The sequence below is a fragment of the Arachis stenosperma genome, chromosome 9, assembly GCF_014773155.1.
Source record: "Arachis stenosperma cultivar V10309 chromosome 9, arast.V10309.gnm1.PFL2, whole genome shotgun sequence".
In the NCBI taxonomy this organism is placed as follows: domain Eukaryota; kingdom Viridiplantae; phylum Streptophyta; class Magnoliopsida; order Fabales; family Fabaceae; genus Arachis; species Arachis stenosperma.
Window position 1 is genome coordinate 1,233,299 of NC_080385.1, and position 137,504 is coordinate 1,370,802.

The window sequence follows — 137,504 nt, forward strand, 5'->3', positions numbered from 1 at the left end:
CGAAGTAAACTGGCCGCTGTATTTTTCCTGTTTCTGTAACAAGAGCTGAACTTATAGCATGGTTAAAGACAGATAAATATAAGTAAAATGGTTTACCGATCTCTGGTTTATAAAGTATCAGGGATGTTGCTAATAAAGCATATCTGCTGGTGTCCATGCGAAAAGGTCGACATTTTGTTGCAACAGAGATATTATCTGTTCCTGTTCACCTACAGAAAGAGCATTTCCAATATATGTGTAACAGTTTGGTTTGTCAGTTAGAGATACCTTTCTTAAGTTGCCTGTCGGTGATGGTAGTTCCTGGAGGTCGGCTCTGGGGTCCAACTCTACAACGGTTGTTCCTCAGTAATGGAATGGCCTGAACTTCTTCAGCATAAGTTAGCTTATTCGGCCGCTGTTTGAGGCCAGAGTTATAGCATTGTCTAGCCTATTTATGGTCGGCGTGTATTGTGGCAAATCTCCCATCCCCAGTTTGAAACTTCATGCATAAGTGCACAGTGGATACTATTGCTCCAAAAGAGTTTAGGGATGGTCTGCCGAGGATTATATTATAAGGGCTGGTGTAGTTGACAATTAGATATTGGATGTGCAACATTCTGGAACGAGGATGCTCGCCCAGCATCGTCTTTATCCATATAGATCCGAAGATTGGCACACGTTCCCCCCAGAATCCCACTAGCTCACCAGAGGATGGCTTCATTGCTTTATCGACAGCTTCATTTTCTAAAAAGTAGAGTAAAATAATACGTCAGTGCTACTACCTGGGTTTAATAAAAATTTTCTTACCAGTAGGTTACCAGCCTGGACCAAGATGATAACTGGGTTATCTAGGTTAGGATTTGGCGAAGTAAGGTCGGAATTTGTGAAAGTTATGGATGCCGTGTTGTAGCCTGCTTTGCTCATATTTTCTGTGTTTTCTATCGTTAGCATTTCTCGGTAGCCTCTTTTTCTTGCCAAGTTGGTCGTGCCTCCCCCCACGAATCCTTTGGATATGCAATCTATTATCCTTCGGGGTTGTGAGGGAGGGTTTGAGGTCGCCCATTTGCCTTTGTCTTTGGTGTTATTCGGCTGAGTATGTGCTTCCCGTTGGGTGATTTCTTCTCTTCTGATGCGTTCGTCGACATATTTGTCTAGTAACTCTTGGCAATTTAATCTTTCAAGCAAATCTTTTGCCACCACACATTCATCTATGGTGTGTCCAAATTTCTGATGAAATGCGCAATATTTTGATTTATCAATATATCTTTGATCTTGGTAAGTTCCTGCCTTATTCGGGGGATTGATCAGTTTAGAATGCAAAATCTCTTTTATGATATCTTCTCTCCTTGTGTTGAATTTGGTATATGTGTCAAACTTGGGAGCTAACTTAAGCCCCCTTTTGTTGTCTCGGGTGTTGTGGTTTTTGTGATGCTTATCTTCATCCTTGTGGGGTTGTAGCTGTTTTTCTACTTTCTGAGTCTCCCGGAGTTCTTCAATTTTAATCTATCCTGCTACCTTTTCTCTGAACTTGGCTATAGTCTTTGGTTTAGCTACAACAATAGTTTCTTGAAATTTCTCTGGTCGCAGACTGCTTTTTAAACCGTGCAAGTGTACGTCAGGGTTAAGATCTGGTATTTTCATGGTTGCCTTGACGAACCTAGTAATGTAATCCTTAAGACTTTCATGATGTCCTTATTTAATGATATTAAGGTAACTGGAGATGTGCACATAAATCTTGGAAGCGACAAAGTGATTAGTGAAGGCTTGGGCAAACTCCTCAAAACTTGAAATTGACTATGCAGGCAAACCGGAAAATCACAAAAGAGTGGCTCCATCTAAAAAAGTTGGAAATGATCTGCAAAGTATAAGGTCAGAATTGTCATTTAAAAAATTATAGATTGAAATTTAGTAACATGAATGTTCGGGTCGCTAATTCCCTCATATAGTGCTAGCATTGTTGGAAGAGTGAACCGCTTCGGCATTTGAAACTTTATTATCTCTTCTAAGAAGGGATTGGATATCGTCAGCTTTGTTTTTGGTGGAGTCGCGTGACCTTCTGAGTTCGTGTCGCCCGTGTTCTTGCTGCTTTCTCCTTTGTGCTTTCCGTTTTGATGCTGAGCTAGAAGCTCAGACATCTTCCAGATTTCAACCGCTAGTTCCTCATTTCTTGTTGCTAACTCGTTTGGTGACATGCGGGATATGCCATTGTCAGTCATGCTAGTCGTACCTATAAAGGGAAAGCAGAAGAAAAAATAATAGTGAAAAGATTAGGTCTATCTCTGGCCCACGATGGACGCTAAATGTTCTTGTCCAAGTACAGTAGCCAAGCTATAGTGCCTTTCTTCTATCCTCGTTGGATAATGGTTGATCTATACGTCGGCCAGAATGAACACCAATGGATGGAGCACCTGCAAAAAGCACTCTGACGCTCAAGTCAGTATTTAAGAATATACGAAAATTAATAGAGAGAAAGTGATCGCTTCTTGCTTTTTTCTTGATGCCCCTGTTATGCTCTCGTCGATTTGTTTTTATAGAGGAGGAAGTAATCTTCGGTTAATATTTTTTTCGTTTTTTTTTTCGAAAAGAAGATACTGCTTTGAATGGTTGTTAATTGCTGCTCGATATTCTTGTTTTGACTCTTCTAACTCCGAGTTTGTTATGCTTATGGCCAAGATTATAGGATTAATGGCCGATCTATAATGTCCATATCAAAAACCATACGAAAACTCATGGCAGTTGGGATTAGTTTGAGAAGGCATTTTGAATTGCTTTATATTAAAAATATTTTGCAGAATATTTATTTGATAATTTATATATATTTATATAACTATTTAATTAAAATATAATATAAATTAAAATATAGTTTATTATTTTAAAAATTTGAATTTATTTATTTTTAAAAAGTATAGACTTTTTATATGAGTTGTATAAAATTATATCTTTATTTATTATTTTTATTTTTATATTTGTTTTAGTTGTCATAATTTATCTTTTTATATGGCATTTTTTGGGTTGCAAATAATTAAAGAAAAGATTAAAAAAATGGATGAGAATGAGAAATACCAAAAACATAAATTAGTATAATAATGATATATTTGAATATACTTAGGGCTTGTTTGGGTCAGCTTCTAAGAAAAGATCTTTTTTCGAGTTATCTTTTTTTAAAAGATCTTATAGAGAAGTAAAAGTAATTTTATGTTTGGATATCTCATGTAAAAAGGTCTTTTTATCTATCAATTATGTTTGGGTATAACAATATAAAAGTACTTTTTTGTTTATTTATTACATGAAAAACATCTTTTTTTAAAGGAAAAAAGATCTTTTAAAAAAAGATGTAAATTACAGCTTCTCAAAAAAGATCTTTTTTTTTATTTTACTAGTGCTTTTACTTTTACTACTAGAAATTTGCCAAACACGTTAAAAAATAAAAAAAGATCTTTTTTCATTGAAAAAAGATCTTTTTTTAACAAAATAATGGCGCCCAAACATGCACTTAGTAAGGAGATGTGCCAAATTTAAACTTACTTGAGTTTAGAAAAATGAATGAGAATAAAAAATATCAAAAATATAAATATAAAATTATGAATTAATTTTATAATAATGATATATTTAAATGTATTTAGTAAAAAAATGTGGTAAATTTAAACTTACTCGAAAGAGTTTTCACTAATTGGTATAAAAAATTAAGAAATAAGGAGTAGTACAGTCTTATATATGTAGCATGTATAAGTAGATCAAATAATGTAGTAGTAAGAATATTAATATGTATAAATTGTAGAATTTTAATGTTTGTAATTGAAAATTTTATAATAATAATTATTATTATATTTTTAATGTATATTTATTATATTTAGTTAGTATTTTATGTTTTAATTGAATAATAATAGATAAAAAAATTTAATTTTTTTAAATTTTTTACTACAAAATGATTGATTAATTTTTAAATTTTATCAAGTAAGTAAAATCGCTGACATAATATCATTAAAAAAAATATAGTTTAAATACAATATAAAAGATTTTAAATATCTACTTTTATATAATGAAGAAAAAAAAGTAGGTCATGTATTGAAACAAAAGTTCACTAAACATGCCAGCCGACCCCGAGAATCATCTCAGCTGGTAAAGGAAGAAAAAATTATTAAAGGAAACATGGGATGGGTGGGAAGTTAATTAAATATAAAATTAACTTAGTAATTTTTTAAGCACTTAAATAAAGATATCTAAAACGTTTTTTTGAAGATATTTTTTAACAATTAAAATTTAACATATGTAATCGATTAAATCATATTATTTCTGTCATAATTAAATCGGACAAATAGATTTGGCCAAAAAAATCGATGAACTAAATTTTAAATTGGTCTAAATTAATATTTTTTTTTTAAAAATAACTATAATACTCTTATTATAAAAAATGATTAAAATACTCATTATATATTTATATATTAATTTTGAGAATGCTAAATCTTAATCTCACGATAACAGTGAGAGAAGAGAAGGATTATGATTTAAAATTCTCAAAATTAATATTAATATATGTATAAATTAAGAGTATTTTAGTTATATTTTATAATAAGAGTATTATAATCTTTTTTTATTAAAAAATATTAATTTAGATTGGTTTAAGATTTGGTTCATTAACTTTTTTGCCAAATCGATTTAATTTTGACAAAAATAATACGATTTAATTAATTATTGACAAAAATAATACGATTTAATCAATTATATATGTTGAATTATAATTATTAAAAAATACATCTATTCTTAATATATAAAAGTAGATACATAAGCATACACCATATTACTTCTAAGTTATTCCTCTTCTTCTACTAACGCCATGTCAGCAATATTGCTTACTTGGCGAAATTTTAGAAATAACCAATCAAATCTTGCCAAATTTCAACCACTCAAATCTTGCCAAATCAATTTTTATTTTCAACCACTCAAATTTTATCCAAATCAATCCTTATTTCTAAAACAACAAAAACCAAATTAACATTTACCCAAAAAAAAATCTCTGAAAACCAAAGAGCTCATTACTTTTCTCATGCTTCTCGCCTGAAAACTCATTACTCTTCTCATGCTTCTCGAGACCCTCTTTCTCTTGGCACTTCTCTGTACCAAGATCCTATTTCCTCCATGCTCTTCCGGTCTAATGAGCCATTGTGTTTTTTTTTAATCAAATTTTCCAACGTTACTCTTCTCATGCTTCTCGAAACCCTCTTCCTCTTGGCACCTCTCCGTACCAAAATCATATTTCCTCCATGCTCTTCCGGTCTAATGAGCCATTGTGTTTTCCTCGAATCAAATTTTCCAATGCAATGTCCATCTCCGGCGGAGCCGCATTGCATCAATTGCAGAAACCAGGCCAAACTCCATTTCTCCTATTGTGGTTTCCCTGCCGGAGCTCGATTCTGGGTCTCAGGGCCAACGTAGGAAATTCGTCCCAAGTATTTTCCTAAAGATTTTCATCTTTGCTGTTTTTATTTGTTATAAATAATATTTTAATTGTGAAATTATTGCAAGTAATACATGTTTATGTATTCCTCTTTTTAAAACGGTTCTGCCCAATAGTCACAACCAAAATTAATGTGCATTTAAATTGTTATTTGTTCCTCTTTTTAAAAGTTTGATATCACGAATTCCGTCTTCTTGATGTTTGTCTCTAGCCATTCTAAAAGATTGAACCAAGACATTATGTTCATCAAAAGATGAAAATAAATTCTAATGAGTTGGCAAAAGATGAAAATCAACCAATCACTATTTAGTAAAATATTTTAAAAAAATTAAAATAAAAAACTCTTATCTATTATTATTCAATTGTAACATCAAGTACTAATTAAATGCAATCAACATACATTAAAAGTGTCATAATAATAATTATTATAAAAAATTTCAGTTACAAATATTCAAATTCTACAACTTATACATATTAAGACTCTTACTACTCTTCATTTCTTAATCTCTCATACTAATTGTCAAAAATTTCTTAAATTTAATTTAACATTTTTATATGTTTTTCATTCTCATTCATTCATTTTTTTAATTATTTACAAATAAAAAAACGCAAAAAAATAAAGTATAGCAATTAATGCAAATCAAAAAATGAAAAAAAATGAAAATACAGTTTTTTATAACTCTAATATAAATAATTTATGTCTTTTCTAAAAAAATAAATTCAAAATCTATTTATAATATAAGTAATCTACCTCTCCGCGCATTGCGCGGCTCTCACTCTAGTTAAAAAAAAAGAGGTTTTAAGCCTCTGAGTGGCTCATATTTCTCAAACCAAGTGACATGCTTTACAAAGAAAAAAATCAAAGACTTTGAGGGTGCTTGACTTAGGAAGCAAAATGAGTAGAAAGAAAGCATTCATAGTAAATCATTCACACTCCGAGCAAGTACCTCATTTTTTCTCTTAAGTCTTGGCAACTTGCCCAATGGAGTTACCGAATTGGATAAAAGAGCGATGGCAGAAAGCAGAAGAATCGAGGGCGAAATTAGTGGGAGATGCTAGCAATGTTTCAAATTCTAGAATACTAAGAACTCCCGAATACTTGGCTGAAAGGGTCGAGTTTAGAAGATATTATTTTCCACAGCTCATTGCAATTGGTCCGGTTCATCTAGACAGACGAATAAACCATCTCCAAGGAGAGCCATTCAAGGAAGCTTGGACAATCATGTATCTTACGGATACTAATCAATCTGTCAATGGTTTATATAACACAATAATTCTTGAATCAGAAATGCTCGAAGAAATAAGACAGCTGCATGGAGAAGAGATATGGCAAAGCTTGTCTTGTGTCTACGGCGATGTGGGACACCCGTACGAGTTCATCACATGGTTATTAGTAGTGGATGGATGTTCTATTCTTCATTTGTTGGAAAAATCAGGAGACTCGGTTGATCCCCAGCGAGATCTAAACATTAGCGTCGACAAGCTTGTGCGGATGTTCCAGGATCTTCTTATAATGGACAACCAAATTCCTTTTAAAGTGCTGAGGTACTTCTGCAAAGATGAAGCCAGGCTTGAGAAATGCCTCCGCAACTTCCTTCAAGTTCATGGTATTAAGACGGCACCCGAGCTCGGAAAGGGAAAGAAGTACACACAAGAACTCAAACTAGTTGTCCAGGGAGATGATGAGGATCCTGTCCATCTTCTAGATTATCTACGGAGGGCCCTCTTGATGAGAGACCTCGACACAATCCATAAAGAGATTCCGGCGGCCGAGAAGAAGATCCTTGCACCTTACAAAGTACAGGATTGGAAGCATACGAGAACTCAAGGCAGCTGGGATTAGTTTGAGAAGACATTCGGCTGGAAACTCAATCTATCCCAGCTTCAAAGATGGGATATTACATCTTCCAGAGCTAGTTGTGGATGGCACAACGCCTCATATATTCCTCAACCTAGTAGCCTATGAGATGACTCATTTCCACAGCGACTTTGAGATCAGTTCATATTTAGTTCTCCTGAGCTCTCTTGTTGACCAGCCGGAGGACGTGAAGGAGCTGAGATTGGCTGGCATACTTATCAATGAACTTGCAAGTGACAAAGAAGTGTCTGATCTGTTCAATAAGATGGACATTATTTTGGTTCCTGAGACACCGTGGTTTGCTAATATCAGAGACCAAATCCATTCACATTTTGAGTCCAAACGAGGCAGGATCAGGATGCTGTCTTGGTTGGGAGAGGCCTATAACACCTTTTTTCGCTTGCCATGGACCATCATTGCTTTGTTGGCTGCCACACTTGGCCTTGTTCTCACATTTATCCAGACATGGTTTGCCATCCACCCTAAAGCTTCATAATCACATGGTTTGCTTTTCCAGTTCTAGTTTTGAGGTGTTTGATGATGAATAAAGCATCACTTGTGGTCTGTATTTGAATCCTAAAGTTGTATGCAGTTCCTGGAATCTGATTCTCTTGTTTGCTTTTGTCAATTGCAATGCTCAAATTCATAATTAGAAACTCTAATACTTAACAATGTTGCAGGCTTGTAGTCACAGGCTCATTATGAACTTTCTAAATCAATTTATATGGTGTTTGCTAAGTTTTTATAAAAAAAACATCACTCATATGAGCATGTGAATTGCAGAGTATATTTCAATCCTATGCAGTATTTCGAATTCGCATCTCCTGTTTATTATTATGATGCTGAAATTCATGATTTCCATTATTTTAATTTGAAGCACATTGCATATTTGGAAACTTCAACAAGCAAACAATATTACCATGACAAAAGATAGCTGCTATGCAAATAATGGAATGGGAAAGATGGAAAATATATATAGAATTGGAATTTGTATTTCATAGTTTTGATTAAATATTTAAACATTTCCCCTTACTTTTCATGTGATTAGTCTATTTTTATGCATTGATTAATGTTAACATGCTGAGATTCTATTTTATTTTATTTATACAAGAAGCTGCTACATATCAGGTGTAAGTCGCTGGGACGAGTCTAGGACCCTATTCTAGTTGTGTTTGATGGGTCCTTCCTTCAGGAAGGAAAAAACTCTGCTATTATATGACCTTCCTTCAAATTTTCTTATACTCTTTCGAACCTCACAATAACAAAGTCCACACCCTTTATAGTGTTTCACTCCTTCTTGTGCAGTGCCACGCCTAGCGTCAAGGAGCTAGTTTTCAACCAAGCAATTTCAGAGAAGCTAAGAAGTTGTCTAAAGTGCAATGTAGAATTAATTCTAGAAAACAGAATCATCTCTTATCAACCCAAAAGACACACTCAAAGAATGATTCGTGTTCTTTTCTTAGGACTCCACTGTAGCGTCCTCTCCTTTCGTATGGCTGAATCATTCTTTTTTTAAAGTTTTATTTTTGTGTGTTTGATTATGAATAAACCATCACTCACATAAGTATGTGAACAATAATTTGTATTTGAGTTTTATGGTGTTATGCATCTGGTGGATGATAAACTATCTGCTAGTTACCTTGATTTGTTTTTGTTCTTCTCCTCCAATTTGAGGAAAATCACTCTCATACTATTGTCTTCTTGCTTGTCATTTTGTCCTTTATATACTTCTGTAACTTTATTCATCAGATCAGATCTTTTGCTTGTTGAGTTTTAATACTGTGTGTGCTTAATGATGTATAAAACAGCACTCATATAGTCATCATATGAGTATGTGAATTGCAGTGTGTATTTAAATCCCAAATTGCTATGCAGTCTTTGGAATCTTATTCTTCTGTTAATTATTATGATGCTGAAATTCATAATTTCCAATTTTTATTATGAAAAAATAAGAAGGATCTAGTTGAAATTGAGTGAAGCAGAACCCATAAATCATAAATTATCTTGTCACAGGAATGAGTACTGACTTGAAGCACATTGCAAAATCGGAAACTTCACCAAGCAAACATTAGCTTCCACTATATCATGGCATATTACCATGATAAATGATATGCACACGACTTACATTAGTACAAGTTAAACACAATTCTGATTTCATTAGATAACCTTTTACTGAATTTTCTTTTATTAAGGTTTCCTAATATATTGGAAGTTCAGATACTATATGTCAGATTTGTTTATTTTTTATTTTTTAAATATCTTTAAGACAGATAGAAGGAAAATACAAGATGAAAACACAACTAGATCATTATATTTCTAAGTATTAGATTTATGATTTCTTTAAGGGTAAAGTATTAAATTGGTCTCCTATGTTTGGATGTAATTCTGTTTTGGTCCTTACGGTTTAAGGTGTCCTATTTGAATCTAAAAAAGTTTCATTTAGCTTCAATATAGTCCTATCGTGAGGTCAAAATTAAATAATCAACGGAATGTCCTACATGACAGCAGTATAAGAATAAGCAGTATAAGAATAAGGTTGATAATCTGGAGAATAAGTACAAGCTCTAAAGACACAAAATCAACCGTAGATGTATAACTACATTTATTTATCATTCTCCTTAGTTCTATAAAAAATATTTCTTTTAAATTATAAGAAAAATAATAAATAAATGTATTGATGCATTCACGGTTGATTTTGTGTCTCTAAAGCTTGTACTTGTTCTCCAGATGATTAACCTTGTTCTTGTACTGCTGTCATGTAGAACATTTCGTTAAGTATTTAACTTTGACCTTATGGTGAGACTACATTGGAGCTAAATGAAATTTTTTTGGATTCAAATAGGACACTTTAAACATTAAAAATCAAAACAAGATTATGCCCAAACGTAGAGGAGCGATTTAGTACTTTACCCTTTCTTTAATTATTATTGATAACAACAATAGTGGCCCTAACCCCTAACCCACAAGAGTCAACCATAGAATTCGGAGGAAAACATATCAAATTTGATTGAGGCTTGGATGGATCGAACTTGCTATAGTGCTAGCGACAAGGTGCAAGTTGCAAGCTTAAAAAAAATGACATGAAAAAGACACATACATATATTTAAATCCTCATAGGAATGAATATGAAATTCACCATGCCTTTAAAGAAGCCTCACTTAAACAATTAGTCACTTACCATATTTGGGAAAAACTAAGATTCAGTTTAATGAAACCAAATTGAACCCGTCACTTTCCTCCAATTTCTTCTCCTCTTGGTTGAGTTCTTCTCCCTCACTCATTCTTTGTGGTTTTTTTTTTTTTTCAAACGAAAGACTCCCTACCTTCGCGCTCTCTCTACTTTTTCTATTTAGAAAAAACGACAAATTGATTCTTGATTTTTTGGTTTGCGAACATTTAAATTTTTAAAAATTTAAAAATGCATTTAAGTTATTGACTTTATTAAAAATTGAACACGTCAATCCCTAGGTCTAATTTGTCCCATTCTAAAAATTCTCTTAAGTGTTTCATGAGGGATCGATATGGCTAAGTTTTGAAAAAGCCAAAAAAATAAATATATTTTTAAATTTTTAAAAACTTAAATGTCTGAAAAATCAAAAGGTCAATAACTTATTTATCTTTTTCTCTTCTTTTTATTGCCCATGACTATAAGCCACTATTTTTTTTATTATTTTGTTTCCTTTTGTTTTAAAGTGCGGGTCCCCAACTTACACCATAATGATTTTGGTTAATTAAGAAACAGAAAATCAAAGACTTTGAGCTTGACTTAACTTGATTGTTAAACAACCTGTTCGGTTGTCGGGTTCCGGACAGGTCGGGTGTGCAAGTGAGGGGGCGAGGACGCCTTGGACTGGGTCGCACTGGTTGCGGGTAAGTTGAGCAGACGAGCACTCGTCCTGGAGAGAAGATGAGGGGGGTGCCACCTGCAAAGACACTCCGACGCTCAAGTCAGCGATGTGCAGGCGGGCAGAATAACGAGGTGAAAGGATATGACGTACCTCGGAGGAAGAGCCAATCTTCCCCTTATATACATGTCAGTAGTGGGCCCCTTGTGAGGTCAGGCCCATATTCCCCAGGACATTGCCCTGCAGACGCGTGTGGGTCGTACAGGACACGTGTCCGGGTCGTTTGAAAGGCGAGGAGTCGGGTCGGGTGGAGCTCGGGCCAGGGTCGACCTGTCGGGTCTTTGGGCCGGGCCGTAACAGTGCCCCCACGCGCCAATGGTAGTCGTGGAAGCTATCAATGGCGTGTTGTCTTGTCTCTCACTTGGGGTCGTCTGGTCGGCCGTTCGTGATAAGGACGTGCCCTCTGCGTGCGTGTCCTTTGGTTGCGCCAGCAACCGTTTCGTCGCATCGTTCCTCGTGCCGAGCGTTAAATGCTCATAATGGGGTGAAAAACCCTTGCTGAAAAGACCATTTTGCCCCCAGCCGTTTCGCGCTTCCTGGGGTAGTTTTTAAATGGGGCAGTTTGAGCACTTTTCTCTTTCTTTTGTGCCTTCCTCTTCTCTGCCCTCTTCTTGCTCCCAAATTTCTACACTTCCTTGCAGTGCTGTTGTGTGCTTTTCCCTTCGCATCTTTCTTTAACAACTACTCCGTCGTTCTTCCATTAATTCAGGTAACTTTCGAATCCCGCTCTCTTTTATGCATTATTTTTGCATGTTTGCTGTTTGGCTTTTTGGTGTTACTGTGTAGCCTTTTAGTTGCGAGTAGATGTGTTAGGGGGGAAAGTACCATTCCAGGGTAGGCATTTTCTTGTTCCTTTCGCCATTTAGTCTTGATTGGCCTTAGTCGGGGAGTCGTGGGGGGTAGTGTCTGTATTCGGCCTGAGCAACCGATCTCTTAGACTGACTGGATGGTCCCCCCATGTAGGTATGGCTCGCACGGTTTCCCGGGCATCCGTTAACCCCGCGGCGTACGATCCCTATGCTTGGGTCGTTTCCGACGTGAAGGATTCGCCTAACCAAATGGGCGAGGAGGAGCTCACCGAGTTCCGACAAGCCGGGTACTTGTGTGGAGGGACTGACGAGGAGGCAAATTATGACGTTTTCGTCCCGGCTCCTCACGAGCGATTGTACGAAATCAACTTCCAACCCCGCCAGGTCGCCGACTGGATTTGGTTCTACAAAGCCATGTTCACTCAAGTCGGAGTTCGTATTCCGTTTTCAGCCTTTCAAATGGCGCTTTTAAACCGAATTTCCGTGTCACCGTCGCAGTTGCATCCGAACAGTTGGGCCTCGATCCGCTGTTTCGAGATGGTCTGTGAATATCTCGAACTGCCGGTGTCCGTGGATGTTTTCCTCTTCTTCTTCACCCTCACAAACCCTTCCAAGGAGGGGAAACACAAAAAAGGGTTCATGTCCTTCCGGTCTGCCCAGGGTCGGAAGATTTTCGGTTTGTTTGAAGATTTTTACCATGGGTTCAAGGACAAATATTTTAAGGTCCGCCCTGTCAAAGGTCGTCATCCCTTTTGGTTGTCTTTGGAGGGGGTACGGCTCATCCCGACTTATTGGAGTTTCGGGGCAGGGTCCAATACTTTTATTAAGGTAACCTATAGAGGCATGTCGGCGGTGGATAGGCAGATTGCCGAGGTGTTGATGGCAGTTTTTGGGAAGAACCAAGTAAATCCCCACCTCCTCATGGGTGACCGGGAGTCCGGTCGTAATTATATTTGTGAGAAGCTTTTTACTTTACCCTTTACCTTTTTTCCTTTTATTGATATTATGTGGCGATTAACCGACCTTCTTTGCTTTCCTGCAGTGGATATGTCTGCGTCGGTGACGGGTCTTCCCGACTTGTTTCAAACCTTTCTAGGCGATGGTGATGACGAGGGGGGTGACGAGCAACCCGCCCCCGAGGGGCCTGATGCTCCTCCGGAGGACAAGGATGCTCCCGAGCAGAGGGCCGCAACCGACGAGATTGGCGTCTCGGCTCAAGGTGCCGCGGTTGAAGGTGGCAAGGCAGTCCATGCCTCCCCTTTCCGCGAGGTGATTGGAACTGGGGGTTCCGTGCCTAACCCGGATGTTGAGGTGGAAGAGGTCCCCAACCCGAAGAAAAGAAAGAAGGCCTCCACGGCGTCGTCTAGCCCTGAGGGCGTCCTTACTGTCATGGAAAGAAATTTTGACGCCGGGAACTTCATAGACTCCCAGCTGATCCCCGGTACCGAGGAGTATTTCCACGAGTCATCCCTTGCCGGGCAGGCGAGGTGGATGTATCGCACTCTCCTGCGCGGCGCAGTCATAGCTCGGAAGGCCGAGTTCGAACTGTTTGGGATGGAGTCTCTCCGCAGGAGGTTGGATTCTGCCGGGAGGGCTAATAATGAGCTAAAAAGTGAAGTTGAAACCCTTCGGGAGCAATTGACTTAATCTTCGAAAAAACTGGACGCTGCCGAGAAGAAAGCCACCGCTGCCGAGCAGAAAGCTACCGCCGCCGAACAGAAGGCAACAACTGCTGAGAAGAAACAGAAAGAGTCGGACGCGACGGTTGAACGTTTGGTCGTGCGCGAAATGGCTTTGGAGGGTCAGGTCGGCGTGGCGCAAAAGCGTGTGGCCGAAGTTGAGAAAGAGAAGCAGGCCGTGGAGGCCGAACTGGCAACATGGAAGGCGAAGTATAAAGACGTCGTCAAACAGGGGAAGGGTGCGATTCTGGCGACCGAAGAGGCTCTTAAGGCTCAGGTCAAAATCATTGCTCCCGAGTTCGACACATCGGCAATCGGCGTTCGTAAAGTCATTAAGGATGGCCAAGTTGTCGATGTCCCCAAGAAATAAATCCTTTGTTTTAAAGTTTTTGTTTAGCCGTGTTTAGCCGTTTTGTTTTGGCTTGTGAATAATCTTGATTTTAGCCGTTTTGGCTTGTGAACAATTTGATCTTAGCCGTTTTTATTTTGGCTTGTGAACAATGACCTTTTTGGTCGCTTGCTCGTGTTGTCGCGATAAACCTTTTCTTATTCGTCTGATTGCGTTATCGTTTCTAACCGTTTTGGTTTATAGTTGTCGTTTATTCCGGCGGCCCGTGGCCTTTCGTGTAGTTATTTGTTACAGCGGTAGTTGACGATCTCCCGGGGTGATCAGTCCCGGGTTGCGCGTCGTCGTTAGTCATGACGAGATGGTTTATCTGAAAAGCGAAGATAAAATAGGGTGGAGAATTTGCACAAGTATATCTTATTCGGTAACCACATAAAGGACTTGAAAGTTACTATAAAGTTCAAATGACAAATTAACTACTTAGCTAGATTAGCCGGCATGTCGTTCCGTCCTCTAGGAGTAGAATCTTCTAAGATTGTCCGCGTTCCATGTCCTCGGGACCTCCTTGCCATCAAGCTTTTCTAATTTAAAGGCTCCTTTTCCCATTACCTTTTTGACCCTGTAGGGGCCTTCCCAGTTAGCCGCTAGCTTGCCCTCTCCGGGGGTCGGCAGGCCGATATCATTCCGCCTTAGGACGAGGTCGTTTGGCTCGAATTCCCTTTTGAGCACTTTGGTGTTGTAGCGCAGAGCCATTCTCTGTTTTAGCGCCGTTTCTGTCAAATGGGCCATTTCCCGGGCTTCATCTATCAAGTCCTTTTCTACGGTTTCCTCTACTCCTTTCAAAAGCAACCGCGGACTCAGTTCACCGATCTCTACGGGTATTACTGCATCCACCCCGTACGTTAGTCGGAAAGGAGTTTCCTTGGTGGAGGATTGCTCGGTTGTTCGGTAAGACCAGAGGACCGATGCTAGCTCGTCGGCCCAAGCACCCTTTTTGTTGTCCAACCTCTTTTTTAGCCCTGAAAGGATAACCTTGTTGGCGGACTCCACTTGTCCGTTCGTCTGAGGGTGTTCTACCGAAGAGAACCTTTGCTTTATGCCCAGGCCGTTGAGGAATTTCATGAACTTCTTATCAGTAAATTGCGTGCCGTTGTCGGAAATGACGACTTCCGGTATCCCGAATCGCGTTACCACCTGTCTCCACATGAACTTCCTGCAATTAGATGAGGATATGCTGGCTAGCGGTTCGGCTTCTATCCATTTGGTGTAGTAGTCAATTGCGACAATGAGGTATTTGACTTGCCCCGGGCCGACTGGGAAAGGCCCTAAGAGGTCGACTCCCCATTGAGAGAACGGTCGAGAAGTCGTCAGCAAGCTTAACTCGGAGGCAGGCGCCCTGGCAAAGTTGGCGTTCTGTTGGCACTTTACGCATTTTTTGACGAACTCTTTGGAGTCTGCCATCATTGACGGCCAATAGTATCCGTTTCGGATTAGTTTCCTCGCTAGGGCCTTGCCTCCGATGTGGTGCCCACAGCAGCCCTCATGGACTTCTCTTAAGACGTAGTCCGTCTGATCGGGGTGAAGGCACTTCAGTAGGGGTTGGTTGAGCCCTTTCCTGAACAACTGTCCTTGGATGACGGTGTATTTGGCCGCTTCCCTTCTCAATTTTGCCGCGTCCTTTTCATCATCGGGGAGTTTGCCATGTTCTAGGAAGTCGGTGATGGGGTCTAGCCATGAAGAACCTAGGCTTGTCACGTGCAGTGTGATTGCTGGTTCTCTCGTCATGCCTTGGATGAGAGACCGGTTCCCTTCTCCCGGCTTTGTGCTAGCTAACTTCGACAGGAGGTCTGCCCGTGTGTTCCTTTCTCTAGGTACGTGGTGGACCGTGACCTCTTCGAACTTTTGGCTCAAGCTTTTAACCTTTTCCAGGTACTTCTGAAGCAAGGGGTCTTTGGCTTGGTAGCTACCGTTTACTTGGGAAGTGACGACTTGGGAGTCGCTGCATATTTCCAGTCTTCTCGCGCCGACTTCTGCCGCTAGGGTTAAGCCTCCTATAAGGGCTTCATATTCTGCCTGGTTGTTCGAGATGGGAAATTCGAATCTGACCGACTGTTCGTATACAACCCCAATCGGGCTTTCCAGGATGATCCCGGCACCTCCAAAGGTCTGGTTGGAGGCTCCGTCCACATGGAGCTTCCACCGTGTACTCACGTCTTCGCTTGGGTCTCCCGTTACTTCAACTAAAAAATCCGCCATGGCCTGCGCCTTGATGGCTTGCCGGGGCTCGTACCGTATGTCATACTGGGAGAGTTCAATGGACCAAGTCATCATTCTTCCCGCTAGATCGGGTTTTTGGAGAACTTGCCGGATCCCTTGGTCCGTTCTGACGACAACTTGGTGACTTTGGAAGTACTGTTTTAACCTTCTCGAGGAAGTTAGGAGTGCTAAGGCTAGCTTTTCCAACTTGCTATATCTTAATTCTGCCCCTTGCAGGGCCCTGCTTATGAAATAGACTGGCTGTTGAACTTTTTCGTCCTCCCGTACCAGAACTGCGGCCAGGGCTTCGCTTGTTATAGCGAGGTATAGGTATAGTGGTTCCCCGTCCTTTGGCTTCCCGAGAACGGGAGGTGCCGCCAGGATTCCCTTGAAGTGTTGAAAGGCTTCTTCACATGCGGGTGTCCACTCAAACGCCATCCCTTTCTTCATGAGGTTAAAGAATGGCAAGGCCTTTGTCGCCGACGCTCCGAGAAATCGGGATAGTGAGGTCAACCGTCCTGCCAACCTCTGGACGTCCTTGATGCAACCCGGGCTCTTCATCTGGAGTATTGCCTGGCATTTCTCCGGGTTAGCTTCTACCCCTCTCTGAGTTATCATAAATCCTAGGAACTTGCCGGCTTCCATGGCGAAGGCACACTTGAGGGGGTTCAGCCTCATACCGTGTTGACGGAGGGACGCAAATACACTTGCCAGGTCGTTCAAGAGGTCGTCAGGTCGTGTTGTTTTTGCCAGGATGTCGTCCACGTAAACTTCAACTGTTTTCCCTATGAGGTCGTGGAATATCCTGTTCATCAGCCTTTGATATGTTGCCCCCGCATTTTTCAAGCCGAATGGCATTACCTTATAGCAAAAAGTTCCTCCTGGCGTTATGAACGCCGTCTTGTCTTCGTCGGGACGGTGCATCGGTATCTGATTGTAACCGGAGTAGGCGTCCATGAAACTTAAATACCGGTATCCCGCCGCGGCGTCGACGAGTGCATCTATGTTGGGGAGGGGGAAGCAATCTTTGGGGCATGCTTTGTTAAGGTCAGAGTAGTCCACGCACATTCTCCACTTGCCGTTGTGTTTTCTCACCAATACCACATTCGAGAGCCATGTCGAGCAGTCCACTTCCCGTATGAAGCCTGCTTCTAGGAGGCTGGCCGTTTGCTTGGCTACCTCCTCTGCCCTTTCCGCCGACATCTTTCTCCTTCGCTGAGCCACTGGGCGTGCTTCCGCCTTGACGGCTAGATGATGTGAGATGATTTTTGGATCTATGCCCGGCATGTCGGCTGGTGTCCAGGCGAACAAGTCCCTGTTGGCCCTTATCATTTCAATCAAAGGTTCCTTCAGCTCATGTGGGAGGTTCTTGTTGACGAATGTGAACTTTTCCTCTTCGTCACCGATTCTAAACTTCTCCAGGTCCCCTTCTGGTTCTGGCCTCGTCCTGTCCTCTACTCTGGCATCAAGGTCGGCTAGGAACACGCCGGATGCTTCCTTGGACTTCTTTCGAAGGGAACGGCTGGCGTTGTCACAAGCGACCGCCGTCTCGAGGTCTCCCCTTATGGTGCCTATGGATCCGTCATCGGTAACGAACTTCATAACTAGCAGCTTGGTGTTGATTATGGCTTCAAAATCGTTGATTGTTTTTCTTCCCAAAATGATGTTGTAGGCTGTGGAATCTCGGAGGATTACGAACTCGGCCATCGCCGATCTTCGGCCTTGGATTTGCCCCACCGAGATTGGGATATGACTCCGTCCGGTTTGATGAAGTGATCGCCTAGCCCGATAACCCCGTGTTGGTGAGTCGTCAGGTCGGCATCCTTTAGCCCTAGTGCGTCGAACACGTTGCGGAACATGATATTTGAATCAGCTCCTGTGTCGACGAGGATCCGTTTGACGAGACCGGTTCCCACTCTGGCCGTTATGACCATGGGGGGTTTTCCGGGGCGTCGCTGAACCATTGGTCTTCCGGGCCGAAAGAAATGGATGGAGGTTTCTTAGAGCCTTGCACCGGCGGGGATGAGATCGTCAGGACCTTAGCGTCTTTCTTGTGTGCCGATCGGGATTTTAGCGCGGCGTTTTTTGCCGTTACCACGTTTATCACGGTGAGGCCGTGGTCTCTGTCTTCGGGTTCTTGTCGCCGCTTAGCCGAACGGGCTTTGCCTTCCTCGTCTTGATCGCGATAATGTCTCCTCGGCTCCCTGATGAGATGGGAGAACGCTGCTAGCTTTCCTTCCCTTATCGCTTGTTCCAGCGCATCCTTCAGGTCAAAACAGTCCTGCGTTTGATGACCATAACCCTTGTGGTAATCACAATAAAGGTTCTTGTTTCCTCCCGTTCGGTCCTTAAGTGGTCGGGGCTTCGGAAGAATTCCCTTCTCTGCTATTTGCTGGTAGACTTCCACGATGGGGAGAGTGAGTGGAGTGTAGTTAGTAAACTTCCCGACCCGAGGGAACGATCTAGGTGCTTTGTTTGATGCCTCCTCCCTGGATTTTTCTTTTGCTCTCTCTCCGTCACCGGGTTGCCGAGCCTGGCTGTAGCCGGACTGCCGCTTATTGGCAGCCACGACTCGGCTGACTTCCTCATCGTTTATGTACTCCTTGGCCACCGTCTGGATTTCATGCATTGTCCAAACCGGTTTCGTGGTAAGGTGTTTTCGGAAGTTCTCGTTGAGGAGGCCGTTTGTTAGGCAGAGACTGGCCACCGAGTCGGTTAAGCCGTCGATTTCCAAGCATTCGTCGTTGAACCGATCCAAGTATCTCCTCGTCGGTTCCCCTTGTCTCTGGGTTACCCCTAGAAGGTTGATAGGGTGCTTGGCCTTCGCGATCCGCGTTGTAAACTGGGCCAGGAATGCACGGCTGATGTCTGAGAAGCTGTATATGGAACCTTGTGGGAGGCCGTTAAACCATCTGATCGCTGGCCCTGCCAGGGTTACCGGGAAGGCGCGGCATCTTACTTCGTCCCCCACTCCCTCCAGATTCATCCTGGCCTCAAAGGCCGTGAGGTGTTCTAGAGGGTCTTGGGTTCCGTCGTACCTCATGTCCGTTGGTTTGTCGAAGTGTTTCGGCAACCGGACCTCGAGGATAGATCGGTGGAACGGGGTGACGCCCATTATCACGGGTTGTCGTGTTCTCTCGGATCTTCCTTCCCCGTCTTCATGACCTCTTGCTGCTCGGCGGGTTGGTCTGCCGCGGGAGTAGATGATCGTGTCATTTCTTCTTCTCATTATGGGTGACTCTTCCCGCGTGCTCTCCGCTTCCGTCCGGGATGCGGATGCACGCCGCGAGCGGCTTCGGTGAGAGTCTTCTTCTTCGCTCCCGGGAGATGGGGTATAGCTGGGATCGGTAGACCGCGCATCCCGCTCCCGGTCGGCTAGTTGTCGTTCTAGGTTCTGGACTCTGTGGCGTAGCTCCTGTATTATTATGGCGCTATCGCCGCCCGTTCCCCCAAATGGTCGCGTTCTCGTGTGTTGTTGGGGAGATCTCCGCCCCCCCTTTGCGAGGCGACGGAGGCAGCCCCCTCCGCTCCGGCGGCTCGAGCTCGGTCGCCGGGACCTAGTGCGACTTCCATTTAGGCAGTCGGTCCCCACAGACGGCGCCAATGTTCGGTTGTCGGGTTCCGGACAGGTCGGGTGTGCAAGTGAGGGGGCGAGGACGCCTTGGACTGGGTCGCACTGGTTGCGGGTAAGTTGAGCAGACGAGCACTCGTCCTGGAGAGAAGATGAGGGGGGTGCCACCTGCAAAGACACTCCGACGCTCAAGTCAGCGATGTGCAGGCGGGCAGAATAACGAGGTGAAAGGATATGACGTACCTCGGGGGAAGAGCCAATCTTCCCCTTATATACATGTCAGTAGTGGGCCCCTTGTGAGGTCAGGCCCATATTCCCCAGGACATTGCCCTGCAGACGCGTGTGGGTCGTACAGGACACGTGTCCGGGTCGTTTGAAAGGCGAGGAGTCGGGTCGGGTGGAGCTCGGGCCAGGGTCGACCCGTCGGGTCTTTGGGCCGGGCCGTAACACAACCAAACACACTCAGAATCATTTGTTTTCTCACCTCAACCCACCAACTCGATAGTTTGCATCCAACAACGAAGTCCATGGCGAAAACCGAGTGGGCAAATAATCTGTATGAGAGATTAGAAGAATCGGAGAAGCAATTAACTGGAGAAGGTAACAAAGTTTCAAGGCCTAAAATACAAGGAATTCCAGCATACATGGCTGAAAAGGTTGAGTTTCACAGATATTACAGGCCACAGATCATTTCACTTGGTGAGTTTTATAGAAGAGAATTAGAAACTGGGCAAGGAGAGCTGTATAAGAAAGCATGGGCAGCAATGTATATTAAGCATGCTAACCTAAAGCTTGAAGATTTGTATACGGAACTCTATGAGGAGGACAGATTTTCATCGATGCGGAAGGAATTCTATAATCACAGGATGCCATATTATGACCCCAATGTGATAGAAACTTTCACAGTGGATGGATGTTGTGTTCTAGAATTGCTGGAAAAATCAGACTTGTCAGTTGATCCAGAGCAAGAGCTAAAGATTAGCATGGACAAGCTTGTACGGGTGCACCAGGATCTGCTTATCTTGGACAACCAAATTCCTTTCGAATCACTCAGGATCTTGTGTCAGGACCACGAAAGGCTCCAAAAATGCCTCTGCAACTTCCTCCAAGTTCATGGTATTCAGACAGTACCCAAGCTTCCCAGAAAGAAAACACAGAATGAAGAAGTGAAGGTAGCAGTGGATGGAGATGATGATGAGGACCCTGTCCATCTTCTTGATTATCTGCGGAAGGCCCTCTTAATGAGAGACCAACACACATTCTACAAAGCTATCAACCACAAGAAGATGAAGAGGGGATCCCTGCACCTCAGGAAGTACAGGATTGGGACCATCCGGGAACTCAAGGCAGCTGGGATTGGTGTGAGAAAGTATTCCCACAGCAACTCGATGTACCCGAGCTTCAAAGATGGGATGCTGCAGCTTCCTGAACTCATTGTAGATGGCTCAACAGCTCATATATTCTTCAACCTAGTAGCCTATGAGATGTGTCCTGATTTTCACAACAACTTCGACATCAGCTCATTTTTAGTCTTCATGAGCTCTCTCATTGATCAGCCGGGGGATGTGAAGGAACTCAGATTAGCTGGCATAATTATCAATGAACTTGCCAGTGACAAAGAAGTAGCAGATCTGTTCAATAAGATGGACAGCATTCTTGTGCCTGAGACACCATTGTTCGCTCACGTCAGAGACCAAATCCATTCACATTTTGAGTCCAAACGAGGCAGGATCAGGATGCTGTCTTGGATGGGAGAGGCCTCTAACACGTTTTTTCGCTCGCCATGGACCATCATTGCTTTGTTGGCTGCCACACTTGGCCTTGTTCTCACATTCATCCAGACGTGGTTTGCCATCCACCCTAAAGCTTCCTAAATAAAACAATGTTATGGAACATCTTTTATTTTTTATTTTTTACTTTTCTGTGTTTAATTATGAATAAACCATCACTCACATTGCATGATGAGTATGTGGACAATAATTTGTATTTGAATATTATCCTGTTATGCCTCTTAATCATTTGTTTGATTATCTAAAAAGATTGAATGATTCTACTTATATTATATCTATTTGCGAAGATATCAAGGATTAATTATGTTTTATTTTTTAAATTAGCTTTCTAACCATGCTTACTTGTCACATAAATGTTATTCAATATTAATAAGCTATGATATATTTATTAGCTATTAGAATATATATACTATTTTTTAATATCAATCACTGATACTTAACCAATTTTGATTAAGTCAATGAGTTATAGTTCAAATGGCATAGTTTTTTTATACTCAACTAAGAGGTTGCAGGTTCGAGCCTCCTATCTTTCATAAAAAAAAAATATCAATTTTGATCAAATTAACATCGATAACAAATAATTTCTGCGTAACCTTAAATGCTTCAGTTGAATTATTATTTCAAGATTTCAATATACTCTTATTAATGACAGAATTTATGTTCACCAAGCAAACATTACTACCATCATCAATAATTGAGAAGAAAATGTAAAATTGGCGTTCGTAATTGTAAGAGTTGAGAACAACACTGTATGTCTCTCTTGACAAACTAGGTAAGAGTAATTTTGAAGATGTTCAAACCAATTATTCATTCTACAAAAGCTATACAAGAAATTGCCTTGTCAAGTGCAACGAATAAAACAATATGCATGATTTCTTGTTTGATATCTATGTGAAAGTACAATGAAGAATTAATTCTAGAAAACAGAATCAACTATAATCAACTCAAAAGACACACTCAAAGAATAATTCATGTTCTTTTCTTCTCCTTTCATAAGAGTAAGTGATATTCTCTCGGTTAGAATGAGAACTGAAGGGACTAGAAGAAGCCGAAAAGCAATTAAACAGACAAGTTAAGAAAGCTTCCAGGCCTAAAATACAAACAACTTTCTCCGCATCGAAATATAAACATTAGCATGGACAATTTTTTAAGGCTGCACAAGGATTTGCTTATCATGGACAATCTAAAGATTGCTAGTTTATTTTATATTTTTGATGTGCATATAATGTTATAGTTATTACTAGACGAAATTTGATCGAAATCAATCCTATAATTACAATCACATTAATACTAATCCAGATTTGCAAATACAAAATCAAACACACTTAAAAAATTCCACTGTTAAGAGAGAGAGAAAAAAGAGTTATCGGAAATTCCAGTTACTTATATTTCACCTAATGAAAATTCACATAATAGAGCATATACTTTTCTTTCACAGTTGAGAACAATGCTACATGTCTCTCTTGACAAGCTTCCTAAGAGTAATTTTGAAGATCTCAAACTAATTATTCATTCTGTAAAAACTATAAGAAATTGTCTTGTATGAAAGCATTAGAAAACAGTGTCTGCATATGTTATCCTTTCTTTCCACAACAAACTAAGATAGCCATAATCTCAGTGCTTCGTTCCTGCTAGCGTCAAGGAGCTAGTTTCAACCAAGTAATTTCAGAGAAGCCAAGAAGTTGTCTCAAGTGCAATGTAGAATTAATTCTAGAGAACAGAATCAACACAATATTACGGACGATCTTTTGCTTTTTCTAGTTTGCTATATGTTCTTGATGATGAATAAAACATTATTCGAGCATGTGGATTTGTCTATTGTTGTCTGTATTTGAGTCCCAAAGAGTAAAGATTGGGTTTAAATTTGGAGGGATACAATTTTAAGAAGAATGCTACTAAGTTAATGTTTTAACTAAAGAGAAAATCTAGGTACACAGCACTTTCATTAAAATTTGGCCAGCACTTAACTAGCAAAAGAAAAATGAATAATCTCATATCATTGAATAAAATTTCACACCATTAAAAACACTGGCTAATTGATAGCTACAAATCACAAAACTTATTATCCCCCTAACACTCTTTTTAACTAAATTTAACCAAACATCTATCTTGAAGCATCTTTACATACCACTTAATTCTCTGTATTTTGTAAAGAATAACTTTTTTGTGGAATGCAATTCCTACCTTCCCCCTCAGAAACTAATAATGACAGAACCTTAGACCCAACTAAAAAATTCAGCTACTTTGCTAGCTTTATTATGACATATTCCTAATATTTGCATTGTGCAATTAGAAGACATCAGGAGGGAAATGCCCTGGAAAGTGGTTGCTCTGTTGAGCTTGCTTCAAATGCATTGCCAAAGCATAGTTGTTCACCTGCCAACAAAACCATGTAACTCAACATCAGTATGCATTAAAGGACCTGCAATTTACTACTAATGTGTGTAGTTTTATAAGTATAGATAGTTATTTTAAAATAATGAAATAAGTTATGGGAGATTTAAGACAATGGTAAAACTGACAAGGTTATATTGGAATATACAAATGCATGTTATCAAGGAGAAATTTAAATCAAATAATGAGATTATTGCAAAACATTTTCCCAATAGAGAACTGTAAGCCTAGTGTGAAACAGAGATAAAGTTGATACTGACCTCAAGAGTTCTGATCTGTTCTTGATACTGAGACAGTAACTGCTTCAAATTCTGCAACTCTTGGTTCTTTTCATCGTAATCAGAAAAACGCTCATGCTGGATTTTAAACGCATTTTTGAAAGAATTTCTTTCCTTAATCAGCACCTGGATTTGCTCCTTTAGCAACAAATTCTCCTGAAAAGAGTACAGCTAATGATAAATTATACAGGTTAAACCTCCCAAATAGGATATAAAAAGTTACTGTTAATTTTAATTGATAAGCATGATCTTCAGCATGCAATATGTGTTTGACTTTTGAGTGTTACTCTAATGAGTGAATTGACCATATATACAATGATTAAATGTTCTGGTTCTGTTTCTGGGCACAGAAGGTGCTTGTTTCATTAATCCGGAGAATTCTTGGAGTACATAATTTCTTTCGGTGGATTATTGATGTTGGAGTCTCTTATTGTGCAGCAAGAAACGAGGGAAAGAACACGCGACGTGGCGTGTGTTTCCTTTGAAGGAACTACAGTCTGCTACAAATAATTTTAACTATGATAACAAGCTTGGAGAAGGGGGCTTTGGCGGTGTGTATTGGGGCCAACTTTGGGACGGATCGCAAGTAAGGACTACATTCTTTTTTATTATTGTTGTTGTTGTTGTTGTTCTCATTGTTGTTATTATTTTGTCAAAAAGTTCATGCAATATGTGCCTTCTTATTGTGGTGAATGTGAATCTTGGTTTGGCAGTGTTAATTGTGGTTGCCAACTCATGCTGTGAATTTGTTACTTGTATAGTAATTTCGCAGCAATCTCATGTATGATGATCTAATTGTCTGACTTGTTGCTTTATCCATGGACTTTGCTTTATAAAATTTCATGCATCAATCTTACATCACAATAAGTAAAGATCATTCTTTCATGGATGAAAGGATCAGATTTTGAGGGACATGCAAAGAATAATTTTTTTTCCCTCTCAATCGTATTAGGATTTGAAGTGCATGGATTTAGAAACTGAGAAACCCCCTTTTGGCTGAACCTATTTTTCCATTGAAGCAATCCTTCAATGTGACTAGACTTTGTTTTGTATTATGATACCAGATGAGTCTTGAATGATAGGCATTTTTTATTTGAGTGCCTTAGCAGATTCTTAGCACTTGTAGGATTTGATTTGACTTTATAATGTGATTTATAGAATAGAAAATGTTATCAGCATTTTGAAGAGCCAATGATGCATGAATCTCTGATGAAAATATTTTAGTCCATGTCACTACATAATTTTGATTATTATATCAAAAGCTTTGGTCTTAATATCTTCAAACATTTGCAGAATTTATGAGTCTTTATAATATGGCAATTTAACATTGACTCTAGATGATATCATGAGAGTGATAACTAAGTTAATAATAGAGAAGGAGGTTCCAAGAGCAAAGTAAAAATTTTAGGTGGGCAAAAATAAAAATAACACATTTATAGGGATTAAAAACATAGTTATACCTTATATTATTGTTTAATCCTAAATATTATAACTTTCAGATATCTTCACCACCAAGCAACGCCGCATATCATCCACCGGGATATCAAGGCAAGCAACGTTTTGCTAGACTCGGATTTCCAGGCCCGGGTTGCTGATTTTGGTTTTGCTAAGTTGATACCTGATGGTGCAACGCATGTGACTACAAAAGCCATCCAGCCGTAGAAAACAGTGATCCAAAATCTGCGGCTGAAGATGACGGTTCAGACTTAATCTTGGAGGTAAAAGAATCAAAACATGACTTGAAAGAGAATAGCGGTGAATGATGCTCTAATAAAGGAAAGAAAAAAAAAGGGAAGTTGGTGATATATCAAATACAAGTTGTGAAGTTAGGATGGAGTTGGTCTAATGTGAATTTGGCTTTACTTGAAAATAGGTTTCTCCCTCTCTCTTCCATTGTCAAGTGTTTGAGAATTGAGATTGTTATGGCTTGTGCAGGTATTGATTTGAATTTGATGAAGTGATGTCTGTGTAGTATGCTAGACATTTTGTGTTGCCGGTTTGGAATGTATGTCATTTCAGTTACCTTTGTTGTTTACTATTCTATTGTCAATATTCTTTGAAATTTTTCTTTGTAGCATCTTGAATTCTTGAGCATACTCAGTAATTTACCAAGTTATGGCAAATATGGGAGTAACTACTAATACAAATCCAAACCATAGAAACTCATGATATGTAAAGCAACTCAATGAATATAATGATGACAGAATTTTAGTTGACAAAAGGGCCAACATGGCTGATGTCTGCTTGTATTTTTAGAGACTATGAATTTTAACATGACAACAACAAACATAAGAAAAGCAGAGTCATGATCAAGCACACGGAATATTAAAAAAGAGAAAGTGATAAGTAAGAAGATAATATAACAATTTTTTCTTAATGGTGATGTTATGACTTATGAAGCTTTAGGGTGGATAGCAAACCATGTTTGGATGAATGTAAGAACAAGACCAAGAGTGGCAGCAAGCAAGGCGATGATGGTCCATGGCGAGCGAAAAAAGGTGTTAGAGGCCTCTCCCATCCAAGATAGCATTGTGATCCTGCCTCGTTTGGACTTAAAATGTGAATCGATCTGGTCTCTAACGTGGGCAAACAATGGTGTCTCAGGCACAAGAATGCTGTCCATCTTATTAAACAGATCTGCTACTTCCTTGTCACTGGCAAGTTCATTGATAATTATGTCAGCTAATCTGAGTTCCTTCACATCCTCCGGCTGATCAATGAGGGAGCTCATGAAGACTAAAAATGAGCTGATCTCGAAGTGGTTTCGAAAATCAGGACACATCTCATAGGCTACAAGGTTGAGGAAGATATGAGCCGTTGAGCCATCCACTGTGAGTTTTGTGTTAGTGTTGCAAGTGTGAGGAGTGTTGAAGTTAGTCCCACATCTAAGAAAGCATGGAAGAGTGAGGAGTTTAAAAGATGAGAGACCCATTAACTTGACACCTTAAGGTTCTGAGTTGGATGTGGTGTCTTCTCATCTTATGTTCTCTCATTTAATTCCTCCCCGATTGTCGAGAGCTCCCAAACCGATGGTTTAATTGGTCTGGTTTAAGGAGTATTCAAGGTGAAGCATCGAAAGTCTTCCCGGTAAAGGTGGTCCGCGTGGCGTGTTTTTTCTGAATTGTGAACAAAAATCCACTCATAAAATTCCTTCGGATCAGTATCCTCCAGATACATTGCTGTCCATGTATCCTTATATGGCTTTCCTTGAAGTGTATCTATTTTGGCTAGATGAATTGGACCGATTGAGATGATTTGTGGCTCATAATATTTTCTAAACTCCAGCCTTTCAGCCATGTACTGTGGAATTCTGTGTATTTTAGGACTTGAATCTGAAACTTTGTTAACATCTCTGCTTGAGTGCTTCCTGTGATATTTTATGTAATTCACTCTTCCTACGAACCAATCGTCCGTGTTCTCTTTTTGGAATTCCCAAGAACTATCCTGTTCTTCTTGGAAATCCATTCTTGGAAGCACACAAGAAAACAGAGATTAGTTCTAATTAGAACTAACTAGGATACATCTGATCTGCCATTAAAATATGGAATGAGAACTCCATAAACCAATGATGTTTCTGTTCATTTTGCTTTCTAAGTCAAGCACCCGCAAAGTCTTTGATTTTGTGTTTTTAATTGAAGCATGCCACAAGCTTTGGATCCCTTGTCATCCATCTTCTAAGAAATTACCATGTGAACTTTATGTTCAATCAATCAACTTGCAACTAGTAATCAACTCCATTCAATATTTTAATTACCAGCCAATACTTTTTTTTTTAAATACATTATATTAAAATTCGGCTTTGCTAGATAGACAACGGAGAATCTGAACAACATGAATAACGAGCTGAAAATCGTAATTAACAGCAGTTATGACGTTAATTTAGTTGCATCTAACTCAGACCTCAGCTAGCAGGAGCGTTGCTAGCCCAACGTGTAGGTCATACGTTGGATCTGTTATACCGTACGAGCACAGTAGAGGAAAGGGCTACCTTAGAGGTGGAGTCACCCTAAGTGTGTAATATTTGATTTGATTTGACTTGTAGAATGCAAATGAAAATAAAGCACATTTATCCTCTGACTTAACTTAGATTGCTTTGATTTGGGTTGGATATATGTTCCATATGGCTCAGCTGAATTCTTTGCTTTATTATTTTTGGGCTTTGTTAGCTAGAGAACTCACTAAAAATCTTTGTTTCAATTACTCTATCTCATTGGGCTGCTATTGTTGTAAGTTTGACCTGCAATATTAATCAAAACAATTAAAAACTAATTGGGTGTTTAACTCACTAGATCAATATTTGTCATCATTAATTGAGTTAGTTAATTTCTTAACTCAACATGTATAGATCTCCTTTTCTTATTTTATTTATCTTATGCTATTCTTCTTTTTTTGGGATAGCATAGATTGAATTCTAGATTTTTCGAGATTCTGATACCGTGTTAAGAAACCACTTATCCCTTTACTTGTTTTGCAATCTAACTAAGTCAAGCTTAAAGTGTTTGATTTTGTGTTTGTTAAATATAACTGAAATCATTGAACAATAATCAAAACCTTGCAGATAATCATTGAACAAAAAGACATGAAAATTAGAAACAAAAACAAACTATGGATTTTAACATGACAACAATAAACATAAGAGAAGCAGATTCCAGCTCACATACTGATGAGTAGTGTTTTATTCATCATGAAGCACACCGAACAAGACATGTTATGACTTATGAAGCTTTAGGGTGGACAGCAAACCATGTTTGGATAAATGTAAGAACAAGACCAAGAGTGGCAGCAAGCAAGGCGACGATGGTCCAAGGCGAGCGAAAAAAGGTGTTAGAGGCCTCTCCCATCCAAGACAGCATTGTGATCCTGCCTCTTTTGGACTCAAAATGTGAATGGATTTGGTCTCTAATGTGGGCGAACAATGGTGTCTCAGGCACAAGAATGGTGTCCATCTTATTAAACAGATCTGCTACTTCTTTGTCACTTGCAAGTTCATTGATAATTATGTCAGCCATTCTCAGCTCCTTGACATCCTCCGGCTGGTCGATGAGAGAGCTCATGAACTGATCTCGAAGTTGTTGTGAAAATCAGGACACATCTCATAGGCTACTAGGTTGAAGAATATATGAGGTGTTGAGCCATCTACAATGAGTTCAGGAAGCTGCAGCATCCCATCTTTGAAGCTGGGGTACACCGAGTTGTTGTGGGAATCTTTTCTCACACCAATCCCTGCTGCCTTGAGCTCCTGTATGGTCCCAATCCTATACTTTCTGAGGTGCAGTGATCTCCTCTTGATCTTGATCACGATCTCCTTATGGATTGTGTTGCAGTCTCTCATCAATAAGGCCTTCCGCAGATAATCTAAAAGATGGATTGGCTCGTCTTTGTCTTCATCTTTGTCTTGTTGGTCATCTCCCTGGACAATTACCTCAATCTCTTGCACTTCTTGTTGTCCACTTTGTGTGCCGTTATTCTCCTTTTCCATTCCAAAACATAGTTTCCCTTTGCCAAGCTTGGGTGTTGCCTCAATACCATGAACTCGAAGGAAGTTTTGGAGGCATTTTTTGAGCCTGGCTTCATCCTGACACAAGAGCCTGAGAACTTGGAAAGGAATTTGGTTGTCCATGACAAGCAGATCTTGGTGCACCCTCACAAGCTTGTCAATGCTAATCTTTAGCTCTTGCTCTGAATCAACTGAGCAGTCTGATTTTTCGAGCAATTCAAGTACAGAGCATCCATCCAATACCAGCACACCTGCAACAAAGTCATCTTTGCTTCTGGGATTGCCGTATACAGAAATTGTTTCCTGGGTATCTCTGTCTCTGGATAATTCAACATATTGATAAAACGGCCTCCAATCGTGTTGAAGAATTCTGAAATGTAAGTCCCTCACTCGTTGATTAGTATGCTGAAGATACATTGCTGTCCATAAATCCTTATATGGCTTCCCTTGAAGCAGTTGTTGTTTTGATAGATGATATAGACCAAAAGATATTAGTTGTGGTTCATAATATCTTCTAAACTCCACCCTTTCAGCCAAGTACAGAGGAATTTTTTGTATTTTAGGCCTTGAACCTTTGTTAACTGCTCCACCAGTTAATTTCTTCCTCACTTCTTCTAGTCGTTCCCAGTTTTGTTCTAACCAAGGGGGCACAACATGTTCTTCCTCAGTGTCCATTATATGAGAAGACAAATGAAGAACATAGGGTTCACTGTTTTGCTTATGAAGGGAAAGCAATAAGAAAAGAATAGGAATGACCCCTTTACTTGTTTTGCAATCTAGTTAAGTCAAGCTCCCAAGTCTTTGATTTTCTGTTTCTTAATTAACCAAAATCATTATGTTAACTCTTTTAAGTGTGGTTTCTTTAAAGGCATGGTGAATTTCATATTCATTCCTTTTAGGTATTTAAATATATGTATGTGTCTTTTTCATGTGCCATTTTTTTAAGCTTGCAACTTGCACCTTGTCTCTAGCAGTAAACTATAATATGTTGACCTCTGAAATATGGTTGACTCTTGTAGGTTAAGGCCACTATTGTTGTTATGATAATAAATAAATCATAAAAATAACAGTTTCGCTATGTTATCAACAGCATATCTGCCAACTTCTGCCAACTCTTATTTATAATTGTGTTTCATGGAAGTGTGTTCATGGATGTGTCTAATAAAAATGTTTTTTTTATAACTGTGTTTAATAGAAGTGTCTTTATAGATATATTTTCTGGATGTGTCTCTTTATATATATATTTAAAATATATTAATTATTAGACACATCTACAAACACACTTCCATGAAACACAAATATAAATAAGAGTTGGCAGAAGTTGGCAGATAATATGTTGGTACCCTATACTTTTTCTAAAAATAATACTTAGAAATATAATTATCAAGTTGTGTTTTTCATCTTGTAGTATTCCTTTTGTCTGTCTTAAAGATATTCTAAATAAAACAAATGAACGTGATCTACAGCATATGAACTTCTAATATAATAGTGTAACTTATTAAAAGAAAATTCTATAAAAGTTTATCTAATGAAATAAGAATTCTGTTTAACTTGTACTAATGGTATAACTTAGTATTGCATTTGCAAGTATGGATTGGTATCGATGTGCTGTTATAGGATTGATTTTGATCAAACTTGGTTTAGTATCACTGTCACGGATATTAAAAATATTATATACACACTAAAAATTAGTTAATATATGTGTTTTGTTCTGTATTTATATGTGTTTTTATACTGGTAGTAATTTTTGTGTGTAAATTTAGAATAATTAATTAATATTTAATAACATTTCTGTAAAAAGTGAGCATATTGGAGTAAGTATTGTTAGAGATTTTTACGCATAGATAATTTAGATATAAGTTAATCAATTTGGGTTAGTCGAGTGGTCAGTTCATACGTTCGCTTAAACAAGTGTTAGGAGTTTGAATCGCATATTTTCTATGCGGCAATCTATTCACCAAGGAAACTAGATAGTTTATCATCCTGAATAAGCAGAAAATTATATTCCAGCAAATGCATAACACCATAAAATTCAAATACAAATTATTGTTCACATACTCATGTCAGCGATGGTTTATTCATAATCAAACGCACAAAAGTTAAAAAAAAAAGTCAAAAATAAAAAGATCTTCCACAACATTTTTTCCCTCCTATAAGGATGAAAAGTAAATCTATTTTATTTATTGATTTATTTTCCGTTAATAAGTGATGTTATGAAGGTTTAGGATGGACAGCAAACCATGTCTGGATAAAGGTGAGAACAAGGCCAAGTGTGGCAGCTAACAAGGCAATGATAGTCCATGGCGATCGAAAGTATGTGTTATAGGCCTCTGTGATCCAAGTGAGCATCCTTATCTTGGCTTGTTTGGACTCAAAATGCGAATGGATTTGGTCTCTGATGGAAGCAAACCATGGTGTCTCAGGCACCATAATAATGTCCATGTTATTAAAGAGATCAGCTACTTCCTTGTCATTGGCAAGTTGGTTGATAACTATGCCAGCCAATCTCAGCTCCCTCATCATCATCATCATTGTCTCCCTGGACAATTATCTTGACAGTATGTTTTTGTTTGCTAAGCCTGAGAATCCTGTCAACACCATAAACTCGGAGGAATTTCTGGAGGCATCTCTCCAGCCTATGCTTGTCTTCGCCATCACACAACAGCCTTAGCACTTGGAATGGAATTTGGTTGTCTAAGATAACCACATCCTGGTGCACCCTTATAAGCTTGCCCATGCTTATCTTGAGTTTCTCATCTGACAAATATGGATCTGTATTGTCCAACAAATGAAGTACTGAACATCCATCCACTACCAGCATCCATGCCAGATATGTGAGCTCTGATATTTGGAATATTTGAAAGTTGGGAGATGAGAACAATAGAACACAAACTATAAGATACAATGAAAAACACTTGACTTGTTTCTGCAATCACACAATCAAGCCTTGTACCAAATGATAGTTTATAGAATGATATTCTCTATTCTTTCTTTTGTGCATAAAGAACGTGTTGATATAGATTGTACTGAAATAATAAAATGGCATGCAACATGCAACTACATACATTTGAATAAAATATTTATTTCAAAAGCTATAACTATTCAGTGAGTTACAACCTTTTAACAAGTTGCAACTTTTAAACAGTCACAACTCCATGAAGAGATGTAACTTTTCAAACATAACATACTCACCTCTGGCACCCGGTATGTCTTCCTTTACAATATCTAAGAACTCAGCCAATTGGTTCAGCAGTTCCGGAATACATTCACGAATTCTCCAGTATAAAGCCTTAGCACTTTGATTAGTCTCCTTGAGATACATTGCTGCCCATGCTTCCTTATACTTCTCTCCTTGAAGCAGTTGTTGTTTTCGGAGATGATGAATTGGACCAATTGAAATGATCTCTGGCTCATAATATCTTTTAAACTCACCCCTTTCGGCCATGTACTTCGGAATTCTTTGTATTTTAGGCCTTGAAGCATTGCTTGCTTTTTCAGTTAACTGCTTCCACGATTCTTCTAGTCTCTCACATTGTTCCTCTAACCACCTACAGGATGTGCCGGCACCTTCTCTTGACAATCCACATGAAGTATGCATTTGTTCTTACTATGAGACTTGCTGAGTAAGCAAGCAAAGGAGTAACAAAGATTAGTGTACTTGCTCTGTGTATGTAGAGGAAAGTAGTATGAATGATTTAGCCATATCAAAGAAGACGGCGCCGACGAAGACATCTTAAAGGAGGCTGCAGGCCTAAGAAAAGAACATGAATCATTCTTTGAGTGTGTTTTGGTATGAATTTGTTTAGTGTCTTTTGAAAAACTCTTGTGGTGATTAGAACTGATTCTACTTTCTATGATTAATTCTTCATTGCACTTTAGACAACTTCTTGGTTTCTCCGAAATTACTTGGTTATATCAGAACTGAGATTATGGCTTAGTTTCTTGTTGAATGATAATCTCTTCTCCTAGTGTGCTGCAAGGAAAGGATTATATATGCAGACATTGTTTTCTAATGCTTTCACTGAATTGAAAACCACTATCATATATATATCAAACAAGAATCATGCATATTATTTATTCCTTGTACTAGTATAGTTTTTTATACAATCAATAATTGGTTTGAGGATCTTAAATTGTACTCTCAGCAAGTTGTGTTAAGAGAGACATGTAGTATTGTTCTGAACTCTGAAAGAAAAAGTAGAAGCTCTATTTCAGTGATTCTTTATTAGGTGAAATATATGTTAAAAGTGGAAATTTAAATACAAAAATCCTTTTTATCTTATAATTACAAATGCTAATTCTATGCATTTTAAGCTAATAGGAAGAGACATATAAATAGTTATATTTCTAATATTATTATACATTATTCTATGCAAATCATAGACCGTTTGATAAATATCCTTAACTTTTTTTTATTTTTATATTCTTAATAAATAAATATCATGTGTGAGTCCTACTACTTTGATTTAAAGATAAATAGATACTCACTTTTTCACTTTGTCAATTTTATTTGAGAGGAGCTTAATTCATATCTATGTATCTGATAATGTATACTCATTGAATACTTGGCCCCATTGAGGCATAAGGGAAAGCAATAAGAATAGAAATGATCCCTTTACTTGTTTTGCAATCTAACTAAGTCAAGCTTAAAGTCTTTGATTTTGTGTTTGTTAAATATAACCGAAATCATTGAACAATAATCAAAACATTTGCAGATAATCATTGAACAAAAAGACATGAAAATTTAGAAACAAAAGCAAACTATGAATTTTAACATGACAACAATAAACATAAGTGAAGCAGATTCCAGCTCATCATGAAGCACACCGAAGAAGATAATATAACAACTTCTTCTTAAGGTTCATATTATGACTTATGAAGCTTTTAGGGTGGATAACAAACCATGTTTGGATGAATGTGAGAACAAGATCAAGTGTGGCAGCCAACAATTAAGGTAGCTACAACCCACCAAAGTGGGATAATAGTATATGTTTTTTGGGCACAGTGTGGGCCAAAGGGCCCATAATACATTGTGTTCAAGTTGTATAAAATAAAATTAGAGACGTGATCTTTGGGCCTTTTATATCCATTTGTTCGTGAACTACGTATTCACACAGCGGTTAGAAAGAAAAAAAAATCAAACAAACAAATAAGCAAGTGGATTGAAGCCTTGTGTAAAAGACCAAAAAAAAAAGGCTTCAAAGAACTAAGGGATATATTACGGAACACGCTACCCTTATCCTTAGAATACTACTTGGCCCAACAGGTTACTTAATAAAAAAAAAATTCAAACTTATTGTTTTCAATAAAATTTTTTGAATTTTCTTAAAATATTAAATTTAAAATTTTAAAAGAATTTCAGAGAATAAATTAAATTTTTAGTGGTAACTTGTAAGTTAGGCCAAGTCTTTTAATCTATGTTGGTTACATTACTTATGTTCCACAACCACTCAAGCAAATACATTCAAATATTCAATATATATTTGTATTTTTTTTAATCCTTAAAATATATATTAATATTAATAAGACTCTAAAATAAAATAACCTACTTTAGTAAGTTACGGTCTTCACTCTTCACTACTTCAATATACATGACTGATAAGTCTAGAAAAAAGAGGTTCTTCTAAAACAGAACTTGAGCAAGTTATACAAAAACCAATTGAATCTCACAAAACAACACGTGAATTGAAAAAATCATCATGGCATGCTGACTATGTCATGACCTGCCATGATGTATATTATTTTGTTACTAAAGATGGAGAACCATTAACCTTTCAAAAGGCTGTTGAAAGTCTAGATTCTTCTTTATGGATAACAGCCATGCAAGAAGAAATGGAAGCACTATGTAAAAACAAGATGTGGGAGCTTGTCCCACTCCCGGACAGAAGGAAAGCAATTGGTAACAAATGGGTTTACAAAATAAAGCGTGACAATCATAACTAGATAGAACGTTATCGTGCAAGATTGGTGGTGAAGGGATTTGCTCAGAAAGAAGATATTGATTTTAATGAAATTTTTTCTTCAGTAGTTAGAATTTCTACAATAAGAGTAGTTCTTGCTATATGTGCTGTGTATGACTTATATCTAGAGCAACTAGATATAAAGAATGCCTTTCTTCATGGTGAACTTGAAGAAAAAATATATATGCTCCAACCAGAAGGTTTTGAAGAATCAGGAAAAGAAAATTTGGTTTGCAAGTTAACCAAATCTCTGTACGGCTTAAAGTACATGCCAAGATGTTGGTACAAGAGATTTGATTCCTTTATTATTAGCCTTAATTACAACAGACTTCAGTCAGACTATTGTGCTTATTACAAGAAGTCTAGTAATAATGATTTCATCATTCTACTGTTGTACGTGGATGACATATTGGTGATAGGCCCCAACAAAGATCGTATCCAGGAATTAAAGGCTCAGTTGGCTAGGGAGTTCGATATGAAGAATTTTGGGACCAGCAAACAAGATTTTGGAGATGCAGATTTGCCGAGACTAGAAAAGATAAGGAGATTTGGCCATTCCAAGAAAATTACTTGAGAAAGGTCTTGCGGCGCTTCAACATGCAAGAGAGTAAGCCAATATCTACCCCACTTCCTGTCAATTTTAAATTATCTTCTGAGATGTGTCCTAGCAATGAAGCAGAAAAGATAGAAATGTCTCGAATATTGTATGCATCTGTAGTGGAAAGCCTTATGTAGTATGTACTCCATGATTTGCACCAGACTAGATATCGCTCAATCTGTCAGGATGGTCAGCAGATTCATGGCAAATCCAAGAAAAGAGCACTGGAGTGCTGTAAAGAGGATCCTGAGATATATAAAAGGAACCTCAAATGTTGCTTTATGTTTTGGAGGATCTGAATTTATCATCAAAGGTTATGTTGACTTTGATTTCGTAGGAGACCTTGACAAAAGAAAATCTACTATAGGATATGTGTTCACACTTGGAGGAGGAGCAGTAAGTTGGTTATCAAAATTACAAGCAGTTGTAGCATTATCAACTACAGAAGCTGAATATATGGCAACTACGCAATCTTGTAAAAAAGCAATTTGGTTGCAAAGGTTAATGGAGGAACTCGGGCACAATCAGGATATGATTCCAATATTTTGTGACAGTCAGAGTGCCTTGCAAATCGCAAGGAATCCAGCCTTTCACTCAAGAACGAAGCACATAGGCGTTCAATATCAGAGGAAGAAAAAATGGATATGCAGAAATTCCACACCAACGACAATTTTACAGATATCATGACAAAATCAATCAATAAAGATAAATTTGATTGGTGCAGATCTTCTCTTGGCCTATTTAAAATATGAAAGCAGCATGAATACGCCAAAAGAATAATTTTGAGTGGGAGATTGTGAAAAGAAGAAGTAAAATTCTTCTTTTGGTTTGAAATCAATAAAATTGGCTACAGGTTACAAGTGATACAAGTGGAGCATGATAAAGTTTCAAGAAAATTAAAGATTATAGAACTTAAACTTGATCTAGAATCAAGTATGATGCAAATGGTTCTTATCAAATTAGAAGACTCACGAAACTACTTGCAAGTTGTCCAACTTGCATGGTCAAAGTTCTAGTCAAAATTTGCAACTTGAAAATAAGATTAGCTGCAATCTTTGACTTGGTCAAAGGATGAGTTGTTACATAAGTTGATATTTATCAACTTGTCATACAACTTGATAAAAATGAATGTAGTCCGCACACTTGTGCACAACTTGATCAACTTGTAAAATCAAATGCACCTCCACAAAATACTATATATAGGGTTAAGGCATTTGCTAATGGATGCCATGTTTTACATAGAATTAGTGAGTAAAACTTCGAGAGAAAAATAGTAAAGTCTCTCGTATGTGTAATCTCTTTGTATAGATTTCCATAATATGTAAGAGAGCATTACAGACTTCTCTATGTATTGTGAGAGATTGTAATTTTATCACTTTGTCATAATTATTTCCACTGTTGTCTATACTCTTATTCAGTTCTATTTATTTCTCGTTCACAAATTTTAGTTGCATTACTTTGTCTCTATTAATTTTGGTACCTAACAGAAAAAAGGTTTTAGAGGCATCTCCTATTCAAGACAGCATTGATAGATGATATAGACCAAAGAATATTAATTGTGGTTCATAATATTCTTAAACTCCACCCTTTCAGTCATGTACAGAGGAATTTTTTGTATTTTAGGCCTTGAACCTTTGTTAACTGCTCCACCAGTTAATTTCTTCCTCACTTCTTCTAGTCGTTCCCAGTTTTGTTCTAACCAAGAGGGCATGACATGTTCTTCCTCCTTGTCCATTATATGAGAAGATAAATGAAGAACATAAGGTTCATTGTTTTGCTTATGAAGGGAAAGCAATAAGAAAAGAATAGGAATGACCCCTTTACTTGTTTTGCAATCTAGTTAAGTCAAGCTCCCAAGTCTTTGATTTTCTGTTTCTTAATTAACCAAAATCATTAAGTTAACTCTTTAAGTGTGGTTTCTTTAAAGGCATGGTGAATTTCATATTCATTCCTTTTAGGTATTTAAATATATGTATGTGTCTTTTTCATATGCCATTTTTTTAAGCTTGCAACTTGCACCTTGTCTCTAGCAATAAACTATAATATGTTGACCTCTGAAATATGGTTGACTCTTGTAGGTTAAGGCCACTATTGTTGTTATGATAATAAATAAATCATAAAAATAATACTTAGAAATATAATTTTCTAGTTGTGTTTTTCATCTTGTAGTTTTCCTTTTGTCTGTCTTAAAGATATTCTAAATAAAACAAATGAACGTGACTTACAGCATAGGAGTGGCAAAATGGATCGAGTCCACCAGGTTGATCCGCTAAATCCGCTAAAAAAGCGGGTCGGATTAGAATTTGGAGCCCACCACCTTAAAAGAACCCGTCAAACCCGCACTGCTAAATTGGCAGATTTTGGCGGGGCGAGACGGGCTGGTCCGCCAGGTCGAATATTTTTATTTTTTTAATTTTTTATTAAATAAAAGAGTGATTATTATTATAAAATTAATAATTATAGAATTTTTAAACACTTTTTTTTAATTTTTTGTTTTTATTCTTCTTTTAGTTATTAATTTTATTTATTTTATTTTACAATTTCGTATATATGCTCAAATTATGTGACTTGTTTTTTAAAATAAAGATGATTCTATTGACAAATATTATTTTGAACAATTTTATTGAAGTTAAAAATTAAAAAAATATAGTAAAAAAAATTATATTATAATTTGACTATTTTTTATTTCTATTTAATTTTTTAATTATTATTTTTGGTTAATTTTAATAAATTTATTTTTCAAAAAAAAAAAACTCAAGCGGACTAGCCCGCCAACCCACCAATCCTCCATAAAACGGGACGGACTAGAATTTTAAACCCATTTTAATTGGCGGGACGGCCGGCCCGCTTTGCCACTCCTACTACAGCATATGAACTTCTAATATAATGGTATAACTTATTAATTTTTTTTTTAATACTTTAGAGGAGCTTCATCCATATCTATCTATCTGATAATGTATAATCATTGAATACTTGGCGCATAATGGAAAACAATAAGAATAGGAATGATTCCTTTACTTCTTTGCAATCTAACTAAGTCAAGCTTAAAGTCTTTGATTTAGTGTTTGTTAATTAATGTTAACCGTTTAAGTGAAGTTTCTTTAAAAGCATGGTTAATTCTGTATTCGTTCTTTTCTATATATATGTATATGTATGTCTTTTTCATATGCAAATTTTTTAAGCTTGCAAGTTGCACCTTGCCACAAGCATTCTAGCACTGTAGCTAATAGTAACACAAACAATAATCAAAACCTTGCAGATAATCATTGAAGAAAAAGACAGAGAAAATTTAGAAACAAAAGCAAACTATGGATTTTAACATGACAACAATAAACATAAGAGAAGCAGATTCCAGCTCACATAGTGTTTTATTCATCATCAAGCACACAGAACAAGACATGTTTTGACTTATGAAGCTTTAGGGTGGATAGCAAACCATGTTTGGATAAATGTAAGAACAAGGCCAAGCGTGGCTGCAAGCAAGGCGATGATGGTCCATGGCGAGCGAAAAAAGGTGTTAGAGGCCTCTCCCATCCAAGACAGCATTGTGATCCTGCCTCTTTTGGACTCAAAATGTGAATGGATTTGGTCTCTAATGTGGGCGAACAACGGTGTCTCAGGCACAAGAATGCTGTCCATCTTATTAAACAGATCTGCTACTTCCTTGTCACTGGCAAGTTCATTGATAATTATGCCACCCATTCTTAGCTCCTTAACATCCTCCGGCTGGTCGATGAGAGAGCTCATGAAGACTAAAAATGAGCTGATCTCGAAGTTGTTGCGAAAATCAGGACACATCTCATAGGCCACTAGGTTGAGGAATATATGAGGTGTTGAGCCATCCACTATGAGTTCTGGAAGCTGCAGTATCCCATCTTTGAAGCTCGGGTACACCGAGTTGTTGTGGGAATCTTTTCTCACACGAATCCCAGCTGCTTTGAGTTCCCGGATGGTCCCAATCCTGTACTTCCTGAGGTGCAGAGATCCCCTCTTGTTCTTCTTGTGGTTGATAGCTTTGTAGAATGTGTGTTGGTCTCTCATCAAGAGGGCCTTCCGCAGATAATCAAGAAGATGGACGGGGTCCTCATCATCATCTCCATCTCCATCCACTGCTACCTTCACTTCTTCATTCTCTGTTCTCTTTCTGGGAAGCTTAGGTGCTGTCTGAATACCATGAACTTGGAGGAAGTTGCAGAGGCATTTTTGGAGCCTTTCTTGGTCCTCACACAAGAGCCTGAGTAATTGGAAAGGAACCTGGTTGTCCAAGATAAGCAGATCTTGATGCACCCTCACAAGCTTGTCAAGGCTAATCTTGAGCTCTTGTTCTGGATCAACTGAGCTCTCTGATTTTTGCAGCAATTGAAGTACACAACATCCATCCACTATGGGACCATACCTTTTCTTTAAACCGATGTCTACCTGTTCATCAAAGGGATCCACATCATATAGTTTGGTCCACATGGGTTTTAGTACCGCCCCTTCTCTTATATTCCAATCATACATTTCCCTGTATACATCTTCAACCTTTAGATTAGTCTCCCTAACATACATGGATGCCCATGCTCCCTTATACCACTCTCTTTCCGTCTCTCCTGTGTGAAACACAGTAAGTGAAATGAACTGTGGCTTGTAGTATCTTTGAAACTCCACTTTTTCAGCCATGTAATTTGGAATTCTTTGTATTTTAGGCCTTGAAACTCTGTTATCTTCCCCAGTTAATCGCTTCTCTAAATTTTCTAGTATCTCACACAGACCCCTTCCCCAATCGGTAAACACGGAATCATCTTCCTTCTTGGGCTCCATTGTTGAATGCACACTATGGAGTAGGAGTCTCAATGGATTTATGAATTTCAACATTTTCTCAGATTTTAATCCATTTTTATATATTTCTGAGGTTGACTTTTGAGCATGGAAGGCTTTTTTTTTTTGTATGAGGGGCCATAGGCCCAAGAAAGGAAAAATAAAACAAAAGAAAAAACCAAAGAAAGCACACTAGCGCCTACGGGGAAGCATTGCATCGAAGGCTTTACAACCCACGAAAGTGGGATAATGCTATAATTTTGTTTTGGGCACGGCGTGGGCCAAAGGGCCTATAATACATTGTGTTCAAGTTGATCAAATAAAATACGTGACCTTTGGGCCTTTTATATCCATCTGTTCGTGAACTACATATTCACACAGCAAGTGGATTGAAGCCTTCAAGAACTAAGGGGGTTATTCGTTGCTTTTGTTTACAGAGAACACTGAGACAGAAACACACAGAGATATAAAATCGTATTTGGTAGAAAAGACATAAACAGATATAATATGTCCAGAGATAATATGTCCAGAGATATTGAATTAATATATTTTGTGTCTATCTTGACAGAAATAACACAAAGACACTAACAAAGGACACAACTTATTTTTTATTTTTTCTTTCATTATTTTTGTTAATTTTTCATAATTATATTTTATATCATTATATTTTTCATCTCAAATTTTTTGAATGACAAAAAAAATGAGAATAAATTAAATTTTCATAATTTATTCTAATTTATTGCCAAACAGAATACAAAAATACAAATTTTATATCTCTGTCCGATTCTATTCTCAATGTCTTATCGTGTTTTGTTCTCAATGTCCGAAAACAAACACAGTCTTGATCCTTAGACTACTACTTGGCCCAACTGGTTACTTAATAAATAAGATAAAATCACTTGACAAAAAAAAAATAAAAAATAAAAAAAATCAAACTTTTGTTTTCAGTGAAATTTTGAATTTTCTAAATAACACTAATTAAAATATTAAATTTAAAATTTTAAAAGAATTTTTGAGAATAAATTAAATTTTTAGTTATAAGTTGTAACTTGTAAGCTAGGCCAAGCCTTTTAATCTATGTTGGTTACATTACTTACGTTCCACAACCACTCAAGCAAATACATTCAAATATTCAATATATATTTGTATTTTTTTTTAATCCTTAAAATATATACTAATAAGATTCTAAAATAAAATAACCTAGCTTAGTAAGTTACGGTCTTCACTCTTCACCGACCACAAGCTACACTCTCTGCACATTTAAACAAACACATGCATCATCTTAGAAGGTTAAAACCCCAATTCACCAACACCAATTACCCCAAAATTTAGAAGAAAAACAAAATCACAAACTAACAAATACCTAACCTTTGGAATCTCCGCCACCACCACCATCACTTTAACGATCACCGATTTTTATATAATACACCATTCACACTTAATGCAGTCATCATCATTCACATTCTCTCACCACCATGGACGGTGGTGCACCCACTCTCTCCGCTGATTCCGCCGCCGCAGCCGCCACCACAGCTAAGACAGAGACACAAACGCCAGCATTAGTTAACGGAGCCGTTAAGCGAAGGAACGGCGGTAATAACCGAACGGAAGCAGCACCTAACGGCGTTAAAGTGATGGCAGCGAAGAAGGCGTTGCATTACCATTCTTACTCTCGACCCTCGTTCTTGAAGTGGAGGCTGCAGGATGCTGTACACGTGGCGACACACCATTGGATGCCGTGTTTGTTCGCGGTGGGCTTGCTGTTCTTCATGGCCGTGGAGTACACGCTCCGAATGGTTCCTCCTTCTTCTCCTCCGTTTGATTTAGGGTTCATCGCCACGCGCTCACTCCACCACCTGCTTCAAGATTCTCCTAATCTCAACACCGTTTTGGCCTTCCTCAATACGGTAACTTCCTCTCTCTTCAGATCTGAATGTGTTTGTGGTGAATGTGAATGGGTCGGTGTCAAAATCTGGTTTTGATTGATGAAAGAAAAAAAAGTTTAAATTTTGTGGAATCTGTGGGTTCAGGTATTTGTGGGAATGCAAATGATTTATATCATGGGGGCATGGTTGATTGAAGGAAGACCAAGAGCAACAATCTCAGCACTATTCATGTTCACATGTCGTGGGATTTTGGGTTATTCCACACAGCTTCCATTGCCACAGGTAACTGAGTTTTCTGTTTTCAGTGTCTATGTTCATTTTAGTGCATGTTTTGATCTTGCATTAGTAATGAAAATAGTTTAGGTGAGCTCAGTATTATTGATAATTGGATCTTTGAGAATTGGCATATTTGTGTGTTAAATTAGTTAAATCACATGTTAACAAAACAGAATTGAAGAAAATGACTTTTTTCCACTTAAACCAATGTTCTAACTATAAAACCACTCATACTTTTGGCAAGTCAGCTTGAGTTGTTTAATTTGCATGTTTGTTAATAATGTTTGGTAAATTCACATTATTAAGATATATATGGTAATTTCCCTTTTTCCTCAAAAACTATGGTCTATAAGAATATAACCTAACCATTAACCAAATGTGTTTTGTTTTCAGTAGATAATTACTAGAGTTTAATTTTGATACATTACCAGAGTAAAAGAGCTTACACTAATGTTGTATGAAAATTAAATTCATATTACTAAAGAAAATTTATGTTTGTTTCATTGTGAATTTCAGGGATTTCTGGGTTCCGGGGTGGATTTCCCCGTTGGGAACGTATCGTTCTTCTTGTTCTTCTCCGGCCACGTGGCCGGATCAGTGATCGCGTCACTGGACATGAGGAGAATGAAGAGGCACGAGCTGGCGTGGTTGTTCGACGTGCTGAATTTGTTGCAAGCAGGGAGGTTGTTAGGGACAAGGGGCCATTACACCATTGATTTGGCAGTTGGTGTTGGTGCTGGGATTCTCTTTGATTCTCTTGCAGGCAAGTACGAGGAGTTTAGCCAGAGCAAGTTATTAAGTCTCAATGGTGATCATATCAATGGTGTTGCCAACCATACAAAACGAAATTTGATTCCATGAAGAGAGGGAAAAAGTAAACAAAAGGAGAGAAAAAGCAAAGGAAAGAAAAAGGGAAGGATGTGTGTGTGAAAAAGTAAATGTAGTCCCAATTGCAATGTTGTTGATTTGTTTATTTAATTTATTTATTTAATGTTGGTTGAAAGTATTGGTGTGATTAGCGATATTGTTTTTATATTTTGTATATCGGTAATATTAGAGAGACAAAAAAAATCAGAATTTATTTTATTATTTTTGTATAACTATTTTTAGTTAATTTATTTTGGTTACAAAATATTTTTAAATTATAGATAGTAGTCACTTACTAACTTTCACATGTTGATATAATTAAAGAGATATTTAAATTCATCATTCAAAAAGGAGATATTTAAATTAGAAAATTTGTAATTAGAAAATCCTTTTAAAAAAATCTATATTTTGGTAAAGGCTTAAATAAATCATAAAATATTCGGTTTTCTGTTTTTGTCTTTGGAAAGGTCTTTGATTTAGTTTTTATCGTTAATATGTTTTGTTAGATATTAATATGACAAATTAAATATTAATCTAGAAGGCTATATTATACAATTATTTTAATGGTAAAAGATATACAAACACCTAGAAGAAGATTTTGAGGAAAACAAGAAGTGTAAGAGTAACATTTAAAAGTGAGAATTGTCAAAGGTGGGTTAAGAAAATAAGGACAATTTATGCAGTTGAATTCATCGCGTGCTAGAACGCCAGGATTGAAACAACACATTTTGTCCTTTGGGATTTAGATTTGGAATTAATGCAGGACTTTATTGTAATTATAAAACAATAAATAGTAAATAATTAGTTTTAAAGGCAATACCAATGAAAATATTTTTCTATGTTTGCATGTAATAATAGGGGTGAGCAGGGTTTGGTTCGGATTCAAGGTAAAATTAGAATAGAACCGATTAAAATGTAATTGGTTCGGTTTGATTAGGATTTGTATTTTTTTGTGTATGTATTCGTCGAATTAAACCAAACCAAATAATAACGAATTGGTTCGGTTTGGATAATTGGGTACCTGATGACTTTGAAATTCATAAAAAAATCAATTTTTATCTAAAAAAATGAACAAGTACAATAAACATGTAATATCAATATAAATAATTTAAAAATATTAAACACCAAATACATTAAAAATTAAACTCGTTAAAATCCAAACGTATTAATAGTGAATAATCTCATTAAAAGTCACTAAAAGTCATATATATTTTTATTTTTTTATTTAATTAATATATAATCAGGTTCACGGGTTGGTTCGGGTTTCGCACCCCCGAACCGATACCCGAACCAATCATTAACAAAGGCCATTGATTTGGTTCGAATTGAACCTAATTACCCGTTGATTCCAGAACTAATTTAATTTGTTCGGTTCGAATTCAGACGGGTAATTGGGTACTCACTATTCGTGTTCCCTATTTTTTTCCCCTAAATTATTTTTTTCTATTTCAAATCTCTGGTATTCTTCTTATAATTGCTTTTACGGCTCTATTTTCCTTTTTTATACATTTTTTTAGTATAACTCACATTTCATTGACGGATATGAAAATCTTGATGGCGTAATAAATAATACCTTTCAAAAATTTCCAACTAGTAGGTTGGAAATCTTTTCTAATGGCAAACATTTTTCCCACTTAAAATGGAATAGAGAAATTAAACCTTCATAGAATTCTAAACCATTTTTTCTTCTCTCAATTAATGGACCTGCAGCTTCTATTTGACTTTGGCATGTCATTGTATTCAATAAATTAATATGGTTAGCATTTATTGCATTTTATTCATAATAATTGTCACTTAAATTGTTTTTTTTAAGAAATAAAAAATAATTATTTTATATAAAATCACTTTTTTCCCAGGAAATTGCATATATAAACAAACATAACATAGTACTATTTTAATGGTTTGTAATATTACATTTCTATATATTTATTTATACTATTCTTCACATCATTACATGCATGCTATATAAGTATAAACACTTCATTTTCAGAAAGAGAAATAATAGACCTAAACTTGCAAGATTTTACACTCATTACTATCTAAGGTTGATGGGGCAGTTATGTATTGCCATTTTTTTCAGTGCAGAGTAGAATTGGAATATACAATGCTTTTATATATATTTGAGTATTCAAATCAACAATAATATGCTTTAATCAAGACTTTTAAGTGTATCTGAAATATCGATATTCTAAAGTAATAATTTTAAACGTTAATTTTAATTATAAAAAATATATACAATATATATTAATTAAAATTAACCATTAAAATTATTGAAACATCAGTGTTTTAGGTATACTTAAATTTTTTTCCTTATATATATACAATTCTAATCCTCAGGGTCAGAATCAGCATCAATGGGGCATGTTCCATCATCACAAGTGGCTAGTGGGTTGAACTCTATGGAGTTAGGATTTGTGCACCCTGGAACAAGATCTAGATTGCATCTATCACCCTGCATTGTGAAATTATATTCTTAATCAAGAAGGTTTAGCAATCAATTACATAAATCAAATGAAGATGCTATAATGTCTTTGTAGTTTGTACTTACCCCTTCTAATGATAAGTTACCAGTTATAGCACATCTGGTCATGACTACACTTGTGTCTGGGAATATTGCTTTCTCACATGCTCCATCTTTACTCAGTTCCTCTGCCAATCCCTACACCAAAGTCTCAAATTTAAGATCATGTTAACTAAATTATCATAATAGCAAGTTAAACACTATATGTGTAGTTACCCCTTCTACTGATATGTTATCAAAAAGTGAATTGATAAATTTAATAATACAATGAATCATATTTTTGTTAGTGTTGCAAGTGTGAGGAGTGCATGAAGTTAGTCCCACATCAAAGAAAGCAAGAAAGAGTGAGGAGTTTATAATATGAGAGACCCATTAATTTACTATCTTAATTCCTTCCCGAAATCTCCTTGGTGGTTGATTTAATTTAATTTTTACTTGTAGGAGTTTTTAACCATTTACAATCTCACAATAGAAAATAAAGAACTATGATTATTATTATTATTACCTCATTAAAGAATTCAATTCCATCCCAGTCCACTCCATTTGTGAATGAGAAGATCAAGTTCAAAGCTATACACAAGAGAATAATAACAAGTTAATAACACCACAATGCAAAATCTAAATGGTTTTTGTCAAGAGTGTACACTTCCATTTTGAGAGAAATAAAATAAATATACCATGCTTAGGAATGCATATTTGGATGGTATAAATTGGCTTATCAGCTTTGCCTCTGTCTTTTCTTAGCATAGCCCTTGGCTCACCACCACACATAATTGGTGATTAAAACCTCCTGAAAATTTTTACATAAAATTGGAAGAAGAGAAAAAAAAAAAGGGAAATTTATTATCTATGAGGACTATTTATTCAAAAATGCTGTGACAACTAAATACTTGGTCAAAAACTAGTACCATTAAAAGCAACCCCAAATTCTTCATTAGGTGAAAGTTGAGCTGCTGCTGAATTGTAAAAAAGCTTTAGCTTTTCTCCCTGAAAGAAATTAAAAAATAAAAAGTTAAACTATTTCACAGAAATGTAATAATTCAGAATAAGTTATAAGGTACGTGAAGTTGATAGCTGACTTAGATGAAAATTTAGTCAAGTCAGTCAAATATACAGGTGAAGTCGAATGCACCTTAATACAATGTGATAGTGTATGTTACACATTCTGAAGTTTGAGGGAGGCCATTCATGGTTTTCCAATATACAGGTGCCCTCCCAAGTTCAAACATGGCCCATGATGGAAGCTTGTACCTAAAAAAATAAAATAAAATAAAATTATAGTTGAAATTAATCTGAATCAAAACCAAAATAGAAAATGTTATTTCAGTGGGAATTCATACTCCTGAATTTCCTGATATGGAGTTGTTGCAACAGCAGCAGCAGCACTAATCCTTTTACTTGGTTTCACATTTCACTTCTTCATGGGGTAACATCTTGGTAGTGAAACATTGAGAAAATTATTGGCTGCATCAGAAATGTTACACTGATTTAGATCATCTCATACACATTCTGTTACAAAGGATTCTTAAACATGAAGGTCTTATGAAATTTGTGTATTTTATATGTGATTTTCTATATATTATAACTCTATAAACATTATGAATGAAAATAGTGACTATAAATATAGAATCATCACCTTTTTACCAGTTTAAGTAAAATAATTGCCATGAGTCATATAATAAGGTTGTTGGTGAAGATTATTAGCACAGAACATATCTTAGCCTCGTATCAAAGTTCATGTAAATTCAATTTCAATGTAATGATAATTTGTTATAGTTCCTACTTTGGTGGAGAAACTTGACACAAAATCTATAGTTGTTTATATCTTCTAAAAGTCTTTGGACTTCTCTTTTTTTTTTTTTTTTTTCTAATCATAACTTCAAACGTCTAGAATAATCAAGCTTTTCCCATTAAATAACATAAGCTCAACTACATGAATTAAACAAGGTGAAAACTCAAACGTAATCAACTTCACGTGTAATTGATAGTTGAGAACCGTTAAATGATTTGACTGATTTGATTAAATTTTTATCTAACGACTTTTACTTATAAACTTCACGTGAAATTGGCTGTAACTGAGTTTCACAATTAAACAATGATCATTATAATCAAAAGCTAAACTAAACTAAACATAACTAAACATGTGGCGTTTTAATTGATTCTTAAAATTACATAACTAAAGTGAAATAAACGCGTATTAGAAATTTAGAAGACTAACCAAGACACAAGGTTGCGTGGAATAACCAAGCATTGATACTTTTGTTGTTGCAGCCATCATTGAATCAAATCACTCACACTCTTTTTGTGCCTTCAAATTTGCTTTGCTTCTCCACCACTCTCTTTCTCTTTGAGGTTACAAAGAATGATGCAAAGTATAACTAAATCATCATATATCATATGATATCATATGATATCATATAGTAAGATATTTTAATAGCAAAGAGATATTTTTTAAGTTTGCGTGTGGGAAAGTGAGAAGTGGCAAATAGTAAGACACAACTATAACACCCTATTAAACCAAAATTTTGGTAATTTTGGAAAATAAAAAAGAAATGAATCTTGTAATTAGTCTTTTTCCATTATAAATAAATAACACCAATATAAAAGAAAACATCAAAAGTTGTACTAGTAATGAGGATAAAACAAAAAACCAAAAAAAATACAAAAGGGTTATCTAAGCAATGAAAATATCTGGCCCTTATTACTTTAGGGAAATCCCATTCATAGGCCAATAGACTTCAAGGATTGCCTTATCCTCCTACACTTTCTTTCTCCTTTTTTTTCTCCCACTTAGCTTTATAACTTCATGCCACGTTTTTCATGAAAAATTAATTACTTAACTAATTAAATTAAAACTCCATTTTCCCCACAAGTGACTGCCACCACAAATTGTGGGTCACTTGCCACATCACAATCACCAAAATCAAACCCCAACAACATAAAACCCCCTTAAAAACCCAAACCCAAGATTCTCCTATTCTCCACCCTCAAAATAGTACAATTTTTTAAGGCCTTATTCATTTTAACAAAAACAAGGGTCTTTTGACAAAAAGGGTAATTTTTTTTTCCCTTCATGGCTCTGATCACATCACACTCTAAACACCCTCTTCTTAACCAAATTACCACTGTTCACTGTGCAATTCCAAGGTTGAACAGAACTGTGATTGGTCTTGGATCCTTCACAAACAATGTTAAAACCATTAAAGTTTGTAACTTTGACTCAAACCCAAGAAAATTCACTCTTCAAAATCACAACTTTATTACCTATAACAATAACAAGAAGCCAATAACAATAGCAAATGCTGCATTTTCTTCAGAAACTTTGGTGCCACCAGAACAAGAACAAGAAGAGCAAAGGCCATTGAAGAATCAGAGAAGGATTCTGCTATCTGATGTGATTGTGGAGAGAGAGAGGAATGTGTTATTTGGAAGGAAATGGAACTCATTGGATGTTGGAACTGCTGGTGTTGTCCTTGCCATGCATGTTCTTAGTCTCTTTGCACCATTTCAATTCAATTTCCATGCTCTTTGTGTTGCTTTGGCTTTGTATATTGTGACTGGTCTATTTGGTATCACACTCTCTTTCCATAGAAACCTTTCTCATAGGAGCTTCAAGCTTCCCAAATGGCTTGAATATACATTTGCCTATTGTGGAGTTCTTGCTCTTCAGGTGCAATTCTTTTTTCTTCTAATTCATAATTTTTTTAATTTCACTCAAATACATATTTTTATAAATGCTTGGGACTGAATTGAAGAAGAAAAATGATTTTTTTTTTCAGGGTAACCCAATTGATTGGGTTAGCACTCATAGGTACCATCACCAATTCTGTGATTCAGAGAGAGACCCTCATAGCCCCACTGAAGGATTCTGGTTCAGCCATATGAGTTGGCTATTTGATACAAATTCTATCATAGAAAGGGTATTATAGGAATTCCATTCATTTGAGTAATTTCAACTATTTTCCTATTTCTTTGTCTTTTTGTTAATTTCCCACATGTTAATTCAATGAAAAAGTCTAGGGAGCCAATGGCCTAAGCGTACAATGTGTACAATGGAGGTTTAAGAAGTATTAGAGATATGACCATTAGTGTTATATTGTCCTGTCAGGTTACGCTTTTGGGATGAGTGGTTTCAGATATAGTATTAGAGTTCTAGATTCGAAAGGTCAAGAGTTCGATCCTTGGTGAACCCCAAAATAAGTTTAATTTTTTATTGAGATGTTTATTATCTTTGGTATCCGGATGGTTATCCTTGGTATCGGATGATTATTCTAGCTAGTATGGTGATGTTCATTTTATTCATGAACCAAAAATTTAGTCCATTGTACACATTGTACACTTAAGCCATTGGCTCCCTAGCACTACCCTAATTCAATAGTACATAAATTTTATTGTTGTTGAATGTATATGTTTGCAGTGTGGGGAGACAAACAATGTTGGTGATTTAGAGAAACAATCTTTTTATAGGTTTATAAGAAGTAGTTACATTGTTCATCCACTTGCTTTGGGAGCTCTTCTTTATGCCATTGGAGGATTTCCTTTTCTTGTTTGGGGAATGGTAAGAGAATTTTCTTTAATATTACTTATTTGAATGATATATGACAAATTAAAGTTGGCAATATATTGTTTGATGCATTCAAAAAGTTGTCAAGTAAAGAAGTAAAATCAATCATATACTTTCCATTTTCAATTCATTTGTTATATGGTCGAAACTCAAGGTGCAGTCAACTTCACTTGAAGTTGATAACTGTAAGTATAATACCCACAACTAATTGGCCCTAGGATCACTCACTCATATAAATGACACTATCATATTTTTCATCTCTCAAACTCACTAACACTCATAAAACAAGGAGAGAATTTCAAAACATACTCATTTCATTATGGAACACACACATACAATACACAAGGCATATGTGCCTTTATATAGGCAATGCTTCCTACTAAAATAATAATTTATGAATCACAAATCAATTTTGTAATGACTACCATTTTATGACTTGGTTTCATGAATCTTCTTTCAATTTGCATTGTAGCTTCTATAATCTTCTAATTTCAATTCAATTTGATTTTGAATTCTTCAATGTTGTAGAATGTTGTAGTTATACTACTCTCTTGAATATTCTTGGTTATTCTCCAAATTTCCAACATCTTCTAGTAAATTAATGATTATTGTTTTCAATTCAAACTTTACTTCTTCAATTCTTTAACCATGCTTCATAAAAATTTTAATCTATGCAAGTTGATTTAAAATTTTTAATCAACATTGCCTCCCTTAAATCAAACTTGCAAAATTAATCATTCCAAGCATCTTCTTCAATTTGTAAAATAATTCAGTCTTCAATGGCTTTGTAAATATATCTGCAACTTGTTCTTCAGTTGGACAGTACTCGATCACAACTTCTTTTTCATTCACCAACTCTCTGATTTTGTGAACCCGAATATCAATATGCTTCGATCTTCCATGAAATACTGGATTTTTGCAAAGTGCAATAGCTGACTTGTTATCACAAAATATTGTTGTTGGAGCATTTTGTTTCTCGTTCAATTCCTCAAGAATTCTTCTTAGCCAAACTGCTTGTGTTGCACAACTTGCTGTTGCTATATATTCTGCTTCTGCTGTAGATAGTGCTACTACTGGTTGTTTCTTTGACGACCATGAAATTGTACCAGAACCAAGATGAAATACAAACCCTGAAGTACTTTTTCTTGTTTCTATATCTCCGGCCCAATCACTATCAGTGTAGCCAACAAAGTTTACTTCATTAGTATTCTCATAATAAATTCCATCATTTAAAGTACCTTTGATATATCGAAGAATTCTTTTTGCCGCTTGTAAATGGTTGGTACAAGGCTCCTCCATAAATCTGCTAAGCAAACCAACTCCAAATACAATATCTGGTCTAGTCGGAGTTAAGTATCTTAGACTTCCAATCAAGCTTTTGTAATATGTAGGATTCACTGTTCTTCCTTTATCTTCTCTCAGCAACTTGAACTTCTCTTCGACTGGAGTAGAAACTGGCTTTGAATGCTCCATCTGAAATTTCTTCAAAATATCATTTGCATATTTCTTCTGAGAAATGAAAATTCCATCATCTCTTTGAACCACTTCAATGCCAAGAAAGTAAGACATCAAGCCCATATCTGTCATTTCAAAGTGCTTTATCATAGCCTCCCTGAATTCTGTAATTATCTTCAAATTGTTCCCAGTAAAAATCAAATCATCAACATAAAGACACACAATCAAGATATCTCCATTTTCAACGAACTTGATATAAAGAGTATGCTCAAATGGACATCTTCTAAAACCATTCTCAATGAAATAAGAATCAATCTTCTTGTACCATGCTCTTGGTGCTTGCTTTAATACGTACAAAGCTTTCTTCAATTTATAAACTTTATCTTCTTTTCCAAGAACTTCATATCCTACAGGTTGCTCAACATACACTTCTTCTTCTAGAGTGCCATTTAGAAATGCAGACTTAACATCCATTTGATATATCTTCCACTTATTTTGAGCCGAGAGTGAAATAATCATACGAATAGTGTCTAACCTAGCAACAGGAGCAAATACTTCAAAATAATCGATACCTGGTTTTTGTTTATATCCCTTGGCAACTAATCTTGCTTTGAAACGATCAACTTCACCATTGGGTTTGTACTTAGTCTTGTAAACCCACTTTACTCCAATCGGCTTCTTATCTGTTGGTAAATCTGTCAGCTCCCATGTGTCATTCTTTTCAATGGCATGAATTTCTTCATCCATTGCTTTCTTCCAATTGTTGTCTTTAAAGGCTTCTTCAAAGTTCAACGGCTCACAATCTGAAAATAGAGCAAAATTTATGATTTCTTCATCGGACGGATCGTTGTCATTGCCAACTTCATAATCTGCTAATCTAGCAGGTAGTCTCCTCTCTCTTTGAGGTCTTCTAGATGATTCTAGTTGTTCAGTTGTGTCAGGTTGTCTTTCTTCTACTTCGTCACATGTATTTGGAATTATAGTCAGCCGCTTTTCTGTCTTTATGTTCCAGTTCCACATGTCTTTCTCGTCAAACGTCACGTCTCTGCTGATGATTACTTTCTTTGTTTCTAGATTGTACAACTTGTATGCTTTTGAGTCTGTGCTATAGCCAATAAAGATACACTTCTCGCCTTTGTCATCTAACTTCTTCCTTAATTGATATGGTACGTGGGCATAAGCAATACACCCAAAGACTCTGAAATGATGAATAGAAGGCCGCTTTTCACTCCAAGCTTCCTCTGGAGTTTTATCACGAACACTTTTTGTTGGACATCTATTTAAAATATGAACTGCTGTTGCGACTGCTTCTGCCCAAAACTCTTTAGGCATTTGTTTTTACTTGAGCATGCATCTGACCATATCCATGATGGTTCTATTCTTTCTTTCAGCAACTCCATTTTGTTGAGGAGTGTATCTAGTTGTTAGTTGGTGTTGAATTCCGTGTTGCTTAAAGTATTCTGAACACGCAAGATATTCTGTTCCTCTGTCTGTTCTGAGAATTTTGATTTTACAGCCACTTTGTTTTTCGACAAACGCCTTGAATGCCTTAAAGACATCACATGCTTCTGATTTCTGTTTCAGAAAGTATACCCATGTATATCTACTAAAATCATCAATAAAAGTGATAAAGTACCTGCTACCACCATTACTTGAAACTTCTACAGAACAAAGATCTGAATGCACAATTTCAAGTAATCTTCTAGCTCTCCAAGACTTTTCTGTAGGGAATGGATCTCTGTGCTTCTTTCCCAGTTGACAAATCTCACAAATACAATTGAGAATATGAATCCGTGGTAGACCAGAAACAAGTCTTTTTCTTGACAGGTAGTTTAGGCCAGAAAAATGAAAGTGCCCAAACCGCATATGCCACAACCAGTTATCATCAAGTATCACAGAACTCATGCAAGAGGGATTAACATGTTGAATTTTTAACGGAAACATTCTGTTTGAAGTCATCTTTGCTTTATCAATGAACCTTCCATTGTTGTCAAATACAGTGCAATATCCACGATAAGTTATCATCTTATATCCCTTCTCAGATAATTGCCCCATACTCAGTAAATTGTAATCAAGTTCGGGAGTATAGAAAACATCAGAAATATAACTCAGAGAACCATCTTTCAATCTAATTGGTATGTGCCCTTTTCCTTCAATAGGGATCTTTGTACTATTACCAAACTTCAATAATAGTTTAACTGAATCATCTATTGAAGAAAATAACTCCTTTCTACCAGACATATGATTACTGCAAGCATTATCCAAGTATCATATATTTTCATCTTCAGCACATGAATTACTTGTAAAAAATAAAGTCTGAGTACCCGGATTATCATCAGTATTTTGATGCTGATTTTCTGCAACATGTGCTTGATTGTTATTCACCATTTTGAATCTACAATCTGCTGCTTTGTGTCCATACTTTCCACAATGAAAGCAGTTGAAATTGGTTTTTTCTTGATGAAAATTTCCTCGATCTCTTCCTCGGTTGACAGGCCTGAAATTCGTTCCACCTCTTCCTTGATTAGGTGGTGTAAAATTATTGTAACTTCCTTGGTTGTAATTGCCACGACCTCTACCTCTGAAACTTCCTCTACCTCTACTTTGAAAATTAAAACCACGACCTCGTCCTTCTTGTGTACGGTTTGATTCTGCAACGTTGTTGAAATTCACTCGGCTTTTCAGGGCTTCCTCGGTTGATTTTTCAGACTTCTCTAGTATTCTACTGATGTGGCTTTCCATGGTTCCTTGCAACTCTGCAATCGTCATGGTGTCCATATCGTGTGACTCTAGTATCGTAGTCACCACATGGTCATACTTCATCGGCATGGTGCGAAGAATTTTCTCCACCACTTTGCTATCGGGCATATCTTCTCCATAGACTCTCATCTTATTGACAAGATCTGTAACACGAGTAAAATATTGCTCAACAGTTTCTGAGCTCGACATCTCGTACCTTTCATATTCTCTTCTCAAAGACTGTAGCTTTGCTTTTTGAGCTTTATCTACGCCTTTGTATGACAGCTTCAACGTGTTCCATGCTTCCTTTGCACTTTTGGCATTTGCTATTTTGCCAAATACCGTATAATCTACTCCTTGATGAATTTTAGACAGCGCCAATTGATCTCTCCTCTGTTGGGCAGCATCTGCTCCTTCTTGCAAACCCGGTTCAATGAAATTCCACAAGTTCTGGGCCTTCAAATGGGTAGACATCAAAGTCTCCCAATAACTATAATCGAGTTTCCCATCTAATTTGGGACCGGACCACACAATATTGAAAGTGTTTGCCATACCGACTCTATGAATCAACAACTATGTGAGAACTCTCCCACACCTCGCAAACTTTCACACACCAGGCGCTAGATTAACCAGCTCTGATACCAAATGTAAGTATAATACCCACAACTAATTGGCCCTAGGATCACTCACTCATATAAATGACACTATCATATTTTTTATCTCTCAAACTCACTAACACTCATAAAACAAGGAGAGAATTTCAAAACATACTCATTTCATTATGGAACACACACATACAATACACAAGGCATATGTGCCTTTATATAGGCAATGCTTCCTACTAAAATAATAATTTATGAATCACAAATCAATTTTGTAATGACTACCATTTTATGACTTGGTTTCATGAATCTTCTTTCAATTTGCATTGTAGCTTCTATAATCTTCTAATTTCAATTCAATTTGATTTTGAATTCTTTAATGTTGTAGAATGTTGTAGTTATACTACTCTCTTGAATGTTCTTGGTTATTCTCCAAATTTCCAACATCTTCTAGTAAATTAATGATTATTGTTTTCAATTCAAACTTTGCTTCTTCAATTCTTTAACCATGCTTCATGAAAATTTTAATCTATGCAAGTTGATTTAAAATTTTTAATCAACATTTAACTGAGAGCCGTTAGATGAAAATTTAGTCACATCAGTCAAATCATTTAACCGCTCTCAACTATCAACTTCACGTGAAGTTAACTTCACCTGAGTTTTATATATATGTTATCTACTTAAACTTTGTAGATATAGGGAGTGTTTACTTGAAGCTTATGCATGAATTGGTTACATGAACACAGGGTGTGAGGATTGTTTGGGTGTACCACATAACTTGGTTGGTAAATTCAGCTTGCCATGTATGGGGGAATCAAGCATGGAACACCAAGGACTTATCCAGAAACAATTGGTATTTCTTTTTTCAATCTTTCAACTATGTTATAATTAAGCTTATAATTTCTATTAGTGTACTTTATCCTTAATTATTGTGCTAATTTTACATGTTATTTGATTGAATATTAAATTAAAATCTTGGAAAAATTGATAAGGTGGGTGGCATTGCTTGCATTTGGTGAAGGTTGGCACAATAACCACCATGCATTTGAGTATTCAGCTAGACATGGCTTAGAGTGGTGGCAATTGGACATGACTTGGTATGTGGTTAGGTTCTTACAAGCAATTGGATTGGCCACTGATGTGAAGCTACCCTCTCAAAGTCACAAGCAAAAAATGGCATTCAATTGAATGGTGCAAGGTTTCAAAGTAGCCACATGAAACATGGTTCTTTGTTCAAGTCCTATGTGGTAGGAAGGGGAAAAAAGAAGGGTATATTAGTAATATTTTAAAAGAAGATAAACAAGTTGGGCAAATGAGGATTTGAGTGAGTGGTACTTTTGTTGATGGCAAAGTTGTTTTGTTAGGCAAGTGAAAGTTGCTTGTAGTTTGTTCCCTTTTTTGGGTGTTACTCTCAGCATTCATGAATAATGAATGTATGATTTCACTATGTATAAGGTCACTCTAATAGTTTAGATATAAAACATTATAACCATGTTACTTAAAAAGGGGGTTAATGGAGAAATTAGTAGCTAAAAATGGAGTCATTTTTCAAATTTTTTTTGAAAAATTTTATTAATCAAATTAGCCTTTTAAATATTATAAATTAATCATTTGTATCATTTCGTTACTCGAGTAATAGTTTTTGTCGATCATTGATGATATAAAACATTAACTAATAACATATACGATACCTAACATATCTAATTTTGGACACTAAACAAAAAACAAATATATTTATCAAAATCTATTAATTTAGTCAATTTTTTAATTATATAATTCTAATCCTAATATCACCTAACAACACTAAATTGATAAATTTGCATAAATATATTTGTTTAGTATCTAATTGGATATGCTAGGTATCATGTATAATGTGAGTTAATATTTCGTATCATTAATCGTTGACGAAATATGTTAATTAAGTGATTGAAGAATAAAAATGATTAATTTATAATTTTTGAATGACTAATTTAATTGATAAAATCTTTTAATGACAAATTTAAAGAATCGGTCATCTTTTATGAACTAATTTGACTATTAACAAAAAAAAATTATCGAACTTATTCTCAATATAAAATAAACACATAATTATAGAAATTTTTTTTTAAGTTACTCTTATGAATAACATAATTTTAATTTATATTAATTGTTATTTTTAGTCGGTATTCTAATGATTTTAGTCTAATATTATATTTTTATCAAAAAGTTTTAAATATAATTTATTAATTACTAGTTAAAAAAAATAAATTATACTGATTTGTTATTAATATTATTATTAAATGATTCATGTTTCATGGTTCATACCAATTCAAGGTGTTCAACAGTTCCACCCACATTGGGGAAAGGCAAATGCCATTTTCAGAGCATGATTTTTATTCTTCTTCCGTCCATTTTATTCCAATTTCTTTTAATGGTTTATAATTCTCCCAATGTATTTAAAACACGAGCCTTATCTTATATAAATAAAGAAACAAAACCAAAATTGTGTGATTCATTTTTTCCAAAGTCATAAGCGACTAAAACCTCTTAATATGGTGTTGTGTTAATTGGAATCTTGAATTATCAAACCGACGATTGAACAGTATAATCCACATGTTTTTGTTAATAGCGGTGAGCCCGGACAACATTAATATTATGACCATTTTTTCTTTTTTTACAGTATCTTCTGATTCGATAAAAATAGGATTAATTTGTTGTGAATATGAGTTTTATTTAAAAATCTGTTTGTATACACAAAGTAATATTCGAACGACACTTATTTAAAGTAACGAGTAAATTGATCATTCGATCAATTCAAATTATTTAATATTATGACTTATACTTTTTAGGGGTGTATATAGGCCAAATGAAAACTGCATTTATCCTAACCTAGATTCGACCCTAAATATACATCAGGTCTATTTTTTAGACCCTATTCTGGCTCTAAATCTAATAAAACCTAAATATTTTCGGGCTACAATTATACTGGGTCCAAATTGGATGAAAATGGGTCTTTAAAATTTTAACAATAATTTATAAAAAAAATTATTTATGATGCACTTATTTATAAGAAAAAAATTTGTTACCGAAAAATTAATATTCATATTTAAACTTAAATTTATTCATAAATTCTAATTTCATGCTTTTTTTTAATTTATTTTCTAATTTAATAAATATAATTAAAAATAAAACAAATAATTAATATAATATAATATTAAAATTAATTTAAAATATATATATATCTTTTTTAACTCTCTTAGAGTATGTATATAGACTGAACTTTTTTTTTCTACAGTATCTTCTGACTCGACAAAAATAGGACTAATCCGTCGCGAATATGAGTTTTTTTAAGGGTCTGTTTGTATACACAAAGTAAGATTCAAACTCTCCGTATTTATTTAAGCAAACGAGTGAGTTGATTATTCGACTAATCCAAATTAGTTTAATACTAAGATTTTATAGTGGAGAATTTTAATTTTATTGTATATACATATTCCTTAACTGAATGTGTATTCAACTGAATTTCATTTGTAATTTAATTTCCACCGCTAACTGCACCCACTCTGAAAATATTTCAGAGGGGCATTTCCTTAGCATCTCTCTGTACCTCTCCCAGGTATCATAAAGGGATTCATGATCCTCTTGGTTAAAGCCTTGGATGTCCAGCTTTAGCTGTGTCATCCATTTTGGAGGGAAATATTGATTCAGGAATTTGTCTGATAACTATTTCCATGTTCTTATGCTAGCTTTGGGTTGATTATTTAACCACCTCTTAGCTTGGTCTTTTATAACAAATGGAAACAGCTATAAGAACATTCTCCCTTCAATTTTTAGATGATTTTGAATATTTTTTTAAGTAGTTTAATGTTTGAAATGCTTTTTTAAAAATTTAAACACATTAGGTATTATTAATTAATTAATTAATAGTTTTCTTTTGATTTTTGTAAACACCGTCCATGAATCTTTATGATTTTGGAATTTCATTTTGGGGTAACCGTCCATTTAATAATTTTGAATGAAATGGGGAATTATATTCAATATTAGTACTCTATATTAATTTTTCACATGTTGCATGCATTCTTAAAAAGTTCTCCAGGCACATAAAGTTTGAATTTCTACTAAGCTTTGAAGATGGTTAATAATTTGCTTAATTGTTATAGACATTGTTAGATAATATTCTTTTCTTTCATAAATAACTAAATAAGTCTCCTTTTTTTTGTAAACTTTTTTGGCCCATGATAACTTTATTATATATGTGAATATTTATGGAATATTATTTTTTTTCTCATTTACAATTTAGTAAAAAGAGACCAAAAGTAATATAATAAATATGAATTACTCTATTAGTTCCCAAATAAGTGTTTGTTTTTATCTTTTTATTCAGAGTAAAAAAATTTATTGAAATGTATTAGATTTTTTTTTTGTTTTCCACGGTATCCCCCAACCCGGTAGGTCAAGGACTAATCCGTCGCGGTACTGAGTTCCATTTAAGGGTTTGTCGCTGGCCAATGGGTTGCTGCATTAGAAATGTATTAGATTTATAAAATAAAAATATGAGTTTCAAAATTAATACTATTTTTGCCACTCCCTTTTGGGCTGAAAATTGTGAACACGAAAGTATCATTTGGGCTTGTCATTTAGTATACTCCATTAATGATGTTACTTACTATGTAATCCATATCTCTAGTGATTTAATAAGTGAATTTGTTTTGGGCTTGACTTATCATATGAAAGACATCCATAATGAACCACCATCTAATACTAATAACATTTTTAGTCATGAGACTTAAAATACATAAATAAATTCCTAAAAATTAACAGTTTAGACAAATTAATTTTTAAAACAATATTAATAAAATTATTTACTATAATAATTATAAATATATTATTTTTAAATTAATTCTTATGATTAAGATAAAAAAAATTTAATTTAAACTAACATGTATATATTTGTTATCGTACAAGATTTTATTGATGTTTTTTTTTTCAAAAATTAATCTATCCAAAATGTAAAATTTTAAAAATTTATTTGTCGCTTCATTAGCGAATTAGAAATTACTCAAATTAGCATTGACTATAAATTGATTGTAGGATCGAGGTTAATTGCTTTCTCTATTAGATTTTCATTTAATTAGTTACAAAAGAATGAAATCCCTATCATTAGTAAAAGTTTTTTGGCTACTAGAAAGTGAAATATTTTTCTTAATGAGTTGTGATTTTTAAGCTATTTTGGATTCATTCCCTCTTAATAGATCATTATCTCAATTTCCAACCCCTAACTTGGGACAACTTAAATACAATTTTACCCTAATTTTTTACATGCACATTCCGATCTTGAAACACAGCTCTTCAAATCAAAGACAAAAAAAAAAAGTTAAAAGTATTAATTTGTTCAATAATAATACAGAATTACCATTGAGTCCTTTTACTCATTCATGAGATGATATCATCTTCTCCAATACCATATCATAGTATCTTATAACTTACGAAACACGGACACTTCGCTGAGTTATCGTATCCACATATTAGACACATTTCGGACATAATATTTATTAGTATTCATCCGACATGCATGTCTGTTGTGTTTAACTGTATCTTAATAAAAAGTAAAAAATTCTTTTTCAAACACGTTTGGACACACCTAAAATCCTAAATACCATCATGTGTAAGTATATCTAGTCTTATTCTTAACATGAAATAAATTTAGATATAATATATATTATTATTTATTAAAACAAAAAATATTTTAAATACTTGATATAATTAAAATAAAATATTAAAAATAATTAAAAAATTAATTTATAATTTATATGTATGCGTATCATGTGTCTTATAAGATTTTAAAATTCGTGTATTGATATGTTCCGCGTCGTGTCGTGTACCGTATCCGTGCATAGCTTATAACTTTTATATTAGAGTAAAGACTCATGTGTAATTATTTTCGTGTAAAACTAATATTTGAGAATCGTTAAAAAATTATTTAGTTAAACTTATTAAATTATCTAATAATTTTTAAATATTACCTTTATATAAAAATAATTATCGGTGAATTTTCACTTTTATATTAATCAATTGTTGTTTGTGTGGAATCTGGGTGTAACTCGTAACACAGTACAGATTCATTGGGGAAAAAAATGATGAAGAAGAAAGTGGAATATTCAAAAAGTAACTTAAGGATAACCATAAATATTACTCCTAGAATTAACAACCTCGAGCATTGGAACCACCATTTTTTTCATCATTACCTTTATAACTTAATCACCATGCTTTCATGACCTCATAGTTGTATACATTTTATGAACATGAGCAACAAAATTAAAATTATATATATATATATATATATATATATATATATATATATATATATATATTCCGCAATGCTTTTATCAAGCAAGGACAAAAAGATTATACTATTGATTATTATTATATCATTTAATTTGGAATTTCAAAGGCAGAGAGGGAGAATGAAACAATAATAATCATATGAAGAGAGACAGAAAGGTATAGCTTGATGCAAATAAATTAATTAAAATGGAGTGTTATAAGCACGAGGGAACAAAAGGCACGATATAGATGAAGTCTATGGACTATGGTTTAATATACTATACACTATATTTTTAATTTAACATTGGTACCTTCGCATTCAAAAAGTGCATTCTGTGAATTATTATGCAAATTTAATTTCCGTTGATTATTGGTCAGAATATGTTATATACGATAGTTTTCTTAGGAATGTGTAATTACCAATCTTATTTTTATTTTCATTTTTTCTCTCATATTTTTTATATAAAATTTCAATATATTTCTAAAGTGTTTCAATTTTCACCCTAAGGTTATTTTATTAATTATCAAACGGTGTATATATTTCTAAAGTGTTTCAATTTTCACCCTACGGTTATTTTATTAATTATCAAACTGTTACACCGTCTTACTTTTATTAAAGATATAATTATTAATACATATTTATCTCCTCCAATCTGTTTAAGTTTTTGAAAAAATGGTATTATGATAAATTTAATTTTTATTGCATATAATTATTTAAATATATTATAGTATTATTAATATATCATCATAAAAAAGCAATATATTGCAAGAGAAATTCTCCTAATTAATTCTCATAAATATTCTCTAATTATTTTCTATAATTTTTTATTTTACTTGAATATATAATTACCCAAATCGAACCAATTCGATTTTATTTGAATTAAATCAGTACAAATCTAAATTAAAAAAAAATACAACCCAATTATATTTTAATTTATTCATGTACATTTTTTGGCTTAAATTAAAACCAACCTGGTCCAATAACATTCTAATTACTTTTCTTAGAACAGTAATGTTAGAGAGATAAATAAAAAAAAAGTCAAAATTTGTTTTATTATAATTAATAAATATTAAATAGGATAAATTTTGGTTAATTTTGACAATTTTTTTTATTATCAAACATTTTTTCGTTCTTAGAATTTATCAGCATAAATTTATTATTTAGATGAAAAAAATGGAAAGAATAAAAATGCCAAAAAACATGAATTGTTCAATGTTCAATACAGAGCATGCCTTTCAAGCAAGCATTTCAAGATGATAACAAATCATGCTTCTAATTATTTAAGTTAATTAAAGTAACTTATAAATTAAAAGTATATGTAAGCCCATAACCTAGATTGAGCTGCATTCACACTTTTGTTTGGTTAAAGTGTAGATTTATCGGTTGTGATCCGTCACCTTATAACTCAATCTTTATTATGCATTATGAGTTATAACTCGGTGTTAATTCATTCTTTTGTTTGTAACTGACACCTTCATTACCGACTTAATGACCATCCTTTCTATCTTAATGACCAAACGGTCATAACATCAATTCTATTCATCAATTTTATGCCTATAAAAAGAACCTTCTATATCTAATCTCAATACTACATTCTATATTCATAGAATTATTATAAAACAATACATTCTATATTCATAGAATTATTATAAACACAATATAACACATGATAACTTTCATTTCATATCTTACATTCTATATTCATAGAATTATTATATACCTCTTAAACACTTACTGACTTGAGCGTCGGAGTAGTGTCTTTTGCAGGTACCCACCCCCTTGTTCTCTCCTTACCGACGTATAACTCATCCCGACGAGAAGCTTGAAGACATTCATCGACGGACGAGCTATACACCGGCCAAACTCAGCAAGAACAATTGGCGCCGTCTGTGGGGACGAGTAAAATAATTCCCACTCCCCTTAGGTTCATAAAACTTGATTTACATTCAAATTTTTGAACCAATCTCAACAATTTTGTTTAAGATTTTTAATACCTCTTATCAAATTTTAATCTATCGTAACTTTTTATAAAGTATATACTTTATACATTCAAATTGCTTCATTTTTACGTATCATAATATTCCACATCTCATAATCGATTAATGAACCAATCCGAGAATAAACTCGGCTTTCAATCAATCTAAAAAAACTCTGTTTTCAATCAATCCGAGCACAAATTCACTTATCAAATTTGCTTATTTTTTTTCAAAGTTCTCTATTTACACAAGTAAAAGTATATATTTTATTCAACATACTTTTACATTTATATTTTGAGTAACTAATACTTACTGATTTATTAGTTATATTCAAACCTCAATATATGTTCTATACAATAATGACATATAACAACCATGTCAATTGCATTTTTATTTTATTATGTATTATATTCTATATTTCTGTTGCTTAATAATTTCATTTATACAATTAAATGACAATAATGATGAGTTTAAATCTTAAAATTGGATTCTATCAAAAAATTATTATTCAAATTATATATTATGAGATTATTATTCAAAACATACATACATATATATTATATATTATGAGATTATTATTCAAAACATACATACATATATTTAAACAACCATGTGTGGATTATTATTCAAACATACATATTATATCATTGTAAACAAATTATTAAATAATTTTGACATCACAAAAGTATATTATTTAATTTTAAGTTTGAAATAATATTATAATAATAATATTGTTATATAATTTACCAGTGCACTTCTGGTCACCTATATATGTTTCTGTTTTTCGCTCAAAGTTGAAGAGATTGAACCCCAAAAATAGGCAAACAATAAAGACAAACTAAAACAAAAAAAAAAAGGGTGTTCTCCATTTTAAGTGCACAACTAGCTTATTGCTTAGGCAATTGAACTTGTTTATTATTTGCAACTTTGATTCTCAAGCTAAGAGATGAATAATTATTTATTTTGTATCTGTATTATGCTAATCAATAATGTTTGAAAGACAGAAAAAATTAGTTAAAATGGTCTAAATTTATCTTATTTAATATTTATTAATTGTTACTATAATTAATAAATTTATTAATTATCGCTGTAATTAATAAATATTAAATAAGATAAATTTAATTTTTTTTCTAATATTATCGGTTTTAGAAAAAAATCAAGTATTATTTTAATATCTAAGGAATTAAATTATTGTCCATTAGAAAAATTTGGAGATTAAATTACATACGAAGCAAATTAAGTTCAAAGCAAGTTGTATTTCTTTTTTATCTCCCAATATTTTTAAAAACTAATAATTTTTCTAATGAATTAATACTTTCATTTCATATATTATTTTTTTGTGTCTAAAAATGGAAAGAAACAAAGTAAACACTATCCTATATTCGAGTGGATAAATTACTGGAGATCAACACAAGACTCAGATCAAATAACATGATTATAGTTACTCTTGGCACTATATCTAGCCATTCAATTCGCAGCTCTATTTACTTCTCAGGACACCCACTCAACGTGAACAAGCCAAGAACGAGATAAAAGCTCCTAAATCTTATGAACTAAATCTATTACTTCATATGATGAATACCCACTTGTAAGCTCATGCATGATGGGCAGAATGTCAAGGCAATCCGTTTCACATATAATATTCCTCAAACCGCAATCCCAAGTTAAAATCAGTCCCCTCCAAGCAACAAATAATTTACATCTAATGATAAACCAGGGGGGAATGCTTCCAGAGCAGCCCGAGATCCAATCTCCCTTAGAATCTCTAATAATACACCCAAATTCCGCTAAATTTGAATCCAGATACAAGCTTGCGTTACAATTAATTTTAAAATTATTGCCTACCGGTGGTTCCCAACACAGGCAATTTCGGAGAGACCTAAAGGCATTGTTTCGATTCTTGTAAACTTGTAAGTCTTTAGCGGTAATTCTAGCCAAGACAACAACTTTGTGGTCTGTCTAAGGGTTGTCAATATTGAATATGTCATTGCACCTATTTTCCATACCCACCAAAGTCCTGCACCAAAAGACGCCACATTGTTAGCCAAGGCCTTCTGAAACCACTCTTCAAGAGCAGTACCAGCCGTCGAGTCCAGGATATTATGATCCAACATATGCCAAATTATCTTTGATCGTTCACAGTCTCTAAGAAAATGCTCCATAGTCTTCTGCGCCTTGTTATATCTCTTACACATATCTAAAGAAGCTAAATGCCGCTTGAATCGAAAGGTCTCAGTTGGTAGAGTATCATGTAAGTCAAGCCACATAGTAAATTTGAACTTCTCCAATATGTTTGTATTCCACAACTAGTTCCAATTACTATTAGCATTCCAATTTAATGTTTTCACTAATAACCATCTATAACCCTCCCTTTCACTATATTTTTTTGTTGCTGCAGACCACCACTCCCATTGTGAGTCCAACTCAGTCGAACTAGAATATCTCAAACCACAAATAAACTGCTTAATCTCATGTGAAATAGGCGTGGTAAGACTATCAACCTCCCAAGACACCCCTTTCCACAAGTCAGCCACTATGAAATCTGATTTAGAAATATGTGCATAAGGAACAAGGTTGCAAAGCTTACTAAAAGGAGTCAACTCATCATACCAAACTGATTTGTAGACATCCCCAATATTTCAATGAAACCCTTCCTTGAGATACTCATATGCACTAACAATGTTCTTCCAGGTAGCCGACGAAGAATTTCTACTATTTTCGTTCATACCAGATTGATTCCTGAGATATTTATGCTTCAGAACCTGCACCCACAACTTCTCATATTATTTAGACAATCCTATACCAACTTTCCCAGAAGCACCATATTAGCACATGAAGTATCCCTAAGACCCAATCCTCCTGCCCTTTTAGGAGTTATGGTGACCTCCCACCTGACTAGAGGCAACCCTTTGCCGGTCGCTTGGCCTTTCCACAAGAACTATCTTATTAAGGAATCAATTTTATTACATGCATATTTCGGGAAAAGAGAAATTTGCATTTCATAAACCGGGATAGCGGCCATAACCGATTTAACAAGACAAAGCCTCCCTGCCTTATTCAGCAGGCATCCTTTTCAACTGGAGAACTTCTTCGAAATTTTTTTAATAACCTCCTGAACCGTCTTTTTGGAAGCTCTGGTATGATCGATGTTAATTCCCAGATATTTACCTAAATCTTTTTAGAATCAGATGTTAGAGACTCATGAAAGAACCTCTTTCATCTTCTCCGATATTCTTTTAAAACACTGGGCCTTTGACTTATGAAGATTTATTTTTAAACCTAATGCTCTAAAAAACAAGTCCAAACAATACATACTTTTATTTATATTTTTACTAATTTAAGTAGCTAGTACCCTTTAAATCACCCACCCAAAAAAATATAAATAATTTATTAATAAAATTAAACCTTTATATATTATGTCCGGAACACCCTTTATGTTATTACTATCAATAAGTATGTTTGGGGTTTATAATATTTTGATAACATTATTAATGTTTAGAATGAATATCGTTTTTATTTTCTTTTTAATAATTGATAAATGTCTGAAATTAAATTAGGGTCTGAAGGAACATAAAGAAACAAAGAAAGAAAACATCACAGGTTCTTGTTCCTAATATTCCACTACAAATACACCCTTATAAGTATAGACAAAATATATGGACACCAAAACATAAAGCACATGCCACCTTATAATCCTTAATAAAAAACAGCTTTTTGCATTGTGTACACCTTCTACTGCAACAGTAATGGAATTATTAACTTATATATAAGAAATATAATTACCATTTTATACTTCAGGATCACATAGGAACTAAATATAAATAACAGGAAGCTTAGACAATGAGACACCAAATATTATGTATTGTCTCACTGAATTAAAGACATCTTCCGCATTATTGTTATATATGATCTATAGTGAGTTCATTATAATAATATGTAATTATTTTTTGTGGAAATTGTGGTAAAGTCGACTTCACGTGAATTTGATACGCGAGAGCCGTTGGATGAAAATTTAGTCAAATCAGTCAAATTATCTAACGGCTCTCAAGTATAACCTTCACGTGAAGTCGATTTCACTTGAGTTTCCACTATTATTTTTTTCTTTGATGATATCTTTAAGTCTCATAGAATAAGAATTAATTTGTTGTAAATCAAGATTCTATTTAAAGATTTTCTGTTGTCAATAAATTACTTCATGTAAGAAGATAAAATTTAAATGCAACCACTAATCTGACTCAAATTAGTTAGTCTATAATTAGTTAATATCATTAAAATGTGTATCATAAAAAACAAAATCATTAATAATTTGTACATTTATTGTAAAACAATTTATAACACATTTAGCTCAATTCTATCTACATACTAATTATAATGATAAAACGGTAGATCCAAAAAAAAATTATTAACTTATACAGTAAAATTATGTTTTATTTTAGAATATAATTTAATTTTAATATAAACGACGATCTAACGAAGCTGGTACATTTAGACGATTTTTAAAATAATAAATTTTAATTTTAATTATTTTTATTGATATAATAATACACAATTAATTGTCTATACAATATTATTTTCTACTAATAATGCATAAAAATTATATTCATAAAAGTTAACAATATATATAAATAAATTTATGAAAATATTATTAGCAAGATATTATGAGCTATCTAGGTTTCTGGTAGGGTACCCGATTATCGATATATGAATATATCCTTTTGAAAAGTGTTGTACTCTTCTTGTTGTCAAGCACTTCCTTTAATTTCTCCATTCACATTACAGATTCATCAGGTGCCTTTGGTTCTACACCCACACATTTCGAAAGGAGAGAGATGTGGTTATTTCAATAACATAAAGGAGGATATATGATTATTTTTTTAATTAAAAATGTAAGATAACTCTATGTAAATGGTGGAAGTGAACTATATATATATATATTTTTTTTTAATTAAAATTCATACACAATAGAAGTTATTATTTTAAAAATGACTGGTTCTCATCATTTTACAAAAAATAAAACATGCAAACGTTCTCACTTTATACATAATTAAGAGGGATCAATAAGAAAAGTTTATGCATTAGAGAATAAGAACATCAAATTATGGGTGGTCAAAATAAGTATAATTTGACATGGAATAAAATAGTTGAATGTATCAAAAAAGTGAAAAAAAAAATATAGGTTTTTGCCCTAGATTCATAAAGTTGTCTCAAGTTTGGATACTTTAGAAATGTCTCACCAGCTAACAAAATTCTTTTTATGACTGATAATTAATTGGGAGTCTTAATTTATCATTTTAATTTATCTTCTAATTATTAAATGAGTAAAAATTTAAATATATATGATACTTTTTGAAAGCATAAAAAATTAAAAAAAGATTAAAATTTTTTATTTAAAAATTAAGAGAATAAATTGAGACTTCAAATTATTTTTCTATTCTAAAATTTTTAATATGTACGTTAAGAATTATTATTGTTTATGGAGATTTTAGCATGTTAAAAATACTTGACTATATTTTGCATTATTTAGTAATATTTAATATATTAAAATTTAAAATTATTTACTACTATCTATGTCTTAATTTATTTTGTTCAACTAGTAACTCTATTAAACGAAAGAGTACTTGATAATAATAACTCGAAAAATAGAATAAATATTTTTTGAAAAAGAATTTATAAAAATAATTTTATATAATTAATTTTGATTCCTATATTCAATTATAACTGGACATTTATTTAGAATTTTTAGAAGTAACACAAGATAATACATTACTATATTATTAGAGTGAATATAGTTACTTTTTAAATAGTTTTTATATATTTGTATAAATTTTTAAAATATCAAGAAGTTTTAATTCAATAATTATTAAAGTTTTGTGAAAAATAATAAATTAATTATATAAAAGCTAAAGTTTTAAAATCACTTTAGTAGTATATAATAGTATGGATAATATTATTTTGAAAAGTGCAGTTTTAGCAAAAAGTAAAGATTGCTTTTATTAGTAAAAAAAATTTAAAAAAAATTATCATATGTATGTATTGAATATATTTTTTTATAAATTTAGCAAATATGTAATGATATTGAATTTAAAAAGTTTGGAAAAGAGAAAAAAAAGTGGAAGTGGAGCATATTGCAGCACGTGGCCACCATGGGCAGAAGCTTTTTGAATTGAAGTGACTGAGTTGAGTCACAGAACAGGGCCTTGTTCAACGGGCGTTAACCCTTCCCTCTGCTCCTCTCAGCCCTGACTTCAATGCACCACCATTTCTTCTTTTTTAACTTTAATTACCATTCCTTCCTCGGGAAAGAGTTAAAAATAAAAAATAACAACAATAAGAGTGAATAATAATGAATCATACATGTAAGAAACTAAAAATGCTGTGTTACAATATAAAAATATTTTATTAGATTTATATATTTAGATAATTTTTATTGATTAATGCAGTAATATATAATTAGTTATTTATTTATATAAATTTTTTATACTTATTAGCATGTGAAATTTAAACTTAAGCTTAATTATGTAGCAATATAATAGTAGTAAATTAAATTATAAAAGAGGATGTAAATTCTACAAGTATTGTAGTGTGCAGGGTAAACATATTGGGGGAGTGGTGAACATAAGGTGGGAAGGATGGGGAGTGGTGGGAGACTGACAGGTTACCGGCTGCAGGGAGTTGTCGGGGGAGGAGAGGCAGCAGCGGCGCACAGAGCTGTCAAGGGCAGGCGCATGCGAAGTGACCGGAGAAGGGAACAGCAGGTCACCAGGTGATATGTAGGATGGTCCGGCAGATATCCCACATTCACCTCGATATCCCACACAACAACACCTGCGTGCACGCCCATCCACCATTTTCCACATTTATTTTTGAATTTCGATTATTTAAATTTTAAATTTTTATTTTAAAAAATAAAATATAATTTTTTATATTTAAATAATTTTTTTATATTTTTTTTGTCTCATTTATAAAATAAATAAACAGTAAGAGATCATATTTTATTTTTATAAAAAAAATTTTAAAAAATTCAAATCTTTATTTTTTAACTTAAGCCATATTTTCAAAGTATAATACTATTTTTTTGGTATATTTAATGTATTGAGAAATTTTTTAAATAAATTTTAAAAAGTATTTTCTTTTAGATGTTGTTAACAAACACATTTAAAATTTACTTTAAAATAATTATGTTAAGAGTAAAACATAGAAATAAATCAAATACAATTTTAAATTACACAGATTATCCAAATCAAAAATTGTTATAGTTACTATGTAAATCGAACTAGGCTTATTCAATTTGATTAAGAAACTAAAAAACAAGCTTCAATTACAAATGTATCTACTAAAATAGCCTTATTTAATTAAGAGTTTATCTATCTTATGCTTTAAGAATATATATTAAATTTATAAATTAAAATTTTTTTATTAAAAATATTAAAATTTAAATTTTTAATACATTTATTTAATATTTATTAAATAAAAATATTTAAAATTTTTTAATAACAATAAATTTATCATGTATCTTTAACACACATGTTAGTTAAATAGTTTAATTAATAACTAAAATCTCAAATATATTCAGCCATAACATGAACATAAATTAATAAAATGATTAAAATTTATCTCCAATAAAGTTAAGTTTGGGTGAGATTAAATTAAAAATGTTATTATTAATTATTTTATTCCGTACTAATTTATTTACTCTTTTTCATTCACTTATTAGAATTTAGATATTTTAAATTTTAAATTTTTATTTTAGAGAATAAAGATTTTTAAGATTTTACCTATAAAATAAATAGTGAGAAATTACACCTTACTCTTTAAAGTAAAATTCAAAACTTAGAAGATCCAAATTTCACTTATTACTATAGCTACATACTACTAGTATTAAATACTTACTATTTTAAAAGGAAATTAAGAATAAATAAATAAATAATTATATATTTTTTATTAACTTTTGATATGATATAAAAAAAATTAAAATTCAATTATTAAAAATAATTTTAGCTTAACTTGAGTAGAAGATAGTTGTATTTATTACCATTGTGTTTAGGAAATCGATAAATTAATGGAAGAAAGAGAAGAATAATTAATGTGGTGAAATTGAAGGCTTTAAATAAGAGTGGCATTCCCGCGGCAAACACAAACACCTTTCTTTTCCAACAAACACACCTTTGGCTTTGCTCTTTGTGTAGTGTTCGTTCCACTCTTAATTAACAATTTTTTTCAAACCCTTTTTTTTCTCTTCCTCCTTCTTCATTGTCACTCTTATAATCAATAATATAAAGTGTGACGATTTCTTTACTTTGGTGTTGTGTTGAGTGAATTGATCGTCAGCCAAAACGGGTCTCCCTCTCTGGATGCTTGGTTTGGGTGCGGACCTCCTGTGGGCCGACATGAACCGTCTTCTTGCTTTTCTCTTCCACCAGGTACTATTTTTATGAGCAGCTAATTTCACGTAAAGTTAATAGTCGAGAGTTCTAACATCTCTCAATTATCAATGAAGTTAACTTAACCTGAATTTCTACCTAAAATCATTTAATGTTATTTTTTTTGGATTAAAATTCTTTTAAAAAAATTATTAGATATATTTTTATTTAATAATTTAAGTATTTAAAGTATTACTAACAATGTATTTTTAAATACATTAAAAATTCTATTTATTAAATTATAATGCATGATGAACAGGGAGTGTTGGATGAGCAATTCTTGCAGCTTCAGCAGTTGCAGGATGAGACGTCTCCAAACTTTGTCTCCGAAGTAGTGAACATTTACTTTCATGAATCGGAAAAGCTTCTAAGGAATCTGAGAGGGTTGTTAATGGAAAGAGAGTTTTCAGATTACAAGAAAATGGGAATCCATTTGAATCAGTTAATGGGAAGCAGCTCAAGCATTGGCGCCAAGAGAGTCACCAATGTTTGTCTTGCCTTTCGTGCTGCCACTGATCACAGTAACCGCTCTGGGTTAGTTAGTTAATTAATTAATTAATTAATTAATTAGTTAATTACATCCTCAATTTCAACATTTCTCTATCAACTCTTATCATTACTTCATCATATATTCTAGTATTTTTTTCAAGTCAAAATAATCATTGTTTTGACTTTTTTTTCCTTAATGCATTCAATGTATGTATCTAAATGGCAGTTATTTTAAAACAAAGAAATTAGTATACAATTTTTTGTCTAAATTGCTTTTCATGCATAAATTGAATAACTTAAATCATAATTTTTTATGCATGCTAACTAGAAGGAATCATTTCACCCATATAATTCATTATTGGCAACATTTTTTATCTCTAATATTTTTCTTTGAAAATTTTTAAACTTATTCTTTATTCTTGAATTGTTTTAATTTTATTTTTTGGTTATACTAAATATTAACAAAATATGAAAATAAAATAATTTAGATCATTTTAAATGTATACCGAAAATATATGTATGATTTCTGTACGGTGAAAACTCAAGTGCAGTCAATTTTACGTAAAGTTAATAGTTGAGAGTCGTTAAATGATTTAACTGATTTGATTAAATTTTCATCTAACGATTCTCTATTATTAACTTCACGTGAAGTCGACTGCACTTGAATTTTCACCTTTTTAAATACTTGTTCCTGCCAAGCTTTCTTATTTTAACTGAAATCTGCTAATCTAATTAGGGTTTAATTAATAATTATTGTCTAATAATAATTAATCTTTACCCGATTATTGCAGATGTTTGCGAGCGCTGGAGATGCTTGAGCATGAATATTGCTATCTCAAGAACAAATTACATGAATTATTCCAAGTAAATTAAAGTTGCACTCTATTAATAACTTCTATTAAATTAAATTATTGTACACTAAAGTAAATTTGATGGTAATAATAATATTAATTAATGAACAGATTGAACAGCAACGTGCATTGGCAGCAGGAGTGAGGTACCCGGTGCAGAATAATTAACAAAGCAAATCAAAGAAGGGATATAATTGGATTCAAACTAGGACTTTTTTCTTTTCTTTTCTTTTCTTTTTTCCTTTTTTATTTTTTTTTTCCATTCCCATGCATATGGTTTTGTTACTTTGTAATGGTAAAACCGTGAAAGGCATGTCTTTCCGATTTTAGAGAAACCAAGTCACACAAAACTTTTATAGTTGGTTAGTAGGGAATAGGAAAAAGGGTTAAATCAAATATCACCAACTTTAATTTGGCATTTTGAATTCTCTCATTGATCTCATGAATGAACGTATGTAGTACCTAGAATCTATCGTGCTATTATCCACTACATATATGCTTCGCTTTAAGCATGTTAACTTTAATGAAAGTTGGTAGTCTTTACATGTTTTCTATTTATAGAAACTATGCTCTGCTTTGTATCTTAGCTAGATATATATTCATGGACCAATCAAGGGAACCAAAATAGATTTCTTTTTCAATTTTTAGATGGTATACGTGGATTGTTAACATTACACATATTACTCATAAAGTTTGTAGTAATTAAACCCGTGATCACTACTAATATTATACTATAGCGAAATTGGCAAACAAAATAATATATTCATATCAAATCATAATAAAAGAACAAATAAATTAAGGTGAATTCTATGGTGTTTATAATCTGATGTTTAATTTTTGTCTAATTTACTTCTTATAATAATTTTTGAATATTTAATAATTATTTATTTTTATATTTTTAAAATTAACTATTAATTTTTAATTCTTTTTAATAAGTTAGACAAACACTTTTAGATACCATAGCAATTACTATAAATTAAATTCATTATACATAAATTAAATTCACTTTTTATTTTTGATATTCGGTTAAAAATAAAATTTTTTGGAGTATAAACTGTTGGGTGTTAATATTAAATGTAATTAAGGTAAAAAAATCGATTTTTTCAATTTTTGTACTTTTTAAATTTGTAGAATATAAAAATCGAATCTTTTGATTTTTGAAATTAGACTGTCCAATTTCTATTTCGAAAAAATTAGATACAAAAATTAAAGTCTTTAATTTATGTATTTTTACAAATTTAAAAAATATAAAAAATTACAATATGTAAACATATCGCTGATTTGTTTTACTTCTATAAAAAAAAAATAGTCGTTTAGTAAGTTTATGTTTTCATTTTTACTTCTAGTGTTATCAAAATTTTATAAAAAAATTAAAATAAGAGATAAAAATATACAATAAAATTTCATTAATTTTGCTATTTGCCCCTTTTTTATATAAAATTCTAAAAACGAAAAAAAAAATAAAAATTAAAAAAACATATGAAATATAACCTAATAAGAATTTTACTTGGTCCTAAAGAGATTCTCTTTCCATAAAAGAGAAGTCTAACACACCACACGGTACCATGCATGGATCGAAAACTGAGTCATGTCAATCATTCTAGCTAGTTGTGTTACATAGCAAAAGGTTAGAGAGAATCCATTTGCTCCTTTTTTCTTTCCCTTTCTCTTGCAACAGCTGCAAGTACCAAACAATGGAACCTATTTAATTAATTAGCTTAGTTTTGCATATATATTTGCATTATAACTACATTTTCCAAAGCTATACTAAGCTATTTATTTACATACTACCATGGAGAATCTAATTAATTAATTAATTTATCTCTCTATCTTGGTCAGTCAAAAAATGTTCAAAGTGACTGCACTTTCTGTATTTATATGTATATGTGTTCAAAATTTAAAACCATGTATATATATATATATATATATATATATATATATTAGGAAAAAATTTAAGTGTACCGAGAATATCAGTATTCTAGTTGTTTTAACCGTTGATTTTAATTAATATATATTATATATTTTTTATGATTCAGATCAATGGTTAAAACAACTGAAATATCGATGTTTTCGATACACTTAAAACTCTTCCTATATTATATTGGCGTAGCTAGTTAACCATTGGTCACATATATTATTTATTCATATCTTTATCTTGCAGCTCTTATCATCAATTGGAAGTGAGCAATAAGATGATTTATTCTAGTTTTCAGTAGAAAACAAGCTATGACCTCATGAACAATTCTTCTTAGCTTGTTGGTTGAAAAAGTCATGAAAGATATTATATATTCTTGTAAATATTTTTAGAATTGTATAGAATTATTATTTCACCCATAAAAGTTAATTTAAAAATGATAGTTAATCTTTTTTTTACTTAATATAGTAGCTTTCATTTATATGAACAATTTTTTTTTGGCTTAAATATAATTAATTAAATATATAAACTTGTATATGACAAAAAGTTAATTAAATCTAATTTCCTAATAAAAATAAAATAAGTATCTAAATTTGTCTCCAACAAATTATAGATCGAATATTTTCATTCTTAACAAATTTTTGTTATTCTAAAATTTTTTGAGAATTATTCATATTAAATATATAAATATTATTATAGGACAAATTAATTCTTTTTTTTTTCAAAATAAACATAGGTCAATCTATATGAAGAGATTAATTTTTGAAGACTTAAAAATAATATATAATTTAAATTCTTGTAAAAATTAATTTGATTGTTTATGTGTATTACTGAATTAAATTGGATAAAAAATACTTATTCACCAATTCGCATATTGTGTATATCTCGAGTATTGAACTCATATTCTATTTATGCATATATCTCGGATACTAAAATTCTATTTAACTCTTCTGATATAAATTAGGATCTGAGTATTTGAGATGTATTCAATTTTTAAATTTTTTTTATTATATTTATTTAATTTAAATAAAAAAATCCTATATTACTTAATATATATTAATTTATGCAAAACTACGTACTACAGAAGTAAAAATATTTGAGAAAGTAACTATATATATTCAGTGGAAAGAGCAGAAATATAAAAGACTGGTTATTTAAAGCTGAGGGAAATTGATATGATATGATGTTGTAACATAGTCAAAATGTTGACCAAAGTACAGGAAATTCAAAGCAGGGTTCAGAGGCTATTCTAAGGGTGTGTTTCAGTGTAAAGTGCAAAGTGTGACTTAGAAATTAGAATAATATTACAATGCGGCTGCACTGAACCAAGCACCATATGTCTCGTCCATCTCAATCTACAGTGAACATTCTGTGTGGTCTATATATGCATCTTCATTTATTAATTAAATAATTTAATTAATAGACTTAGGAGTTAGCATACTATAGCTGCATTGTATTGTATTGTATCAGTGGATTTTCACATGATTAAAGCACTCAATTTGAATTTGTTGTAGCTAGCTAGATATTGGGAGACTTGAAATTTGTTTATTTTATCAAATGGGTAAGTGAAAAATACCAATCCTAATTGCACTTGAAGTGTTGGATAGTGAATAAATAAGTTAGGAAACATTTCAAGTGCACCAGGGAGCACCGGTGCACCAGTTGTTTTAACCGTTGATTTTAATTAATATATATTATATATATTTTTTATAATTCAGATCAACGGTTAAAACAACTGGTACACCGGTACTCCCGATGCACTTAAAATACTTCCAATAAGTTATTAGTAAAAGTAATTTATTAACCAATGATAAATTTTTAAATAGAGTTTATTATCGCGATAAATTAGTCTTTGGTTTATTGGGTTAAAAGATGTCGTAGAAAATAAAAAAAATTTATTAATAAAAGTGATATTTTGAAATTGGATATATTCAGAGTATATTTGATTTATATTTTTTTAATAATAAAAAAATATAATATAAATAATTATGTTTCTAATATTTTCTCTCAAACAAGTATTTTTTTTACATTTGTTTGATTTTTATATAGGTATTTTTTTCTTTTTTTTATTTATCTTATGCTATTTTTTTTTGTTGGAATTCATCAAAAATTAAATTCTCGATCTTTTGAATATAAAATTTTGATATCATGTCATAAAATTATTTTTTTTAAATATTTAAGTTAATAAAAAAAGACAAGATGAATTAGAATCTTGTAAAAGAAAAAAAATTATAAATAAAATTTTATTTATTTTATAAAATTATAAAAACATAATAAATACCGAAAAAAATAAAATGAGAACTAAACATGCCTTAATTATTGATATTGGAGGAAGTACTTCTCCATTTCTTTCGGTATAAAATAATTATTTTTTTTCACAAATAATTACCTATTTAGTGGATTTAGATAAGATTAATTTTTTTAATAAACTATTTGTCAATTTTGTTAAACTATTTTTTTCTAAAATACTACTACTATTAATACTAACGGTAACTTTGTAAATTTATTTTCCATTTTTTTATTTTTCAATACTTTCAACTAATTTTTTAACATATTTTCTTATTTAAAAATGGATAATTAATTAATTAATAGATATACAATAGAGATATGATAAAGTAAGCCCAATTTCCAATTCATCAAACACGACAAAAAAACAACTAGATTTTGGGCCATATTGATTATGTAAGATTGGAAAGAAAGATAAGGCATGTACAATTCATTAAGCAAAAACTTAAAAAAGAAAAACTAAAATATCAAAACTCAATAAGAATATTAAACAAATTGACTATTTTAAAAATGTTTTGGATAATAAAGCGAAAAAATGAGAGAACAAATATTTTTAGTGAGCGTTTGTTTCAAGGTTATGAAACATATTTGAAGGAATTATATTCTCCGAATATATTATGTTTGAAAATATTATACCTGAGTATTATAAAAAAAATTGTTTAGTGCTATAAATGGTTGGAAATTATTTTAATATTCTTAAGAACAAATTAAAATACGTTTGTTTTATTATATATTTTCAGGACTAGCTAGATTCTTAATCTTCAAAATTACCCAGAATCAATAAATGGATGAGCTCTTTGACAAAAAAATTATATATATTACTAATTGAGGAATATATCGGTAATTTTATATCTTAATTTTTTATTCTACGAATTAGATTTTAAAATTTCAAAAGAACATGGTAATAATATATTTTCATGGACAATTTTCGAAAAATTTCTTTGAAACAAACTCCCACTTAGTCCATCAATAATTTCAGCTGACAATAGAAGTTATTAAACCGGGTTTGATTGATATGATTTCTAGTTTTTTTTTTTTTATTTTATAAAAATGAAAAACCAAAAGTAAAAATTCTTTATTTTTAACTTTTTTTTTCTTCTAAAAGTTCTTAAAACAGAAATTAGCCATGCTCTTAATTGCGAGAAAACAAGGAAAAAATTGGTTTCACATGAATAATACTGAGATGACAATGATAATAGAATAATAGATAGTGAATTATTGTTTTTGGTCCGAGATAATAGAAACTTTACAAAACCACACAATGATTAAGCGAAATGTTTATTAAACAAAGAAAATTAATAAAAAAAATAGTCATAACTTATCTTATTTAATATTTATTAATTATTGTGACAATTAATAAATGCTAAATAAAATAAGTTTTTGTTATTTTTTTATCTCTTACATTATGGATGATTAAAGTAGTTGGTGTTTTCAATTAAGTTGGCCTATTACCAAATACCAACCCCACCAAAATGTAGATTATTAGCTTCACCAAATTTTAACAATGAAATGGCAACTTCTTAACTTCATAGATGATGCTTTATTTTAATTTTTAAAGACTAATCATATATAATAAGAGCTTTTTTGAAGTAGCAAAATTTTGTGTCCACAATGAAATTTTTAACTGGTATTTTTTTTTGTCATAATGTTACATATTCAGTCTCATTTAAAGCATAATAGTTACTGACGTGTACCCCTTATATTCGGAACCAAGAACTCAAGTTTGATCCGACCTAAAAATTCGGAGACAAGCAAAAACACGTCATTGATCGCAACCATATTATCTCCTAAACTGTTATTCACAACGGACTACACTACTCAAACTCATTCCTGATTCTACACAGGTCAAAGATACTAACAACAGCCTTCACCAAGCATATCAGAAAAAATAAATCAAAACCAATACAACACCCACCTATAAATCTAAGTCGAATAAACCCATAAGGACAGGTCATATAACTCACTCTGATTTTATTATTATCATTTTTTATCACTCATATACTTACTTGAACGTTGGAGTGTTTTGTACAGGTGTTCTTGCCGCGATGTTTCAGAAAATCGAGATTAAAACCATATATTTGTACCTGGACGACGTATAGCTCGACCAAGAATCCAGATGTTCGACTGAAAACTACAAACCTTGGCACATTTAGGACGGAACAATTACTATTGGCCAAAGTTTGCCGAAAGATCAATGAATGAAGATGCATTTTATATATAGTCATGGACTCATGGTTATTATTCTAATTCTCCAAAAAGTTAAAAGTATTGTCAAATATGAAGTGAACACGTTGGAGTGTGAATTGTGCAAATAACACACGCAATGAGTTCTTATTACTAAATAGTGCATGAACGAAACGATTGGCATTGGAAAGTTGCTTAGCTTCTTGAAACAAATATGTTAAATGATCATATATATGTGCATTTAATATGGCCACTAAAATTAATATATATACGTGCACCAATGTGATTGTCCTATGTGAGTACATATACCAATATGCTAATAGCTATTTGAAAATATTTGAAAATAAAAAAATAATATGTTCAACTGAAAAAATGTGAGTTTGGTTGTAATTGAGAAACCAAATGTTAAAGTTTTTATAATAATAATAATAATAATAGAATTACCCAAGGTATAGTATAGACTCAGATATCATGGACTTAGAGCAACTCATTAATAAACAATGAAACAAAATAAAATCTAGAATGATATACATGTGTTCGTGATGTGAGATTACGATTACTTCCACTCGTAGAAAATAAATTTATAAGAAACATTAGATCTCTTTATTCCTGGTACCTACTTGTAAGAGATTTCAATATTTAAATTATTAATAATTTAAGAATTGTAAAAATATAGTTAAAAATAAATAACATATATATGATCATACGTGTTATATATTAGAGAGAATTTAAATAGATTCGTGTGAGAGATAGACATGATCATACGTAGTTATATGATTTAGATCATGTACAGTATTAAGGTAGCGTTTGTTTTTTGAGTTTGGAATTGAGATTGAAAAATTGAAATTTAATATTATATTTTGTTGACTAAAAAATTAAAATTTCAATACTTTTAAAAAGTGAAGACACACAAAATTCAAAATTAAAAAAATAGAACCTTAAACTTTAATAACACTTCTATTTGAATTTTCATTCTACCCTTCTCCATCTTTGTTTCTCCAACCTCACCATACTACCCAAGTGAAAGAATTTAAGACATAGAGAATGAGAGAGTAGAAAGAAAATAGATCGCCAATAGAGGGAGAACTGCCGCGCGTCGGTGTCTACTATTGTGGCTGTAAAGAATGAGTGAGTTCGGCTCAGGAAGGAGAGAGACATGGATCGAGAAAAGAGAGGGAGAGTTCGCAGAGGAAAGCGAAAGAAGAGGCGATGGTCCAAGGAGTCATTATTGTCGTCACCGCCATTGTTAGAGAGAAAAGGATTGCTGCCATTAGAACTGCCACTGCAAGAGTCCCTGTCTGCCATTTTGATATGGTCCTACAATAACTCTCCTTGAGTTTTGAGGTGAGGCTAATTCTGATGATGATGATGATGATATATTAAGGTTTAATTAACAAGGTTATTTAAGTAATTTTATTCATTTCGGTCTTTATATTTATTTTAAACAAAATAGGATGTTATGATATAATTTAGCCTTGTATACTTTACACTAAATACAATATAAATATTTAATTTAGTTTCTGTTTTTTCTATCTTCCTATTTCTGTCTTCTAATATCTGTTTTTCAATCTCAATCTTCCTTCCAAACACAACCTAAAAAAAATTCATAGATCTACCACTATTTTAAATTCAATCTAAAAATTGAATTGTCATAATAAGTAATAATATATAGCCAACAAAATTTATTATTTTTAACAATATTAAACCAACATTTTAAATAATAAATACTAAATTTTAAATTTAAATTCTAAATTCTAATAATATAAAAATAAAACATTAATCAAGTGTTGCCTAATGTTAATAAAAGTGTTAACCCCTGATATTTCTTTTATTGTCACAATAACTAGCTGAGCCGTAACTATATATAACCAACAAAATTGCCTAAATTACTCTATTCCCTTGATCTTCTATATATCGAAAGTTATGTTACGTAATCAATCATCACCATAATCTTCTATTAACCACTACATTCATTATTTAATATTAACTTCTATTTATTTATTTATTATCGATAATATTAAAAAAATAATAAAAAATTTATTTAAAAAATCTAAATTTATTTTATTATTTATTAATTTTAACGATAATTAATAAATACTTAATAATATAAATTTAGATTATTTGAATAAATTTTTTATTGTCTTCTAAACATTATTAATTTACGATTATCTAGTTTCTAGAGTTTATACGAGATTGCTATTAAACCATCATTGATAGGTGTAATCGCATAAAAATTTCCCGACATATTCGAGAGTTTAGAGGTCACAATTTAGTCTTAATACCATGATGACTTTTTTCATATCAAATTAACCCAAACTTTTAGTTTACTACTTAAAAAAGAAAATGCGACACGTGAATATGAGTTTGGAAATTAATGAGAAGCCCACCAATTGAGATTGCTTTGGTTTCTTTTTGACTTGCATTGAATTATATATTATGGTTGTCCATGCTCCAACATATAAAATTAAAATACATATTTTACAAAGATAAAAGGCAACATTTTGTATTCGATATTAGAAAGGAATTTATTCTCTTTAATTTTCCATTCCCCATGTGAATGAAGTCTTTCCCATGCATGCAATATTCTTCCTTTTTCATTTTCATACCCACACGAACGGGTTTACTATTGGGACTTCCTTTTAGTATGGCATAGGATTTCTTGGATTGGATTCTAGTAGAAAGCAAAATTCATCACCTAATTAATATTGTTATATGATCGTAATATAAGTGCGTTTGTTTTTCTTTTTAAGTAAAAAAGATTTCTTTTACTTCAATTTTTTTTCACATATTTATAAAAATTTTATAAGATAAACAAACTTAAAAAAAAGTGTTCATCTCTTATATATATATATATATATATAAGAAAAATGCTGAATTTCGTTGAATTTAGCATCGGACATTAGCGTCGAGTTTACTGGCAAATTTATCGGCGAATTTGACGATAAATACGTCAGATAAAAAGGTTATCGTCAGATTTCATTTTTCCACGGTAAATTCGTCGATAATATATAATTGAAGAGAAAACAAAGAAAATTGTCATCAAAATTACCGTGGGAGTTTCGTCGGATTTATCCACTGGTAAAGCTCAATTAATGAAACGCTGCATTTTGGTCATACGCAATGCATTACTGTCGAATTTATCCGCCGATAAATCTGACGGTAAACCTGATCTAAATTCATTCACGACCTTCTCCCCTCACTTTCGAGACCAATTTTCTCTCTCCCCTGCAACTACCTCCGGCTGCCCCTTCAGCCACCTTCCACTAATGCTGTCCACCTCCATTCTTCTCCAAAATCTGTGTCAAGTCGTCCGTATCGTGTTTCGTTGCTCAAATGGAGCTGCATCCTTTGTATCCGTCACCGTTGAAAGAGTTGCTGCTGCCGCTCCCTCTGTTGCCAGAGTTGTATCTCTCCTCCGTCGTTCAGGTAGGTTGCCCTCATCCCTCTTCCTATTCCATCTTGTTTTTTTTTTTTTTAATAAAAAATCATAACTCCTTTTTGCCCTCTTCGATGGTGCGTCTCCTTCCTCTCTCGGAGCTTGAAGTTGCGAGTTCTTCTGTCTGCCACTCTCCGAGTTCTGTCGTCGTCTTCTGCCTCTCGTCTGTGAGGTCCTCTTGATTAGTTGCTCTTCTTGTTGCTGATTCTTCTTGTTAGTTGTTATGTTGTTGCATAGATGTTCAGTTCTTGTAGTTATTAAATTTATTTGTTATTATTGTTCTTGATTGCTTTAATTTTTCACTTGTTCAGTTCTCGTAATTATTGCTGTTATGGTTCTTATTAATTTGTTAGTAATTGTTGTTGTTACTGTCATTATTCTTGTTAATTTGTTAAATTTCTTGTTAATAATTGTTCAGTTCTTACAAATAATTCTTTTGCTATTTGTTAGGTGTTTTTAAACTTTTTGCTATGTAGTTATTGAATTTATTTGTCTAGCTATTATTGTTCTTGCTGCCTATTTATTATTGTTCTAGTTGTTATTTATTTGTATACTAATTATTGCCTACTTATTAATCTTGTTTGGATATTTCTTTTATTATTTGACTTGTGCGAACTTGGATGAGATTATATAACACTTTGTCTGGTGTATAATTTTTTATTTGGATGAGATTTTAAGATTTATATTAGAATATAATTATGTTTTGTATGTTTATTTATATTTTATGTGCTATTTTATTATAATTCGATTATTCCAATTAAACTACGATTAAACATTTGATCCAGTAGTTAGATTGAATAATCATTTATTCTTGTAATATAGTGCTAATAAATTGTGATAGCTAAAGTAATAAGATATCGCTGCGACGTTTTTTGAAATTTTCGATGACAAACTGATGAGGTCTAATGCAAAATTTTACTTCAGGTTGATGAGACATATTGTTGAAATACACATCACGAATTTTTTTATTCTTCAACCACACTTGCAATCAGTCAAAAATTTAAAATCAAGATAGAAAAATGAAGAGAGACAATGAATTAGTTAATTGTTAATTTTATAAATAATTTGATATGATTGATTCTTTTTATGTAATATAATAATATTAATATAGCTTAATTTTTAATACTTATTAATATTGCTTTTTTATTTTTAATTTAATTTTATTAATATTTTTTAAAATATTATAGCCATTATAGTTACAATAACATAGAATACTAAAATACACCTTCCTCTCTCTATTCCATATATATAATGGCCAAACAAAAATTTAATTTCCAGAAAATGGGGGAGTATGTAATGTAACTCTCAACTTTAGGTGACCAAACATAACGCCAACCAAATTCACAAGTAATTTTGGAAAAGTAAAATGAAAACCAAACACAAAGACTATTCATATATATAACGTAATTAATTATTTCAAAGCCTATAATTTAAAAGAAGAGTGTTAGAGGACAACAATTTTTATGTTTTATAATTATTAATTGGCCATTAATAATATATTTAATAGTGTGAGATTATATCTAATTATGAGAAATTACTTACTTTTTTTTCTATAATCAAGTGCTGATCACAAAATATAAAAATTGCTTATCCCTAAATTTTTTCAACTTAAAATGTATGTGTTCTCTTGGATAGTGAAAGGTTGGAACCGAACTCTTTAAGTTATTTACATGTCCCTATCATTTAATTTGGATAGTGAAGATCTTCTAATTTTATAGTAATGGTAGTTATATTTCAAGTTTTGGAGAAGTTAGGAAAATATTTTGGGTTGTAAACCAAACTTCATCTAAATTGCTTATCTAATTTCATATTTCTCTATTGTGGGTCCCAAAGCCTGACTAACTTAATTCTGTAAATTTTGTATAGCTTGCTTAAACAGTTATGATTAAATAATAAAATATGGTTATTTTCTCCTTCAAGGTATATATATAAGGTGAAATATATGGTAAAGATGTTGTTTTAAAGATGTGCTTATGTGGCAAAATCTAAACCACACATTCTAAAACCACACTTTTAACTTAAAACCGTACCCCTTCACAAAGAAAAGCGTCACCTAATGGAAAAAAGTAAATTAGAAGATTTAAGAAAAGAAATAATTAAATTATCAAAATTAATAGATCAAAAATTAATGATTTTAACCAATGTTAATTGTAATGACACTGAATTCTTAAAATCAATACAAAATGATTTTTCTCAAAATCTTTATTTTACTATAAGTTTTATTGAGGGACTTCAAAAACCTGAAAAAACTTATTTTTCACATGGAATTTCTAAAAAATGCTACCATGGAAATGATTCCCCACATCTTCATCATACTTTTAACCCACAATTAAATTCTATAGTAGATATGCTTGAAGAAATATTAGTATCTATAAAATTTCAAAGAAATAAGGAAAAAGAGAATCCCAAAGAAGAAAAATTTCAAAATATAATCAACATAACTGACTTAAAAGTAAAACCACCATTGAAATTATGAATATTGAAGAAAAGTTAGAAGAAGTTACAATGCTTTTTAAACAATTAAAAATGGCTCAAGAAAATAATATTATGGAACATGGTTTTCAAATAGAAGAAGAATTAGTAAATGATGAAAATATAGAAAATGAAGAACACATTCTAGACTATTCAAGTGACGAAGAACCAACAATTCCAATACAAGTAAAAAATGAAGCTGGAACATCTAAGGATAATCAATCCCAATTTAAATGGAAAACAGGTTTTGATAATTATGCTTTTAAAAAAGGATTTATAAATAAAGATTCAAAATATACAAAAATACCATCAAAATACGTTCCTAAAATCCAGGAAATGGAAGGAGAAAGAATGCTCGATTTAGACTGCAAAAAGAACGAAAAAGAAATTTTCGAAAACTGGTTGAATTCCTTCTTATTAGAAGCCTTTACTAATCCAAAACTTAGTGAATTGTCTGGAAGAGACATTTGGAATTAGATAGGATTTCATACTAAAGGAACTATAAGAGATTATATGACATCAATAGAAAACCAAATAATAGAAGAATTAGAAACAAAAACAACAGCTTATGATAAGATATTATATATAATGATGATTCTATATAAAGAATTTTTTGGAAAAAATATTATAGATCATAGACAAGAAGTCTATAATAAAGAATATCAAGAAGCAAAAAACCATTTAGCTAATATTCAGATATATGATTTATGTAATGTGGAGTCTTATATATGTGAATATAGAATACATTATTACAAATTAAAAGAAGAAGATAAAAATCATTATCTCAATATGTATATAACAAAACTTTCATATCCTGCTAATGAATTTATAATGGGAAGATTTATAAGAGAAATAAATAGAGGAACAATTGAAAATAATTTTGGTGGAGCAACCTCTGCAATAAGAGAGGAAATAAAAGAACGTTGTATGCAAGAAGCAACTCAAAAAAGATTTGCAAATATAATTAGAATTTGCTGTCACGATAATGAAGAAATACCTCAAAAATATGGTCTTAATAAAAATTTTCAAAGAAAAAGAAAATATCAATTTAGAAGAAGAAAATACTATCCAAACTGGAGAAAAAAGAGATATTTTAGGAAAGAAAATAACAATAAAAACAAAAGACAAAGAAATAACTATTGCCCGAATAAAAAAGAAAATTGTAAATGTTGGTATTGCCAAGAAGAAGGACACTACGCAAATGAATGCCCAAAAAAGAAGGATAAAAAGGATCTTACTAAACAAATAGAAATTGCTAAGTCTTGTTTCATGGAACCATTAGAAGAATCTGATGATAACTTAGACTACATTTTTGAATATGTCTCAGAAACAGACTCAGAGACTGAGTAATAATGCTACATTTATTACTATAAAAATAACAGAAAAATTTATAAATGCTTTCATAGATTCTGGAGCAACACAATGTTTTGCTAGTTCAAATATAAAACTTGATTGGAAAAAATTAAAGAAACCATTAAGAGTTAGAATAGCTGACAAATCAATACATAAAATTGACCAAAAAGCAGAAATGGTTGAAATTTTTATTCAAAATTATAGATTCATTGTTCCATCTATATATATGTTAGATTCTAGAATGGATTTTATCATAGGAAATAACTTTTTAAAGCTATATCATCCATTCATTCAAGAATTAACATATATAGTTTTAAAAGCTCCACACGATTCTTCAATAAATCAAAAATCAAAACGTATAAAAATACCAACTACTACTATAGATAAGATCTTAAAATTTAAAATATTTTCTATATTAGAAACATGTTATTTAAATCTATACTTTCAGATAAATATTCCAAAAAATAATCTTGAAATAAAGATAGAAGAACTTTTGAATGAAATTTGTGCTGAAAATCCTTTAGATATTAAAAATACAAATAACGAATTAGTAAGCATTAAATTAAAAGATCCCACAAAAGAGATAAATGTTCCAAATAAAATTCCTTATTCCGCAAGAGATAGAGAAGAGTTCTCACTAGAATGTAAAGATCTTTTGAAAAAAGGAATTATAAGATTAAGTAAAAGTCCTCATGCGGCTCCAGCTTTTTACGTTGAAAACAATAATGAAATTAAAAGGGGAAAACGAAGAATGGTAATAAACTATAAGAAAATGAATGAAGCAACTATTGGTGATGCTCATAAACTTCCAAGAAAAGATTCTATTTTAGAAAAAATCAAAGGAGCAACTTGGTTTTCATCTCTTGATGCAAAATCAGGATATTGGCAACTTCGTTTAGACGAAGAAACAAAGAAATTAACTGCTTTTACTTGCCCAACAAAAAAATCAACAAGTGTGTTGCTTTATGAATGGAATGTATTACCATTCGGATTAAAACAAGCCCCAGGTATTTATCAAAGATTTATGGAAGAAAATCTAAAGGAGTTAAATGAATTTGTTTTAGTGTACATTGATGATATACTAATTTTTACGAAACAAGATAAAGAAGATCATCTTCAAAAATTATTAATAGTTTTAGAAAGATGTAAAGAAAAAGGATTAGTTCTTAGCAAAAAGAAAGCAAGAATAGCAAAACAAGAAATAGAGTTTCTTGGATTAATTCTATCCACTGAAGGAAAGCTAAAACTACAACCAAATGTTCTAGAAAAAGTAAATTTATTTCCTAATAAAATAGAAGATAGAAAACAATTACAAAGATTTTTAGGGTGTATAAATTATATTTCTGATCAAGGATTTTTAAAAAATATAACAGAATACACTAAAAGCTTATTTCCAAAAATAAGTACTAAAAAAGAATGGAAATGGGATGAAAAAGATAGTATGCAAATTCAAAGAATTAAAGAATTATGTGAAAAACTTCCAGAACTTTATATTCCAGAAGAAAATGACTACTTAATAGTAGAAACAGATGCCTCAGACATAACCTGGTCAGGATGTCTAAAAGCTAAGAAAGCTATAAAAAGCTTAGAACAAGAAAAAGAATCACTAGATTCTAAATATCCCCCAAAGAAATTACTTTGCAGGTATATTTCAGGAACTTTTACTCCAACAGAACAGAGATATACCACTCATGAAAAGGAAACTCTGGCAGCAATTAAATCTCTTAAGAAATGGAAAATCGATTTATTACCCAAAGAATTTACATTAAGGACAGATTCAAGTTACCTAACAGGATTTATACGATATAATTTAAAAGTTGATTATAATCATGGACGATTGGTAAGATGGCAATTATTTTTGTTACAATATCCAATAAAAATTGAATATATTAAGGGTGACAAAAATGTTATTGCAGATACATTAACAAGAGAATGGAGTTCGTCTACAACGCATTAGATCAAGAAATTCAAAAATACGAACAAGAACTCGAAAAATGCAAGCATTGTCAGCAAATAAGGATACAGATCCAATCCCTCAAGAAGGCCATCGAAGCAATGAAATCAACACAACAACCAAAACCATCAGAGTTCAGCCAGCTAAGTGTGGTGGACAAATCAGGTGAAGAAAAAATTCCAGAAAACAAAACAATTGCTGAAATTATCAAAAAATCCACCCAAGATAAAAAATATTATGTAATTTATAATGGCCCCATGAAAGGAGTATATGATGCCTGGGAAAAAGCAGCACCATTTACACATCAATCAAGGATAATTCATAAAGGAGGGTTTTTAACACTGGAAGAAGCAAAGGAATCTTTCAGGGAATATGAAGCTCTTCATCCAGAGCAAACCCTAAAAAGAGCAGATAAAGCTCCAATTCAAACCCAGAGAACAGGAATAATAAGAAACATTCCTACAAGGGCTGAAATCAAGGAAAAGAAAAGGGTCTGTAGATCAAATCTCAGAGAAACCCTTAACATAGTCCTGAATTGGACTGAAGAAAAAAGGGCAATCTTGGGATATTATCCTATTGCCAAAGAACAGCTAACAAAGCTGGTTATATTTCCAGATGCTTCCCCATCTGACACCTATCAGTTTTTCCAGTATGGATTAATTGATACAATTTTAATTTTTAATTATCTGAAAATTATTAGTGAGTTTCCTGCAGGATTCATTGATGCAGTAAAGAGATTTAAAAATATGATTGACAACGTAAATCCAAGGGATATATCCCTAAAATTTACGAATAGTCAACCTATTTTTAATGAAGAAGAAGAATGCTTGGTTCCAGCACATCAAGTAATCTTCATGTCCGTCTTCCCAGGAAATTTTCAACCAATTGATCAAGTTCAAGATTTAACAATCTACAGTCATGAAGGAAGACTAGCCAGCACACTAGCAAGGGTCTTCGAAAGAACTCAAAAGATAACAAGGGAATCTCACACAAGAATCAATTATAAAAGCAGAAATACTTTGCTTGTGTCCAGTAAAAGGAATGAAATTGAAGAAAGAGAGATGAGACTCTTAGTGGAATTTGAATCAGCATTCTACAACTTATCTGGACTCTTAGAAAAGCTCCCCGAAGGGATAAAGAGGAATCTCTGCTATCTGATAAAAGACAGAGAAGACCACAAGTGCCAGCTATGTGTTTCAGAGTTATCTGAAGAAAGCAATAATAAAACGGAATCAACCCACATGATAAAGGAAGAAGACAATGCATCTGAAGGTCACATGATGAAAGAGGAGGACAGCACATCTGAAGCATCTCTCAACATTATTGCATAGTGACATAAGCGCTTAGGTCATAGAGCACCAACAATGTAGCTGGTGCAAGATAATAAACAATGACGTAAGCAATGACGTCATAAGAAGGGTAAGGATGGGAATTGTCCATCAGACCCAACCATTATAAATAGATTGCTTAGGCAATTGTAAAAGGCATCAAACAATAGAAAGCAGGAGGCTAAGAGTACTCATATGCTAGGAGAGCAAGGAGGAAGCTGCCGAGGCGATTCTATAGTTTGAAGAAGAATTCCCTTAGGAAAAACCAATTCTAAACTCCCCTCTGGAGTTAGTATCTACAATCTCCCCTCTGGAGATAAAAAACATCTTATGTAAAATATTCTAAATAAAAGAAGTTTTTCTCCAGAAAGGTACGCCTTTATCCTAATCTCTTAGTTATGAATTATTTAGAAAGTTTAGAATTAACGGAAGAATCTGACTATTATAGATTATCTGCATTATTAGATAATGAAAAACAGGCTATTCTAAAAACAGAATTAAATCTCAAATCAAATGAAAATTTTAATAAACAAAATCTTTTAAAAGAAGTTTTTAATAGAAAAAATATAATATACTATGGAAAAATTCAACTTGAAGCCCCTATAAAGATAAAATCTGCCAATGGAGAACTTGAAATAGCCTTGATAAATGATGAAGAATTGAGTAAACAGATTGAGAAAATTAAGGATCAGCAAAAAAGATCTAAAATTGGATGGATTCATATTAGTACTATACAAGTCTTAATCAAATCTACATATATGAAAGGAATTAATTCACCAATAAGCTTAGCAATCTGTGACAAAAGAATTACTGATGACCCAATAGATCAAATAATTGGAATTGTTCATGGAAACTTGGCAAACGTAAATGTAATTCAATGCCTATCTTGGATACGCTATACCTTTGTCAACTGAAAATCTTGGAAGATCTATAAGTTTGGCTTATAAATTTCACAGAAAGAATCTAATGGAACAAGATGATGAACCATTTTCAATAAACTATGCTTTAACAAATAGCCATCATAGTATAATATTTAAAAACAGAGAAAGAATTTATGTTGATGAATTATTTCAGAAAATTGTAAAGACAGAAATACCAAAATATAAAGCTATTGAAAACCCAGTTCTTTTACTAAAAGAACCATCAGGAAAATTAGTTTCATCGAATTTTCAAATAAGAGAATCCAAAATTAATAGCCCTTTAAGCTTATCTAAGTTAAAGTCTAAGGAAGAAAATTCTGAAATAAAAGAATTAACAAAAAAGGTCGAAAAATTAAATGAAACCCTAAACACTAAGTTATGACAATAAATAAAGAAAAAATATATGTAACCTATCAAGACAAGAAACAAGAGCTCTTCGAAGGAGAAAATCGGTTGAATTATTTACAGTTTTCTGAAATAAATCAAGGAGCATTTAAAGCTCTAAAAATAATCTATGACAAATTGAAAAGAGAAGTTGAAGAGTTAGAAAAATTAATAGAATCTCTAGAAAATAGTAATGAATCGATGATAGAATTTGCAGAAATACTAAGATAAATAATGAAGTATACAAAGATTGAAAGACCAGAAAACAAAATAAAAAGAAAAAGGGCGAAAAAATTAAAAAGTAAAATAAAGGAGTATAAGAGGGAATTAAATAATCTTCAGTTCGAAATTAATGACCTTATAATAAAAAGGATAGAAATAAGAACAAATATAAACAAGTTAGAGCTAAACTTAAAAAATTTATAAATGCCTGAAAAACCATATTATGACTTAAAAGAATTAAAGTTGTTAAAAGAAAAAATGGAGAATGAAGTTGAAAAATTAAAAAGATATTTAGAAACAACAGAAAATGTAGAAATAAAAGAAGTTTTTGAGGATTTAAAAAATTATATTAAAGAAAAAGACAAACATATAAAAAATTTTATTTACAATGATCCATGCAAAAAAGAATATTATAAACTAAAACAAGATTGAAAAACTATAAAGTATCACCAACCAAATCTATACAAATTATAAACTTATATGAAAAGTTAATAGTTAATGGAAATTCTGAAAAAGAGATTAAAAAATTGGTATCAGAGCCAAGTTAACAATTAAGGGTAACACTTTCTCTTTAAGTAACACTTTTAGTGACACGCTTTCAAAACCATAAAAGACAAAAGTCTTTACAAGTGCATCTGTACACTAGATGCCCCTATATATAAACATGGCTTTTATACATTATTGTAAAGATCTTCGCAAACTTTTATCTTCAAAGACGCCTAGCTACATGTTGATAAATTAAAAGTTTTTTCTTGTTAAATCGGTGTACGAGTAGATTGATATTTTCAACAAGAGTTGACTTATGAACAACAATAAAGGCAAGAGTTGACTTATGGGAAATTGTCTTTTCTCTTTTGGCATTTTTTTTTGTTAGGGTGGGGAGATAATAATCACATGGCATGGTTGAATAACTTCTTTTTATTAACTAGTATATGTGTATTGGTATTATGTACAGAATAATATACAAAAATATATATTTTTTAAATAAAAACACACATAGTAATTTTTATTATAAAAAATTAATGAATTTAATTAAATTTAAAATTTAATTATTTTTAATATTAAAAATAATAAAATCAATGGGTGATGACATAATAATTACTCATTAATTATAATATATAATTTGTAATTAAATTAAAATATTTATATTAGAATTTTATATCTTTTTAAATATTTCTCTTTAAATAAATTAGTAGTTGAGTTTGTAAATACTTTTTCATAATTTATAAGTAAAATTTTAAAATTTTTTTACTCTGATGTTAAAACTTATTTGAGCAAACATAATCTAACATTAGATAAAATTTGTCCGTAAAATATCTTTTTTATTATCATAGCAAAACAATTATTATAGAGAACTGTTTTTCTTAAAATCTATCTAAAACGATTTTATATTTCAGTATCATATTCATTTTTAAAATCAAAGTAATATGATTAATGTTGTTACGTGTTAAAATTTATCAATATATTTTATCTATTCTTGAGTTAAAATAACTATATTTGAATCTAAAAATAGTTTAATATTTATTTTGTTAGTTTAAACACCTATCAAAACTGCTAAAGATAAAATTAAATGTATAATATCTTGTCTTAATTCTTGTGAAATGATAAAAGAGAATGAGTACAATAAAAAATAATAGCATTTTATAGTTTATAAAAAAATCAAAGAGTAAAACTAATGAATCATAAGAGAAAAAAATATTACCAAATAAAAAAATAATTTTTTTAGCATATATGATTTTTTTACCATAAATAAGTTATGAAATACAGAAATAAGTAAAATAAAAAATAAAAGAATGAAATTGTGTTCTTCTAACAAATTAAAAAATATTCATGATCATATATAATTAATGGTGGAGATATAGATATTAGACAATAAATTATAAAAAAATATTAATAAAAATATTATTTTTAATATTAAAACAATAAAAAATATAAATAACAGATAAAAATCTGAAATTTAAAATTAAAATATTTAAGATAAAGAAAATAAATAAATTTTGATAAACAACAACTCAAATATTAATGTGATAATAAATTTAATCAAATAATATATATTTAAATTAATTAAATTAAATAATTAATTAACATATTTAAATAAATTAAATAAAATAAATTAAAAAATACCTTTAAGAACATGCTATGTCAATTATGCTATTAATTGAAGAAATTTAATTTTAATAATATATAATAAATTAATATTTTTTATAAAATTTTAATTAATGACAAATTTAAAAAGCATTAAAAATATAATTATTCATAATTTTTTAATTAGTTTAAATTTAATATAATATATTTTATAATATAATATTAAAACTGTTATAATAAAAGATATAAAATCCAAAATTCGATCATTATTAATAATAAAATGAAAAACTTTAATATTTAGAATTTGATTATTGTTAAGAAATTTTTTATCGGACAAACTAAAAAAAAAGATTATCCTTTTTACCTTATGCATAATTAGATTTCAGGAGTAGTAAAAGAAATTTTTTATTTGAAGAGTCATAATATCTTATTATTAATTGAAAATTTTTGAATAAATAATTTTATAACAAATTATTTAAGTAAGAAGGAATTCTAAAAAGAAAAATGAAAAAGAAAAAACATCTATTTTCCTAACCAGCTGTGCTTTCTCCAAAACACCTGGAGTGTCCAGAAACCGCACAAGGTTAGTCAAAAGCCAAAACCAAACTATTTAATATTCATTATTAAGTTAACAGCCAAGTTAAAAGGCAACTAATCTATATTGAAGAATCAAAGGGGTGACTGATGAGTAAGTAACAACTAACCATTAACTAAACCCTGTCTCTATCGGTTGTTTATATATATATATATAAATTAATTTTAATATATTAATAATATAAAATATTTTATATAATTTTATTTTTTTAAATAATTATTCACGTAATTAATAAAAATAATATTTATTTTTAATAATATAATATTATATAATTAAATACATATATAAAATTATTTTATATTAAAAATACATTAAAATTAAATTCTCCATAAAAATTTGTATAGATTTTCATTATTAGTATTTAGTAGTACCTTCATGCCGCTTGGAAATTTTGTAATATAGTACAACAATAAATAAAAATATTACAAATTAACTTGAGTGTACTTATACACATATATAAAATAATTTAAACTGAAATTTTATTAAATAATTTTTTGGATAAAATTATTAATACACGTTTTGATGATAAAGAATATATAGTGTCAGTAAATGATAAAAAAAAATATTCTATAAATTATATTTTAGTAAAATAATAACTTTGAGAAATCTGTTGATTAAAATGAAAAAATTTCCTTTTCAATTAGTCAAAAAAGTTCCAAATAAGTATACACTAGAGTATCAATATCAATCCAAGCATCCATATCTGTAGGGCACACACGCAAATCCCACCTTTTGCAATAATATTAAATTAAGTGAAATCGACTTTATGTGAAGTTGATAGTTGAGAACGAAAATTTAGTTAAATTAGTTAAATTATCTAATAACTCTCAGTTATTAATTTTATGTGAAGTCGACTGCAACTGAATTTTCACTTATTTATTATTTAAAAAAAATGGAAAAATAGTGAAGAGTAAGAGCACACACATAATCAGTAGTCACGAACATTATAAACACCTTTTTCTCAATATCTTTTTTTTTTAAAGGTTTATACATGATAACCTTTTATATATTCCATATTTCTAATGAGAAACCAATACCTCCCACTTTACAGCACATGCCAAATATAAAAGGCTTATCAAATTCTCCGAGTAACACATTAAAGTGTTAATTCCCTTTCTTTTTCTCTCACAAACCATATACTATATATATATATATATATATATATATATATATATATATATATATATATATATGTGCACTCCTCTCAATAACTTACTCATTTCTTCATCGCTCATTTGAATTATCAATTTATCATGATCACCGGTTTCTCGTAGAAAAGAGAATTATTATATATTATTATTATTATTTTAATTAAATAATATTATTATTAATATTATGAAGGAAGAGTTTGTTGTGCAAGAAGAGTACGTTTCAGGAGAAGAGAGGAATCTGACGGTGCTGAAAACTTCACGGTTCTTCGCTGGCGATGGCTTCACCGTCTACGATTGCAAGGGCCAACTCGTTTTCCGAGTTGACTCTTACGGTCCTGATGCACGTGACAAGGATGAGCTCGTCCTCATGGATCCACAAGGTCGATGTCTTCTCACCGTAAAACGAAAGGTATGTTAATCATGATCGGTTTCTTTTGTTCTTAATTTACTTTGTTTTTTCTGTTTCTTCTTCCCTTTTGATCCCGAGTGAGTGAGTCAGCTCAGTGAGTTCGATCGAGTTAGTGAGTCAGATTCATCAGTTCATGTGTTACTACTTACTAGACAACATAAAATATCTAAATCATTTTAATTTTCCGTTTGCTTTATAATAAAAGAATTTGATGCATTGTCACTTTTTTTGGTGCATTGTCAATTCATATATCTAATTATGTATTATTATATTAAAAGAATAATTATTTAAATAACTATTTTAGTATATTATATTACTGTATTAAAACTAAACTTTTTAAAAATATTACAATTATTTGATTAACATCATCTACAGGCATGGTAAAGGATCAAATCAATGTAAAATATTTTTTGCAATAAAATGAGTTTAATTAAATATTTTTTTCTATTAAGATTATTTAATTCTTTGAATTTTTATCTTAAATTTTTAAATTTTACATCCTAAATACTAAATTTCAAATGCTGAATTTTAATCTTAAATACTGTAAAAAATAAAAATTAAAAGAATAATTTTACAATGAAAAATTTAGCTGATGTTATCAAGTTAAAAATTAGTAGTACCCTTTACTTATTCCAATAAAATAGGATATTTATTCATTTATTCGAGTCGACTCACTGAGTTTCTATTTGCGATGCAGAGGCCGAGTCTTCATCAACGATGGGAAGGTTTCAAAGGAGAAAGAATCGACGGCGATAAAGCATTGTTAAGTATGAAGAGAACATCTTTAATCGGACGCTCACGAGCGAGTGTTATAGTGGAGGTATACGATAAGCCCGGTGTGGAGTATCACATCGAAGGGTGCTTTTCGCAGCGATGTTGCAAGATCTATAACGCAGCGAAGAAATTAATGGCTGAGATTCGTCGAAAGGTGGACTCCACGACAAGTGTTATGCTTGGGAAAGAAGTCTTCTCGCTTTGCGTGAAGCCTGGATTTGATGGTGCACTTGCCATGGGATTGGTCTTGGTCCTTGATCAGATCAACGGTGAGAATTACTTTGAAAGTGGAACCACGGAGTCTCCGGTGCACCCTACTACAGAAGATTAAGAATTTGCATTTTCTCTCCTTTTCTTTAAAAAAAAAATATTTGTGTTTGATGTAATTGACTAATCTTTTTTTGAGGTGTACCTTTTAATGAGTTCCACCTTTGCCATCTTGTAAATTTAAAATTCATGTGAAAAGGAAATAAAGATGAAATATACTTGTATCAATTTTTTTAGTCAAAAGCATGAATATTTTAATATTTTCTAAAAAATAGTCTTGGATTCAAGTTTTAAGAATATATACAACATATTAGATGTTAATCTATTTCCATTTAGATAGTGATATGTGAACCTTAAAAAAAAAACGTTCTATCATAAATAACTTTAATTAGCAAAACCAAACTTTTATTCTTTAAGAACTACAATTTTGAAATTTTGATGTAATGTGATAGGTTTTATAAACTAATTTGAGTTAATAATTATTTTTCATAGACTGATTTGAATTATTTATGATTTCAGGGACTGATGAAATACAACTTCAGAGATTCAACCACTATTTTTTAAATGTTAGGAATGAAATTGAACGACAATTACAATCTCAATGTCTAAATTGGGCTTTATTCCCATTTTCAAGTGACTTCAATTAAATCAATAATATAGTTTACGTTGTGTTTTTTTTCATTGGTATCCTGATAATATAAATGTATATTTAGAATTTGATTTGTGCTTTAGTTAAATAAATTGTTGTCTCCCCTTTTATCTCCTTTTCCTCCCCAGGTACAAAAAGTTTGGATGACATATGAAGGAGCTTGTGAGAGGAGATATATAGTAACTACTTGTGTTCATTATTGGTATTGAAAAGGATTGATGAAAAATAATTTATTATTTTCTTCCCATTCATTATATGTTCTTGAACTTTTTTTTTTTTTTGGTCTAGGAAAACACAAAATCTTTGTATATATGCTTGTTCATACCCTGGCCCAGGACCAAATAAAAGGCCTAGTCCAGAGGATTGAGTCTTACTAAGCACCAACCTTCACACTAAGAAGTCGGTGCCAAACCCGACTTACTCCCAAGAAGTCGGGACGGAGAATAGGTGGCAGATAAGCACTCATTCAAATGAGTAATTGTCCCTAAAATCTCTCTAACTACTTTATCGAGCCATATCTTAACCTCCCTAAGATAATGGGACGATTAACATCCTAAAAATATGGCACTACTCCAACGGTGGTTATTGGCTCACCACTACAAATATACTGACGCCCCTCAGGTATCTCTAAGCCCAATACTCTCTAGACCTGCTCACACCCTTGCTAACTTAGGCATCGGAGTGTCTTTGCAGGTACCACCCCCCATTCACTCACGAGCGCAAGTCGGAAGGAGGCCCCAACGTGCAAACCAGCTCGAAAGCCACCATCCGCGGACGATTGGGCCAACCAAAGCCATCCATCTTATTAATCTCCGGTTACCCATCGTAACATTGGCGCCGTTGCCGGGGACCTGAGAGATCATTCAACGATGGCAGATAGATCCCACGAAGAAGGCCATGTGGAGACAGATTCTGAACAAGAGAATCTGGACACAGGCAACAACGATGTGGACCTCACCCTCCACCAAGAAATCGATAATCAACACAGGGAAGGCACTTCCGGAATAAAGAATCCGAAGGTGAACTCCTCAGAAGGGCGCGAATCAGAAAAAGAAGGACCACCCCACGTAACTGAACTCATGGGATTAGTCCACAGCCGCCTGGAACAATTAGAGCAGGAGCGAGAACGACAAAAGAAAACGGAAAAGAGCCTAAAAGAGGAGATGGAACGACGAAAAGAGTTAGAAAGAAAGCTCTTACAGTTGGAATCCTCCCTCAAAAGTCGCAACTCCCGCGATGAACACGAAAAACCACCTTTAGGAGGGGAGGATCCCTTCAGTGAGGACATCATGAGGGCTAAAGTTCCGAGAAACTTCAAAAGCCCTGACATGGACCTCTACGACGGGACCACGGATCCGAAGCACCACCTGAGCAACTTCAAAAGTCGGATGTACCTAGCTGACGCTTCCGACGCGACATGATGCAAGGCCTTCCCGACCACTCTATCGAAGGCAGCGATGAAGTGGTTCGATAGCCTCCCCCCGAGGTCGGTTACTAGCTTTGAAGACCTCTCAAGGAAATTTTTGATGAGGTTCTCAATCCAGAAAGACAAAGTGAAACATGCACCGAGCCTCCTGGGAATAAAACAGGAGATCGGAGAATCTCTGCGAGCCTATATGGAAAGATTCAACAAAGCATGTTTGGAGATTCAAGACCTGCCCACAGAGGCGGTCATAATGGGATTATTCAATGGACTCAGAGAAGGTCCCTTCTCGCAGTCCATATCCAAAAGACATCCCGTTTCTCTAAGTGATGTACAGGAAAGAGCTGAAAAGTACATCAATATGGAGGAAAACACCAAACTAAGAGACCTGAGTTGGCGACCTGGGCCCCCTCCCTCAACAAAAGAGAGGGAAAGGGAAACCAAGAAAAAGGAAGAACTCGATCTCGAAAGGCCAAGAAAATATCACTCTTATACTCCTCTGAAAGTTTCTATAGTGGACGTATATAGAGAGATTTGTAACACTGAGAGATTGCCACCCCCTAGACCCATTAAAAATAAAAAAGGGGGAAGCCGCAATGATTACTGTGAGTACCATAAGATATATGGTCACTCCACAAACGACTGTTACGACCTTAAAAATGTGATAGAAAAGCTGGCTAGAGAAGGTCGACTTGATAGATATCTCATAGAAAGGTCGGACGGTCATGGAAAGAGAAAGCGAGACGACATGGATAGAAGGGACCCACCGCCGTAGACTCCAGAGAGGCATATCCACATGATCTCAGGAGGGTTTGCAGGAGGGGGATTTACCAAATCCTCTCGCAAAAGACATCTCAAAAGAGTCTACCAGGTCGGGGAGGAGACACCCGACCTTCCCACCATTTCATTCACAAAAGAAGATGGGCAAGGAATAATCCCTGGACATGATGATCCAGTGGTAATAACTATGATTCTAGCAAATGCCCATCTCCACAGAACCCTGGTGGACCAAGGAAGCTCGGCGGACATTCTTTTTAAGCCCGCCTTCGACAAGCTAGGGTTAGATGAGAAGGAATTAAGAGCTTACCCCGACACCCTATACGGACTAGGGGACACGCCAATAAAACCACTAGGATTTTTACCCCTTCACACTACCTTTGGAAAAGGGGAAAAATCAAAGACTCTGAGTATAGACTTCATAGTCATCGATGTGGGGTCAGCATATAATGCTCTAATCGGCAGAGCTACCCTCAATCGACTCGGAGCAGTGGTATCTACTCCTCACCTCTGTATGAAATTCCCGACCTCAGCGGGAATAGCAACGGTAAGGGGAGATCAAAAGTTAGCAAGAAAGTGCTACAATGAAAGCCTAAACCTAAGGGGAAAGGGCAGAGAAGTTAACACAATAGAGCTCGGTGGCGCAAGGGCCAGAGAAGAGCTGCGACCACAACCGGGAGGAAAAACCGAGGAGATACAGGTTGGTAAAGAGGAAGGGAAGAACACTCATATAGGAGCCAACCTAGGGGAAACTCTAAAACAAGGGTTGACTAGGCTCCTAAGAGATAATTCCGACCTCTTCGCCTGGAAGGCCTCTGACATGCCTGGGATTGACCCCGAGCTCATGTCCCACAAGCTCTCGGTTTATCCAGGATCTCGACCTGTACAACAAAGAAGACGCAAGCTTGGCCCAGAATGAGCCCTAATAGTGGAAGAACAAGTACAAGCGCTCCTGGAAGCTGGCTTCATCAGAGAAGTCAAGTACCCAACATGGCTAGCCAATGTAGTGCTAGTCAAAAAACAGAATGGCAAATGGAGAATGTGTGTCGACTACACCGACCTAAATAAGGCATGTCCTAAGGACCCTTATCCCTTGCCAAGTATTGATACCCTAGTAGACTCTAGCTCGGGGTACCAATACTTATCATTTATGGATGCCTACTCGGGATATAATCAAATCCCGATGTATGAACCCAACCAGGAGAAAACATCATTCATCACACCCAGAGCTAATTTCTGCTATGTGGTCATGCCATTCGGATTAAAGAATGCAAGGGCCACATATCAAAGGTTGATGAATAAAGTGTTTTCCCTCATCTGGGGAGTCTAATGGAAGTATACGTCGACGACATGCTGGTAAAGACCAAGAAAGAAGTCGACCTCTTATCAGACCTCTCTCAAGTCTTCGACACCATAAGGCTGCACGGGATGAGACTAAACCCCGCAAAATGCGCCTTCGCGGTGGAAGCAGGAAAATTTCTGGGGTTTATGCTAACACAAAGAGGGATCGAAGCTAATCCCGATAAGTGTATAGCCATCCTAGAAATGAAAAGCCCGACTTGTTTGAGAGAAGTCCAGCAGCTAAACGGCCGACTTGCAGCTCTCTCCAGATTTTTGGCAGGTTCGGCATTGAAATCCCTGCCACTATTCTCCTTATTAAGAAAGGGATGCCAGTTCGAATGGACTCCTGAATGCGAGGAGGCATTCCAGGAGTTCAAAAAGTTTTTAAGCCAACCTCCTATTTTAACCCGACCCGTACCTGGGAAAGATCTCGTCCTATACTTGTCCGTAGCAAACAAGGCTGTCTCGTCAGCCCTGATAAAAGAAGACGAGGTCGGACAACATCCAGTCTACTTCATCAGTAAGGTTCTACAAGGCCCCGAACTAAGGTACCACAAACTAGAAAAGTTTGCTTACTCCTTGGTAATAGCCTCGCGAAGGTTACGGCCTTACTTTCAAGCTCACACCATAAGAGTCCGTACGAACCAACCCATGAAGCAAATCCTCCAAAAAACGGATGTTGCAGGGAGAATGGTTCAATGGGCAATAGAGCTCTCCGAGTTCGACTTAAGATATGAAACTCGGACAGCGATCAAAGCTCAATGCCTCGCCGACTTCGTTGCAGAATACGCAGGGGATCAAGAGGAAAAACCAACTACATGGAAACTCTATGTAGATGGATCCTCCAACAAAACGGGAAGTGGCGCAGGCATAATATTAGTAGATGAAAGAGGAACCCAGATAGAGGTTTCTCTAAAATTTGAATTCCCAGCCTCAAATAATCAGGCAGAATATGAAGCCTTGATTGCTGGGCTAAAACTAGCAGAAGAAGTCGGTGCTACAAAGGTGATGATATACAGCGACTCGCAAGTGGTGACCTCCCAAATAAGTGGAGAGTATCAGGCAAAGGACCCAAATATGAAGAGGTACTTGGAAAAAATTTTGGAATACCTTGGGCGCTTTACAGAAACCGAGGTCAAACACATAACTCGGGATCTAAACAGCAGAGCAGACGCCCTATCCAAGTTAGCAAGTACCAAACCAGGAGGGAACAACAGAAGCCTGATCCAAGAAACCCTCCAGGAACCCTCAGTAATAAAAGATAAACCAGAAGTGCTTGAGGTAGTCGGTCTAAACCTCGGATGGATGAACCCCTTAGTTGAATACATGAAATTCGACATCCTCCCTAACGAGGAGAAAGAAGCTAAAAAGATCCGAAGGGAAGCACAACACTACACCTTGGTGAGAAATATCCTCTACAGAAGGGGGATATCAACACCATTGTTAAAGTGCGTACCGACCTCGAGAACCACCGAGGTGTTGGAGGAAGTACATAGTGGGATCTGCGGTAACCATCTCGGAGCAAGGTCACTAGCCAGGAAAGTAATCCGAGCTGGATTCTATTGGCCTACCTTGCAGAAAGATGCCACAGAATTTGTGAAAAAATGTCGACCATGTCAAATGCATGCAAATTTCCACGTGACTCCACCAGAAGAACTTATCAGTATCACTTCTCCATGGCCTTTTGCAAAGTGGGGAATGGATTTGTTAGGTCCTTTTCCCCAAGCGCCTGGACAAGTCAAATACCTGATCGTGGGAATAGATTATTTCACAAAGTGGATAGAAGCAGAACCATTGGCCACCATCACCGCTCAAAGAAGTCGGAGGTTCCTCTACAAAAATATCATCACAAGATATGAGATACCTTATTCCATCACTACGGATAATGGAACCCAATTCACCGATGCTACCTTTAGAAGCTTAGTAGCCAGTATGAAAATCAAGCATCAGTTCACCTCGGTGGAGCACCCACAAGCCAATGGGCAAGCCGAGGCAGCCAACAAAGTCATACTGGCAGGACTAAAGAAGAGACTGCAAGAAGCGAAAGGAGCTTGGGCTGAAGAGCTCCCTCAAGTGCTATGGGCCTACAGGACAACACCCCAATCCGCCACTGGAGAAACACCTTTCCGACTAGTCTATGGTGTGGAGGCAATGATACCAATAGAAATCAATGAGCAAAGCCCAAGGGCAATTCTCCACGACGAGGTCGGAAACATACAGGGGCACAAAGAGGAGCTCGACTTGCTCCCCGAAGTCCGAGAAGATGCCCAGATAAGAGAAGCAGCGTTAAAGCAAAGGATGACTACAAGGTACAACAAGAAAGTCGTTCGAAGAACATTTGCTCCAGATGATTTGGTCTTAATCAGAAACGACATTGGAGTCAACAAATCTGGAGAAGGCAAGCTCGCCGCAAATTGGAAGGGACCATACAAAGTCAATGAAGTTTTAGGAAAAGGTTATTATAAAATAATCGACCTGAACGGCACCTTGCTTTCGAGGTCGTGGCATGCTTGTAACATGAAAAGGTACTATAGTTAAAAGCAAACTCTACTCCCTGATGTACTCTTTTCCCAACTTCATGATTTTTTCCCAAAAGGGTTTTTTCTGGAGAAGGGTTTTTAACGAGGCATCATAGTAGAGGCTAAGGGAAATAGACTATCAAAACCCTTAGTAGCAAAAGGTACCTCCCCGATTAATAAAGATCTTTTTTCATCTACGATATCTCTTGTAAAATCTTTTTCATTTTTTATTTTTTGTCTTTCTACGAAACGCGCCGACTTAAGCTCGACAAAACGTGAAAATCCCATGAATCGACCTAAGTGGTCGTCAGGATAAAACGACGAGGCACAAGTCGGTGTAAAGAGGTTATAGGAGTCGATCGTAAAAACTCGGGAACAAATCCGACTCATAAGTCGAAACGAGATCCCGAGTAGGAAAGCTCGGGAACACTTCGATCCATAAATCGGAGTGTAAAACCGAGTAGAAGAAAAACGCATCGCAAAAATAACCTAAGTCATAAGAACTCGCTAAAACAAAGTTGAGTATAAGGGATAACGAAAAGAGATAGAAAAACCTAGAAAGAAGTTTAAAGGCTGTCCCAAAAGTCCTTAAACAAAAAGCTCAGAAAAACAAGCAAAGCCAAAAAGAAAGGTTTTCAAGAAAAGGTCAAGGGGAATTCAGAAAATCAAAAAGGCATACGCACATAAGGTAACTTAAACCCTTATCCAAAAAAGGGTATTTATTTTGTTAAGTTAAAACCCTTATTAAAAAGGGCACGCATAAAATATTTTGTTTACGGCCTAAAAAGGCCAAAATAAATTGTTCAACCAACTGACAAGAAATAAAAGTTTAAAAAAGGGAGGACTCACAGGCCGAGCCCCCATATAGCCATAAAAAGTTACTTTTTCAGAGGAGTAGACAGATCACCACCACCAGAGCCAGGAAGAGCGCCATCAGGACCAGGAAGAGAGGCAGCCACAGGAGATGAAGAGGAAATCGGAGGAACAACTGAAGAACTCGGGGCGTCCTTAGAACGAGGAGGGGACTCGATAATCCTCTGCCTCCGAGTCTTCAATTCTGACTCGGAAACGATCACGGGGGCAGGAGGATCCACGATAGCACCATCAATAACAACTTTATCAGGATGTAAAGGAGAAAGATCCAAGTCGGGAGCAATAACTCTGACTTGCTCCAGGAAAATCCTCCAAGACTCCTCGGCACCATCAGCGATAGAGTCCTCCAACTCGGTGTACGCATTCCGAGAATTCAGCAAATCCTTCTTCACAGACACAAGATCTTGAAATAAACTCTTATAACTCTCCTGTGCTGTCTTCCTCAAGTTCGCCTCCATGTTACATTGGGCCCGCAGCTTGCTCTCCTTCTCCCGAAGGCTATCTCTCTCCGCCCTCAGTTTAGCTACCTCCTCCTTCAACTCCCTCTCGTGGTCCTGGTAAGAAAGAAGCCTCCCCTCCAACTCTTCAACCTTCGAGGTTACCCCCAAAGAGTTGAGAGGAGTCTTCTCAAAAATGTCCAAAAGCTTCCCACAAACACCCGCCGCCCTAAAACTCTCCTCAGCCAGAGCGGTGAGGTGGTTTCGAACAGAAACATCATCCATACTTATATGAGGATAGATGTTCTTTCGGACGAATGCGAGAGCATCCGCCTTAACCCCACCATCAAAAGAAGAGCCAGACTCTAAAGTCTTGCGCTTCTTCTTCTCCGGCTCAGGAAGAAGTCGGGCGGAAGGGAGTGGCCGAGACAAAGTTGAAGAAATCACAATAGGCTGAGAGGGAGTCCCCACGTTTTGAGGAGGAGGAGGAGGAGGAGGAGGAGAGATGACTGCCCTGGCACCACCTGCCCTGGCCCGGGACTTTGCCTTAGCTTCCTGAACTCTTTGGTAAGATTCCTGAGCATTCTTCCTTGCCATGTCTACAAAAAAGACAAATAGCAAAGATTACAAGTCGGCAAATCAAAGGTCGGCAGATACAAGTCGGAAGAAAGGAATACGTATACTACCTAGTTGCGACTGAACAAAGGTCGGCGACCCTTGGAGGAATTTCCTAGTGTCCAAGTATGGGGCCCTCCCCCACACTTCTCGGAAAAACCCCACAATGGCCGCCTCTACCTCGTCCAGATCGTCTAGGCTGTACTTTTCACAAGGAGAAGCCTCCAGCCAGTATAAGGGAAAGCGAGGGGAGGAGTTGTCGTCCAGAAAAAAGGGGTGGTGACCCTCTACAGCTTGCACTTTGAAAAAGTAATTTTTAAAGTCATGGAAGGACTCGTCAAAAAGGGTAAAAATTCTCCGACCTTGTATGGCTCGGAAGGAAACCCATTGTTGTTTATTGTTTAGCCCACTAAAGGGCTTAGTCATGTGAAAAAGAAAGAAGAAAATCCTCAAAGAGGTCGGGAAGTCCAAAGCATGACTAATAAACTGGTAAATTTTCAAGAAACCCCAAGAGTTGGGATGAAGTTGGGTAGGGGCAACTCGACAGTGGTGTAAAACAGATATCTCAAAATCTGAAAAAGGAAGAAAAATATCCAAACGGGTGATCATACACTCATACATAAAGAAAAAATGAGGGGCCGCCTCATTGGCCCTCCCAAAACAAACCCGGTCTTCCGGACCCGGGATTACCAACTCATATTTTGGCTCGTCCTCCTCCGAAGTACAAACCCTGTGGTGAGTACGAAGGTGAGTAATAAACTCAGCATCGACCAAGGGTTCCTCCCCCAGGACCGTAACATCAACCCACTGAGAAAGAACATCTACAGAAGCCATTTTCTTTTTCTTATAAAAGGTGACAGAAACCTACAAAAAGAAAAAAGAAAAGAAAAATCAAAAAACACGGTCTCTAAAGGGAGGAGACACGAAGCCAAAATCTACAAACCAACCTATCTACCCGCAAAAATAAAAGCATGCAAACACAAGGCGTATCATAAAAGGAGAAAGGCTAACCTTTATCTGAAAAGGTGGAGGTTGAAGGAAGCAGAAGTCTTCAAACGCAAGAATGCAGCACGAACGAAGAACAAAGCAAATTTTAAAAAATTGCAGAAACGAAAAAATGAAAGAGAGTTAAAGTATTTATGAACATGCTAAGGGACATAATGGTAAAAACGGAGCAGTCATTAATGAGAGTGCACCGTTACCGAAGCCATCAATCCCTAAGTGCATCCCTAACGGACACGACGCTTGAATAGACGTAACTGTCAGAAACAAAAGGTCGCGAAAATCACGTCGGTTTAGAAACCCGTGTTTACTCCGAGAAAGTCGGCTACGAACCCGAGTTAAATACTTGAACCCAAGCACTAAAGGAATCTTGGGCTCAAGTAGGGGCACTGTTCATACCCTGGCCCAATAATGAAAGGCCCAGGACCAAATAAAAGGCCTAGTCCAGAGGATTGAGCCTTACTAAGCACCAACCTTCACACTAAGAAGTCAGTGCCAAACCCGACTTACTCCCAAGAAGTCGGGACGGAGAATAGGTGGCAGATAAGCACTCATTCAAATGAGTAACTGCCCCTAAAATCTCTCTAACTACTTTATCGAGCCATATCTTAACCTCCCTAAGATAATGAGACGGTTAACATCCTAAAAATATGGCACTACTCCAACGGTGGTTATTGGCTCACCACTACAAATACACTGACACCCCTCAGGTATCTCTAAGCCCAATACTCTCTAGACCTGCTCACACCCTTGCTAACTTAGGCATCGGAGTGTCTTTGCAGGTACCACCCCCCATTCACTCACGAGCGCAAGTCGGAAGGAGGCCCTAACGTGCAAATCAGCTCGAAAGCCACCATCCGCGGACGATTGGGCCAACCAAAGCCATCCATCTTATTAATCTCCGGTTACCCATCGTAACAATGCTTATGTTCTTTCGGTCATATTTATAAGGCGAAAACTCAAATACAGTTAATTTCATGTGAAGTTAATAATTGAGAGTTATTTAAATGATTTAATAAATTTAACTAAATTATCATTTAAAAATTCGAAACTATCAATTTCAGATGAGAATTTTCACCTATTTATAATGAGGACTTTTCAGGTGATATTCTTTTCCTTTAATATTTATAATGAAAACTTCTCCGATATAGAATGGTCGCGAGGGAAATGTGCACATTATTGTTCAATTTAGTATTTCACATTTTATTTCAATTTATTAATTAAAACGTTTGAGAGAAGGTAGTCCGCATGTATCTTATAATTATATATATATATATATATATATATATTTATATTTATATAAATATACGTATCGCATATGCTTAAAATTTCAGTGTTCAGAAAAGAGATATTTAAACAACACACAACGCATCAAATTAAATATTTAAATCATATCAAGCCAGCAAAGAAAAGACTGAAGACTATAGTTGGTACATTATGGTGATGGTAAGAATAATTAGATATATAATTCATTTTAGTTGTTATGTCAGTTAATAACTCTAGTAGTTTCTATAAATCCAATACAAATTTCATAGACACACAAATATTTTACATTTGATCTTTTACACAAACGCACACAAATATTTTACACTCACACTCACTCGTGTATTAACCTGTGCTATCCATGGAATTAAGGAGAAATATTTAAAATTTGAATTTAAGTTTTTTTTTTTGGTGTCCAAATATCAATTTAAGTATGCTATTGAATTTAGATTTTTGTGTTTAGGAGTGAACGTAAATTAGATCGAATAAGATTGAATATGACCAAAATTTCGATCCGATCCACACTAAAATCATCCGATTGGATCAGAGCCAATATTCGTCGTTTTTAAACTTCATATGCTACTTTTGTATGTACATTGAACAAACCTATTAATTGTGTGAACATGAATGATGGTATTCTTTCTTTTCATATACATAGATATAGATTATAAAGCATGCAACAACAGAATACGGTGGTTTGAGAAAATAAATATTATAGAGATAAAATACATGAGTTTACAAAAAATTACTTAGTAATGGATAAAACCTTCTTGAAGCTAAATGCTAGGAGCCTCAAGGGACTAAAATCTGAATCACTGGAAAGAAAACAAAATTTGGGGTAAATACTCCCAACATGCAAATAGTAGTGCACCCACCTTACTCCCAAGCTGAGACAACATTTGTTGTACCCTCTTGCATTGATTCCAAACCAAAAAGTCCTAAAGCCACAAATACCTTACCCAATTCATAATTCATAATTAGCAAAAAGCCAAAAACACAACACCCTGACCAGATTTATTTGCTTGTTGTCTAAAGTGTTATCTGGGAAAACAATAATTATAGAACAATCTTAAAATATTACTATGATAACTATGAAAATCAAGCTATGACATTGTGGCCGGATAACCAGCTACTTAAATACATATATCATAGTAATATTGTTGTCACTAGTTCCCTTTTTCCCAGATCTTTAAATCCCATGAATCCGTTCCTTTTACCTCATCATACACATGAACTTGAAAATTTGTATGTTTCATCTTCCGAAGTTGCTGCAAAACAGAAAACATAAACAATAAATTAAACTCTTGTATCTACTTTCCTAGTTAAATTCAATAATCAAGAACTGAAAGCATAATAATTATCAAAATGGAAAATTAGAATTTCCACTTGGTCTCAACAGCAACAAAGAAGGGTTGAATCAAGCAATCAACTCCACTGCTTCCAACTCCTAAATTTCCACCAAATCAAATCATCCATTGAAAAAGAAGCCACCACAACTTCAGAGATTCAAACAACTTATGACTGACTCAAGTTGCTGCAGAACAAGCCCTTCAGAAGCACACCCGAATCTGCATTCATGTATTGGATCTCAACAAAAGAAAAGGATTCATTTAAAAAATACAAATTATTCCTTTTACCCAAAATTTGTATGACTTCTCCAAATGTAATAACTAAGATTCCTACAGATAATAACAATCCACATAAAAGAGCTGCATAGCCAAATATCATCATACTTACGTGCATCATTAACTAATGAGATTGTAAAGCGGGTACTAATATTGCAGATCGATGGATTTCGGTTAAAACACCTGAAGTAGCAAAGCCTTGGGTAAAAATAACACTCGGTGCGATTATTGCACTTAAATCGTTTTTATGCTTAGAATAGAACATAACTATATGAATTAATATAGTTAGTATCGATCGATGATCGATGGCATAGATATCCAGTGTGAATCAATTGGTCACTTTTAATTCTTCAAAATATTATAGAAGATGCATGATCCAGCATGTCTTTTCTGTCCTAGTTAATCCCGATTCGACATTAGAAGTATATTGATTTTTCACCAATAACCGAATACCTTTGTTTGTATATACTGCGTCTAGATTTAAAACTGCCTATGCCTAGCCAAGTGAAGGAAGCGGTCATCCCAATTCCATGGTCTGTGAAATTCTCATGGCCAAACCAAGTCATGGAGATGCTGTCTGCTCCTGCTTCATAGGAAAAAAATTACCCCACTTTATGAGCATATATATGATCATAGCTTTCCAACCAGTCTAGCTTTCCTCTTATGTTCCACATCCATTGCACTTGATTTTTTAAAAATGCATTCCTTTAAATCATGGGGTATACATCACAGAGTAAATAATAATAGCATAACAAAACTTATTTGGGAGATTGGATCACAAAAGGTTGGAAAGAACAAACATAGATATGCACATCAAAATATAGGGCCCATAAAGGGGTGTTCGGAATTTGCTTTGTATTCAATCAATTTTATATTCATACACTTCAGGTCATAATAACACAAACCATAACACCAATTATAACTAGATGAGGGAAAGTCCGAATGGGAAGATACTCCCGATGTTATAATGTTCACATGAAAAGCAGAGCGCACAAACTAAGCTCTTAAATTTGGACAAAAAACTAAAAGCTTAAGTTCATAAATCTTAGTCGAAAGATTAAAATAAAATGACACAACTATCACAAATACAAATAAACAACCAAAGCAAGTCATTGTCGACATATTATTCATAAAGTTACAATTAGATCCATAAGGATTTCGACCTCAGACTAATTAGTCGTTAAAGGAAAAAAAAGTATTGTCCTCCATGATAGCAAACGGTGGACATGTATGTCCTTTTGTCATTAGATAGTGCAAAACAAAACGAAGTTGTCAATTTATTTCGTTATCTACAATGGTGCGTGTACCGTTGCAGCCACATGAGCATAGAAATGATATAGTTTTGGACAGTGAAACATTTATTATCTTTTGAGTTTATATATAACATTTATCAACTGCTCTCTATTTACCACAATCCTACCAAAACAGGTGAAATTTCGCTCAAAAGTTGTTATTTACGTGACAATTTTTTATAAATAGACACATCACATTAGTAAACGGTATATAAAATCACTACTGTTAAGATTATGGAGCAAAGAGGAGGTGGTTGGAGCAATTATGGAAGAAGGCGGTCATGAATACCTTTGAATCCCATTCCGCCATGGAACAAGCGCCGCTCCGCTGCCATTAATGTCTCTATCGATGTTTCAATTCGCTATGGTTACCAAACCCATAAATGAACGTTGCTATTAATAGGACAAGAAGCAGCTTGCAAAGCAAGCTTACTGCTTCCACTCCCACCACTTGTACACATCAATTGAAAAAGAAGCCACCAAATTGGGAAAGAACTGCACCACAAACCACATTCCCACACCCAATTTCACCCTCTGAAGAATTTGCAGTGCGAAGAACTCATGGAGTGATGAACCACCCAATTATGGTGCGAGGTGCTGCCACCTCCTACTTCAAGGCCAACAAAATGAGTGAGCTTTACATGTATGTATAGGATTTCTAATGTAGAGATGGGATTGATTTTTCATCCACTATCACAGTGATATCATATTTCTTAATTGAACTTCTTGCCAATCAGGTGGAAGATTATAGTCTATAGATTGTTTTCCATAATGTGCTGAATATCATTTTTGTACTCACTCCAGCTATAACCAGGATCCTTGCTGACCCTATTATCACTCATTAGATCCCTGACAGCCCTTGCATCCTCCCATCTTCCCAAAGAAGAGTACATGTTTGCTAGAAGCACGTAAGATGCCGAATTTAGAGGGTCCAACCGGAAGAGTTCCTCCGCTGCTCTTTTTGCTAAGCTCAAGTTAGTGTGAATGCGGCATGAGCTTAACACCACTTCCCAAACAACTGGATCATCCTTGCATGGCATAGTATCTAGGATCACTTCTACTTCCTGGAATCGCCCTGCTCGGCCGAGGCAATCTATGATGCAAGTGTAATGATCTGACTTTGGCACCACTCCAAATCTTTGCTGAATTGAATTGAATATCTCAACTCCTTCGTCAATCAATGCAGAGTGGCTACAACCAGTTAAGACGGCAACAAAAGTAATATCATCGGGTTTTTCACCAGATGTGATCATGTCCTTGTAAAGGGAAACAGCCTCGTCACCATATCCATTCTGTGCATAACCATGTATCATTTCGTTCCAGGTAACAGTGTCTTGGCATTATATCAAAAAAGTATCTGGCTTGATCCACATTTCCACATTTACAATACATTTCTATAAGAGAACTGCCAACAAATATGTCATCTTCATAACCATCTTTTATGATCTGAGCATGAACCTGGCGTCCCTGGGATAATGAAGAGAGTTTTGCGCAAGAGCTCACAATGGTAGTAAATGAAAACTCTTAAGGATAGAAGCCGCATTGGCGCATCTGCTTAAAGAAAGAGAGCTTCATTGTCCTGAGAATTTATTGAGAACCCTGCTATCATTGAGTTCCAACAAACAACATCTACTTTGGGCAGCTTATTAAATACATTCTTTGAACACTCCATTTTCCCGCATTTTGAATACACATTGATAAGACCACTTGAAACATACTCATCTTCGTAGAACCCAAACTTCTGAGAGGCTGCATGAACCTGTTTTCCAGCCTCAAGAAGTCCCAGTTCCGCAGATGAACTAAGAATAACTGCTAATGTAGTTCGATCAGGAAGCTGATATTGGAATTGCATTTTTCTAAACATTTTTATTGCCTCTTCATGATCTGCATTCTGGCTATAGGCCGAGAGTATAGCATTCCATGAACTCAAACTCGGGCAAGGCATGCTATCAAATATATCACGCCCGGTATTAACATCCCCAGACTTGACACATGCTGCTAGCATATTGATATAAGTAACATCATCCGGTTCATATCCACAACACTGCATTCTCTGGAGATACTCCACAGCTTTCTCACTGTTGCATTTGTTGCCATACCCAGCAATCATCACATTCCAAGAAACAACACTATGCCGACTCACATTTGCGAAAACTTTTTCAGCGCTATCCATGTCCCCTATTTTCGAATACATATCCAGCTTCGAGTTGCTTAAATGGATGTCTCCCTCCAATCCCAGTTTAATTGAGAGTGTGTGCACTTGTTTTCCATGACTCTGATTGCATAGACCAATGTCCCCTTCATCAAATCCTCCTTTTGCGCACACACCCAATATACTGGACAAAGATACAGAATCAACATGAACCCCCTTTTGCAGCATGAGCCTAAACATCTCCAAAGCTTCCTTGACTTGATTCATCTGGGCTAATCCACCCATCATTGTAGTATAGGTAACCTCATTAGGCTCATCAATGTCATCAAAGACACGAATTACATCCCCAGAAAGGCCACACTTAGCATACATGGACAAAAGGGCATTAACTACATAAATGTTACCGTCAAGACCAAGCTTGATCGCAACCCCATGATTTTTCCTACCGCATCCTGCATCCAAAAGAGCACCACAAGCACTAAAAATAGTAGTAAAAGTTATATGGGAAGGTTTAACACCTTGTAGCATAATCAAATCATAGGTCTCCAATGCTTGTCGTTCATAGCCAGCACCTAGCATTGTACTGATCATGGTGTTCAACGAGATGGTGTTCCTTTCAGGCATTTCCAGGAACAAACAACATGCGTCTTGCAAGTTGCGGTTTTTGCAGTAGGCAGCCAAGATGGCGTTCCAAGAGAAGATGTTCCTTTGAGGCATTTTAGCAAACACTTGATGTGCAGAGACAATGTCACCGCAGTTGGAGTACAATTGGACGAGGTTGTTGGAGAGAAAAGTGTCGGAGAAAAGGCCCACTCGGAGGATTCTCGCATGGAGAACCTTGCCGGATGATAGAGCTTTGCTGGCAATGCACGACTGAAGTAGCTTTGCCAAATAGGTACTCTTGCTTTCCATCAATAACTTGCTTCACTTTAAACTTCTCAAGTCAGACTATATAATCTATTATTGGTAGCACTGAAAATAAAAAAAAAAGGACTATCCTGAAACTAAAAATACAACAAAATGAATTCAATTAAAAAAAAAAACGGAGCTGAACCTGTATTTCATTGATTCATGACAATGAACTGAAACTGAGGCTGCAAGCAATGAACCAATTATCTCATTCTAATCAATAATAACTAATTACATCAAATTAAACAAATTATCTAAATCCACATCAAAATTTAAAATTGAAAAAACTGAAAAAATCAGCATAAAAAATTGATAGAATAAAAACTGAAAAAATAAATAAATAAAAAAACAACTCAGCGAAGAGTGAAGTCAGTGAACTCACCCACGCTGCAGAAGCATAAGCAAGAAGACGGCAACGGGAACGAGGAGGAATCACGAGCAGAGGAAGCAGACGCACGGAGGAAGCAGAGGCAAACTAAGACAAGCGGCGCCGAGGACGAGGCGGAGGAGCCAACGGTGACGGCAAGCCGGCAGAGAGAGAGAGAGAGAGAGCGCGCTTCGACACGAGCAGAGCAGAGGAGGGCTTACCAGAGAGAGACGACGAGGAGGAAGGTGAGGGACTGCGAGGTAAGCAGAAGCCGGAGACCGGAGAGGCAAGTCGGCGAGGTGAGTGACGGACGGCAAGGAGAGAAGTGGGAGTGACCTTAGCTCCGTAAGGGACAGCGACGAGGTGAATGACGCGGGCGGTGGTGATGCAGACCCAGAGTCACAACCATGGCAGCAACAACACCACTGCCGGCGGCGATGAAAACCGGAGGATTCCTTCGTTTCTCTGTTACAATTTCATGGGAGAGAAGGAAGGGGCTGGAGTTTGATTCAAAAAAAAAAGGGTGAAAATTTAGGCCCGGTGAATTTCAAGTCAGGTTGACATTTGTTGTTAGATGAAAATTTAGGGTTTTCAGGTATTAATTTTTTTGTGAAATTAACTACATTTAAATTTTTAACAAAAAATAAATTTTGTTTGGGTTAGAGTTAGATTTTAAATTTAAGAGTATTATGTTGTAAAATAAAGGATATATAAAATAAAGATGTATAAATAGAAGACTCTATTATTAATATAATTAGCTCAATAATTTTTATATATATATAATAATATTATATGTTGTATTGTGTATATATATACAAAGATAAGAAAAAGTATTAAAAATAAAGAGAGAGAGATTTGCATTTGATACTATCTCAATATAATAAAGATGGTTAATATTACTATTAATATTATATGTAAAGAGTAATAGAAAATAGAATTTAAAATACTTATAAAATAAAAGAAGAGAAAGAATTGTAATAGAAATATAAGGAGAAGAGTATTTGATTGTAACATAAAAAGAGAATAATATTAAGTTGTTGTAAAGAGATAGAGAAAGGGAAGTATTTGTATCTGTTGTTATTGTTGTGTACGTATAATCACAAACCCATGCCCTATTTATACTTGTCCAACATTCACCTTTTCAAACTTCATTAATATAAAGTCTACCATGGGGAAACAAAGCACCGCATATATTTAATATTGCACAGCCCAATGTTAACTTGATGGACATTCATTCTTATCGTAACACTCTCCCTTGAATGTCCATTTAGGATTATTGCCTCGTTAAAACCTTACTAAAGGAAAACCCTGTGGGAAAAACCTTAGTGAAGGAAAAAGAGTACAATATCCTTTGTGATGGAGACTGCCTCATTAAAAACCTTGTCAAGAAAAACTCAATGGGGAAAAAAAACTTGACCAAGGAAAAAAGAGTACAGTCTCCCCCTCTTGCCGACATCATTTAATGTCTCGAAATCGGCGCATCCCAATCTCATGTACCAATCTTTCAAAGGAGGATTTTGGGAGTGACTTTGTAAATAAATCTGCCAGATTGTCGCTTGAGCGGATCTGTTGGACATCAATCGTCCCTTGATTTTGAAGATCATGAGTGAAGAAGAATTTAGGAGAAATATGCTTTGTTCTATCACCTTTGATGTATCCACCCTTAAGTTGAGCAATGCATGCTGTATTATCTTCAAACAGGACAGTTGGAGCTATCTTATGATCAATCAGTCCACATGATGACAGAATATATTGAATCAGACTCCTCAGCCAAAAACACTCGCGACTAGCTTCATGAATCGCCAGTATTTCAGCATGATTAGAGGAGGTTGCTGCTATCGTCTGTTTCGTGGACCTCCATGATATAGCTGAACCGCCATATGTGAATAGGTATCCTGTTTGAGATCTCCCTTTATGTGGATCAGACAGGTATCCGGCATCTGCATAGCCAATTAGTTGTGACTTGGATCCGTAGGGATAAAATAATCCCATATCAACCGTTCCATGAAGATATCGAAAGATTTGTTTGATTCCACTCCAATGTCTTCTGGTTGGAGAGGAACTATATCTTGCTAGTAAATTCACAGCAAATGATATATCGGGTCGCGTATTATTAGCAAGATACATTAGCGCTCCAATGGCACTAAGATATGGTACTTCAGGACCAAGGATATCTTCATTCTCTTCTTTAGGACGAAATTGATCCTTTTTCACATCTAAAGATCTTACAATCATTGGGGTACTTAATGGATGTGACTTATCCATATAAAATCTCTTCAAGATCTTTTCTGTGTATGTTGTTTGATGAATAAAGATCCCACTTTTTATATGCTCGATCTGCAGGCCGAGACAAAATTTAGTTCTTCCAAGATCTTTCATCTCAAACTCTTCTTTTAGAGTTTTTATAATTGTTGGAATCTCTTCAGGAGTCCCAATGATATTTAAATCATCAACGTACACAGCAATTATAATGAATCCAGAAGCAGTTTTCTTTATGAAAACACATGGGCAGATATCATCATTCTTGAAACCGTTTTTGGCCAGATACTCAGTAAGACGATTATACCACATTCGTCCAGATTGCTTTAGACCATATAAAGATCTTTGCAATTTGACTGAGTATAACCCTTGTGAATATTCACTGGATGATTTAGATATCTTTAGTCCTTCAGGGACTTTCATATAGATATCCCGATCTAATGAACCGTATAAATAGGCTGTTACCACATCCATTAAATGCATATGCAGTTTATGATATGCAGATAAACTAACCAAATAACGCAATGTTATCGCATCCACTACAGGGGAATACGTTTCTTCATAATCTATACCGGGCCTTTGTGAAAAACCTTGTGCCACAAGTCGGGCTTTATAGCGCACAACTTCATTTTTCTCATTTCGTTTTCTCACAAATACCCACTTATATCCAACAGGTTTTACATCTTCAGGTGTACGGACTACAGGTCCAAAGACTTCACGTTTTGCAAGTGAGTCTAATTCAGCCTTCATGGCTGCTTCCCATTTTGGCCAATCATTTCTTTGTCGACATTCTTCGACTGATCTTGGCTCAAGATCCTTACTTTCATGCATGATATCTGATGCCACATTATATGCAAATATTTCATTGACAATTGTCTTATTTCGGTCCCATTTTTCTCCTGTAAAGACATAATTTATCGAGATCTCGTCATTTTCACAATTTTCAGGTACCTGAACGTCTTCTGGCGTTATATCAGAATTTTGGACAACTGCAGGTGTCTTTACTATGTCTTTTTCAACAGGAATATTATTTACCTTTTTTCTCTTTCGAGGATTTTTGTCTTTAGAACCGACAGGCCTGCCACGCTTCTGGCGTGTAGTTGCTTCCGTGGCTATTTGCCCTACTGGGACATCAATTCGAATTGGGACATTTTCCGCCCTGCCACGCTTCTGGCGTGAATTTGCTTCAGTGGCTACTTGTCCTACTGGGACGTCAATTCGAATTGAGGCATTTTCCGCTGGTATATAAGATTTGGTTATCCTCTTTGTATCGGAAAATGCATCAGGCAATTCATTTGCTATTCTTTGCAAATGTATAATATTTTGAACTTCTAGTTCACATTGCCCTGATCGAGGATCTAAATGCATCAACGATGATGCATTCCAATTAAGTTCCTTTTCAGGAAGCTTATTCTCTCCCCCTAATGTTGGAAAGTTTGATTCATCAAAATGACAATCCGCAAACCTGGCTTTAAATACATCTCCAGTTTGTATCTCAAGATACCTCACTATAGAGGGAGAATCATATCCAACATATATTCCCAATTTTCTTTGGGGTCCCATTTTGGTGCGATTAGGTGGTGCAATGGGAACATATATTGCACAACCAAATATTCTTAAATGGGAAATATTTGGCTGCTGGCCAAAAGCTAATTGTATAGGAGAGAATTGATGATAACTCGTTGGCCTCAAACGAATAAGTACTGCGGCATGTAAAATAGCATGCCCCCAAACCGAGGTTGGGAGATTTGTTCTCATAAGCAAGGGTCTAGCAATTAATTGGAGGCGCTTAATAAGTGATTCTGCTAACCCATTTTGTGTGTGAACATAAGCTACTGGATGTTCAACACTTATTCCATTAGCCATACAATAAGCATCAAAAGCTTGGGAAGTAAATTCACCAGCATTATCAAGACGAATTGCTTTAATTGAATTTTCTGGAAATTGTGCTTTTAATCGAATAATTTGAGCCAATAATCTCGCAAACGCCAGGTTGCGAGAAGATAATAAGCACACATGTGACCATCTCGAAGATGCGTCTATTAGGACCATAAAATATCTAAAAGATCCACATGGTGGATGAATAGGTCCACATATATCACCTTGAATCCTTTCTAGGAATTCAGGAGACTCAAATCCAATCTTTACTGGTGATGGCCTTAAAATTAACTTTCCCTGAGAACATGCAGCACAACAAAATTCACTAGTTTTAAGAATCTTCTGGTTCTTTAGTGAATGTCCATGAGAGTTTTCAATAATTCTTCTCATCATGGTTGTTCCCGGATGACCCAAACGGTCGTGCCAAGTTATGAATTCATTTGGGCTAGTAAACTTCTGGTTTACAGTGGCATGTGATTCAATTGCACTAATCTTGGTATAATACAGCCCAGATGAAAGTGAGGGTAATTTTTCTAATATAACTTTCTTATTTGAATCATGAGTTGTGATATATAAATACTCATGATTTCCCTCATTCATCGTCTCAACATGATATCCATTTCGGCGAATATCTTTGAAACTCAACAAGTTCCTCAGAGACTTGGTAGATAATAGTGCATTATTTATTATAAATTTTGTTCCTCCAGGAAACAAAATTATAGCTCTTCCGGAGCCTTCTATCACATTGCCTGAGCCAATAATAGTATTAACATATTCCTCTTTTGGCACAAGATGGGTAAAATATATATCACTTTTGAGAATAGTGTGCGAACTTGCACTATCCGCAAGGCATACATCTTCATTACATATCCTTGCCATTCTTCAAAAACAAATAATAAAATGAGTAATATGCACAGTTAAATTGAATACTTGATCAGAATTATTTTTCTAAGAAACACTGTACATAAGATAATGTCATATACTGAAATTTTATTTTAAAATTTGACACATTTAATAATTTCAAAATTCATATTAATATTTCATTATTTATGTACATCACATTTGAAACTTAAATACATAGAAAATAAAACTTGACAATAAGTTCTTTACATTATTTATTTACATATATACTTCACAACCCCACATATTAAACTATTCCATCATTGATCAAATGACCAATATTTCCTTCAGGGTCCTCAAAGAAATCAGATACATCATAATGAGCGGTGGAGTTCTCAACATCATTTGAAACAAAATTTGTTTCCTTTCCTTTGTCGTTCTTTTTCAAAGATGCCTGGTAAAGATCGACTAGGTGCCTTGGGGTACGACAGCTACGTGACCAATGACCCTTTCCACCACAGCGGAAACACTTCTCCTCGGTTGATTTATTCTGCCCGATATTCCTTTTTTTGTCCCACTTCTGGTGAGATCCTCTCTTTTGAACATAATTCTTTTTCCTTCCATAATTTTTCTTGTTATTAAAAGCTTGCCATTTACCTCTTCTGGGGTAATGATTTGCCGCATTTACTTCAGGAAATGGGGCGGCGCCAGCTGGGCGCGCTTCATGATTTTTCAATAACAACTCATTGTTGCGTTTGGCAACAAGAAGGTAAGAAATTAACTCAGAATATTTTTTAAACCCTTTCTCTCGATACTGCTGCTGCAGGAGCACATTCGAGGCATGGAAGGTTGAGAAAGTTTTCTCCAACATATCATGATCAGTTATTTTTTTTTCCACACAATTTCATTCGTGAGGTGATTCGAAACATTGCAGAATTATATTCATTTATAGATTTAAAATCTTGTAAACGCAAATGCGTCCATTCATATCGGGCCTGAGGAAGTATCACCGTTTTCTGATGATTATACCTTTCTTCAAGGTCTTTCCAAAGATCTGCAGGATCTTTTAATGTAAGATATTCATTTTTCAATCCCTCGTCAAGATGACGACGAAGAAAAATCATGGCTTTGGCTTTATCCTTCTGGGATGCATTATTTTCAGCCTTAATGGTATCTCCAAGATCCATTGAATCAAGATGGATTTCAGCATCTAATATCCATGATAAATAATTGTTTCCAGATATATCAAGAGCATTGAATTCAAGATGAGAGAGCTTCGACATAATGAAAATATTACCTGAGTCTTCCTAAAAATTTGATCAGAGTCTCGTGCTGATAACGTGTTGTAAAATAAAGGATATATAAAATAAAGATGTATAAATAGAAGACTCTATTATTAATATAATTAGCTCAATAATTTTTATATATATATAATAATATTATATGTTGTATTGTGTATATATATACAAAGATAAGAAAAAGTATTAAAAATAAAGAGAGAGAGATTTGCATTTGATACTATCTCAATATAATAAAGATGGTTAATATTGCTATTAATATTATATGTAAAGAGTAATAGAAAATAGAATTTAAAATACTTATAAAATAAAAGAAGAGAAAGAATTGTAATAGAAATATAAGGAGAAGAGTATTTGATTGTAACATAAAAAGAGAATAATATTAAGTTGTTGTAAAGAGATAGAGAAAGGGAAGTATTTGTAACTGTTGTTATTGTTGTGTACGTATAATCACAAACCCATGCCCTGTTTATACTTGTCCAACATTCACCTTTTCAAACTTCATTAATATAAAGTCTACCATGGGGAAACAAAGCACCGCATATATTTAATATTGCACAGCCCAATGTTAACTTGATGGACATTCATTCTTATCGTAACATATTAGTGTAATTTTAAATATTTTAGTGATTTATAAGAAGAGTAGATAGTTAAATTAGTCCTAAACTCATTCTCTAAGTTAATTAGGGAAAATTTTTTAATTAAATTCGTCTTTTAAAAATTTTAAATTAATCATTTTAGTCTTTCTTTTAATTAACAAATTTTGGCACCGTCAATAAAAAAAACAGAAGAAATAATGCGATTAATTTAGAATCTTTGAACGACGAATTTGATAAAAAAATATTCAAAAACTAATTTAAAAAATAAATGATCTTTTACAAACAAATTTGATCATTTACTCTTTATAAGAAATACAAAAAGACAGTAGAATAACGATTTCTAGCACTCCAAAAGTAAATCAAGTTCAGACATAAAAGTCATTACAAGTTAATTATACTAAATGAAATACTTCACATACATGATTAAAAGTGACAAAGCAGTGTTTCAAAATCACAAGAGTTTAAGCATAGACTAATTTCCCGGACGAAGAAAGCAATTTTAAACCCATTAAGTTCCTCCAACCAAAAGAATCCATTAAGACCCGAATCCAATTTTAAATTCAATTTTTTTAATAAAAAATAATTAATATTATAAAAATTAATAATTATATACTTTTTAAATATAATTTTTTAAATTTTTATTGTTTATTTTATTTTATTTTACACTTATTTATATATATATATATATAAATTATGTGATTTATAAATTTCATAAAATAAAAATAATTTTATTTATAAATATCATTTTAAATAATTTTATTAAAATTAAAAATAAAAAAATTATATGATAATTTGATTTTTTTATTTATATTTAATTTTTTAATTATTATTTTTTAGATTAATTTTAATTAATTTTACTGATTTTGTTTTTAAAAAGTTAAGAGGACTAGTTTGTTAGCCCACCAATTTACTATAAAACATAGTGGACTAATCTTTTAAGTCAGTTTTACTTAGCCAAATAGAGTGGTCTGTCTCGTTTTTTAGACAAATTTTTATAGAGTAGGACAAACTACCAATTTTATTATTCCTAATTAAAAATTATAATGAGTTTGAAATAATATATAATTTATCTAAAAATCAAAAAATTAAAAACACTTAAAATATTAATTTACATTTTAATAACATTAAAATATTAAAATATTAGTATAATTTATTTAAAAAATACTTTATATTAATGTATCTATGTGTCACACAAAATATTAAAAGAAAAAGTATAGATACACAATAAAAATATTAAACAATACGAATAATAGATATATCGGATGTTTGTTTTACTAGGTGTATAGATGGTTATTTTAATATTAAGATTTAGATAGTTAATTTAAAAGTATAGTGTGTTTTTATTTGATTGATGGTTGTTTATATTGTTCAAAATAGTCATTGTTTATCTAACACTCCTCGTATTAAAATTAGTATATCTATGTATTCCGTATCGTATCATTTTCATATTCATATAAATATATGTTTTATAACTTGAACCATTTTTACTAAGAAATTAGATTTTAAATCTATCAAATAAGTCCTCAAGATTACAACACACATTAAAGAATGTAAAATGAACCATACATCAATCAAACAATTTAAACACCTCCCTAACTCCCCACCCCAAAAAATGAAAACACAAAAATTACAAAACCTATCATAGTTTAATTTATTTGGTCACATATAATACATACCTCCCAAACACATAAAATTGACTCTATAACATGCTACATAATATATACCTAAAAACCCATAAATGCCAAGATGAAGATCAAAGTGAAAGTAGCAGCAGTAGTAACCACCGGCGGCGACCGAGACGGCAGTGGAGAAGGGGCCCCAGAGGAGGAGCTAGGGACAATAATGGACAACTTCTGTCCTTGAATGCAATGTGTGCCAAAGCTGCAAATATAGTAAAATTGGCCTTCCTTGTTAAGGATGAAGTTGGCAGGGCTATTCATTGTTGTGTTGATTGCATTTTCTGGACTGCAAATGTCGTAGGAATCTTTTGGCACTTCAACCACATTATGTTGGTTCATAGTGAAATCAAACACTACAAAACCATACGGATATTAATTAATTAATAGAAGACAATAATTAAAGATGAAGAGGAAAAAGGTTGGACTAGTTTAATTAACTTTCAACTTTTCATTAATGTATTGGGTGATATAAGAGAAATTTTCTTAGTTTTTTTATTAAATATTAAATTGTATTTATTTTTATTAGCATCAAAATCTTTCAAATACTAATTTAATAATTTATTCTACTGAATTATAAATATATAGATATAACAAGATTGAGATACAGATAAAAAATGTGAATGATTTTTGAAGAAAAACGAAACATGCATATATCTCTATCATGGAATTCTTGCTCCAAGATTAACTTTTCGATGTTTACCATAAAATCTAAAAATTTGGTGTCTAATTATCGAAAAAAAATTATTAATATTTAAAATTTATCATATAAAATAAATTCAACAAAAATTTCAACCCCAAATAACCTATTATATGGGGAAAAATTTTTCTTTGCAAGTATCCGGATGAGGGAAAAATTTTCTCATAGAGAGGTGTCCCTTGCTCTTGCCCTGCCTCCTTGTCATCTATGTATATGTGACACTCTTATTTAGATGTGTCTAAATTAATTTTCTTAGAAAATTACTCAATATTATCATAATATTTACATTCTTGATTGGGCATAATAATTACGGTTTTAAATTTCCGTTTAAATTTACTCAAATTTGGAGAACAAAATCCTCTCCAACTCCACATGTCTTTTCTGTGAAATCTCTCATATTTAGCTTAGACTCAGCTTTTTTTTAAGATTGATTTGATAAAATATTTATTTTTCGAACATAGTTTATTAAAATTAATTTTTGAAAGAGAGTTTTTTAAAAAGGTTTAATTACTTTGTTAGTCTCTATAATTTCGTGAAAATTTTAATTAAGTTTCTATATTTTTTTCTTTTAATTGGATCTCTGTACCAAATTTTTATTTTCAATTAAGTTCCTTTTAACAGTAATTAGTTTAATTATATAGGGACCCAATTAAAAAAAATTGGTGCAGAAATCCAAATAAAAAAAATATAAAGACCCAATTAAAAAAAAATTTAGTCATCTCAATTAAAAGAAAAAATAGTAGATTTTTTAATTTTAATAAATATAAATTAATTTTAAAAAAATATCACTTTCAGTGCTTTAAAATATACAAATAATATCATTTAATATTTTTGCTTTACCAAATATAAAATAAGATGCTTATACTTTTAAAAACACAAACAATTTTTAAAGAAGTTTTACAGAAGTCAAGTTTTAATCAATTTAAAAGATATTTACATGTATATATCATTTAAAATTTAAAAAAAATGCGAGTAATGTGTACGCAGTTTTACAAATAGTTGAAATTTGCATGTAACATCATATAAAATCTCATAGGAAATAAGTATACTCTATCTATGATATATTTAATGATATAGTAATTAAATTTTAACCTTGCTTACCTAAGATATCTCCGAGGGAAAATCTCTGGTTATTTGCCCAATCTTGGTATTCATAATCATTTGATGGAATCTTCCAATCTTCACTGCCTCCAACAACATGACGTGTTTGCGCTTCTGCGAATTGAAGAATAGCTAACATATTTGTTCATACCCTGACCCAACGCTAAGATCCAGGTCCAAACGACAGACCCAACTCACAAGGTTGGACTTCTCAGTACACCGACCTTCTCTTAAGAAGTCGGTGCTCCCCACGACTTGATCCAACGAAGTCGGAAGCAGAGATTAGCTGGCAGATAATAACTGCCCCTAATATCTCTCAATCCACTTCCAGAAGCTATATCGTAACCTCCCTAAGATAAATGGACAGTTATCCATCTTAAAAGGTGGAACTACTCCAACGGTGGTTATTGGTTCACCACTATAAATACACTGACACCCCTCAGGTATCTCTAAGTCCCAATACTCTCTAGACATGCTCACACATTTGCTGACTTAAGCATCGGAGTGTCTTTGCAGGTACCACCCCCCATTCTCTTACACGTACAAGTCGGATGGAGGCCCTAAAGACGCAAACCAGCTCGAAGGCTTCCTTCCTCAGACGATTGGGCCAACCCAATGAGTCTAGCCCATTAATCTCCGATTACCCAACGTAACATTGACGCCATTGCTGGAGACCCGAGAGATCAACCAGTAATGGCAGACAACTCACCAGAAGATGGTCATACATCGTCTGATTCCGAACAAGAAAATCCAGATATCGGAAACAATGACGTGGACCTGACCCTTCACCAAGGAACCAACGACCAGCATAGAGAAGGCACCTCTGGGCTTAAGAACCCAAAGGTGAATTCCTCGGAGGGACGAGAGTTCGGAAAGGAAGGGCCACCCCATGCAACCGAGCTAATGGGGCTGGTCCACGGCCACCAAGGTCGTTTGGAACAACTAGAACAGGAACTAGAACGACAACAAGAGGCAGAGCGAAAACTCAGGGAAGAGATAGACCGAGTTAGAAGAAAAACTCTTGAAGCTTGAATCCTCCCTTAAAAGTCGGAACTCCCGTGGCGACCGAGAATAGTCGCCCCTGGAAGGAGATGACCCGTTCAGTGAGGACATAATGAGGGCAAAAGTTCTAAGAAACTTCAAAAACTCTGATATGAACCTCTATGACGGAACCACAAACCCGAAGCATCACTTAAGCAATTTCAAAAGTCGGATGTATCTAGCTGATGCTTCTGATGCAACTCGCTGCAAAGCTTTTCCGACCACCCTGTCGAAAGCAGCGATGAAGTGGTTCGATAGCCTCCCTCCAAGGTCGGTCACCAGCTTTGAGGACCTCTCGAGAAAATTCCTAATGTGGTTCTCCATCCAGAAGGATAAAGTAAAGCACGCGCCGAGTCTCCTGGGAGTTAAGTAGGAGGTCGGGGAAACCCTACGTGACTACATGGAAAGGTTCAACAAAGCGTGTTTGGAAATTCAAGACCTGCCCACAGAGGCAGTTATTATGGGGTTAGTAAATGGACTTAGAGAGGGCCCATTCTCTCAGTCCATATCAAAAAGGCACCCCACCTCTTTGAGTGATGTACAAGAGAGAGTAGAAAAGTACATCAACATGGAGGAAAATGCCAGACTACGGGAGCCCAGCTGGCGACAGGGGTCTCCTCACTCAGCAAAAGAAAGAGAAAGGGAGCCCAAGAAAAAAGAGGAGGTCGGCCCCGATAGGCCGAGGAGATATCACTCCTATACTCCTCTAAAAGTCTCCCTAGTGGACGTATACAGAGAAATCTATAATACTGAAAGGTTGCCACCTCCTAGACCCATCAAAAACAAAAAGGGAGGAAGTCGCAGCGACTACTGTGAGTACCATAAGATGTATGGCCACTCAACAAATAATTGCTACGACCTTAAAAATGTGATAGAAAGGTTGGCCAGGGAAGGCCACTTGATAGATATCTCATGAAAAGGTCGGAAAATCCCAGAAAAAGAAAGCGAGATGATGAAGACAGAAGAGACCCACCACCACAAACCCCGAGAGACACATACATATGATCTCTGGAGGATTTGCAGGAGGGGGGCTCACTAAATCATCTCACAAAAGACACCTGAAGCGAGTTTATCAAGTTGAAAACGAATCTCCCGATCTCCCAACCATCTCGTTCACCAAAGAGGACGGACAGGGGACCATGCCCGGGCATGACGATCCGGTGGTGATAACCATGATCTTGGCAAATGCCAACCTCCACAGGACCTTGGTGGACTAAGGGAGTTCGGCATAATACTTTTTAAGCCCGCATTCGACAATTTAGGGTTGGATGAAAGGGAGCTAAAAGCTTACCCGGACACCCTGTATGGACTAGGAGACATGCCAATTAAGCCACTGGGATACATCCCCCTCCACACGACCTTTGGAAAGGGAGAAAATTCCAAAACTATGAGCATCAAATTTATCATCATCGATGTCGGGTCGGCGTATAACGCCTTAATCGGCAGGACTACGTTAAATCGGCTCGGAGCGGTGGTGTCAACCCCTCACATTTGCATGGAATTTTCAACACCTAAGGGAATAGCAACGGTACGAGGAGACCAGAAATTGGCAAGAAAATACTACAATGAAAGCTTAAACCTCCGAGGAAAGAGCAAGGAAGTTCACACCATAGAGCTCGGGGGAATAAAAGCTAGGGAAGAGCTGCGACCGCAACCGGGTGGAAGAACCGAAGAGGTTCAAATCAGAAAAGATGAAGGAAAAAACACCAACATAGGGGCCAGCCTAGACGAAGATTTGAAACAAATGCTGATAAAGCTCCTGCGAGATAATTCCGACCTCTTTGCTTGGAAAGCTTCCGACATGGCAGGGATAGACTCTCAGCTCATGTCCCACAAGCTGTCAATACACCCCGGATCATGACCCGTACAGCAGCGCAGGCGCAAGCTCGGAACAGAACAAGCTCGGGTGGTGGAAGAGCAAGTACAAGCCCTCTTGCAAGCCGACTTCATCCGAGAGGCCAAGTACCCGGCATGGCTAGCAAATGTAGTACTAGTCAAAAAGCAAAACGGCAAGTGGAGGATGTGCGTCGACTACACCGACCTAAACAAAGCATGCCCCAAAGACCCATATCCACTTCCCAGTATTGACGCCCTAGTAGACGCAATCTCAGGGTATCAATACTTGTCATTTATGGATGCTTACTCGGGATACAACCAAATCCCGATGTACAAACCAGATGAGAAAAAAACTTCATTCATCACACCTATAGCAAACTACTGCTGTGTGGTGATGTCATTTGGATTAAAAAATGTCGGGGACACATATCAAAGGTTGATGAATAAAGTGTTCGCTCCCCACATTGGGAATTTAATGAAGGTCTACGTAGATGACATACTGGTGAAAACTAAGGAGGAAACCGACCTCTTGACAGACCTCTCGCAAGTTTTCAACACCGTAAGATCACATGGGATGAGACTAAATCCCACAAAATGTACCTTTGCAGTGGAGGCGGGAAAGTTTTTAGGGTTCATGCTAACACAAAGGGGAATCGAAGCAAACCCCAATAAGTGCAATGCTATCCTGGAAATGAAAAGCCCGACTTGTCTGAAGGAGGTCCAACAATTAAATGGAAGGCTTGCTGCCCTTTTCAGATTTCTGGCGGGATCGGCACTAAGATCCCTTCCACTATTGTCTCTACTAAGAAAATGATGTCAATTCGAATGGACTCCATAATGCGAAGAAGCTTTTCGGGAGTTCAAAAAATTCTTGAGCCAGCCCCAATCCTGACCCGACCTGTGGTCGGGGAAGAGCTTGTCCTATACCTGTCAGTAGTAGACAGAGCTATAGCATCAGCCCTAATACGGAAAGATGAAGTCGGACAACATCTTGTATACTTCACCAGCAGAGTTCTACAAGGCCCAGAACTAAAGTATCAAAAACTTGAAAAGTTTGCATACTCCTTAGTAGTAGCCTCACGCCGATTACGGCCGTATTTCCAAGCACACATGATAAAAGTCCGAACGAACCAGCCCATGCAGCAGGTCCTTCAGAAGACGAACATTGCGGGAAGAATGGTTCAATGGGCAATAGAACTCTCCGAGTTCGACTTGAAATATGAAGCCCGAATGGCGATAAAAGCTCAATGCCTCACCGACTTCCTAGCAGAATATGCGGGAGATCAAGAGAAGAAATCTACTACATGGGAGTTACATGTAGATGGGTCCTCCAATAAAGTCGGAAGCGGGGCAGACATAATATTGGTCAGCGAAGGGGGAACACAAATCGAAGTTTCCCTCAAATTCGAGTTTCCAGCCTCCAACAATCAGGCATAATATGAAGCCTTGATTGTAGGGTTAAAGCTGGCAGAAAAAGTCGGTGCAACCAAAGTAATGATATTCAGCGACTCTCAAGTGGTGACCTCCCAAATAAACGGAGAGTATCAGGCCAAAGATCCTACCATGAAAAAATACTTGGACAAAACCTTGGAGTACCTTAGGCGCTTTGAAGAAACCGAGATAAAGCATATAACTCGGGACCTCAACAGCAGGGCAGACGCCCTCTCCAAGCTAGCAAGTAGCAAACCAGGAGGGAACAACAGAAGTCTGATTCAAGAAACTCTCCCTAAACCCTCCGTAGACAAAACGGAGGCTGTTCAAGACATCTTTAAAACCACCGGATTAGACCTCGGATGGATGAAATCCTTAATTGAACAACAGCTTAGAATTAGAGAAGGCTTATGAACCTAACTGAGAGCATAAATTTACAAAAATCTCATTAATTAAAAACTAATTTTTGGTAGTTAATTTTAACCAATATTTAAAAAAAATCTTTATTTTTATATTCGCAAACTCATTATTTCTGATATTTTTTCTTTTTCTTTTCAATACCATAATTATACTCATTGTCGTTGCTTTCTTTTACCATTATAAATATTAAATTTTAAATTTTAAATTTTTCAAAAAATAAGAATTAAAAAAATAATATTAATATATAGTAAAAGAAATAGTTGATCTAAAAGTTAATTTCCTAGCTAAGCATTTTCTACATGTATATATATGAATCTCTACCTTCATTTAGTTATAACTAACTTACAATAGAAGGAATGTTAGTTAAATGGGAAACTAACTACAACAAACTTAACTAACTTCTAACACAGCTAATCTAATAATACCAGAGACAGTATATCTCTACCATTAATGTATACCATAACTCAACCAAACATATCAGAATAATACAAGATAAATCCAAACAATTTAATTAATTCAATATTATTAACAATAATCTTTATGAATTCATATATACCAAATTAAACTCTCTCAAAATAAATTTAACCAGGTTACGTTGTCCCAATAATTATATGTGTGTGTGTGTGACATGAAATTTGGTACCCATTTTAATTAAAACCAGTGCCTGCCTACTTATTAGGTTATTAACGAATGAAAAAGACCTCTAAACAAAAGTAACTAATTAATTCATTAATACACATTTAATTATATGTTAAACTAATAATTAACTAAGAAATATGACAACAACTCATCATCATCATCACTTTCAATTGATACCCATTTTATTTGAATATAATAATATATATCTGAACAAAAGTTAACATTGATAATCTATATATATCGCTTAGCTTGTTGGTACCAATATCCACTTCATGCATGTATAATATATAGTAGTAGTTGTCTGTTCTATATAATAAAAAAAAAAATAGAAGAAATTAAAAAGAGAGAATATTCTAACACATGTAAGTGATTCAGTAATTTATTAGGTGATGGTCTGAAATTAACTTAAATATTAGGAATGCCTAATTAATTGTTATTCATGAATCATGACGACATGCGTATTGAAATAATGTTATTATATTTGGAAGCTACTCAAATAAAAACGTTTAAAATATTTTTTTTTAAAGATATTTTTTAAAAATTAAAATTTAACATATTTAATTAATTAAACTGTATTATTTTTATCATAATTAGATCGGACAAATCAGTTTGACCAAAAAATTGATTAACCAAATTTTAAACTAATATAATTTTTTTTATAAGAAATGATTACAATATCCCTATTATAGAAAATTACTAATATATATATATATATATATATATATATATATAAATTTTAAAAATTCTAAATCTTAACCCCTGTTAGCTTAGAGAGAAGAGAATGATTAAAATTTAGAATTTTTAAAATTAATAATATATAATAAGAGTATTGTAGTCATTTTTTATAAAAAATATTAATTTAGATCAATTCAAAATTTCGTTCATTAACTTTTTGGTCAAATTAATTTGTCTGATTTAATTTTGACAAAAATAATACAATTTAATTAATTATATATATTAAATTTTAATAACTAAAAAATATCTTTAAAAAAAAATTTTAAACGTATTTATCTGAGTGCTACGGTGCTACCATTATATTTAATACCGGAAAGCTCTCTTACTTCACAAAAGAACAATAATAAACAATTCAGACTAAGTGTTGGTGGTAAAAGACATACGTTCTTATTTAAATTTGGTTAGAAATATAATTATTAATGTAGATTTTTTATTAATTTAAATTTTGAGATAAATAATTTTATAATATAATATTAAAATTTTTATGGTATCTAATAATTTTGAGTTTGATTATTTTTATTATTCTAAAGGAAAAATGTTTTAGCATACGGCCAAAAAAAATTTCTATGTGTGAGAAATACATTAAAATAAATATATAATTATTTATATGTTTTTTATTATAATATTTTGGGACGAATAATTTTCTAACAAGTCTTTTACTACTATTCTCGAAATCTATAGTTTACTATAAAAAGAACATATATTTAAGAATTTAAAGCGCTATGATATATATAATTTAAGAAACGTCTAAAGAGGTTCAATAATATATATGTATTTCGGATCAAAACCTACCTGCAATACTGCATCAACTTGCCAACTAAGTATCCTCTCATAATTTATATATTACAAACAAAAACAAAACAAAATAAAAACCTTATTACGTAAATGATGAACCGAAAAATAACCGAAAATAAAATCTTAGCCACTTGTCCACACTTTCAACAAATTAAAGAATATAAGAAAAAGCAATGTAATCAGAGGTACGTAGTTTTGTTGTGGTTGTCTACTCTGTATCCATCATCATATATGTCCATGCTGATAAGAAAATCATTAGTCATAAATGTTAGGTATATGAATGTGATTATTAATAAACGATACATGTTATTCAATGAATCCAATTTAAGTTGGTTTTATGGTCAAGTAACTCGTTCATTTAAGTAAGTGTTGGGAGTTCGAATTTCATTTTGTGTATGTAATAATTTATTGGTCAACAAAATTTGCTAAAGAATTTAATTTATTTTTGATTTATTTAATAGTATTTTTAAAAATTTTAAATTTAAATCAAATATGATATAATCTAATAAAATAAAATATGATTTAAATTAGTTATTATATCTTTAGAATTTTATATTTAAATCAAATATGATCTAATAAGATAAGAATAAATTTGATTTAAATTAATTATTTTATTTTTGAAAAATTTAAATTAAATGATCTTATCTTATCTTATCTTTGAATTAATTTGCTAGAAATCTATATAAATATTTTTTGTGAGATAATTTATATAGAACTTTTGATAAATAAAATGTTTTAGCTGCTTTATGTATATTTTTATTGTGTGATTAAGTGAAGTGAGTGATTTATATCACTTATTGGGAGAGCTGAATTACCGAGCGGGGAAAGAACGATCGGAATTTTGAAGGATGTCTACTGCCGTGTGCGGAAGTAAGAGATCTTTCTTCAAAGAACTTGCCCCTTCGCCGGCCCTATCCAAGAAGCTACGTTACACGTCATCACCGATTCGATTTGCTCCTCCTTCTCTCATTGATCGCCTTCGAATTTTTTCCCTCACATAGTTGAAGCAGTTAGCTTCTCAGTATCAGCAACAGATCAGAACTCTTGAAGTCAACAACTATGCTTTGACAATGCATTTGAAGAAAGCTCATCAGAGCAGCCCCTTTCCAGGGCATTTCCCTCCTAATGTCTTCTAATCGCACAATGTAAATACTAGGAATATGTAATAATAATATTTGGAATATTTTCGTTGGGTCTAAGGTTATGTCATTATAATTAGTTTCTGAGGGGGAAGATAACAATTGCATTCCATATGCTGTCAACCCGGCTTAGAATTTCAATTGTAGCAATTTCATTATTACTCTATTTTGTTGTTTTTTATTTTATGTTTGGTTTTTAAAGACCAGTAATTTTTGTATTTTATAACCATCAATAGGTCATTAATAATTTTTTTAATGTGTGAGATTATATTCAATAGTAGAAGATAGGGGTGTGTATGGCCCGGTCTCGAACACTTTAGAAGCTAATTTGGTGTGATTTCATCGGGTCTAGGGCTGGGTAAGGATCTCAAAAATAGACCCGGTCATTATTTCGAGTCGGGTCCGGGTCATAGTTCGGGTCACTCAAAATCGGCCCGGTGGTTCGGTCATCATACACAATTAATATTTTGTGTTATTAGTGATGGATGATGGCTATTATTATGTGGAATTTAAGTATTGTAAACCTTAATATTTTGTGTTATTAGTCATTATATATAAGACTATAAGTTAATGTTTTATGTTTAAAATGCATAAGACTTTAGACTAATGCATAGTATTGTGTTATCTGTATTGATTTAAATATTTGGTGTTATTAGACAATATTAGTATTGATTATGGTTATGCTTTAATTTTAGAGAAGAGTTGGTTCTTGTTATATTTTTCTAAGTGAATTTTACCATATCAAATAATTGTTGGAATTTTGAAAATTTGGATATTTTTACATGCTAACTTACAAGAAGGTATCAAGGTAATATAATGTTAATGGTCCGGTTTTTATCCAGTATAATCGTGGCCCGAAAGTGTATAGGTTTCATCAGGTTTAGGGTCGGATTTGGGTCTAACAAATAGGCCCGGTATATATTTCGAGTCAGGTCCGAGTCACATCAAATCTGATTTCACCCGATCCATACATATTCCTAGTAAAAAATTACTCATTTTTCTTTTAATGATTAAATACTAACCACAAAACATAAAAATTACTGACCTCTAGACTTTTCTTTATTTCAATTCTTCGAGCTAAGTTTAAATTAAAAAACTCCATCTCATCATTGTGGCACACCAGATGAAAACCAATAATCTGGTCACACATGTTTTAGAATTGACAGACTCAATCAAACTGTGCAAACTTTATATTGGATAAGATATATATAATAGAGATATTATTATTAATTTTATTTTTTTATTAATTTAAATTTTTGAGATGACAAATTTTATGATAATATAATCTTAAATATATATATATAGTCATTGAATTAATTAAGTAGGAGCGACCAATTCGTTCAATGTCGAAAGAAACTTATCATCGTTGAAATGTAAGTCAATGAAACTGGTCAGATATTGAAAATTAGACATTATATAAAAAAACTCATTTTCCGAAATAAATGACAACGATGAAAACGATGAGATCATGAGAATAATTAAGATGTCACTAGCAAATATCGTTAGCATGGACCCCTGAAGCTATATACACACATGGTACTTTTTCATGCAAGACATCATATAATCAGTGATGTGATTCTTCTTATATATTAATACGAAAAAGTTTATGAATAACAATTTTATCTGTAAAATAAAAGTAAATAATTTTATACTATTAAATAAAATTTTATATCATTAAAAATATTATTAATAATTATTTAATAATTACAAATTACAAAAATTATTAATTACTTAATACCTTAATATATATTATTATTTTACACATACTATAAAACTCGTGAATTTATGGTTTATTAATTAAGTAATGAGTGGCTTGCTTCCAGCTAGCGCTATATTTAAAGTAGTATATATTATTCTTAATTTAGACACAAAAAAACAAATATTATTATTATTAATTCATTATTATTATATTAAAACCAATCCGAGGTATACTCAATTATTGGTCATCATCTCTATAAAGTTATTACAAAAAACAAAAGAATAGTTATGACCTTGTGGAAGTTTATAGAAACTTTATTTATGTTTTTCTTTTTTTTTTTGGTGGGGTGGGTTTGGATTCAAATAATGAATACCAGACATAATAAGTGTTTACAGTAATATAAATTACTATGTTATATTATTTGAACTTCAACAACATTATTTAGAACAATTCCGCTACGGATATATTTTTTAAAATAAACATTATTTTGATGCTAATGTTTTTTTAATAATTAAAATAATTTTTTAATTTATTAATTAAAAAATAATTTAAATACATAATTAATTAATAACAACTATATTTTTATACAAATATAAAGAGTATTTAATATATGGATTAATCTCTACATACAATCAATTAACGCACAAATATATAACTTTCATTTTTTAAAAGATTTCGTTTCCTTTTTTTGAATTTTTTGCCAAATTTGTTGGATCTCCTTCGTGCATTTTCTCTCTATATTCTTGTTTCGTTTTTTTTTTTTTGGATTTTCATGGTTTCAAAAATCAAGTTTTGAAATTGTTTTGAAGATAATGGAATTTCAGAGATACACCCAAACGACTACAGAAAAAATTACAGAAATACACCCAAAACGATTACAGAAATATACTCAATAGGATTAAATACACCCAAATGATTTAAGAAATACACCCAAAACATGGGAGAGACAGTATATTTCTTCTTGAAATCTTTTAATGTTTTGCTGGTTAAGAATGAGACACATGGCAGAGACAATCTAGAAGAAAAACCTAGATGAACAGTAAAACAGTATTTTGAATAATGTTTTTTCATTTTTTCTGGTGATTTTTTTGGAGATTTGTATTTTTACTTCTTGATTTTTTCTACTCTTTGCGAGGAGTTGGAATATTTCTGCAGAATCGTAGTTTATTTCGAATGTCGCTTGAATCTTGGCGTTTTGATTGAGAAAGAAGAGAAAGAGTGCGGCATAATGAACGTGTTGTGGAAGGGTGACTAAGGCGCATGCGTTGGACGCTCAATTCTAAAGGAGTGGTGTGCATATTTTTTTCTTGAACTTGGGCCAACTTGTATAGTTTATAAGCAAAAAAAATTTATATGTATAGCAGGCCTCTTAATATATAATTATTTTTTATTTAAAAAATTAAAAATGGTTAACAACTCGTTTTTTAAACTTTCAACTTAATTATAATAAAATTACAAGTTATCTATTTAAGTTGTCATATACATCTAGTGAAATTTTTTTAATATATATTGAAATAATTTTATTTATGCTATCATTTTATTTTAGAGTTGAGTAGTTGATTTAGTTGTCCAGAAAAAGATAGACATTCAACACAATATGGATACTAACATCAACATGTGAACACATCAAATTTTAAAATGATAACACAGACATATATAGAATATGTACGTTCATATCTTTTTAAGGTTCATATAATAATAATCAGTGTCTAAATAGAAATGCCAAATTAAAATATTTACTACTATTTAATTTCTTTTAATTATTGGAACGTTGGGGGAAATGTCCAAATAAACTACACACAACAACTGCAGCACTTGCCTTACCCAGCAAAAACAAGTTAGAGGTACCACTAGATATTAAACGAAAAAATTCTCTCTTTAAATTTTTAAAAAAATTCCACTTTCTTTTTTTTGAAAGATGTTAAAATAGTACTTTCCTTCTATTTATTTATAAAATATATTTTTTTTTCTTATAACTTTTAAAAATTTTTTTCTTTAACTTATTTAAAATTTTTTGTTTTAACTAACATTAATTTTACCCATTTTTTAAAAAAATTATATTTTACAAAATACCTTTTAGCAAAAATTTATTTTTTTATGATTAAATTTTATTTATCAAAATATTTTTTAATAAATTATTTTTTTATTAATTAAATTATATTTTTTAAAATACTTTTTAAAAAAATTTTTAATAATTAAATTATTTTTTTCTAAAATACTCTTTAATAATTTTTTAATTGTTAAAGAACTTATTTTATAAAGATGTGAAGAAATAAGATATTAATTTTTTAAATTTAAAATTTATCCATTTCAA

General features: G+C 33.6%; 13 protein-coding genes and 2 pseudogenes across 14 annotated transcripts; 6 read left to right on the forward strand and 9 right to left on the reverse strand.

Annotated features, from left to right (window-relative positions):
- The first annotated feature begins 6,281 nt into the window (after positions 1-6,281).
- LOC130951704 (uncharacterized) lies at positions 6,282-9,004 on the forward strand. Its single transcript, XM_057880408.1, has 2 exons — positions 6,282-7,760; positions 8,598-9,004. Exon 1 carries the CDS (start codon positions 6,417-6,419, stop codon positions 7,275-7,277), a length of 861 nt encoding a protein of 286 aa, XP_057736391.1. The 5' UTR covers positions 6,282-6,416; the 3' UTR covers positions 7,278-7,760; positions 8,598-9,004.
- Positions 9,005-14,284: 5,280 nt separating this feature from the next.
- Positions 14,285-17,994, reverse strand: LOC130948256 (uncharacterized). Its single transcript, XM_057876961.1, has 3 exons — positions 17,383-17,994; positions 14,641-16,332; positions 14,285-14,401 (listed from the first exon to the last, which is right to left on the reverse strand). The coding sequence occupies exons 1-3, from the start codon at positions 17,992-17,994 to the stop codon at positions 14,285-14,287; spliced, it is 2,421 nt and encodes an 806-aa protein (XP_057732944.1).
- Positions 17,995-18,211: 217 nt separating this feature from the next.
- Positions 18,212-20,387, reverse strand: LOC130948261 (uncharacterized). The gene is made up of 2 exons (XM_057876970.1): positions 20,343-20,387; positions 18,212-20,026 (listed from the first exon to the last, which is right to left on the reverse strand). The coding sequence occupies exons 1-2, from the start codon at positions 20,385-20,387 to the stop codon at positions 18,212-18,214; spliced, it is 1,860 nt and encodes a 619-aa protein (XP_057732953.1).
- LOC130948263 (uncharacterized) lies at positions 20,386-21,732 on the forward strand. Its single transcript, XM_057876971.1, has one exon. The coding sequence runs from the start codon at positions 20,386-20,388 to the stop codon at positions 21,730-21,732; it is 1,347 nt and encodes a 448-aa protein (XP_057732954.1).
- A 2,666-nt stretch (positions 21,733-24,398) lies between these two features.
- LOC130947324 (uncharacterized) lies at positions 24,399-27,758 on the reverse strand. Its single transcript, XM_057875993.1, has 2 exons — positions 26,741-27,758; positions 24,399-24,476 (listed from the first exon to the last, which is right to left on the reverse strand). Exons 1-2 carry the CDS (start codon positions 27,250-27,252, stop codon positions 24,461-24,463), a joined length of 528 nt encoding a protein of 175 aa, XP_057731976.1. The 5' UTR covers positions 27,253-27,758; the 3' UTR covers positions 24,399-24,460.
- A 1,612-nt stretch (positions 27,759-29,370) lies between these two features.
- LOC130948265 (uncharacterized) lies at positions 29,371-30,492 on the reverse strand. Its single transcript, XM_057876975.1, has one exon. It carries the CDS (start codon positions 30,490-30,492, stop codon positions 29,371-29,373), a length of 1,122 nt encoding a protein of 373 aa, XP_057732958.1.
- Positions 30,493-39,783: 9,291 nt separating this feature from the next.
- On the reverse strand, positions 39,784-41,178 carry LOC130948270 (UPF0481 protein At3g47200-like). The gene has a single exon (XM_057876981.1). The coding sequence runs from the start codon at positions 41,176-41,178 to the stop codon at positions 39,784-39,786; it is 1,395 nt and encodes a 464-aa protein (XP_057732964.1).
- Positions 41,179-42,650: 1,472 nt separating this feature from the next.
- On the forward strand, positions 42,651-44,437 carry LOC130948423 (phosphatidylcholine:diacylglycerol cholinephosphotransferase 1-like). The gene is made up of 3 exons (XM_057877142.1): positions 42,651-43,082; positions 43,206-43,343; positions 43,854-44,437. Exons 1-3 carry the CDS (start codon positions 42,651-42,653, stop codon positions 44,196-44,198), a joined length of 915 nt encoding a protein of 304 aa, XP_057733125.1. The 3' UTR covers positions 44,199-44,437.
- A 1,900-nt stretch (positions 44,438-46,337) lies between these two features.
- LOC130948273 (protein POST-ILLUMINATION CHLOROPHYLL FLUORESCENCE INCREASE, chloroplastic-like) lies at positions 46,338-48,158 on the reverse strand (annotated as a pseudogene).
- Positions 48,159-49,680: 1,522 nt separating this feature from the next.
- Positions 49,681-57,620, forward strand: LOC130947423 (palmitoyl-monogalactosyldiacylglycerol delta-7 desaturase, chloroplastic-like). Its single transcript, XM_057876123.1, has 5 exons — positions 49,681-50,395; positions 50,505-50,645; positions 51,143-51,283; positions 56,832-56,938; positions 57,078-57,620. The coding sequence occupies exons 1-5, from the start codon at positions 49,799-49,801 to the stop codon at positions 57,271-57,273; spliced, it is 1,182 nt and encodes a 393-aa protein (XP_057732106.1). The 5' UTR covers positions 49,681-49,798; the 3' UTR covers positions 57,274-57,620.
- Positions 57,621-72,698: 15,078 nt separating this feature from the next.
- Positions 72,699-74,293, forward strand: LOC130948275 (pseudo histidine-containing phosphotransfer protein 6-like). The gene is made up of 4 exons (XM_057876988.1): positions 72,699-72,785; positions 73,045-73,319; positions 74,066-74,138; positions 74,237-74,293. The coding sequence occupies exons 1-4, from the start codon at positions 72,717-72,719 to the stop codon at positions 74,291-74,293; spliced, it is 474 nt and encodes a 157-aa protein (XP_057732971.1). The 5' UTR covers positions 72,699-72,716.
- Positions 74,294-96,468: 22,175 nt separating this feature from the next.
- LOC130950953 (protein LURP-one-related 12-like) lies at positions 96,469-98,686 on the forward strand. Of its 2 annotated transcripts, XM_057879560.1 has the most exons (3): positions 96,469-96,819; positions 97,517-97,862; positions 98,380-98,686. In XM_057879560.1, the coding sequence occupies exons 1-3, from the start codon at positions 96,595-96,597 to the stop codon at positions 98,505-98,507; spliced, it is 699 nt and encodes a 232-aa protein (XP_057735543.1). In that variant the 5' UTR covers positions 96,469-96,594; the 3' UTR covers positions 98,508-98,686. The 2 variants fall into 2 exon arrangements, with proteins under 2 accessions (XP_057735543.1, XP_057735544.1); XM_057879561.1 differs by lacking the exon at positions 98,380-98,686 and having other exon boundaries at positions 97,517-98,088.
- A 6,761-nt stretch (positions 98,687-105,447) lies between these two features.
- On the reverse strand, positions 105,448-106,476 carry LOC130948280 (allergen Asp f 7 homolog). Its single transcript, XM_057876996.1, has 2 exons — positions 106,257-106,476; positions 105,448-105,626 (listed from the first exon to the last, which is right to left on the reverse strand). Exons 1-2 carry the CDS (start codon positions 106,474-106,476, stop codon positions 105,448-105,450), a joined length of 399 nt encoding a protein of 132 aa, XP_057732979.1.
- A 3,022-nt stretch (positions 106,477-109,498) lies between these two features.
- LOC130947762 (pentatricopeptide repeat-containing protein At4g20770-like) lies at positions 109,499-114,834 on the reverse strand (annotated as a pseudogene).
- Positions 114,835-123,702: 8,868 nt separating this feature from the next.
- Positions 123,703-125,594, reverse strand: LOC130948281 (umecyanin-like). The gene is made up of 2 exons (XM_057876997.1): positions 125,456-125,594; positions 123,703-124,010 (listed from the first exon to the last, which is right to left on the reverse strand). The coding sequence occupies exons 1-2, from the start codon at positions 125,592-125,594 to the stop codon at positions 123,703-123,705; spliced, it is 447 nt and encodes a 148-aa protein (XP_057732980.1).
- Positions 125,595-137,504: the final 11,910 nt, after the last annotated feature.

Bases quoted from the DNA above. Each gene is read 5' to 3' on its own strand.
- LOC130951704 (XM_057880408.1), top strand. From the start codon at position 6,417: ATGGAGTTACCGAATTGGATAAAAGAGCGATGGCAGAAAGCAGAAGAA.
- LOC130948256 (XM_057876961.1), bottom strand. From the start codon at position 17,994: ATGGCCGAGTTCGTAATCCTCCGAGATTCCACAGCCTACAACATCATT. The intron at 16,333-17,382 runs GTGAGAAAACAC...GAACTCTCCCAG, and splicing joins GGCTCTCGAATGTGGTATTG to TATGACATACGGTACGAGCC. The intron at 14,402-14,640 runs GTAATGGGAAAA...TTCGCTTTTCAG, and splicing joins GCCCCTACAGGGTCAAAAAG to ATAAACCATCTCGTCATGAC.
- LOC130948263 (XM_057876971.1), top strand. From the start codon at position 20,386: ATGGCGAAAACCGAGTGGGCAAATAATCTGTATGAGAGATTAGAAGAA.
- LOC130948261 (XM_057876970.1), bottom strand. From the start codon at position 20,387: ATGGACTTCGTTGTTGGATGCAAACTATCGAGTTGGTGGGTTGAG. The intron at 20,027-20,342 runs GTGAGAAAACAA...GTGTCTTTGCAG, and splicing joins TATCGAGTTGGTGGGTTGAG to GTGGCACCCCCCTCATCTTC.
- LOC130947324 (XM_057875993.1), bottom strand. From the start codon at position 27,252: ATGGGTCTCTCATCTTTTAAACTCCTCACTCTTCCATGCTTTCTTAGA.
- LOC130948265 (XM_057876975.1), bottom strand. From the start codon at position 30,492: ATGGACACTGAGGAAGAACATGTTGTGCCCCCTTGGTTAGAACAAAAC.
- LOC130948270 (XM_057876981.1), bottom strand. From the start codon at position 41,178: ATGGAGCCCAAGAAGGAAGATGATTCCGTGTTTACCGATTGGGGAAGG.
- LOC130948423 (XM_057877142.1), top strand. From the start codon at position 42,651: ATGGACGGTGGTGCACCCACTCTCTCCGCTGATTCCGCCGCCGCAGCC. The intron at 43,083-43,205 runs GTAACTTCCTCT...CTGTGGGTTCAG, and splicing joins TTTTGGCCTTCCTCAATACG to GTATTTGTGGGAATGCAAAT. The intron at 43,344-43,853 runs GTAACTGAGTTT...TGTGAATTTCAG, and splicing joins CACAGCTTCCATTGCCACAG to GGATTTCTGGGTTCCGGGGT.
- LOC130947423 (XM_057876123.1), top strand. From the start codon at position 49,799: ATGGCTCTGATCACATCACACTCTAAACACCCTCTTCTTAACCAAATT. The intron at 51,284-56,831 runs GTAAGAGAATTT...ACATGAACACAG, and splicing joins CTTTTCTTGTTTGGGGAATG to GGTGTGAGGATTGTTTGGGT. The intron at 56,939-57,077 runs GTATTTCTTTTT...AAAATTGATAAG, and splicing joins GACTTATCCAGAAACAATTG to GTGGGTGGCATTGCTTGCAT.
- LOC130948275 (XM_057876988.1), top strand. From the start codon at position 72,717: ATGCTTGGTTTGGGTGCGGACCTCCTGTGGGCCGACATGAACCGTCTT. The intron at 72,786-73,044 runs GTACTATTTTTA...CATGATGAACAG, and splicing joins TTGCTTTTCTCTTCCACCAG to GGAGTGTTGGATGAGCAATT. The intron at 74,139-74,236 runs GTAAATTAAAGT...ATTAATGAACAG, and splicing joins AATTACATGAATTATTCCAA to ATTGAACAGCAACGTGCATT.
- LOC130950953 (XM_057879560.1), top strand. From the start codon at position 96,595: ATGAAGGAAGAGTTTGTTGTGCAAGAAGAGTACGTTTCAGGAGAAGAG. The intron at 96,820-97,516 runs GTATGTTAATCA...TTTGCGATGCAG, and splicing joins TTCTCACCGTAAAACGAAAG to AGGCCGAGTCTTCATCAACG. The intron at 97,863-98,379 runs GTGAGAATTACT...TTATGATTTCAG, and splicing joins GGTCCTTGATCAGATCAACG to GGACTGATGAAATACAACTT.
- LOC130948280 (XM_057876996.1), bottom strand. From the start codon at position 106,476: ATGGCAAGGAAGAATGCTCAGGAATCTTACCAAAGAGTTCAGGAAGCT. The intron at 105,627-106,256 runs GCAAGACTTTAG...TTTCCGAGTCAG, and splicing joins TGAGCCGGAGAAGAAGAAGC to AATTGAAGACTCGGAGGCAG.
- LOC130948281 (XM_057876997.1), bottom strand. From the start codon at position 125,594: ATGTTAGCTATTCTTCAATTCGCAGAAGCGCAAACACGTCATGTTGTT. The intron at 124,011-125,455 runs GTAAGCAAGGTT...ATGGTTTTGTAG, and splicing joins TTCCCTCGGAGATATCTTAG to TGTTTGATTTCACTATGAAC.